General features: G+C 34.6%; 15 protein-coding genes across 16 annotated transcripts; 8 read left to right on the top strand and 7 right to left on the bottom strand.

The window, feature by feature from the left end:
• The first annotated feature begins 29,734 nt into the window (after nt 1–29,734).
• LOC145618185 (uncharacterized) lies at nt 29,735–32,339 on the top strand. Its single transcript, XM_081672971.1, has 2 exons — nt 29,735–29,868; nt 30,084–32,339. The coding sequence occupies exon 2, from the start codon at nt 30,191–30,193 to the stop codon at nt 31,889–31,891; it is 1,701 nt and encodes a 566-aa protein (XP_081529097.1). The 5' UTR covers nt 29,735–29,868; nt 30,084–30,190; the 3' UTR covers nt 31,892–32,339.
• A 7,469-nt stretch (nt 32,340–39,808) lies between these two features.
• Nucleotides 39,809–45,067, top strand: LOC145617753 (J domain-containing protein spf31-like). The gene is made up of 9 exons (XM_081672503.1): nt 39,809–39,961; nt 41,189–41,279; nt 41,381–41,441; nt 41,755–41,832; nt 42,038–42,111; nt 44,024–44,134; nt 44,219–44,326; nt 44,661–44,699; nt 44,796–45,067. Exons 1-9 carry the CDS (start codon nt 39,873–39,875, stop codon nt 44,880–44,882), a joined length of 738 nt encoding a protein of 245 aa, XP_081528629.1. The 5' UTR covers nt 39,809–39,872; the 3' UTR covers nt 44,883–45,067.
• Nucleotides 45,068–48,381: 3,314 nt separating this feature from the next.
• Nucleotides 48,382–60,502, bottom strand: LOC145616313 (serine/threonine-protein phosphatase BSL3-like). Its single transcript, XM_081671012.1, has 21 exons — nt 59,729–60,502; nt 59,064–59,124; nt 58,837–58,915; nt 58,670–58,749; nt 58,480–58,574; nt 58,255–58,354; nt 56,284–56,353; nt 55,456–55,557; nt 55,245–55,326; nt 54,677–54,856; nt 54,188–54,461; nt 53,845–54,085; nt 53,219–53,389; nt 51,954–52,192; nt 51,005–51,089; nt 50,794–50,892; nt 50,500–50,699; nt 50,336–50,411; nt 49,361–49,496; nt 49,116–49,255; nt 48,382–49,025 (listed from the first exon to the last, which is right to left on the bottom strand). The coding sequence occupies exons 1-21, from the start codon at nt 60,171–60,173 to the stop codon at nt 48,942–48,944; spliced, it is 3,039 nt and encodes a 1,012-aa protein (XP_081527138.1). The 5' UTR covers nt 60,174–60,502; the 3' UTR covers nt 48,382–48,941.
• A 4,209-nt stretch (nt 60,503–64,711) lies between these two features.
• On the top strand, nt 64,712–71,227 carry LOC145616459 (T-complex protein 1 subunit zeta 1-like). Its single transcript, XM_081671179.1, has 15 exons — nt 64,712–65,053; nt 65,144–65,207; nt 66,093–66,228; nt 66,865–67,016; nt 67,097–67,144; nt 67,243–67,335; nt 67,715–67,821; nt 68,999–69,113; nt 69,286–69,372; nt 69,787–69,991; nt 70,153–70,247; nt 70,381–70,449; nt 70,539–70,646; nt 70,754–70,872; nt 70,963–71,227. The coding sequence occupies exons 1-15, from the start codon at nt 64,920–64,922 to the stop codon at nt 71,036–71,038; spliced, it is 1,608 nt and encodes a 535-aa protein (XP_081527305.1). The 5' UTR covers nt 64,712–64,919; the 3' UTR covers nt 71,039–71,227.
• Nucleotides 71,228–72,377: 1,150 nt separating this feature from the next.
• On the bottom strand, nt 72,378–77,473 carry LOC145618248 (GTPase LSG1-2-like). Its single transcript, XM_081673023.1, has 7 exons — nt 77,088–77,473; nt 76,015–76,116; nt 75,844–75,930; nt 74,331–74,424; nt 74,078–74,134; nt 73,895–73,974; nt 72,378–73,815 (listed from the first exon to the last, which is right to left on the bottom strand). The coding sequence occupies exons 1-7, from the start codon at nt 77,309–77,311 to the stop codon at nt 72,669–72,671; spliced, it is 1,791 nt and encodes a 596-aa protein (XP_081529149.1). The 5' UTR covers nt 77,312–77,473; the 3' UTR covers nt 72,378–72,668.
• Nucleotides 77,474–80,036: 2,563 nt separating this feature from the next.
• Nucleotides 80,037–84,157, top strand: LOC145617889 (protein SUPPRESSOR OF PPI1 LOCUS 2, chloroplastic-like). The gene is made up of 11 exons (XM_081672647.1): nt 80,037–80,247; nt 80,396–80,462; nt 80,567–80,602; nt 80,706–80,850; nt 80,999–81,157; nt 81,269–81,339; nt 81,452–81,530; nt 81,644–81,759; nt 82,588–82,735; nt 83,555–83,624; nt 83,793–84,157. Exons 1-11 carry the CDS (start codon nt 80,214–80,216, stop codon nt 83,948–83,950), a joined length of 1,083 nt encoding a protein of 360 aa, XP_081528773.1. The 5' UTR covers nt 80,037–80,213; the 3' UTR covers nt 83,951–84,157.
• Nucleotides 84,158–86,592: 2,435 nt separating this feature from the next.
• On the bottom strand, nt 86,593–90,044 carry LOC145617405 (glycosyltransferase BC10-like). Its single transcript, XM_081672111.1, has 2 exons — nt 88,604–90,044; nt 86,593–87,063 (listed from the first exon to the last, which is right to left on the bottom strand). The coding sequence occupies exon 1, from the start codon at nt 89,712–89,714 to the stop codon at nt 88,626–88,628; it is 1,089 nt and encodes a 362-aa protein (XP_081528237.1). The 5' UTR covers nt 89,715–90,044; the 3' UTR covers nt 86,593–87,063; nt 88,604–88,625.
• Nucleotides 90,045–94,976: 4,932 nt separating this feature from the next.
• On the bottom strand, nt 94,977–96,194 carry LOC145616211 (F-box/kelch-repeat protein At3g23880-like). The gene has a single exon (XM_081670905.1). It carries the CDS (start codon nt 96,192–96,194, stop codon nt 94,977–94,979), a length of 1,218 nt encoding a protein of 405 aa, XP_081527031.1.
• A 1,610-nt stretch (nt 96,195–97,804) lies between these two features.
• LOC145618000 (protein IQ-DOMAIN 5-like) lies at nt 97,805–104,117 on the bottom strand. The gene is made up of 7 exons (XM_081672776.1): nt 103,879–104,117; nt 102,592–102,706; nt 101,460–101,705; nt 100,483–100,710; nt 99,812–99,925; nt 98,714–99,188; nt 97,805–98,350 (listed from the first exon to the last, which is right to left on the bottom strand). Exons 2-7 carry the CDS (start codon nt 102,673–102,675, stop codon nt 98,211–98,213), a joined length of 1,287 nt encoding a protein of 428 aa, XP_081528902.1. The 5' UTR covers nt 102,676–102,706; nt 103,879–104,117; the 3' UTR covers nt 97,805–98,210.
• Nucleotides 104,118–106,983: 2,866 nt separating this feature from the next.
• On the top strand, nt 106,984–109,912 carry LOC145616306 (dnaJ protein homolog ANJ1). The gene is made up of 6 exons (XM_081671005.1): nt 106,984–107,246; nt 108,109–108,271; nt 108,417–108,561; nt 108,649–108,925; nt 109,017–109,215; nt 109,364–109,912. The coding sequence occupies exons 1-6, from the start codon at nt 107,097–107,099 to the stop codon at nt 109,681–109,683; spliced, it is 1,254 nt and encodes a 417-aa protein (XP_081527131.1). The 5' UTR covers nt 106,984–107,096; the 3' UTR covers nt 109,684–109,912.
• A 177-nt stretch (nt 109,913–110,089) lies between these two features.
• Nucleotides 110,090–112,230, bottom strand: LOC145618552 (putative receptor-like protein kinase At1g49730). Of its 2 annotated transcripts, XM_081673325.1 has the most exons (7): nt 112,064–112,230; nt 111,572–111,827; nt 111,228–111,280; nt 111,088–111,155; nt 110,794–110,883; nt 110,676–110,706; nt 110,090–110,578 (listed from the first exon to the last, which is right to left on the bottom strand). In XM_081673325.1, the coding sequence occupies exons 1-6, from the start codon at nt 112,146–112,148 to the stop codon at nt 110,680–110,682; spliced, it is 579 nt and encodes a 192-aa protein (XP_081529451.1). In that variant the 5' UTR covers nt 112,149–112,230; the 3' UTR covers nt 110,090–110,578; nt 110,676–110,679. The 2 variants fall into 2 exon arrangements, with proteins under 2 accessions (XP_081529451.1, XP_081529450.1); XM_081673324.1 differs by having other exon boundaries at nt 110,676–110,883.
• Nucleotides 112,231–113,972: 1,742 nt separating this feature from the next.
• Nucleotides 113,973–114,407, top strand: LOC145616210 (uncharacterized). Its single transcript, XM_081670904.1, has one exon. It carries the CDS (start codon nt 113,973–113,975, stop codon nt 114,405–114,407), a length of 435 nt encoding a protein of 144 aa, XP_081527030.1.
• Nucleotides 114,408–116,497: 2,090 nt separating this feature from the next.
• On the top strand, nt 116,498–119,744 carry LOC145618042 (uncharacterized). Its single transcript, XM_081672819.1, has 4 exons — nt 116,498–116,711; nt 116,922–117,023; nt 119,117–119,277; nt 119,432–119,744. The coding sequence occupies exons 1-4, from the start codon at nt 116,624–116,626 to the stop codon at nt 119,537–119,539; spliced, it is 459 nt and encodes a 152-aa protein (XP_081528945.1). The 5' UTR covers nt 116,498–116,623; the 3' UTR covers nt 119,540–119,744.
• A 970-nt stretch (nt 119,745–120,714) lies between these two features.
• On the top strand, nt 120,715–131,324 carry LOC145616415 (ubiquitin carboxyl-terminal hydrolase 8-like). Its single transcript, XM_081671126.1, has 13 exons — nt 120,715–120,940; nt 121,052–121,318; nt 122,013–122,154; nt 123,009–123,068; nt 123,149–123,244; nt 124,776–125,126; nt 125,219–125,359; nt 125,535–125,705; nt 127,775–128,032; nt 128,125–128,273; nt 128,582–129,127; nt 129,966–130,239; nt 130,707–131,324. Exons 1-13 carry the CDS (start codon nt 120,855–120,857, stop codon nt 130,821–130,823), a joined length of 2,658 nt encoding a protein of 885 aa, XP_081527252.1. The 5' UTR covers nt 120,715–120,854; the 3' UTR covers nt 130,824–131,324.
• A 4,560-nt stretch (nt 131,325–135,884) lies between these two features.
• LOC145617722 (putative axial regulator YABBY 2) lies at nt 135,885–140,580 on the bottom strand. Its single transcript, XM_081672465.1, has 6 exons — nt 140,285–140,580; nt 138,008–138,130; nt 137,760–137,904; nt 136,971–137,019; nt 136,469–136,544; nt 135,885–136,192 (listed from the first exon to the last, which is right to left on the bottom strand). Exons 1-6 carry the CDS (start codon nt 140,351–140,353, stop codon nt 136,079–136,081), a joined length of 576 nt encoding a protein of 191 aa, XP_081528591.1. The 5' UTR covers nt 140,354–140,580; the 3' UTR covers nt 135,885–136,078.
• Between the last annotated feature and the right edge of the window lie 1,846 nt (nt 140,581–142,426).

Genomic DNA, 142,426 nt, shown 5'->3' with positions numbered 1-142,426 from the left:
CATCATATAATATAGTTTATATAAGTAAGTTCAATTTTTTACAATCCTAAATGGCTAGTTGGCTAAATCTGACTCTATAGGGACATACTATAAAAAATACTATATATAATTTAATTGCTACTCAATTAAAAAAATAATACATAAAAATATTAGATGTATAAGAAGGTTTAAAAGTTTAAACTGTACTGTATGCCCATTATCTACTCATGTGACCATAATGATGCTTATCAATATATCATAATAGCTTTGAGACTTATATTAAGCCCTTCAACTTGAGTAATTCGATTATTGATTCAATTCTTTGAGCACATGGGACTTACATTAAAAACTTGTGATTTACCTGGTCTAAAATGGTTGATTACACCAATCTACTAGCTACTATGTCTATCACAAAAGAAATTCAAGCAGCTTCTTCATACTTCGTATTAGCATAATATTATTGATTCTCCCATGTTATGAAATTATAATTTTCAATCAATTGACTTGGCCGGCCATCATTACTTCTTCTCGCTAAATTAAATGAACCGTGTATTAGTCATATTACAGTATTACCTAGCTATCTATCATCAAATTACCAGTAGATAATCTGGAGGATAGATCAAAGTGTTAACCTAGCTTAACGCGTACTGTATACAATACGAAGTACATGATATATATGATCTTCAACTTGATGCCAAGTTGGTTGTAACGAAGATTTCATTGGGATAGGCACACATATTCATGTAATATAAATATAATACAAGTGACTTGTTAAATGTTGAGTTGGTCCATTTAAACATTATCATCATCTGCCATTTTCCACCTTCCTCCTGTGATTGCTATTAATTCCATCTCCTTCCTTTTTATTTTATTTTGAGAATTAATTAAATAAGTTTTGAATAATAATTTTGTTAGCGAATGTTGGATCATTTAATAAATTGTTACATTGACTCTCCTACCCAATCAATAGCAAGTTGGCAGACTGACAGTTTGTGGAATTATATTTGTTGCTCTGACCTAATCTCCCACAACTTAAATTTCATACTCCGTAGTACTTAACCATCCTTCTATCAATCTTTTTTATCTAAATTTTTTAAATATCTAAATAATAAAAGAAAATATTATTATTGTTTGATATAAAGAATTACAGAAAAATGATAGAGCAGCAAGCCGGCAAGGGTTAGCAACAGCCTAATACTAGTTCATTTCAACAGATTATGTACAGCCGTATTTTTTTTATTCTTTATTTTTTTCTTGTTCGATCAAGTCTAATAAAAAAGCGACATACTATGATTACTATCTAAACTTATTCTATTTAAACTTTTGAATTTGTGATATATATAGTACTCTAAATTGCTTGTTGAAATTTATAATTTTAATTATTAAAACTAAGTTAAGACAAGCACGTATGTACTTGTCTATTTATGATGCGTAAATTTATATAATTAATGAAATACGAGTACGTACATATATTGTATATTGGTACTAATTTCACCCACTCACATCATTCCATTACGTTTGAATTGTTTGTTTATCCTTCTCAAGGGTTCTTTATTCTGTTGAATGTATTAGTTGTAACTATTTTTAATATTATGAACAAAGCAAAGAATAATTGAAATAAAATTGTATTTACACTAGTCAAAATTGTTTAGTCAACTTGGATGATGTCGATGCTAGATAACAAATAGGAAAACTAGATTAGCTAAGATCCAATATATTGTATAGAAATTACCAATTATATTGCCGCTTTCTTTGCTGAGCGAACATGCATGCTTACATCTGATTTCGATATTAATTTATTTAATTACTTAATTAATGGCTGAAAACAGATCTAATTACGTTAACCGAGCAGAAAGCAGGATAATATAATTCCAGATAAACGTCTAAAAGTTTTAAAATTTCAGTAAAAATCACGTAAAATAAGATGATGTCGTAATCTAATGTAAACTTAAAAAAAACAGGGGTTAATGCTATATGCAGCCCATAAGTATTTATTATAATTCCTTTTTTAGTACTCCGTATTAAGTTGAGAATTTATCAACAGTTCACGAGTAAATCGGCGTAATAAATGTTCATTCATTGTCAATTCTTTCCATTTTTAGCTTCTTATATACAGCCCTTATCCTTAAAAAAACAACAATTTTACTCCATATTAAATTACTCTACAGAATACTAATTATAATGTTCATTAATATCATTATCAACTTAATGACCTTTCTTTCAGTTTAAGATAGATTACGTTGATGAATGAAATTCCCGGTCGACATGATCATTTTAAGGAATTTCGTTAATTACACAAACGATATACTTCCTCCGTTAATGGTTATTTGCAACAAAAGGGTATTATTTGTGAGATATAAAATATTCCTTTGTTGCAAATAACCATTAACGGAGGAAGTATTTTTATTAAAAATGAAATGGGCCTAAATTGAAGTAAAACTTGTCGTTGCCAAAGTGGTACTTCTGGGCGGACTGGGCCTGGTCTTATCCCCATCTTATTCATTGGCCCATAAACACATATCATTCAATTGTCCTACAAAATTATTTGAGGTAGTATGTTTATGATTTGAACTGTAAATGAGTATAAGCTAAAGTAGGGAATGTAATGTTTGAATTTAAGCTTAAATTGAAAGTATATGGATACTTATGTTTTGATGAGTTTTACTGAAGTCTAACTTGATTTGAAGGATAGACATAGCATAAGGTATTTCAATATTTATTTCAGTTTTAAGGAAAATAATGCACAACATGTTTATGAAATTAGGAATTTTTTGGATTTTTTGTCAAAACTTTTAGAAACAAATTTCAATTATATACCAGTTTGAAGGGAAAAAATCCATTACAAGTTAATGAAATTTTCTGGCCCGGCCTTAAGGATGGGCCAGGGGTGCACCGGCCTAGGGCCCAAAATTTGAAGTGGTCCAAAATATTTTTAAAAAAACTGCATTTGAGTAAACAAAGTACTCCATACTCCAAAAATTAAATAAAAAAAACCCAACAATTATCTCTACTTCTATCTTCCAACATATCAAAGTATTAAAGGCTTTTTAATTCATGGAGAATTTCATCAAGAGCTCTAATTTAAAGCTAATACAAAGTAGAAATTTAAAATTTCCAAATATTACGGAGTACTATATTGCCGATCCAGTTCTCTAATCTATTTTTAAGTGAGGAATTGGATAAAGTATGGATTTAGGATCAAAATATTATATTTTTTATAGCCCAGCCTTAAACTCTTAAAGATAAAAAAAAAAAAAAAAATGATGACAAAGGCAAAGATCTATCCAAAAGTGGCAAATTTAAGTAATTAAGTTGATTCATTATGTAAGTGTGTGGTGCTTTTACGTTAATGGGTCGCCTGATATAAAAGGTCCTAGACTAGCTTAATTGCTTAGTTGAGCTTGAGCCACTATTTTAGACTAGCTTGAGCCATTAATACAACAACATATTGCATCAAATTGCAACTTGGTTCTGATTCTCTACTACTTAGTGATTAGTGACTTAGTGACTAGTTATGTCGTGTTTATAAAAATCAAGGGCATAATCTATTTTCTACACCGACAAATTAAAGCAACGATATCAACATTTGTCTGCCCAAATAATGTGAAAAAAAAAGTAAAATAAAAAATAAAAAAATTTAAATGGATTACATCACTAGACAAAAAGGCGACAATCCACACAATTACCAGTTATTACTTGACGTCCATATTTCTTCATGATGAAAGTTCATGCATCCAATAATGATCCAAATATATAAAGTTCGCTTTTAATTTTTCAACTCAAATTAGTACTCCGTAACATTTAGGGTTAGCATCTCTTTTACTACGTATAAGTTAGGAAAATTTGACAATTACCACATTCTGTTATGTCCATTTTAGCAATTACCACCTTCTTTTTTTTTTTTTTTTTTTTTTTTTTTTGAAAATTACCACATTCTATTTTCAAAAACATCAAAAGTTACCACCTTCTTGTCTCCCAACTACCATGTGACATCATTTTGGGCTCATTCTTTCCCTTTCCACCCTATTTCCCTCACATTACTCATTCCTAACTCAATTCTCATCCCCCTTTGAAGATTTTTCTTCCTCTAATTCTCTTGTAATTTGTCGGCCTTATTAGTTATGAACCATCTACTATTACAATAAAGACAATAACATTTAATTAAGATTGTGCATTACATTCTATTTCCAAGTGTTAACAACTAGCTAGACGAGTATAAAATTTGCCATACGCTCAGTAATGTCCGATCATGGATTGAATTAAGTAAGGTTCTTTAGCATCTTTTTATGTGATGCCATTCTTTTGATCCTTCCTAATGCAGTTAAAATTTAGTGAATGTGACACTAAAAATATCATTAATTAATGGGTAATATTACTAGCTATTGCATACTATTAAAGTAGAATAACATAGGGCCCTAGGAAGTCAAATGGAACACAAATTACTGTTTTGGATGCCTTATATTTCCATTTTTGCATACAACTTTATCATCTAATCAATAAACAAATTTTTAGAATAGGATAAAACAAGGAAAAAAGGGGGGAGGAAATTAATTAAAAGGTTAACCAATAAAAATAATCAATAATTAAAGGTCCTTTTTAAAAAATTAAAAATGGTATCATATTATTGTAGGCAACCGAATGAGCAACAATTACGTGTGACAATAAAATGATAATTGGGCCTAATATGTCGGACCACATATCCATCTTGTTATGCACCCTACCTAAGCTCCATCTTGCTCCTAGTACCTTTTCCAATGTCCCTTAGTTTGGTCTGCCTTGGCTTAGTGTCTAAGTTATTTTTTATTTATACTTAGTATTTAAAGGGATGGACCATGTTCATGAGGTCATATATAAAGTTAAGCTAGAGATTCCATGCATATCTAGTCTTTTCTGCTACTTATATGTATTACTCTTTCCGGTCTCTTTTACTTTTAGGGTCCGTTTGGCATCGCTGTAGTTTTCTGTTTTTTGGTTTTTTGTTTTTTAAAAGAGTATTACATATGTTACATAATGGATCAAAAAATATTTAGAGTTATTAAAATCATGATAATTTCGAAAACTGACAGCAAAAAAGTGAAAACACCTTTTTCTTGTGTCCTGTTTTTGGTTTTTAGTTTTCAAAAAAAACAGAAAACTGAAAACCGAAAATATTGCCAAACAAGCCCTTAATTTCTTGTTTACGTTTTAGCATGCATTTAATTTTTGAAAGTAGTGTTAATTCCTTTATGTACATATATTTGCAAATTTTCAAAATATGTGTGTAATGAATAGATGGGACTTTGTTGTGAGACGGAGGGTGAGTTTTTTGTACTGTTAAATACAAAGACTATCGCATAAAGATAAATTTATATAGAAATAAAAAAATTAAAAAAGCACGAAGAATTAATTTACTTTAATTTTCATTACAATTATATAGGTGAATGACTCATCACGTCTTCCTTATTGTCCAAATATATATTGCTTACTAGAAATCAATAGGCATACAGATAGTAAAAAATTTGAGCTCATAAGATGATAATTCAATCCAAACCAAATAAAGTTTTACCATTATTAAGATAATATTTTAATTTGAATCAAAGAACGTATAATAATTTGAGAAACACAAAGTCTTATATATGGCTGGCCACACCGTGCGGCCAACCATTATAGAGGTTACTTCATTAGTGTAATAGGGGTTACTTGGTCAGTGTTAAAGGGGCTGATTGTAGTCCATGGAGAAAGACAAAACCTAGCTAAAAGATAAAATTTAATTCATTCAATTATGATGATATGAGAATAGTTAGGAGTCCATTCTAAAGAGTTGATAATAATAGTACACAGTCTATCAGATATAGTGCGGAAAGAATGAGATATTAGGGGGGTGTGCTGGGTTCATATCATTGCGCCATGCATGCAAATTTCATGCACGAGATACCATGGAAATTGGACCCTCTTCTAATAATTGCTCACTTTAAGCTTTTTTCATCACGTATTCACGTATTTCGTTACTTCTTTTTCTTTTCCACACCCTTTTTCTTACTCGTTTTAGTCGGAGCAAATGAGATAGCAACAATTAGCACTGTGTTTTTTTAATTTTTGAATTCGCCTTTTAGACATGTTTATGTCTTTTCTTTTTTTATTATTATTTTATTATATAATGAACGTGAATTTAGGCGGACCAACAAAGTAGTAGGACAGAAAGATATGTAAATATGTAGTATGAAAAAAAAAACATGAACAATAAAAAGATAAATATATATGAAAAGAATGTTAAGTAATGATCCGAGACGAAAAATGAAAAGAGCGAGCTGCGTAGTACAAGAAATTGATATAGTTCTCGTTTTAGCTAGTAACTCATCAATGACCTTTTTCTTTTAAGTTTAATTTGTTTGATATTTTTTTTAATCCTTTTGAAAATTAGCTTTGATATATAATTATTTTTATTCATCATAAAGAAATTTAGTCGTTATCATGATTTTATAATTGATTTTAACCATTAAATTAAAGACCAATTCTAGTTCATTATAATTAAAATAGCTTAATTCATTCTATAAATTACTTAAGAGAACAAATAATACTTATGTTAAGGGTACATTCTCTTCATCTATAACAATAAGTTAATGAATGCTTTAGTCTAACCAAGGTTGACTATCTAGATCAAGACAGATCTAATAAATTTACGTAGTAATAACAATGCACTTTTATATATTGTTACAAGCATAATATACGTCGTACTTCTCACCAAATGAAAATGTTCGTTTGTAAATTATTAATTTATATAAAATTTAATAAGCAATAGGATTATAGTAACAAGTCAAATCACCATAAAGGAGTAAGAAAAGGTATCAATTTCCTGGACTCCAAAAATCACATAACAAGGATAGACATGAAAATGATTTCCTTGAAAAGGATATGAGTATGAAGCACAAGGATTCTACTTATCATAAGAATAATCCTTGTGGATGGATTTTATCAAAAATTCCCCTACTCCTAACTATACAAACATATAATAATCATATTAACCACTAGATGGAAAACTTGTTGAGGAGGGAGGAGAAGGGGAAAAAAGTTAAGTGAGGAATAGGTTATGTTTGGCTGGATTATTCCTTTTTCTTTGGATACGTGTGCCGTGAGAAATTCTAGAGTACATTCAAGGTAGGTTAGTTAATTTTTGTAGTGAGCATGTTAATTGTATATACATAGGAATAATGAAAATTTGAGATATCGAAAATTTAGCTGCTTAAGACAAATTTAACAAAATTTTATAAGTTCACTCAATTATATGTTTCATCGCTTAAAAGTCCTCCTAATAAATGGTCAATAGATATCCTAATTACTGAATAGTGTTAAAACCTAATTGTTGGAATAATTTATAAAAAAAAAATTGACGAATGCAACTATATATAAGGAGTAAATACAACAAGTTAAATACGAAAAAAATTGAGAACAATAGTTATAAATCCATCAGATTAAGCACGTTTTTGTCAATAAATCACAAATTTGTAATATCATTTTACAAAATGTATTTAAAACGAGAACTATAAGCCGCTCTAATTATTAAGTATACTTTATAGTTGAATATGATGTATAATGTTTGTTTAGAGAAACTAATGTGATTAAGAATTTCTCCGTACGGAATATGATTATATGATTTCTTTTTGTGGTGTAGAAATAGACAAACGGAGAGTTTATAAAAAATAAATTTAAAAAAAAAAAGGTTCCAACATTCTTGCTAGGCTGGCTGCCAATTCCCAAAAAAGAAAATCAAGCCAATAACATCCACTGGTCTCACCATCATGGGCTTAGCTTAAAAAAGAGGCTTGGACCATCGAACCATAAAACCCTTAGCCAAACAAATCACCTTCTTTTTTTCAATAAAATAAGAAGTGATACGTGGTCCATGCCTTAACCGAAACGTGTGTCACTGTCATTGGATAATTGGAAATAAGAAATTGTGTATAAGAAAAAAAGAAAAAAGAAATAGTCGTCCTTTACATTTGTACCATGAGATGGGATGAATAATGATCCAATCAAAAATTGAAGGGAAGATCTTCTGAAGACTCAAGCTAAAAAGAATGACAGAAAGGTGTTTGTTTTAACAGGCTTTTGCTATAAAAATAAAGTTTCATCATCATCATTTTTTTGTTGGCTCATCCGAATATCTTTCTCTCTTTCAATCTCACTCACACACTCTCTTACCTCACACTTGACACTACTAGTTACTGTTGGAAGTTCTTGATATAAAACAAGAGTGTTGGGAAAAATAAGAGGGAAAGAGAGAGAGAAATAAATGGAAGGGGAAAAGTCCCACATTGATTGGGGAGGAAGGTTTTTCCTTGTTTTTATAATGTAGTGCTTTAGCACTACTTAGTTGAGTGAGTTGGAGGTGTGTGTTACTCCACACACACACACGCGCGCGCGCGCGCCGAGCCGAGCCGGGTCGGGTCGGGTCGGGCTCGGGCCTCGGGTCTTGGGGAATGCGATGCGCGGGCGTGGGTCCTTGTTATCTTTTTGGAGAAATTTTATTTCCCTTTTCTTTGTTAAACAGAATATTCCTTTTTGTCTGTTGGGTTTATTCTTTTCTGACTGTTGTGAGAATTAATCAGCCATTAATTCCTTGATTGTAGCTGACTGATTAATTCCTTGTTTCTTGCCTCGGTTGTTGACTGACCAGATTAATCTGGTCGTTTTCTTGGCCAGATTCTTCCCACCTTTCATGCTTTCCGTTTTTCCTCTTCACCCTATAAATATTCGGTGGTTTTCTTAGCCAAAACACACAACACAATCAGTCTTCTCTTTTCTCTAAACTTATCTAAATACATGTTCTTTCTGTTCTGTTTTCTGGGCGAGTATTCTGAGTTCCAGTCGGGTTTGTGAGTGCACATAAACTCCGGCGCCGTGCTTATCCTGGAGGGCGACCGCAATTGTCTACTGCACCGGGAGGTAGCGCGGAATCGTCTTTTAGGTCAGTGGTTCTCCACGACGCGGCTATTGTCAGTTTGGTTCACGCATCAAGAGATAAGTTATTTCTGGTTTATTGCTTATTAGTATAACAATCTAAAAGACGATTATGGCTTCCAAATTCCTTGTTCCTGATATGTCTAAACTAGAACCTCTTGATGGAAAGAATTATAAACGTTGGGCTGTTAGGATGCATTTTTATTTGGAGCAGATTGATGTTGCATATGTTCTTGATGATATTGTTGAACCTGTTGATAAAGATGATTTGTCTGAATCTGAGATTAAGTTTTCTAAGGATGATAGAACTTGTAAGGGCATGTTGTTGCATTATATGTCGAATAGTCTGTTGGATATTTATATGGGTTTCTATCATGCTAAGGATATTTGGGATGCTTTAGAGAAAAAATATGGAACTGATGATGCTGGTACTAAACGTTATTGTGTTAGTAAGTGGTTAAGTTTTCAAGTTGTTGATGATAAGCCTATTATTGATCAGATTCATGCTTATGAGAGTATTTGTATTAATATGGCTGCTGAAGGTCTGTCTATTTGTGATACTACCCTTGCTATTGTTCTTATTGAGAAACTCCCTCCCTCTTGGAAGGATTTTCGTAACCAACTCATGCACAAAAAGAAAGACCTAACCTTAGAGGAACTTGCTGCCCACCTCAAAATTGAGGAGGAAAACCGTATCAAAGACAAAACCCCTTCTGTTTTCCCTTCCTCTTCTTCTGCCAAAGCCAACCTTGTTGAACCCAAATCAAACAACCAGTCCAAAGCCAAAAACAGTAACCTTAAGCCTAATGGGAAAATTCAGAAGTACAAGTTTAAGGGAATCTGTTATGAGTGTGGTTTGACTGGTCACAGGGCTAGAGATTGCAGGGTCAAGAAGAAGAATGGGCAAAGTCAAGCAAATCTTATTGAGGATTCTGACGTTATTGTTGCTGTTGTTTTAGAAGCTAACTTTACAGGTAATGCTGCTGAGTGGATTGTTGACACTGGAGCTACCAGGCACATCTGCGCCAACAAGGACATGTTCACTACCTATGACAAGGTTGAAGGTGAAAATGTCTTCATGGGCAACTCAGCTTCTGCTTCTATCCAAGGCAAAGGGAAGATCGTTCTCGCTCTCACTTCTGGAAAATTGCTTACTCTCACTAATGTTTTGCATGTTCCAGAAATGCGCAGGAATTTAATTTCTGGCAGTTTGCTCATGAAAGCTGGACTGAAGCTCTCCTTTGATTCTGATAGATTAGTTCTTACTCGCAATGGGGAATTTGTGGGGAAGGGCTTTTGTAATGGGGGGCTTTTTACTCTTGATGTTAAAATTGACACTATGAATAAGAATGCTAGTACTTCTTCTGCTTATATTGCTGAGTCTATTGATTTATGGCATGCTAGATTAGGTCACGTTAATTTTGATTCTGTTAAAAGGCTTAAACACTTAAATTTGATTCCAAGTTTTTCTAAAACTGATTTTTCGAAATGTCAAGTTTGTGTTGAAGCCAAATTTACTAAGAAGCCATTTAAATCAGTAGATAGACAGACTGAAGTACTAGAACTTGTTCATAGTGACTTAGGTGATTTTAATAATCACGAAAGTAGAGGGGGTAAAAAGTATTATATTACTTTTGTTGATGATTGTTCACGTTTTTGTATGGTTTATCTTCTCAGGTCTAAGGACGAAGCTGAGGAAATGTTCCTCAAATATAAAGCTGAGGTAGAAAACCAGTTGGACAAAAAGATCAAGAGGGTTAGGAGTGACAGGGGTGGGGAGTACAGCCCTGACACTCTTAAGGCATTTTGTGAGCAACTTGGCATTGTTCATGAGACGACGGCTCCCTATTCACCCGAACAAAACGGTATAGCTGAAAGGAAAAATAGAACTTTAAAGAATATGATGAATTCTATGCTTATTAGTTCTGGGCTTCCTAATAACATGTGGGGGGAGGCTATTCTTTCTGCTTGTCATGTTTTGAACAGGGTTCCTCACAAGAAGCTTGACAAGACTCCATACGAAATATGGAAAGGTCGAGCGCCAAACCTGAAATACTTGAAAGTGTGGGGGTGCCTAGCAAAAGTAGGCACACCTAGCTTCAAGAGGGATAAGATTGGTCCCAAAACTGTTGATGCTATTTTTATTGGCTATGCTTATCAAAGTGCAGCTTATCGTTTCTTTGTTAAAGGTGCTAACAATTCTTATGCAGGTGGTCATATCATTGAAGCAAGAGATGCTGAGTTCTTTGAGAACATTTTTCCTTTGAAAATGTCTCCTTCTAATGATAGTGAATTGCATGCTAGTAGTTCTGTTAGTTTACCTATTGCTAATGCTCCTATTACTAACGATGATTCTGTTTTGGAGCCAAGGAGAAGCAAAAGGGGAAGAAAGGAAAATAGTTTTGGTCCTGATTTTATTACTTCTTATTTATCTGAATCTTCCTTAATTGATGATGATTTTGTGCATATTTTTGTTTTGGAAGATGATCCAAGAACCTATGATGAGGCAATGAGGTCAGTTGATGCTGTATTTTGGAAAGAAGCAATTGATAGTGAATTACAATCAATTCTCAATAATAACACTTGGGAATTGGTTGAACTTCCTAGAGGTTGTAAGCCCATTACTTGTAAATGGATCTTTCGGAAAAAATTAAAGGCCGATGGATCCATAGACAAGTATAAGGCAAGGATAGTGGTAAGGGGTTTTACTCAAAAGTTTGGCATTGATTATTTTGATACTTACTCCCCTGTTACTAAAATTGCAACCATTAGGACTTTAATTGCTCTTGCTTGCATTTTTGGTCTTGTTGTTCATCAAATGGATGTCAAAACTGCATTTTTGAATGGTGACTTGGATGAGGAGATTTACATGGTCCAACCTGAAGGGTTCGTTGTTCCAGGACAAGAGGAGAAGGTTTGTAAGTTAGTCAAGTCATTGTATGGGCTTAAACAAGCTCCAAAGCAATGGCATGACAAATTCGATAAGACTATGACTGGTAATGGTTTTCATGTTAATGAAGGTGACTCTTGTGTTTATTTTAAGCATGATAGTCATGGGTGTGTAATTATTTGTCTTTATGTGGATGATATGTTGATTTTTGGGACTAACTTGGATCGTGTAAATGAGACAAAACAGTTTTTGAGTTCGAATTTTGAAATGAAAGACATGGGTGAGGCAGATGTGATTTTGGGAGTAAAAATCAAGAGGACTCCAAATGGCATCTGTCTTAATCAGTCACACTATGTTGAAAAACTTCTTAAAAAGTTTGACTCATTTAATGTCGATCCAGTTAAGACTCCCTATGACCCAAGTTTCCACTTAAGGAAAAATAATGGTAATCCAGTTAATCAGTCTGAATATGCTAGAATTATTGGTAGTATTATGTTTCTTATGAACTACACTAGACCTGACATTGCTTATTCTGTTAGTAGGTTGAGCAGGTACACTCATAATCCAAGCAGTGATCATTGGATTGCTCTAAGGAGGTTGCTTAGGTACCTTAAGGGTACTATGGATTGGGGTTTGCACTACTCCAAATTTCCTGGAGTTTTGGAGGGTTTTTGTGATGCCAACTGGGTATCCGATAATGATGAAGTTAACTCCACTAGTGGCTATGTCTTCACCCTTGGGGGTGGAGCCGTATCCTGGAAATCTTGTAAGCAATCTTGTACTGCTATGTCTACTATGGAATCTGAGTTTATTGCTCTTGAATTAGCAGGTCATGAGGCAGAATGGTTGAGGAACATGCTTGCAGATATTCCTCTGTGGGGGAAGCCAGCTCCTTCAGTTGCACTTCATTGTGATTCGCAAGCTGCTATTGCTGTTGCACACAACCATGCCTATAATGGGAAGAAGAGACACATCCGTCTGAGGCATAAAGCCGTCAGAAATTTGTTGTCTGAAGGGGTGATATCACTGGACTATGTTAAGTCCGAAAAGAACATTGCGGATCCGTTAACTAAAGGCCTATGTAAAAAACTAGTTTTGGAAACATCGGAAGAGATGGGGCTAAAGCCCGTTGTATGAATTGTGAAATAATGAACTCCTACTCACTATGAGTTCAAAGGGGAACGTTATGTAATAATTCGGAAGCACATTTTTATTTTATTTGTCCATCTCTAGATGTTTGTTTTGTGCTTAGCTACATATGAGAAGGAGGTTGAGCATACGGCTCTTAATGAACCCATATCCATATTTTTGGAGGTGTGTTGTAGCTCACACTTGATGGAGTTCACCTACTTAGGTGTGGAAGTGTGGCCGCTTCCTATGAGTATTTCGTGGGCTTATACTCTAGAGCACCTATGAGCATCCAGGCTGGACGTATGGCCAGTATAATGCGTCATCTTTATTCGCGGAATTTCAGAATATTATACATGTTCAATTGTGTGGCTCAAAGTGACGGGTCCCTAACTCCCTATTGAGTTCAAGACGAAGGTCACTTGTTAGGTGAGGGATCATAGCTTGATGTCCACTATGTGTTAATTCAAGTCGCGAGACATTGACACTTATGCAATTGTTTTGTTTTGCCCAGAATTCATTTTTCCTTTCTTTCTTTTTCATATCTTCGAACCTGTGGGGGATTGTTGGAAGTTCTTGATATAAAACAAGAGTGTTGGGAAAAATAAGAGGGAAAGAGAGAGAGAAATAAATGGAAGGGGAAAAGTCCCACATTGATTGGGGAGGAAGGTTTTTCCTTGTTTTTATAATGTAGTGCTTTAGCACTACTTAGTTGAGTGAGTTGGAGGTGTGTGTTACTCCACACACACACACGCGCGCGCGCGCGCCGAGCCGAGCCGGGTCGGGTCGGGTCGGGCTCGGGCCTCGGGCCTCGGGCCTCGGGACTTGGGGTCTTGGGGAATGCGATGCGCGGGCGTGGGTCCTTGTTATCTTTTTGGAGAAATTTTATTTCCCTTTTCTTTGTTAAACAGAATATTCCTTTTTGTCTGTTGGGTTTATTCTTTTCTGACTGTTGTGAGAATTAATCAGCCATTAATTCCTTGATTGTAGCTGACTGATTAATTCCTTGTTTCTTGCCTCGGTTGTTGACTGACCAGATTAATCTGGTCGTTTTCTTGGCCAGATTCTTCCCACCTTTCATGCTTTCCGTTTTTCCTCTTCACCCTATAAATATTCGGTGGTTTTCTTAGCCAAAACACACAACACAATCAGTCTTCTCTTTTCTCTAAACTTATCTAAATACATGTTCTTTCTGTTCTGTTTTCTGGGCGAGTATTCTGAGTTCCAGTCGGGTTTGTGAGTGCACATAAACTCCGGCGCCGTGCTTATCCTGGAGGGCGACCGCAATTGTCTACTGCACCGGGAGGTAGCGCGGAATCGTCTTTTAGGTCAGTGGTTCTCCACGACGCGGCTATTGTCAGTTTGGTTCACGCATCAAGAGATAAGTTATTTCTGGTTTATTGCTTATTAGTATAACAGTTACTTGTCTTTTTTATCTTCCCCTTTTCTCCTTTTTGTTAGAGGACATAATTGTACTATGCTACCATCTAGCGGTGTACATAATTGTACCATTCTATTATTTTTTATCGTCTCAATTAATATGTCCCATTGAAAATATGGAGTATATATTTCCAAAGTTAAAGTGTGCATGAAGGGTGTCTCTCATGGTCATATATATGCAGCCTATTATTTTTTGGGTGCATTGACATGCTATTTGCTCAAGTAATTAATAATAAATATGCATTATATTTTACTCATAGTTGATTTGTTTGATGTTTCTATCTGATTCACCTTTTGGGCTAATTTGAATTTAGGGTTTAGTTTTGGGTGGTTCGGCGCCAATCCCTCCTAATTGTTGTTACGGATGATCGAACACACGGTGCTTTTTACCAAGTGTAGCTTAAATCACCATTGCATTACTCATATGATTTAGTTTTTTTATTTCCTTTTTTTTTGGGGGGGGGGGGGTTTAGAGAGTCTCAACTCACAAGGGCAGGTGATGAGAATCAATACCAAGATTTCTTGGAATCGGGAGGGGAGATCTAACCACTTGAGCTCTCCTCACTCTCAATTGTATAATTTAATTGATTGCTCCTACATACATTCCTATTTTCCTATGCATCAAATGCATGTTCCGTGATCTTTGATGAAATAATATTGCATTTTACCAAATTAAAAGGGCATGTTACATGTTGGACAAAAAACTTTGAAAGAATATGTCTTTGAGAAAAATTAAAGAACATTCCATGCTTCATCTTTGATTAATGTGTGTTCATAGACTTCTATTTGACCATCCCTTTCTCCACCGCGAATATTGCAGGAGGAGGACCGCTTATTACACTAGCCATTCTGCCATTGTCAATTTGTCATGCATAAGCCCCTCAGTAGCTAAAATATCTTTTATGGTATCATTTATATATTTAAAATAATTAACTAAAAGCACCCCTAAATGAAGAACAAATTCTCAATTTTTAGTAACGTGCATAACCAAAGATCCAAAGCCAAACCTCACCTATCTTATTTTTTAAAAAGAAATACCAAATTAGCACTAAAATGCTTTTTTAAGACCAAATTAATTAATTTTTCAAGTAGTAGTCATTGGCTCTATCTCAATGCAAGTGATGTCCAAAGTATATAAAACATGCATTAATTTTGTGTCTTATAATCAAACATTGCCTTTTTATGTAGTAGTACTTAGTTTTGTAGCTAGAGGTTGATCTTGTGATAAAAAACCATGCCATAGTATGGATACTTTAGAATTAAGATTTCATTATCGTTCCTCACTAGTCTTAAATTTTTGGATTTGGGTGGAAGCACCCGATCAGTACTATATTGTTAAACTTTATTGTTTTTTTTATATAAATCAATACTTTATATAAAATAACTTTATCGTTATATAAAAAATAATAAAAAAAATTGCTACGTACATCGGTACATACATATTCTTTAAAAGTGTTGATTTATACAGTATACTTGGTAGATGTTGCATAAAATGCACGGAACAACTGGTAGCAATGTAGCATGCAACTTGAAAAGGTGGGACACCCCGCACATAAAAATTGTGAATCTCATACCCCCTCCTCTTTCCTCTTCTGTAATATTCTGAACAAGTGCACCTCAGAATATTTCATTTTTTTCAGGCTAGTGAAAGTTAGTTAAGATTATGTGATGAGTCAGGAAAGTATGACTATTATCTTCTAGGTTGCTATATTTTGCATCCTACAATATAAATACTTTCTAAGAGAATTTAAAACCTTCCAATTTTTTTACAAAATTCATCATATAAAACTAGCAAGTTTAATAGAGATATGAGTCTTAATACTGATATTCAAATTGCAAACATAGGAGTTAAATTATTAGAGCTTGGCTCGAATTTGAAGCGTATTTAACTCGAGTTTTTCTTGAAATCTATATGATAGACAACATTATTCCTTTTATTTATAAATTACTGATAATAATTAATGGTACAGATTTTTTAAACTTGACTCAAAAATTATTACGGGCTAATGTTTATAAAATGGAGGGATCTAATTAGATACTTTGTAATGATTCCTACTGTATGCTCGCAATAGTTTGAGACACATGTGTCAATGCTCAAGTTTAACTTAAAATATTTAACTATTATGTAGCTTATTGATCAAACTAGCATTGCCAATAATAGTACATACCCTTAGCAATGCCTAAGCTAACAATGACAATAACGTAGCAAACTGATTCATCGAAAAAGAAATTTTTTAAAATCATAGGGTATTTCTTAAAATGATAATTGTGATCTGATAAGTGATAACTAAATTTCTTAAAAATGCCCCGCAATCGATTAGAGTATTTCAACTAGTAATGATGGGAGAATAATTCTAAAAACTTTAAGTTACCAAGTAGATTAGAATACTCTTTGTTCCCCAAATTGTGCAATGTTCTTCCATTTACTCCCCCTCAAACATCCTCAATCTAGGAAGACATTTAACAAAAAATACCCCCCATTAATTTTTAAGTGATGAGTACTTTTTGTTGGCTATCCTAGTCGATGTCCATTGTCCCTAAATATCATATCATCAGATCTCTATGTATATGCATTTTCATTTGGAGCGAAACAAACAGAAAAAATGAGATTAAATTAGGAAATATACTTAACTAATAATTAGACTTATATACACATAATCCATAATTTTACATAATGGAATCAACAAAACAATACTCGTATTAAAATTACATAATTTTACCGGTTATAATACAGTACTACTTGCAAAAATTGAATAATAAGCTAAAATACTCCACATATTTAGGGATAAAAATAGAATCTTGAACATAATTAAATTTAACTTTAAAACATAACTACTATAGAATTTTCAAAACTTTTAATGACATTTCATCTTTAAATAATATAATAGTAATAATATAATATGCTTTTCCTTTCTATGCATAACACATTAACTCCAGTAATACTACTGTCCATTGTCTCCTTTAATTTCTTCGTTTTATATAAATATATAATTGAGGCTAATAATTTCTATATATAACAACAATAATACGCGACGAAAGGAGACCAAGTTGAACAAACTATCCTCTACATAGCTGGTGGCTGCGATTTATTTACAAAAAGTAATACTTTAATTCCTGTCGTCTAAAATATTAAAAATTCTTGCATGCATGATTTTTGAGATAAAACGAACTTAAGCAGTTAATCTATACTATATATATTAAAAGACGTTCCTAAAGAAGTTTAGATGTTACGTGACGCTCTTCTCATTTAATCCGATATTCACTCCATGTCTAAAAAAATGGTTCTTATAAGAATTGAACCCATAGCCTCAAGTTTAAACCATATTATATGTCATTGATCAATAGAAATTAAATATTAATAAAGTTATTTATCATGGAAATAATGTAGTATCTTAGGGCATCACCCGAGCTTAACACTAGTTACTTATGATATGGACATCCGAATAAAATGAATTTTGAAGTAGAAAAAACACTCTAATTACTATATATATTTTTTGGTGGGGGAGAACAATAAAGTATATAATAATTTATGCGAGTACATATTCACACTCTATTACTAACCAATAAATAAAGATAGTTCCAAATATAAAAAATAAAAAAAAAAAAAAAAACAAAAAAAAAAACACCTAGTTAGTTTCTTCAAAAACAAAAAAAAAAAAAAAAAAAAAAAAAAAAGGAAATAAAGCTAGTAAACATTTACAGTTTTCAAGTTCCATTCGATTTTGGATTGGTTTGGATGGTTTAGTCGTGATTTAAAACTAAAAAATATTTATTCCACAAAATTGCTACTAATTGCTATATCCTCTAATTCCTATACACACGTAAATGTTAAACAAATTACTTAAAAGATATTTATATTTATTATTTCACGTACTAAAAAAAGGTATAAATATATAAGTGCAAGTAATTAAAGTTTGTAACATAAATTTTTATGTAAAATATATATACATATATTTTTTAAAAAGCCAAGTCATTGGCCTTTGGAAAGCAATTTTCCATTAGACCAATCAAACAAAAAAAATCAAAATCTAGAACGAAATGTGCAAAACCCTAAATATCAAAAATGAGTTAATATTAGGCGTTGATATAAAAAAAGCTTTATGAGTATCATTTATCAAGGGGCAAAAGTTGCGGAGTACGACCCTGCAATTAATTGCTAAGGAATAACACCATCAATATGCGGTGAACTGGTGATGGTACGTTTTCTTTAACTATTATAAACAACTAAAACAGGAACTAAATATCATTTTTTTTTTTATGCATGTAATTCACATACTTGGACCACTTATACAATAATTAATTGTTCAAATAAGCTGGGAATAGTACGATGGTGAGATGGTCAACACGCTAATGGAGTTTTGGTTAAAAAATTCATTAATTTAGGTCCTTTTAATAGTTATTTATCACGTCAAAGAACCTAATAATCCATCAATTAGGGCAGTATATAATAGATAATGTATGTTATCCCACTCTTTATATCCTCCGATTTATTGCCCATTATCATTCATTTTAAAATTGTGCTTCATATCAGTTTAATTTTTAGAGAAATTAAAATAACGTCATATTAATGTTTTTTCTTATAAAGAAATGAAAAACGTGTCACACATAATACAGAGCAATCAAGATCAAAATTAATCCTCATATGGTCGAACAAATAGCTAAGGATCGGATTATAAGGGACGACAAACCATGCGATAAGGTTTGATTTGTTTCTAGACTTGTTAACTAGAGCATGGACCCAGCCTAAGGGTATTAGTGTATACATCCGAGTGAAGCATACAAGATTTGATCTATCGAAACTTATATTATTGACTTCAAAGTAGTTCGCGTCTCACGTACTATTCGTACTTAGCTTAAAACATTTTAGTGGTTTTATCAAATCTGATTCCAGTAGACCATTAAATATTTTCTAATTTTTTGGGTAAACTAATACGAGTAACTTTATTACATGCCCCGAAATAATTCATATTGAATTATGGAGTTTTTTTTTTTTCTCTTTATAAAATTTTTAGTAAGTAAATTTACTATTTTAGCCCTTTATTAAATTAAGCTACCCTAACTTAATCAATGTCATTGGACTGTAGGGGTGTATGTAGGTAAATGTAGTGATGGCCCATAATAAGACTAATTAACTATATATTACTGTAATTAATATCAAATTAACAACATAGTCCAAGTCATGTTCGGATAATGATTCTCAATAGCCTCCATGCAGGCACGTAATCAGTACCACAAGTTTATACGATCACCAGTATATTAAATTAATTGTTCACATAATTTATATTTTATAAACTTATTTAGCAATAATATTATACTAAAAGTAAAGTTTAATAATATTATTGTAGGAATAAAAAAAGAATATAAAGACAATTATGCTTTGTAGATGAAGATGCAATGTAAGCTGGGAGCGACATATTGGATTGAGAATCTGAGGCACCCAAATGCAAATTAAAGATAGTGATTAATTTGTCATTTCCTGCTTCCGTCGTCCACCCATTTTTCACACATATTTTTTTTATCTTTAATTAAATAAACTATATATTATGCAACATGATTGTATAAATTATTACTATTATTTAGAGCATATTATAATGTTTTATGATGGGTTGATTCAGGCATTACTACCCTAAAGTATTGATGCTGTTTTATTAGAATAATTATGTTTTATGAGTCAACTCAGAATCGATCCATCCAGTTGTAGTCCGCTGAATTTTAATTTGTTGTACGTATTAGTATTATTTAATTTAATCACCTTGTATTAAAGACAAATTATGTATTTTCAAAATTTTATTTTTTTCATCAATCCTTTTGAGATTAAGTATAATCACATATATTAACTCTTAAGTGCGTGCAATTAGATTCGATTATTAATATTATACTATAAATTAATCGACTTGTTGTAGGAATCAAACCGACTAATTAGCGACAGTTGACTAAGATTACCAATAATACCATAATTATGAATTAAGAAGATAGTACTACTTCATGCTGTTTATGTACGTCAAATATTATCTTAAACGAAGAACAACTAAAACAGCCATGCATATATACTAACTCCTCATTTAGTAAACCGTACTACGAGTAATATTTAGTTCATTAAATAATTAATTGTTGTAAATCAAAGGCATGCATGTACTAAAAAGAAAGTTCTCTTGTAGTAAAGAATATGTTGAGTGGAAATTTTTTGCCAAAATATGAGTATTTATGCATGTTCTTCTAGATTAACTAAGCATTTATTCATTTAAATTTGCTCATATTAAAAGCCAAATACACACGTAAGGAGAACAAAAATGCAATAGTTTGTCACTTCTTATCGCATTATATATATGCTAAATTAAAAAAATGAAGTATATAGATAACTAATAATAAACCAAAAGTATAAAAATGATAATTAATAATACAGTTCTCGTCCTATCAGGAAAAATTCTTATAGAAATGATAATTAATAAAGTAGTTATGTATGTAGAAAATTATACTATTGCATTTTCACTCTTAATGCATATATCCACACAGATGCTACAAAATGAAAAATTTTTCCCTTATTCCCCATTAAAAAGTGAGTGAGCCCTTACAGGTGTTGTCTTTCATTCTTTAGAAAAGACGATGCTGCTTGTTTAGTTATAGTGTCTCAAAGTAGAATGACATAATAACGGTGCAAATTAGAAAGATATTTCTTTTATGTGAATTATACTAAAAGAATATAATAACAAACAACAAACCAGAAAATACATTATACTTGAGCTTATAATATATATATACATATACATATACAAACGAGAATATAATATATATACATATATATATATATATATATATATATATATATATATATATATATATATATATATATATATATATATATATATATATATATATATATATATATATATATATATATATATATATATATATATATATATATATATATATATACATACATATAATAACAACTATTGCATTTCTCTCCCATAATCTAATTAATATACATAAAGTTTATATCTAACTTATCTAATCAATCTAGTAGAGCTTATCTGAACTTATTTTAGTAAATACATAAGAACATAAAACTATGCTAGTTGTAAATTGAAGTTAGGCCGTGTTATGATCACAAACTTATGCTAGTTGTGATTCGAAATAATTGTTAGGCTTTATTATATTCATCTTATTTTCACAAAAGTTTCAGCTAATTATATTCCAATAATAAATAAATTTACGACGATGCATGGACAAGGACAATTATGTAGCTTGCGTGTAAGCGGAGATTTCATCTTTACACTGAAATTAGAGTGACAAGAATATAATTTTATTTTAGCATGAAATTTCCATCAACCTTCCTGTGATTTATAATTTGGTCAGACTAAATAAATCAACAGATTTGGTTTGTGATATCTGTAGCTCCTTTATTGTTCTTTCGTAAAATTTGTGAATGCCTGTAAATATGCTTTCAAATGGATGAAAGTGATCAACATCATCGTCTTTAATTTTGTATGAGTGGTCGACATAGGCAAACTATACGTAACACTACCCTACACATTACTTTTTTAGTTTGAGAGAAGGACTAAAATAAATAAAAAAAAAAAAACAATTGAAAAAGTTCATTTATAAATATAATTAGTCTAAAATATTATGGTTTAGGAAATAAAAAGTGGTTAGATTTCATGACTACAAAAATAAAATTTTAAATTTTTTATTGATAGAGCTGACCTAATTCGTTCATACTCACACCGTTTCTCTAATTAGTGTAATTGATTGAACGATGACCATCATGTGTGTTTTAGGTGATAATCATGTCCGTTATTATCTCCATTATAGCGTATTGTAGTGATTTTAGTTTATTTACTCTCGTGTGGGAATGGCATGCAAATTTATTATTGTTTTTGTATTTTCTTAAATGATGTTGAAAGTTTATACGGATATTTTTTTTTTTAAACAAACTAATACGGATTTTTAATTATATGTCTACTCCGCTTATTAACTTCACTGAATTAGAAATGAAAAACAAAACAAAAGCCTATGAATCTTATGATTATCTCAATTTAACATATATATTCACGATTTTCACTGATATTCTCCTATTGACATGTCTCAGGTTGAATGGCATATTACTACGTAATATATATACAAGTACAACTACAATACATATCTCAACGTAAGTTACGTAACATGTATTCATATTGAAATATTTCGGACCCAAAATGTACAAATATTCCGTTTAAATTCCCTGCTAGCTAGGGTTATTCCATTTGCATATTGTGTAGTGATTTATAAATATAAATTTTAGTTTGACATGATGAGAGATTGGGTACTATACTATTAGCAAAGCTAAGGGATTAGTATAAAATTTGTGGGAATTTAGCAAGGTTCGATTCTATTTGTTAGGTCATGTGTCCATGGATATAAGCCGCCCAATCATGTTGTCCCGTTGAAAGTGATTCTTTTGCTTTCTTCTTAAGCCATTTTCAGCCAATCAGAGTCCTTCTTTTTCTCCTCCTTTTCCAAAATCCGCAAACGAGAGAATTTGTAAATTAAAGCTATCATACATACGTGTCTTCACCTGTTCAACTCGACTATATTTGCATGTAATGCTCTTTCGGTTTATCCATTTTTGGTATTTTTATTTTTTTTAATTCAGTTTTATCTATGTGAATGTTAACATACTATTTTAACTCTGTAAAGTTAATGTATAGTAAGATTTAGGATTGGGTGAGACGAATGAATGAAGTATCACATACATGTACATAAGATAGGATAAAGTTGAACTCTCTTCGTTTTTCTTTTAGCCTACATTACACACATCTGACCATTTATATTATTTATTTTTTCAAGACTTTTAAAATTTAATTGTTATGGAGTATTTTGAACTAATTAAAGTATATGTCGAGACAAAACTAACAAAATTCTAGTTTTGTTTTTTTTTTTTTTTTTGTTTTTTTTTTTTTGAAAACATGAAATTCTACACAAAGCTTTGGCACACATGAAATTGATCTCCATTTATATCTATCTCGCTCTTGTGAGAGATGTAGATTAGTAAAAAAAAATCCCTAATTGACAAACCACTGCACACATTGACACATGTTCCTCATTTCCATAGAATAGCCAACCTTTTTCCAATTCTTTTAATGATAGTGATCGAAAAGGTTGCACCCAATTGATCTCTTATCCAAAATACAATAAACATGCACGCACTTACTATTTCTCTATAAGAAAGAAGCCTACACAATTTAATAAGTCATTTGCCTCTATTGAAATGGACCATACGACTATCATTATAAAGATTTCCTAAATCATAGTACTAATTTTGTTATTTACCTAAATCTACTCAATTAGATCGAGTTCTAGAAGATATAATACGTGTGATTTAATTAAATAATCAAGTATATTGCATTCAATAAAACATATCTTAATTTCACTATAGATTGTAAAGTGTTTAAAATTGAAAAATATTTATTTAATAGAATACCTATATTAGTGACGGTAGTCTTATATACTTATGATTTCTTTTTTTTTTTTTTTCAAATAAACGATGATGTGAAGAAGATAAAAATCACTGCTCTCTTGTAGTACAACGTTGTAACGGGTGTATGAATGTTAACTGAAATTAGAAAAATTGAGACACCAAGCTTAAGCAATGAGCTGTAGTCTTGTAGATTGAGAAACTGAGGGTGCAAGTATATATTGATTATGGCTTGACCTTACTTAAAATCTACTACGTAATGTTATACTTGTATATTTTATGGCAAAGTGAATATATGCATACAAAATTACAAATAAAATGACACATCGAGTAAAGTAAAAAAAGTTTATTAATTGGACAGAAGGAGTAGAACACTAGGCAATTACAATGATAATAGCGTGGACGACGGATAAATGACAAATACTCAAACTATGTAGCTTGGCTTTCATGCCAAGTTCGCAGTCATTACACCCTATTTTTCAATTTTCCAATTAACTTCAAACAAATTACGAATCCACTACTATTTTTTTTTTTTAATTTTATTTCAACTAGACAATGAACTCCGCCAGTGGGTTTCCCGCTGCCAGTCCCAAGCCTGGATAAAGGAGGAGGGTTACGGTAGGCCAGTGACAGCCAGTATAAAACTTCGTCACATCCCATGACATGAGCCAAACAGATATTTTCGTGGGGGCGTTCCCTACTCAGCGACGCGCTGCACTTCCTAGACCCGGGTGTAGTGATAAGTATGCAAGGGTTGCTAGGTCGTCGCCCAGAAGCGACGCGCCACATTGCCCGAGTGTGGTGTCAAATGAGCAAGGGCGTGCCATTGGGGCGTTCCCTACTGAGCGACGCGCTGCACTTCCCAGACCCGGGTGTAGTGATAAGTATGTAAGGGTTGCTAGGTCGTCGCCCAGAAGCGACGCGCCATATTGCCCAATTGTGGTGTCAAATAATCAAGGGCTTGGAGTTGGGATCAGGAGGGAGCGTGGGAGAAAAGAATTTAGTTTGCGGATTGGTTCTTGGAATGTGGGGTCTCTTACGGGAAAATCAGCAGAATTGGTAGAAGTAATGAAAAGACGACGCGTGAACATCATGTGCCTCCAAGAGACAAGATGGACAGGAGAAGGAGCTCGAGGCTTGGTTTTGGGGTATAAGGTATGGTATGTTGGGCAAGAAACGAGCCACAGAACAAGGAATGGTGGAGCTAGGAACGGAGTTGGTGTGGTTCTCGATGAGAGGTTGGCAAAAGAGGTGATCGAGGTCTATCGGAAGAACGATAGGTTGATAAGGCTGAAGTTGCTATGTGGCAAGGAGATTGTGAATGTTATCAGTGCTTATGCTCCCCAAGTGGGTTTAGATGCAGAAGAGAAACGACAATTTTGGGAGGACCTAGACGAGGTGGTGCAGGGTGTCCACCACTCAGAGAAGTTATATATTGGAGGGGATCTAAATGGGCACATTGGGGCGAGCCGAGATGGCTATGAGAGTGTCCATGGAGGCTTTGGGTATGGGCAGAGGGACGCCGGTGGTGAAGCTATTATGGATTTTGCCCAATCATATGATTTAATTTTGGCTAATACTTGGTTTAAGAAGAGGGATTCACACTTGATAACTTTTCGGAATGGAGCAAATGCAACTCAAATAGACTTCCTGCTCACAAGGAGCATAGATAGACAAAGTTGCATAAACTGTAAGGTTATCCCAGGGGAGAGTGTGGTCACCCAACACCGGCTATTGGTAATGACTATTCGTCTGAAAGAGAAGGCGAAGAAAAAAGTTAGACAAGAAGAACCAAGGATAAGATGGTGGACCCTAAGGGATGCAAAAGCTAAGGTTTTTACAGAAAAGGTAATTGAAGAAGCGGATTGGGATGGAGAGGTGGATCCGGACAAGACTTGGTTACGAATGAAGAACTGTTTCCTAAGAGTGGCCAAAGAGGTCTTAGGGGAAGTAAGGGGAAGAACTTCGGTACAGAGAGATACTTCGTGGTGGAATGAAGAGGTGAAAGCAGTAATTAAGCAAAAAAGGGAATGCTATCAAGCCTTAGGAAAATGTAGGAGTGATGAAACCTTTGCAGCGTATAAGGAGGCTAAGAGTAAGGCAAAGGCAGCTGTTCGCCAAGCAAAAGAAAAGGCATATCAGGAGGTTTATGAAAAGCTTGATTCCAAGGAGGGAGAAAGGATCATTTATAAGATGGCAAAGAGAAGACAAGAGGCAAGGAAGGATATTGGCATGGTGAAGTGTGTCAAAGATAAGAACCAAATGGTCCTAGTGCAAGAGGAGGGCATCAAGGACAGGTGGAAGGGGTACTTCGATGAATTATTTAATGGAAGTAATGGAGTTGTGATAGGAGATACCTCTATGAGTGATGAAGAAATCAACATGGAGTATGTGCGAAGGATTAGGAGAGTAGAGGTGGAGATTGCACTGAGGAAGATGAAACCTAAGAAGGCGGTTGGCCCTGATGGGGTACCGATAGAGGTGTGGAGGTGTTTGGGTAAGATTGGTATTGATTGGTTAACAAACCTTTTCAACAAGATATGGACGGCTACAAGGATCCCACAAGATTGGAGGAAGAGCACCTTGGTCCCGGTTTATAAAAACAAAGGAGACGCTCAAGATTGTTCTAACTATCGAGGAATTAAGCTTATGAGCCATACTATGAAGTTGTGGGAAAGGGTGATTGAACAAAGGTTGAGGGCATGCACAAGCATTTCAGATAACCAATTTGGTTTTATGCCTGGGAGATCTACTATGGAGGCAATCCATTTGATAAGACAAATGATGGAGTTTTATAGGGTAAAGAAGAAAGATCTTCATATGGTCTTTATTGATTTAGAGAAGGCATATGACAAGGTGCCAAGAGAGATACTTTGGTGGGCAATGTTGAAGAAAGGTATCCCACGAAGGTATGTAGACCTAGTTAAGGATATGTATCGGGATGTGTCAACAAATGTGAGGACATGCGGAGGGTTGACAAAAGATTTCCCTATTACAATCGGATTGCATCAAGGGTCTGCATTAAGCCCTTTTCTTTTTGCAACGGTTCTAGATGAATTAACTAGACCAATTCAAGATGAGGTTCCATGGTGTATGCTGTTCGCAGATGATATCGTTTTGGTGGATGAGACTAAGGATGGGGTTAATGTCAAGTTGGAGCAATGGAGGCAAAGGTTGGAATCTAGAGGGTTTAAGCTAAGTCGGAGTAAGACTGAATATTTGGTATGTCGTTTTGGCACTCAGAGGGGGACAAGCAATGAAGTGGTGAGTTTGGATGGAAAGGATTTGACCATGAGTGAATGTTTTAAGTACCTAGGGTCGATCATCCAGAAGAATGGTGACATTGATCAAGACGTGACCCACAGGATTAAGTCAGGGTGGCTTAAATGGAGAGCGGCCACGGGAGTGTTATGCGACCGCAGCATTCCCTTAAAGTTGAAGGGAAAATTCTACAGGACTGCCATAAGACCAGTGTTGCTCTATGGTACAGAATGTTGGGCTTCTAAGAAAGAGCATATTAAAAAGATGGAGGTTACGGAAATGCGCATGTTAAGGTGGATGTGTGGAAACACTTTAAGAGATAGAATCAGAAATGAGGTTATTCGCAAGAAAGTAGGTGTGGCGGGCATTGTAGATAAATTAAGGGAAAATCGTCTGCGTTGGTTTGGACATGTAAGACGGAGACCCGAGGGTGCACCGGTGCGAAGAGTGGAAGAGTGGGACCATGGAGGGATTAAACGAGGAAGAGGGAGACCAAAGATGACTTGGTTGGAAGGAGTGAGGAAGGATATGAAGTGCATGGATTTACGTGAGGATGAAGTTTTGGATCGTAAGGGATGGAGGAGAAAGATTTATGTTGATGACTACACGGAATAATCAAATTTGGTTCATGTTAGCCGACCCCACTTTTGGGATTAAGGCTTTGATTGATTGATTGATTGATTGATTTCAACTAGACAATGATGCCACCGCCAAATTATTACATAGTCTAAATTCTTATTAGTATAGTGTCCATATAATTGGGCTCCAATTCTCCATATAATTGTCTAGCTAGTAACTTTGTCCCAATATATTTTTTTTTCACCTTTATTATATACTAGTATATAGCCACATACCAAGGAAATTAATCAATTATTAATTTAATTTAAATTAGCGTCTCTAAAAATGTCTAGTCAATAAAGGACGACAAAATTAAAAATGGCAATACATATTACTTTCGTGTTGCTTGTCATTGTAACACTTTGACATTTGAATTATTTAAGTGTTTGACTTTTATTGTAATTTCTTACCAGCATATAATAACACATGTTAGTATATGTAATGTTTTTTATATAAATAAACTAATAGATAAATAGGGATGTTAGCCAATTTTTGCATTTAATTAATTTGAAATTGAGGGAGTAATATTATTGGTGGTACTTGGTAGTAGTTTATAGGAAATTTTTCACGTCAATAAGTCTATCGATAAAGTTTATTTATCCTCAAATATCTTGAAATGTTATCAAGCTACATTGTTAAGTGGCATTGAGAATTATGTTATCTATAGTTAAGTGGTATTGGGAAAGGTATCGTTCAATCTACTTAAAAGGGGAGACATTAGTATATAATCTCTACACCATATTGATACAACATCTGAATTAGCAACACGGCTACTACACCACCTCAACCTCATTGAAAATTCCATTATTACTCCGTAATACTAAACGGTCCGACCCTTATTTATTAGAGTTGTGTATATGAAAAAAAAAAAAAAAAAAAGGTAGCCACGAGTTGAGTTCCAAAAAAAGAAAAAAAAAATGAGTATGTTCAGAGAGACACGGGGGAGAAGAGAGGGGGAGTTACGAGTTATGACAATGCATGCACACTTATGGAAGCTACTCAGAATAAGGATATAGTTTCCTATTTACTTCCCGTACGGTTGTGTTTGTATTAATATGCTATCTGACAATTTCATAGCTGGACTTCCCACACTCTCACCTCTCGTATTGGGGGTTAATTAATTTAATAATTTCTAATCTAATCTTGGATTGGCCACATTATTAGCAACCTCTTAGAGTCCTTCCTTTTTGTTACTTACAAATTACAAACCATTATTTCTATTTTATATGTCAAAATTTTTACAGTACATATATCTACAAATAATTCCTTTCTAGGACAGCTAGCTAAAGTCTAGTGTAACAATTTTCTATGACGTATATAATTTTAAAGGAGTCGTGATATGGATGTAAAGAGTATGTGTTATCTTAATATCTGTAACGGATCTTATGAGTATAATATTAGAGTCAAAATAGAAAATTACAAAGTATAAATTACATATATAACCCCTTCTAAAGGTAAAAGTTTTCTAAAAAGTACTGTAACTTCCTATTCGAGATCAATTGTAAATTTTCATGATTATCAATACTACTAGTTACCATACTTACCAATTCTAACTTTAAATGACTTTTCCTATTCTTTGACTTCAAGCTGAAACTCTCACGACATAGAATAATTTTCTAAATGAAAGAAGAATAATATAGGGTGACCGTCCTAAATGTTCCTAACATCAATTTATTAGAGTGGTAGGGGGTGATTAAAAATTAAACATCAAGGGCACCTAGTATATTCTTAAATTGTTTATCCTCTCAAAATTCACACTTAATCCCCTTAAAAAAAACCAAATAAAGGGTAAAAGGGAATCTACATTAGTAGAAATGGTTTGTTAAAATTTACCATAATACTACTACTACTAATAGAATAAAGGAATTAGTGATTATAAAAATACAATTAAGGAGCAACTTCTTAATTAAATGAGAAAGAAAAAAAAAAGGTACAACTTTTAAAATTGTTGCGTTATGTGGGACCCAATTTCATACTTTACTGGCACTACAAATACCTCCTCCCCCTCATTCTTCTCACTCGCATTAACCAAGTTTCAAAAAATTAAAACCCCACAAAAAACTCAACAAAAAAAACAGAGTACTCTGTATTATTAGAAGAGAAAAAAAAAACAGAGGTTTATTGTTGTTGTTGGTTGTTTATGATCGAAGTAAATTAAAGGGTAAGAAAATTTGACTGCCCTATGATTGCCACCCATGTCCCAATTACATCTCTTTCCCACTTGCATGTTTTTCAGAATGCTTTGTAACTTGATACTTTTTTGTTACTTACTTCTTCTTACAGTTGGCTCTCTTTAATGCTTAATTTCTCAAATTTTAATAAAAGTTTTGATCTTTTTTTCTATCTCTAATAAAAGAATCTGTTTTTGTGTTGCAGGAATTCAGAAAAATTGTCCAAATTCAAACAAAAAAAAAAAGAAAAAGAAAATCAAACATCTCTCTAAATTTCTCTGCATCTGAAGTAGTTGCAGAAAGAAGAGAGAGATGTCAGCAGGGTGGTTTGACAACGCCAGCTGCCTTCAAAGGCCTTATAAAATGATCATCAATGAAGATGATTCTTCCATACACTCCAAACAGGGCATTGTTTCTTTACTTAGCTCTGATTTTAACAATTCTTCTTCTTCTTTCAACAACAATTCTATTCGAAGAACTCTCTCTGCTGCTGACATGTCATCGGCACAAAAATTGATCACTCCTCATTCTTCTTCTTCTTTCAAGAGGGTTCATTCCTCGCTCGCCTTAGGCGAGCATCGTCAAAACAATACTGATGGTGATAACACTAGTAGTAATTCTGATAATGACAACAACAGCAACAACAACGTGGGTGGTCAGGCATTTGAGGAAATCTGGAGTTCTATTCAAGCTGACAAGAAGAGTTGGGGTTCTATTCTTTCTCCTGGAAAGAATGATGGGTCTGGGTCTAAGTCCGGGTCTGAGCCGGGTCAGCTTCCTCCACCGTATGTTCACCCTTTGGCAAAGCGTTCAAGCTCGCTTAGTGAGAAGAGCCTTGAGATTTGTACTGAGAGTCTCGGGTCGGAGACCGGGTCTGATGGGTTCTCTTACCCGCCTTCAGACCCCGAAGACGAGCACGAGCAAGTGGAGGAAGAACAAGAGAAGGAGAAGGAGAAAGAGCAAGAAGAGGTAGAGGAGAAAGGGAATGTTATTGTAGAAGTTGGTAATTATAATTATAAGTGCAACAACAACAACAACAACAGCTTGAAGGGTCCCACTGTAAAGAGGTCAATGATGGTCCCTCTTGTAAGGCCGTCATTCCCTCCTCCTCTTCCTTCATTGGCTCACCGAGACGATGGGTCCAACCTCCACATACGGTCCCACCGCCAAGACGGCCGCCTTGTCGTTGAAGCTGTCGCAGTTCCTTCTCAGAACTGCTTCCGTGCGCAACGACAGGATGGCCGCTTGCTTCTAACTCTCAGTACGAGTGCTACTACTGATGAGCATGAACTTGAGCAAAGTGAGGAGGTACTCGAGGCTGCTATCGTAGAGAATTATGATCGCGATGAAGAGGTAGACGAGGAGGAGGAAGAAGAAGTAGGAGGTGAAGAGGTGTTGGCTATACCGAGGGGGGTGATGAATGTACAAAGGTCATGCACGGCATTTACAATGAGTAAGCTTATGGAGTTAACAAGTACACGGAACAAGTCCACATGGCCTCGCAAATACAACAAAACAGTAATCAAAACTCTTGACGACAATGAGGAAGAGATAGAGGATGAAGAGGTGGATGAGTTGGCAGCAGTGACGCGATCACTGCCACCTCAACCAAGGGTGAGTGCGAGCACAGCCACTGCTGCTGCTGTCGCCCTGAATGCCTACGAGTACTACTGGCGACGGAGCAATAGCCCCGCGGCAGCAGCAGTGGCTATGCTCAATCCACTTGTAGGGCACAAGAATAATAATAAAAATTGTGCCCAGCAAGTGGAAAAGGATGATACCAAAAGGAATAACAACAAGTTGCTTTATGCCGCCCATAATAGAAAGGGAGAAGCATTAGCACAACAAGAGGTGGTACTACTGAAAGCTGCAGGAACAGGCAGAGGAGACGGAGTAGGAGGAGCAACCGCGGCCGAAAAGGCGGAGTATCTTGTTCCCTTGATGCTTAGAGGCTGTAAAGAACCCAAGAGGTCACTCTTGTTCTGGGAGCCTCCTTGCATTGCTACCTCCTAAACACCCACCTCAATACCTCATCACCTTAATTTAATTTAAGGTTTAACCATCCCTCATTTCCTTCAATAATCCACCATTTTCCAACATCATTAATCACTTAATTCCATCATTTACATAATCCCTAGCTTATTACTATCATTGCAATTTAAGCCCTCTTTTTTAATTAGTTGTAATTTCATTCCACCCTATGAACGTGATCACTTTAATTTATTGCCATTTTTAGAATTTTTAATTTAATTAGGCCATCCCACCGGGGTATCTTATCATGTTGTAGTTCAATAAATTTTGCAAAATCCTTTGTAAAGGAGAAAAATTTATTAGTTTTACATATTACTACGATTAAATTTAATTGTAGTATGTATGTATTAATTCTCCGATTTTAAGATTTCAATTCGAGACTTGAACAAATATGAAAAAGTGAGATGATGATATTTCTAAGAAATTAGAAATTTTTTTTCGTTGCATTAATACGTTCCTCTTTTTTTGACGATGATTCAACAATATCTTTGACTCTTTGTGGCTCAATCTTGGGAAGGTTTTATTTGTCCCCCACCCTCCAATCCTAAAGATTTTTTTCAAACAAATAAATAAATAAAGTGCAAATTAAATTAAAAGAGCTTTTTAATTTAAATTTCTGCCATAAAATGAAATGAAATAAAAGCGAATAATGGAGGTTGGTAATTAAATTGATGCATGTGTGGACCAGTTAGATGCTATTTAAGGAGCATCAAGATCCACCGTCTTCGATTTGGTGCCTGGTCTTGTTCCACTTAAGGTTGTGACTATGATGTATGTTGTATTTTTCTTTCCTTTTAATCCAATCAAAATTTATTATCTTCTTACTGCTCTACGTACTATTTATTATTCTAGATTTTTGGATAGAAGGTTCGTCTTTTTATTCTTATAATTTAACCTACTCCATCAAATCATTTCCTTATGCTTCATTTAATTTTATTTCACGTATAATAAGTCCAATTGATCAATAAAACGATTTATTGTATATGAAGTTTTCATCGAATTAAATTAAAGTTTCGAGGTTTTGAATCTTTGATTTTGAAATAATCTATGTCTACGTCCAATATACGGAGTATTGTTTTACAAATACTGTTTTTTCTTATTATTAAGCTAAACGGCGGCGGATTAGATTTTCATAATTTATTGGTCCCTACTCCCTAGTCAGATCCCATACATAATCTCTACGTCAATTTTTACATACCATAGACTTGTATGATACGAACCCTATTCTCTCTTCACTTTATTTGCACGTGTGTATCTCAATTCGCAATAACTCCAAATTGTATTTGTGCAATAATTTAAATCCACTATTTATTAAAAACACGACAAAAAACCGGCCAATTTGACTTTTTTCAAATAAACATTTTCTTTCTCACATATTTCTATTAAGAATAGTATATATAAACTATCCATACCATGATTTATTGTAATTATAAGTGATTTTTGTACCAATTTCCCAGTCATCTATATATAGCATAAGATCTTGTTATTTCAATACGAGCTTAGGAATATATGAGAAATTGGCAACACAAAACTTAAATCAGTGGACGGCATAAAGTTAAATTATCATGATATGTTTATGATAAATGTAGTAAATCTAAAGTTCTTTAATGCTTAAAAACTGATAGTTCTCATGATATCAATCAATAGTATAGAGAATTTTTGTGTATTCTACCGAATTGAAATAAGAAAAAATAATTACTTTTTTAGCGCTCACAAAATAGGAACTTACAATAGTACGCAGAAAGATATTAGATTCTTTTCGATAAAGACAGGTTATGTAGAAATCACTCCGTAAATAAGTTACCTGATTCACTTAACTATTTTGCCATGAAGAAAATAGAGCTTTGTGGCCAAAAAAAATTTATAGAGCATCTCATATTCTTTGGCTCCCCACTATCACTTTTAACATCATTATATGATTACTATTAAAAAAAAATTGACAAGGAATGGATAGAAACGGACCTTTGCTTGATCAAAGTATAGGCAATTTCGGAGGTGTATATGTGAGAACAGTATAAGTCTATAATACACGAAATCGAAGCGATTTAGGAGGTGTCAGGAGCTGGTGTTGGAATTTCACGGAAAACTACGGGATGAATCCCGGGATCATATTATATTGTCTGGACCCATATATGACCATTATCTGGCAACGTAAAGACCCTGTGAGAGCTTATAGCCAATACAACAGGCATGTACGAAAACGAGTAAAATGACCATTTAAAGGCAAATTGGATGATTCCACCCACCCAATTAAACTCTTGGAGGGTATTAGGGACCATGGTAAACATCTCGGCAATTTTTATTTCCGGGCGAAAAAAGGTCAAAAAATTCCAAAATTGAAAAATATATAATCCACAGTTTTTTAGGAATTTTAGAAGTTTCGGGGCCCGGTGGCGAAAAGTGTTGAGACCCTAAAGCTATCAAAAACTAACCTAACCCGAAGACCCGACCTTAAACGACAATGATCTGAACCCAACCTATACTCAAACAATGGGTTGGATTATAGCCTTCAATTTTGCCACTTTTCGCCACCAGGCCCAAAACCTCAAATTTTCCTTAAAGCGTGGATTATAGCCTACCACAGACGTTTATGACAACATAAAATGATCATATATGGTTTCAAACGGCATTATATGACCCCAAGATGTATCCGTTAAGGTTTCAAGACTTTTGCCACCGTGCCCCGAAACCTCAAAAATTCCTCAAAAAGCGTGGTTTATAGCCTTCAATTTTGTAATTTTTTGACCTTTTTTCGCCCGAAAATTAAAATTGCCGAGATGTTTACCATGGTCCCTAATATCCTCCGGGAGTCAAATAGGCTCGGTGGAACCATCCAATATGCCCTTAAACGGTCATTTTGCCCGTTCACAACGAACTTGCAGTGATTTCGTAAACTCAAGCCTACCACGAACAATTATGACAACATATAATGATCATATATGGATTCAAACGGCATTATATAACCCCGAGATGTATGCCTTAGGGTTTCAAGGCTTTTCGCCACCGGGCCCCGAAACCTCAAAATTCCTCAAAAAGCGTGGATTATAGCCTTCAATTTTGTAATTTTTTGACCTTTTTTTCGTCCGGAAATAAAAATTGCCGAGATGTTTGCCATGGTCCCTAATATCCTCCGGGAGTCAAATTGGGTCGGTGGAACCATCCAATATGCCCTTAAACGATCATTATACCCGTTCACAACTTGCAGTGATTTCATAAACTCAAACCCACCGTGGACGTTTATGACAACATATAATAATCATATATGGTTTCAAACGGCATTATATGACCCCGAGATGCATCTCAAAGGGTTTCAAGGCTTTTCGCCACCGTGCCCCAAAACCTCAAAATTTCCTCAAAAAGCGTGGATTAGCTTTCGATTTTGTAATTTTTGACCTTTTTTCACCTAAAAGTAAAAATTGCTGAGATGTTTACCATGGTCCCTAATATCCTCCATGAGTCAAATTGGGTCGGTGGAACCATCCAATATGCCCTTAAATGGTTATTTTTCCCGTTCACAACTTATAGTGAATTCGTAAACTCAAGCCTACCATGGACGATTATGACAAAATATAATGATCATATATGGTTTCAAATAGCATTATATAACCCAAGATGTATCCCTAAGGGTCTCAAGGCTTTTCGCCACCATTCCCCGAAACCTCAAAATTTCCTCAAAAAACGTGGATTATAGCCTTCGATTTTGTAATTTTTTTACCATTTTTCGCCTGGATATAAAAATTGCCGAGATGTTTACCATGGTCCCTAATATCCTCCGGGAGTCAATTTGGGTCGGTGGAACCATCCAATATGCCCTTAGACGGTCATTTTACCCGTTCACAACTTGTAGTGATTACGTAAACCCAAGCATACCACGGACGTTTAAGACAACATAAAATGATCATATACAGTGTCAAACAGCATTATATAACCCCGAGATGTATCCCTTAGGGTCTCAAGGATTTCCGCCACCGGGCCCCAAAACCTCAAAATTCCTCAAAAAGCGTGGATTATAGCCTTCAATTTTGTAATTTTTCCCTTTCTTTGCCCGGAATCAAAAATCACCGAGATGTTTGCGATGGCCCCTTATATTCTTCGGGAGTCAAATAGGGTCGGTGGAACCATCCAATATGCTCTTAAACGATCATTTTACCAGTTCACAACTTGCAGTGATTTCGTAAACCCAAGCCTACCACGGACGTTAATGACAACATAAAATGATCATATATGGTTTCAAACGGTATTATATAACCCCGAGATGTATCCCTTAGGGTTTCAAGGCTTTTCTCCACCGGGCCCCGAAACCTCAAAAATCTTCAATTATAACCTTTAATTTTGTATTTTTTGACACTTTTTCGCCCAGAGATAAAAATTGTCGGAATTGTCGGAATTTTTACCATGATCCTTAATACCGTCCAAGAGTCCAATTGGGTCGGTGGAACCATCCAACATGTCTTGAAACAGTCATTTTACCTGTTTGCAACTTGCAGTGATTTCGTGAACTCAAGCCTACCACGGACGTTTAAGACAACATATAATGATCATAAATGGTTTCAAACGGCGTTATAAGACCCCGGAATGTATCCCTTAGGGTTTTAAGGTTTTTCACCACCGTGCCCCGAAACCTCAAAATTTCCTCCAAAATCTTATATTATAGCCTTCAGTTTTGTAATTTTTTTACCTTTTTTCGGCCGGAAATAAAAATTGCCGAATTATTTACCATGGTCCCTAATACCCTCTAAGAGTCCAATTAGGTCAGTGGAACCATCCAACATGTCCTGAAACAGTCATTTTACCCGTTTGCAACTTGCAGTGATTTCGTAATATCAAGCCTACCACGGACGTTTAAGACAACATATAATGATTATAAATAGTTTCAAACGGCATTATAAGACCCCAAGATCCCTTTGGGTTTCAAGACTTTTCGCCATCGGGCCCCGAAACCTCAAAATTCCTCAAAAAACGTGGATTATAGCCTTCAATTTTGTTATTTTTTGACCTTTTTTCGCGCGGAAATAAAAATTCCCGAGATGTTTTCCATGGTCCCTAATATCCTTCGGGAGTCAAATAGGGTCGGTGGAACTATCCAATATGCCCTTAAACGATCATTTTACCCGTTCACAACTTGTAGTGATTTCGTAAACTCAAGCGTACCACGAACATTTATGAAAACATATAATGATAATACATAATTTCAAACGGCATTATAAGACCCCGAGATGTATCTGTTAGGGTTTCAAAGCTTTACGCCACCGTGCCCCAAAACCTCAAAATTTCCTCAAAAAGCATGGATTATAGCCTTCGATTTTGTAATTTTTTGACTTTTTTCCGCCCAGAAATAAAAATTGCTGAGATGTTTACCATGGTTCCTTATATCCTCCGGGAGTCAAATTAGGTCAGTGGAACCATCCAATATGCCCTTTAACGGTCATTTTACCCGTTCACAACTTGTAGTAATTTCGTAAACTCAAGCCTACCACGGATGTTTATGACAACATATAATGATCATATATGGTTTCAAATGGCATTATATAACCCCGCGATGTATCCCTTAGGGTGTCAAGGCTTTTCGCCACCATTCCCCGAAACCTCAAAATTTCCTCAAAAAACATGGATTATAGCCTTCGATTTTGAAAATTTTTTGACCTTATTTCGCCCGGAAATAAAAATTGCCTAGATGTTTACCATGGTCCCTAATATCCTCCGGGATTCAATTTGGGTCGGTGGAACCATCCAATATGCCCTTAAACGATCATTTTACCCGTTCACAACTTGTAGTGATTTCATAAACCCAAGCCTACCACGGACGTTTACGACAACATAAAATGATCATATACGGTTTCAAACTGCAATATATAACCCCGAGATATATCCCTTAGGATCTCAAGACTTTTCGCCACCGGGCCCCGAAACCTCAAAATTCCTCACAAAGCGTGGTTTATAGCCTTCAATTTTGTAATTTTTTGGCCTTTTTTCGCCCGGAAATTGAATTTGCCGAGATGTATGCGATGGTCCCTAATATTCTCCGGGAGTCAAATAGGGTCGGTGGAACCATCCAATATGCCCTTAGACGATCATTTTACCGGTTCACAACTTGTAGTGATTTCGTAAACCCAAGCCTACCACGGATGTTAATGACAACATATAATGATCATATATGGTTTCAAACGGCATTATATTACCCTGAGATGTATCCCTTAGGGTTTCAAAGCTTTTCTCCACCAGGCTCTGAGACCTCAAAATTCCACAAAAAGCATGGATTACATCCTTCAATATTGTAATTTTTTGACCTTTTTTCGTCGGGAATTAAAAATAGCCGAGATGTTTGCTATGGTCCCTAATATCCTACGGGAGTCAAATAGGCTCGGTGGAACCATCCAATATGCCCTTAAACGATCATTATCCGTTCACAACTTGTAGTGATTTCGTAAACTCAAGCCTACCATGGACGTTTTTGACAACATATAATGTTCATATATGGTTTCAAACGGCATTATATGACCCCGAGATGTATCCCTTAGGGTTTTAAAGCTTTTCGCCACCGTGGCCCGAAACCTCAAAATTTCTTCAAAAAGCTTGGATTATAGCCTTCAGTTTTGTAATTTTTTGACCTTTTTCCACCCGGAAATAAAAATTGCCGAAATGTTTACCATGGTCCCTAATACCCTCAAAGAGTCCAATTGGGTCGGTGGAACCATCCAATATGTTCTGAAACTCAAGCCTATCACGGACGTTTAAGACAACATATAATGATCATAAATGGTTTCAAACGACATTATAAGACCCCGAGATGTATCCCTTAGGGTCTCAAGGCTTTTCGCCACCTGGCCCTATAACCTCAAAATTCCTCAAAAAGTGTGGATTATAGCCTTCAATTTTGTAATTTTTTGACCTTTTTCGCCTGGAAATAAATATTGTCGAGATGTTTAACATGGTCCCTAATATCCTCCGGAAGTCAAATTGGGTCGGTGGAACCATCCAATATTCCCTTAAAAGATCATTTTACCCGTTCACAACCTACAGTGATTTCGTAAACTTAAGCCTACCACAGACGTTTTTGACAACATACAACGATCATACATGGTTTCAAACGACATTACATGACCCTGTGATGTATCCCTTAGAGTCTCAAGGCTTTTCGCCACAGGTCTCTAAACCCTAAAATTTTCTCAAAAAGTGTGGATTATAGCTAGAGCTGTCAAAAACTGACCTGACCCGAGAACTCGACCTTAACAGACAAAGATCTGAACCTAGCCTGTATTCGAACAATGGGGTGAAACTAGTGATTTGTAACCTGACCTGATCTTAACTGAAAACCCATTTGATCCAATACAAGGCTTAATATTTGCAGGTGCATACATACATCTTTGCCTTTTGTACCTTCTATAAAAATTTAAGAGATAAAAGTATTTTGTAATTCCTTTATTGCATTGGGAAATTTGAGAGGATTGGGTTAATTTTTTTATATATTTTTTTTATAACTTGTTTTGAGAGCTTATTATTACCTTATTCTTCCGTCAAAAAAATTATCACCTTATTCTTGTGAATTTTAAACTGATAGACAATATATTAAGGCCATTTTTTTACACCTTTTTCCCACTTATTACAAGAAGATTAAGTTTAGCACATGCCGTATGATCAATAAGTTCAAATAATTTCTCAAAACTAAAAAACAAGTTAAAAAAAAAAAAAAATCAAATAAGATAAGTAATTTAGCAAAAGTTCTGATAAGAGTTAATCAAATTTAAATGGGCTTTATAAAAGGGTGACGGGCCTAACAGGTAAGAAAGGAAGATTGGGCCTATTCGATGGTTAAATTCGGGTCAAACTCCTTGAAATCGGCCCATCAATAGTATTCAAGTCGGATCCTTTGAAACCCATAATCGGAATGTTTGTTTGTTGTTCGTTGTTCGTTGTTCGATCAAGCAAAGGTTAGAGAGAGAAAGTTTAGAGAGAGAAAGTGAATATGGGAGAAACTGTTTTAGATGACGATGCTCTTCTCAAAGAATTTTTCGCCGAAGTTGGTGAAGTTGAAAGAGATAACGAAGTTGTCAGGTTCCTTTTTTTTGTTTTCTTTTCAATTTATTGAAGCTTTTAATTTTTCATTTAATTACTTCAATTTAGTTGATTTTGATTGTATTATGTTGTTTATATGTGATTGATTTGATGTTTTTTTTATGTTCAATTTAAAAATTAAGAAAATTCAGTTGTTAACAATGAAAAACGATTTAAAAGTAGTTAAATTTGGTCAATCTCGGTGTATAAAAGTTTAATTTGATTAGGGTTTAACCCCTTTTATGTCTTTCATGTGTGCAAATGGGAATTAAATTGAAGAACTCTATGATTTGTAAGGTTTCGAGGATGAAAATTTGTGTTTTGATTGGTTGTTATGATGAATTGAGGAGTTGATGTTATTATACATGTGATTGCTTATGAAAACAGGTGAATTGCTTGTCTAATTGGAAGGTAGAGATTGATTCCTGAAGATGCAATCTTTATTGCAGTGATGTAGTGTTGTTCATATGTGAGGGATCTCGGATTAGTCCGAGACTAGGGATTGCAGCAATTTTATTTAATTTGTTTTGTTTCGTGAAATTATTGATATGAGTTTTATGCAAGGAGTTATTTTAGTTGATTGAAAACGGCGCGGTTAAACACTGTGTTGCATATTTGAAAAGGAACTTTGTCATAATGTCATTTCTGTAGACATTGAGAAAATTGAAGTGAAGGATATGATATCAATTAATGGACAATTGGAATTCTATTTACAGCTTGTAGTTCTTTGACTAAGATATACTGGAAAGAATACTGTAAAGTGTAGAGTATATGTTGGCTGGCCTGGGGTGATTTCAGTGTTTTGACCTTGTTGCAAGTTTGCAACTTTATCTTGATTATTCATCTTTCTTGGGTTGAGAGGGTAGAAGGGGTATTTATTTACGAAGTATGCTGTTGCCATTTAGAGTGTTGCTGAGTGTTTCGATTGTGGAAGCTTGTTCGTTCATGTATCTATGTAAAGAGGTCGAAATGGAAGTCTTGATATAAAACCTCTTTGTTTTCTGTATAACTATGAATTCTAAACAGCCTGACTATGTGTACATGTGTATCATTCCTCGGTGTATTTTAAGTTTGCAAAGTGGTGTGTGTTGTATTTAAGGTAGTGTGTGTTGTATGTAGTGAATAGTATAAAGGCCTCAAAAAACTTGAAACTCATAGCTAGAAGTATAATAAAGTAGTGTTTAGCAGTTTCTTTTTTCTCTATGACTAACATTGTATAGGCTACAGGATACTCTCATGCTTCAAGTTGAATCCATTTGAGCATCTAAACCTATCGTTTGATTCATCAGTAGAAGATGTGAAAAGGCAATATAGAAAGGTTTGCTTAAAATACAGACTTTTGGAATATCTATTTCATACAGTGATTAGTTAATCTTATAATGATTAGATGCTCATTCATTGTGTGACATGCATGTGCAGTTATCATTGATGGTTCACCCTGACAAATGCAAACATCCACAAGCGAAGGAGGCATTTGGAGGTTTGTCAAAATAATATAGTACAGTTATTTTTTTTTTTTTTTATTTATAATTGTTTTAATGATAAGATCCTTGTGGGGACGTAATTGACATATGTGAGGATTATTAGTTAATCATCTTATGTTGTGGATGTTTACAATGCTCATGGAAAGAGGGTGGGGAAGGGAGGGGGTGGGGGAGGGGGAGGGTAGAGAAAGCTTTCACTTTTCTTCCTGGTACAGCTTAAGCTTATAATCTCATATGTGTCTTTCTCTTTTTTTGAGCTTTTGCTACATGGATTTTGCTCTTGACTGCGAAGACTTTTGACTTGTGCAGCATTAGCGAAAGCCCAACAGCAACTTCTTGATTCACAGGAAAGAGAGTATGTACTTAGCCAAGTCAAATCTGCAAAAGGTCAGCAAACAGCTTATTTATGACATCAACATAGTGGCTTTTTTTTTGTGGTGACTTTTTCTTCCATTTTTTTTTCTGCACATGATTCTTTGCTCCTTTTCTGTATCACACCTTTTGTATTTATCTCCATGGGGATATCCAATATTCAGACTTCTTTTTGCATCCATCAAGGTCATATGATTGAATTTTTCCATTGGAATTGCAGAGGAACTTCTATCAGTGAGAAAGAAAAAGTTGAAGAAAGAAACTGCTTCAAAAATTAAATTTATGGTTGATGAGGTAAATATACTTGTATTTTCTCAATCCTTGCATTTGCATTTGATAGTACATATACATGCATGCTATTGTTTTGTTGCTGTTTATAGATGGCAAACAATTATTGCTTCTTCTTAGCCTTAATTACATCCATCTTATTGTCGTTTAGATGGTGTTACAATGTTTCTAGTTTGCATGCCCCACATTAGCAGTGATTTTACACAAGTGATAGGTTTAGCCCATTAATCTCCACAGTGAGTTTCGCTCATAACTCTCCAATTTACACTCAAAACATTGCCTGCCTACTCTATCTCCTCTCTTTCATTATATATTACAATACCCAAAGCCCAAAGGTGATTTTTCTTGATTGGCTTTTAGTGCTCAGCTGGCAGTTGCTCTCCCTGCTCCACTATGGTGTCTGCTGTGACTTGTTGCTGTGCCACTGCCATGTTCTGTTGCTGCTGCACCTTTTCTAGCTTATCTATCTTGTGTCCCCTTCTGCAGGCGTACGTAAGGATCACTTGTGGGATGCTTCGATCCATTACTTCCCCATTCAATACTTATACATAGTTTGCCATATGCTAGCCTCTTTTGTTAAGGAAAACTAGACTGATGTGTTTGGCACTTGTCACTATGGCAGTAACATATTTTACTATTGCAATTTGGTATTAAGATTAATTTTGACGATTTATTTAGTTATTTTATTTATTTTGGTATAGTGAAATATGGAAAATAGGGTAAAGGGGAAAAATAGGCCGTGTATATAAAAAGCTGAGGCGCTAGAAGTTTAGGGTGGGGGGGGGGGGGGGGGTGGAAGTCTCACTCAAAGAGGCGCACTTATGGTGCACTTCAGTCAATTTAATTGCGAATATATCAATCTCATTTGTGAGACTGTCTAGACTTATTTGTAGGCCTATTGTAGTTTCATATCAGCTTTTAAGAACCCGTTGGACACTAATACAACCTTCAGTTTTAGTCATTACAACATATTTCCGATTATTCATATATTTGTACCAAACTCATTCTTTGGTCTTTGTACACTTATTGGTATGCATGTTATGTTTTTAAACTTACTTTTTTATAAACCTTGGGGACACCATCCACATCCATTTCAACTCTTTAACAATTTCCCAAAATTTGTCCTAAAGCGTGGATGCCTTTTGTTTGGACAACTTTGACTTTTTCGAACTTGGAAAAGGAGAGGACAAGTTGATTCCCATGGAACCATCCACTTTGGGTCTTGCCTCTAACTATCAATTTATCTATGTATTCAGTCATTAATTGAATGCCACCGTTGCATATGATTTTGATTAATATTTTTATGACCCTGAAAACATCCCTCACCATTACTAGAATTTTCGACACCATGTCCTAAAATTCCAAAATTGGTCTAACATTGTGTATTGTAATCGTCAAGTTTAGCCACCGGAGACCATTTTCACATTTGAAAAGGTTAAGGCATTGTGGTGCTTCTTAAGGTTTCCAAAAGACCTTGGGAGGCCTATTTGATTCCTGGAACCATGTAACTCATCTCTTTTGTCTTCCCTAACAATCATTTCTTAAGTTAAGATGCCTTGTCTTGGCCTAGGTCGAAGGTGAGCCAACACGCTACTCTCTATTGCCATAAATAGGTGGTTTTTTTAAAAAAAAATGAGGTGATAATGCCTTGTCTTTGTGTTCTGGCCTTGTTTGTTGAAAACATCCACTGACTTTTTTGTCTGTTTTGCTTGAATAATTGATATGGAAGTAGGGGTAAATATTATTCATAATTGAATTTTTTATGTATACAAGACTTATTGGTGTCCAAGTTTTGGATTGACCACCTTACTTAAGGTTTAATAAGGCCCATATCTACCATTTTCTATATTTGGTTTTTGTATTTTTTACATTTATTCTTAATTTTTGAGTTACTTAGATATATGCTATATATTGACAGAAATTTGATAAAGAATACGAGCATTCAGAGGAGTTTAAGCAACAGCTGAAATTGAAAGTAAGAGAGATTCTAACTGAGCAAGAATGGAGGAGGAGAAAAATGGCTATGAGGGTAATTTTCAAACCAACATTATTTTAAATGTCTTAATTTGTTTGTTTTTCACTATCATGCTTATCCCCTCTCTGCCGTTGCTAGATATCTGAGGAGGAAGGCAGGCTGAAGAAGGATGAAGAGGAACAAAAGGACGTTTGGAAAAGGAAGCGTGAGCATGAGGAGCAGTGGGAAGGAACAAGAGAAACAAGGGTTTGCCTATTTTCCTTTCTCCTATCTCTGTGTTTTGTTCAGATATTTGCAGTAGCTCTTGTACACCAAATTACTATGTCATGCCAATTATTTATAGCTATTTAGAGTGCACTATTATTATTCACACCAAATCAACTGCTCTTTGCTTTTCAAATCTAGTTCACTGGACTGAGTTGCTACATGCCATTTGCTCAAATTTTTATTTTCTCGCAGAATGAGCAGTAGATGATAAGATTTTATCTTGTTAGTTTTCTGTAATATTTGAGATGGCCTGGAATAGTCAAGCGTAACATACCTGCTGATGATTGATCATCCTCTCTGCTTTCTTCTGCAGGTTTCTAGTTGGAGAGATTTTATGAAGAGTGGAAAGAAGGTAAATATGTTATTTTAAATAAATAATGATAATCTACTTCTATAATGAGAAGGATGTTTTTACATATGCAATATGTTTACATTACTGGCTATGCAGGGAAAAAAGGGTGAGATTCGGCCACCAAAGCTTAAAACAGAAGATCCAAACAAATCTTATGTTCAGAGGCCAGTAAATCGCGGTTAATGTGTCACCTGGAATGAAAGTTCATCTGCTTGGGATGAAAGTTAATCTCTTGAAAGGCTTTTCTAAGTACAGGACTTATAGGCTGTAATCTGTATTCACCCACCATGGTACAGCTTTGTAGAGTATCCATTCCTTTCTGTTGAGCAGATGATTGATATGAAAAAGTTAAAACTCAAATCTCTGTAGATTCTTTTGAGCTCTGACCAGGTATAGTGTAGTAGTGTAGTTGTGATTTGTCGCCTGTAGGGAACAGTAACTTGCTAAAGCTATTCTGAAAACTTTTAACTAACCGTAAAAGTATTCCTATCTCAAAGGGTGCAAATTAATTGCAACATACAATCATTTTAACTTTTCAAGATTACACATTGATAGAGCCCTAATCAAAGATCCCATTTGAAAATTATAGTATTGTGCAAATCTAACCTTAGTGCCCAAGCAATTAATAATGATAGTCTCATTTCTCTCTCATTGAATAAGATCCCATCTTTGACCTTGAACAATAATACTCCCTCCGTCTCTTTATTAATATCCACTTTTTATCATTTATTACTCACATAATAAAGAGAGAGTGGACATTAATAAAGAGACTGAGGGAGTAGTGAACACCAAAGCATGATATCTTTCTAAATCTCTAGCAATTAAATCAGCAGTTAATTTTTTTATTGGTACCCTTAATACTTGAATTTCCTTAGTGTCCATCTTCTAGTTCTCCACATAGAACAATGACTCTAGCTCAATTGTTGACAATATTTCTTGTCGAGACTTGACCAAAACTACGACTGGCTCGAATGCTTTGTCTCCTCTCAGGGCCTTCACAGAGAGGGTTAGCTTGAAATCAACGTCCATTGATGTATCCAAAAGATTCTAGTTAATCCTTATTGAATTGATGTAAAAAAGAATCAACTTTTTGACGTAGATTATCCAACTAGTAATTAATAAGGTATACAAAAGAAAGCAGAAAAGTATACAATAATAAACATTTTTACGGTTTTTGACATAAGTTTGGGCATTCCTTGGAGGATTTGTTTGACCTCTAATATATATATATAAGGTGGTAATACGCTAATGATGAGCTCAATAGAGAGATAGATGAAAAATAACAACTAGTATTCTATATTAAAGGCTAGCAAGGTTTAGGGTTTTGTTCAATCTCACAAAATTGTTTAGGAATCATGGATTCGTCTAATATCTATCATCTCTATATTATATAAGGGAAGAAAAAAAAGGAGGTGTTGCGATTTAAGATATATTTTGGAAATATTCTTGATATATCTATAGTACTACATAAAGAGAAAGAAACTTTTGGTTGATAAGTTATGATTTTCCTAAAAAAACCCTTTAACATTTTAAATATTACATTTTACCAAAAATAAGTGCAATTAAAAAAAGTTTTTTTTAAAAAAAAAAATCCTATCATAATTCATAACTACCCTCCCATTTTTGTCTGTTAAAAAAAAAAACTACCATCTTAAAAAAAAAATCCATAAAAAAACAAAGAATTGATCTTGATGCACACACACGAATTTCATGCGTCTCTTGTATAATGAGATTATCCTTTTCTTTTTTTTATTTTTTTGACAAGGATATCATATTCTTTTCAAATTAAATACATGAGAACTCCGATCCTTAGTCCTTTGATGATATACATTGACACATACGTGGAGAGAAGATAAGATAATGTTGAAAAAAATTATAAAAATGGTTGCTATATTAATAAGATGGATGATTTATAGTTTTTCAAAAAAAAAAAAAAAAAAGATGGATGATTTATATGCATACTAAATAATTTTTCCAATAAATGGTGAATTGCTCCGTATTTTAAAAAGATTATTTTTTCCTCGTCGTAAATAAAAAAAAAATAAAAAAAATAAAAGCTTAATTCTTAAGTAAGTTGACCCTAGTCTCGAATTAAGCCAATTTTTGGTATAATTTGGATAGTGTTATTATTTAAGTGAACATAAATTCTCTAAAAAGACATGACGTAAATTTTATTGTAAGACGGTAAGTTTGGAGGTAACTTAAACTAATTGTATTGATAGTAGTACTTCTACAGGAGTCAGCAGCATCATAGCAGCCATAGCAGCTCACTATTTAGCTGAGTCAGCAGCAGAGGAAGGGCTGGAAGATCAGGAGCAGTCACTGGAAGATTCTAGAGCATGCTGTAACTAACTTCTCATGACGTGGCAAAGTTTTTAATATCATACTCCCACTCAATGTATTATTTGATTTTTTTTTTTTAAGCTTAAAGTTACTGAAAATACTTGACTGTTATGGCGTGACATGTATTCTTACCATCTTAATATTATTTACTCAATTACACAACATAGCATTAATACACTCATAGTCACATTAACAAAATATTGGTAATTTTAGATATTATAAGAGAAAAGAAAGGTTGATAAATAAAATAGGGATACCAGATCTCTCCTACTATGCGGCTGTGCATTGTGGCTAACCCATAATACTACCTCTGGTTCAATTTAGTTGCAACAATTTCCATTTTGAGGTGGTTCAAATTACTTGCAACAAAAAAAAAAATTCCTTATTTGGTAACTTTTGGCCTGTAAAATGACATACATGCCCTTACTTTTTCTCTTAAACACCCTTATTAAATTACAAATCTGATTTCGTTAAATTAAACATAATGCTTAATTAATTAAACTCTCACCCCTTTAATTTTCTCTCTCCTCCTCCAACCCCCTTTTCATGGTGGCTTCGTGGTGTTAAGAGCGGTGGGGGTTGCAGATCGGCGGCGTCGTGGGTTGGGTTTTGTGGGTGGGTTTCGTGGTTTCAAATCGTCAAGTTTCGTGGGTTGGTTTCGTGGGTAGGTTTGGTGGGTTGGTGGTGCTGGGTTTCGTGGTTGAAGATCGGCAACGTGTGGGTTCGTGGGTGTTGGATTCGTGGGTTGCTGGGTGCGTGAGGGGCTGTGGTGGTGGGTTGGCGGGTGGCTGGTTTCGTGGTTTGCTGAGTGCGTGAGGTGGTGGTGGGCTGGCGGGTTCCTGGGTGCGTGGGGTGGTAGTGGTGCGTCGACGGTGTTGGGTTTGGTACTGGGTGGTGGTGGGTGGTTTGGGTGATGATTGGTGGTGTTGGTGGTGGTGGGTTTCTTAATTTAATTAAGGTTAAATTTGTTTTTTCTTTTTTTTGGGTTGAATTAATAGTTAAGCATATACCCTTATTTGCCCATAATCAAGTTTTCAATCTTTTGTCTTGGTTTCCGCAAACATGCCCTTTGTTGTGACTAAAATGAACCGAAGGTAGTATAAAAGTTAAAGGCTGAATTGATTACCTTTACTGATAGTACAATTTTGTTACCCTAATCTGAGCTTCAAAAAACTTTACATTGCTCATTCTTAAATTCTTCGACCCTAAAACATGATTGTTATGAACTCAACACTCGAGGAAGAGTTTCTTTTTCTTTTAATTGCGTATAAAAAAGATTGGGGCCAACAGGGGAGCCTTAAATGTATAAGAGCGCAACATCTGTTTTTGCATGAAGCACTTGCTAGGCAAAAAACTTTCATACCTCTTGACAAAATAATTTAAGTTACACAGAAAAATGAACACAAAATTACAAACATTACCTCTATTATACAAGGACATCTCACCATGGATTTGATATAATGTTACCTCACCAATAGCATACACCCAGCTTGTGTGACAAACACACCCTAATCGAGAACCAAACCAAAAAAAATAATAGAAAACTAATCAGAAGAATACCCAAAACTATCGACCTGACTAAAGAAATAACCCAGACTCTGGACTTTCCACCAGCATATTTTGATCAAATGTACAAGGGCCAACTCCCTAGGATACCCATGCTGGCAATTTTTATACCACATCCCACTGAGATGAGTGAACTCCCATTCGCACTGAGATCCATACATCCATCATCAATTGAAGACCTCCGAACGTGTGGTTATCCCAAGAGGGTCTTCAAAATTTTCATGGCTTAAATTGAGTTCAGGACATTCTATATACAGCATCCTGCGATACCAAATGCCAAAACCCCCGGGTGGAAGCAAGATCCAATATGAGTGGCAAACCATTACACTCCAATTAGATCCAAGCAAGAGAACCCCGATCATTTGCAACTTGAGGACGGCCTCTGGTTGGTGTCGGCGGTCTATTAGCATTAAGCTCCTGCAGCCATCAAAAAATGAGAAAATGAATTCCAAGAGAAGAAACTAACCGTAGAAATCTACAACACAAAATTGAACAAAATCACCAAACCTGCATCCAAGTATCCTCAATATGTCGATCCGGAGACGTCTCCGGTGATGAAATTGCTGGAGGCAGGGGATGAATAAGTTTTGGAACCACCACTAGATCCCTCCCTAATACCAAGATAGCTCCTGCGTTATTTGCAGTACCTATGAAGAGAAAAAATGAAGCTTTGAGCAGACTAATCTAATGTCAGAAAATAAACTTAGCACGGCTCACAATATGATGCGAAAAAAGTGGGGACTTGAACTTACCACAATAGTTGGTAGCTGAAAATAAAGTAATTAAATGCCCTTGAGCAAACCGCTCAAAACCATCCATGACACATTCGTGTGCACGTACAATCAACTGAAGATCATTGTTGTTACAAAATTCCATGACACGATCAGGCTGCAAAATGAGAACACCCACACCTCAAACACTGTACAGATCTAAGGTCACAGACAAGCTATAATCAGGCAAAAAATAGCATGATTAATCCACATCTTTTAAAACATAGAATTTTATGATGCTCCATTCTCACACTTAATCAGAAAAATAAAAATAATAAAAAAATATTGTAGTAGAGATTATATTGGGACAGAGGAGTAATCAACAAAATAAACAAAACCATTGACAAAAATCTTACGTCAAACACAATGCTTCAAATGCACTGGAAACAAATCTAACATATGAGAACTTTTAAAAAGTCAAAAATACCAAATGATAAGACTAACATGAGCACTATCTTAATTCATTTAACCATTTATTTTGCAATAAATGCTAAATTCACTGCAAAACATGCACATATGTTTCAACATTTACAACTGCTAATGCAGTAAAAAACAGATAAACAACTATGAGTGATCCCACTTGTTAAGATGAATGGTGATTATTAATGATGAGTACCAATCCATTGTGGAAACAAGCCAATTAATGCAGATATCTATCAAAGCATTAACAGATAAATACAGAATTCATTGTAACCATGACTGAATGACAGCATCTAAAAATGGAAAGAAAACTGCATGTTTCCGTGCACCTGACCAGCAGGTAACTCAACCTCTCTATGACACATTCATATACGAGCAACCACCCTATGCCTTTCCCACCAATATGCATGAAATGAGGAGACTAGGACAGAATAAAGTAGAGGGAATATGTGTTTTAAAAATAAAAGAATTGAAAGCAATGAGATTTGGTAACCAACATTGAAGATCTACTCAAACAAATTACAAAAAATAACTTACCCCAAATGTGACTAGACCAGGTCCTCTGGCATTCGGACGCAAACCCTCTACGCTGTCATTTTCTGTTGGATCCGACCTGCAAAATTCATTTTATTGTAATCTTTCCTGGCTGAAGATAGACCCAAGAATCAAACTGATCAGCTACTTTAATAGGTGTGCCTAACCATAACAAATCCATCAGAACAATTGAACCAGCTTCCATTGTAATAGGGCGTTGAATGTTCTCAATTTGTTCTACATGATTAATTGATCGTCCAATGCCACCATGCATACATATAATTTTCTTCTCAATAAGAGCTGCCAAAGGAAGCCAATTGAATAATCTGTTGAACCGATGCCATGCCCAGATACCATCTCTTTCACCCTATTCAATGCGTACGTATATATTAAAAAACCTTGAATTCTAGTAAATAGACATTATACATAGTTTTATTGTTCCATATGCACTTAAGGCTTACCATGCGCTCAATGCACTCAATCCTGAAGCCAAAAAGGGCATTTATATCAGCTGCTTCATGATTACCTCGAATTAAATGTACATTTTGAGGATACTCAACCTAATAATTAAAATGACAAAAGACGGCAAATATTAGATAAATACATTTTTCATCTCTTATTCTCCACCAGAAGAGGGGGGGTGGGGGGGAGAGAGAGAGAGAGAGGTCATACCTTCAATGAAAGTAGGAGTGTAATGGTTTCCAAGCTATGCTGTCCCCGGTCTACGTAGTCACCTAAGAAGAGATAATCTATGTATCTGACATTTTATATAAAGAAGCAAAATCAGCACATGAATGATAAATCCAAGTACATGACACAGAAAAATCACATACAAAACAGATAGACTACACTAACAATTCAAAGCAAACCCCTCGTTTATAATCCAAACAAGTTTCTATAAAAACTATGCATCACTTTCATCGGCATTATTTAAGATCAATTACAAGGCAAAAAATTCAAACCCTAAAGCTCTACTGAATCTGAAGTCAGTTATTGGCTTATTGCATGGCAAGCAATAAAGGAATGTTGTAGACAAGATCTTTAGCAACCACAACCGTAGAATTCTTAAAAACCTTCCATCTCCCTCACCCCACTTACCACTTCACTAAAAAAATATATATAAATAAATAAAAAGATTTGCCTATTAGGTGTAAACAGAAGTTTTTTTTTTTCAGAAACTCAAGACTAAGCTATATCGCAAACACATTTTTGAACTCCATGTTTTAGGCTGCTAAACATCTGAACATAAATAAAACTAAGATACAGATTTATCAGCTAAAAATAAGCTACTTCCTCCATTTTTTTAGACGCATCATTTGTATAAACACGGACTCCTAGGCAATTTTTGGAGATGAGGGAGATAGAAAGAAAGAAAAAAGGGGACCCATGTGATATGTGTGTGTGTGAGAGAGAGAGAGAGAGAGAGAGAATTTATTAACTAAAAAGGAAAGTGATGTATCTTATTTGAAACTTCAGAGAGAGAATTTATTAACTAAAAAGGAAAGTGATGCATCTTATTTGAAACTTCCTTATTTAAAAAGTGATGTATCTTATTTAAAACTTCCTTATTTAAAGTGATGCATCTAAAAAGAAACGGAGTAAGTACAACATTAACACTTACGCTATATCCCCAGCCGTTGATGGAGAACCATATTCATCAAAAAGTCGCATAAGATCCCCAAACTGTCCATGCAAATCACCAAAGATTTTTATAGGAGCTCTAAGTTGAAGTACACTTGGTTCACTAGCAAATATGCGTTCTGCACTGTCACATAGATCCGCTATGTCATTGCAGTCCAAGAAAAACTGTCGGCGGACCGGAGGTTTCCACCCTCGAGGTTTTAGGAGATGTGCTACAACCTGAAAAGAAAAGCAAGAAAAATGAACACGATCAGAAAGCTGAAATTCAGCTAACAAAATAAACATCAGATAAAATCAGCACACACACGTGACAATCAATTACAAGACGTACTTATGGCCATAGGGAGTTAGGGAAGTAATAAAGGAGCAAGGGGGTGATAAATATTACATTGGGCTTACTGAAGCATTTAAACTAAATTCACATTTTCTATACACATACTCAAAGCCAGACTCACACAAAAAAATAATATACATGCTTATTGTTTATCTTTTGTGTAACAAGAAAAACCATACAACAGTAATACATGGTTCATGGCTTATCCCTTATAGGCTGAACATTAGATATATTGCTTTAAGATAAAAAACGATTTCTCCTGATGACCAACTTTGAAAGGGCATGTACTATGAATTATATTTGTATCATCTAGGGAAGGAGAGTATTGACATATGAAGGCAAACACGAAGCAGTGAAAATTTTTATTAGTAGAAATATAATGTGTTGCATGTGAGGTCCGAGGACATGGGAGTCAGAATATAAAAACCAGGGTTATGATGGAGATCAAAAGGCCAAAATGTCTTATGGACTCCTGCACTACATACATATCCTGCCCTTATTCTAGCAAATGTGTAATGCACATCTTGCTCTTAATTCTAGCAAATATGTCTAGCATTTCATAAAAGCTTACTAAAGAGACTCAGACACAATGAGCACTCCATTAATCACGCTATATAAAAGCAGACTAAGATGGATCCAGATTCACTAAATGAATGCATGTCCTAAGTAAACAGGGCATACATGAACTTAAAACTTAAACCAGGTTCTGTAAATAAATTTTTTTTTTCAAAAAAAAAAAATAATAAAAAAAAAAAAGTAATAAAAAAAAAAAAAATCAGTCTCATGGACTCAATAATTGCTCTGATTTCACTGCATCCTTATTAAAGCTTGTAGCTCTGTGGGATATTAGAAATCAACTCTTTATTTTTACTGCACTTTTATGAAATTAGAACTGAGAAAAATTCATATACCTTTTTTGGAACACTGTTAATCGACATTTGCCTATCAAGTAATTTCCTTGCCGCAGTAGCATTCTCTGGCGTCCCATAACTAACACGCCTGCCTTCATTCTCAAACTGATCAATAGATAGCTGTCTAACCATGCCACCCAAAGCACCGCCAGTCTCTGCAGCTACAACTACCTGAAAAACCAAACAGAGGTTATTCAGCACAGATTCGTGTATATTGCAAGCAGAAAGCTCAGGGTCATTAAAGCACCATTTCTCAGTTCAAAACATGCTCCTTCTAACCAGAACCAATAGTCGTATACTAATTCAGGATGTCGAGAAAGATGTAAGATTTAACAACATAACAATGGTTCATGCTTACATTTCCAAAAATGCCACAAATTAAATTAGATATAAGGGGAAAAAAAAGGCACTACTTATATTAATGGCTATTATTTATAACCTCAGGTTCCATAGGGAATGGGAAAATCGACAACTAACAAAGGAAGGTATCTCTAGAGAGAAGCAAAATCAGTATCTTCATAAAGACAGGAGATATTTACAAGTAATTAATTTCTCTTTTAAGCAAGGAAAAAGAACCATGAATAACCATTGAAACACTTGAGCGTGATTGGAAAAAAAAAACTTACAGCTCTGTGATGGAGCCTAACCCCTGGGGGAGGGGTACTAATTGGTAGAGAAGAGTCTGGCTTGATCATAGTTGGTATAGGTTTTCCACTAGGTGTCGCCTCAGCACCACGATCACCCCTATCTGGGATTTCTACTTCACCATTAACCTGACGTGCTTTAGCAGCAGCCAATGTAGCACTGATAGCCTCTGCTTCCGCTGCAGAGGCTTCAACCAAATACTCAACTCCTTTGCTGAGCCTCCTGCAAATAATTAGTGTCAGCAAGTCTCTTAAATTTACAAATATTAAGTGGCCATCTAACAGCTTAAACTCAAGCCAGTCTGAAAATTTGACATTAGCTCACCGGCTTCCCTGCAACATGGCATTTTCATGGTTTATATCTGTATACATGTCACCATTTACTGGGGGGGCAACAGGGCTCCCCAGCACAACTGCACCATCGGCCACTGATTCAGGATCATTCTCCCGTAATCTGTCATCGGCAAAACCATACCTTCCAGGTAATCTTCCTGGTGGTGAATTGGAAGCAGCAGCTGCAGCTGCAGCATGTGAAGCAGCACTTGTGGTTTCCGCAGCAGCAAGATCTTCAGCAACAAGTAAGTCATCAAGTAGCACACCTAACACAAAAATAGGACTCCGTCATTCAACCTATAAAGATACAAGATTAAAGAGTTGACCAAAGAAAATAACACATAAAACAGAAAAACATATAGATGGAAACCAGTAGGAAAACTTCATAATTATAGCAGTCATAAGAATACAAATACAATTGATTTGGTGCTAATTTCAGCAGGAAAAAAATAAAAACATCATAGAAACTAAGCTGCCATACCACCACGTAAACCACCATAGATAAAAATCAGGTCACCAACTGCAGCAGCGGCATGCCTGCACCGCCTTGTTAACTCAACAGAAGCATCTCCACCGGCTGCATCAGCACTATACCGACCAGTTCTTGGACTAGTAACTACCGACTTTGTATCACACCAAACGCCTGCTGCTGTATCCAGCACTGCAATAGCGGCTAAAAGTTAAGAGAGAAAAAGAAGCAACATTTACAAAGAAAATGAAACGGGACAAATCCAAGTACCATGTAGATGGCAGAAAAATCTAGAGAGCACTTAAGGAGGAGCAGAAATGTCAAGGACAAAGCATCAAATTCTTCTAAAGCATAATTTGATTAGCGAAGAATATATATATCCAGATGTATATGACGATAAATAGATCAATTATTAACTCCTAGAGTAGTAAACAGTTTGCAATATTACCCTTTAAATCAGAATATCAAATTGTAGGACCAGCTTAAATATATATAACCAGAGTATGGTCTAGAATAATAACAAAGGCCCACACAGCAGTAACAAAGCAATCTCAAGAACAGTAGATAAAATAACATGTACCTGCCACACTGGATGAATCTTCCACCATACGCCCCCCACCAAGTGCACCTCCAGACACATGCAGTCGTGCATTCACAAAAACCTACATGTACAATAAATTTTAGTGGCTGTTTGTCAAAAATATATATATATTTACAAAACTATATAAACGATAGAAAAATAAAAATTAAAGATGACAACAAATCTGAAATGAGATGGCAATGAAACCCACCGCAGCATGCTGATATCTAGGGGATGGTGAAACACCAGGAGCAATTGCCCATTCCCACCGACCATCTCTATGCTTAGCAAGTCCATATGCACTTGCCAACGGCTTCAAAAAAAAACAAGCAAGACAAATTTATAGCATAAGAATGAAAATGTAGCCATATATATCAAAAGATATTGCAAGTGGCCTAACAAGTAAAAGAAGTCACAACACAAAGCATTCAAAGAACAGAAAAGAGTGACGACAGCAATAGTGGCATTCTAAATTCTAGCAATTTAACAAGACTACAGCACTTCTAGTTCTTTCCACCACCAGACAGAACATTCATGCAACTATAAGCAGTTTAAAATGCAGGCTCAAACAATCTCATACTTAACAGCTTCTTGAATGCATCCACGTTGTGAAAGTTTCAAAATTGTTGAAGGTGAGGTATGGAGGAAGAACAACTTCCCTAAATCCAATTTTGATTTAGGTAGGTACTAAATATACAACAACAACAACAAAGCCTTAGTCCCAAAATGATGTGGGTAGTTGTATAAAAAAAATTAAAAAGAGAGAAAAGAAAAATATGCCATGTATACAGCTGAAATTGTTCAAGAGAAACAATAGAAGATGAAGTACATTTCCAATATTGCATCATTTGTTAATGAAATATATTTCAGTTTACCCCATATTATTGTCCTCTTTGGTTGATGAACTATATTTATCAAACTTAGAAACCATTCTAAATTTCTCACTATAATGTTATACCTTATACTAATGGTTCCTTTCTATTAAATATTTACACTCTTTTCTATTTGTGAAAAGTCATAAACTTAAATTTTAACTTACCACACTGTTTGCATCCCTCCCTCCACAGAGTAGAAGAAGACCATCAGAACGTGCACTGGCAGTTGCATACCTAAGCAATAGCACAGAGAAAGTAAGTCAAGCAGGTAAACCCGGCGACACAGACAAAGACGTGATGGAAAGTTGGCAAGACTTTGAAATCACACAATGGCAAGACAGTACATATTAAGTCTAACATCTTTCAAAGACTCTGTATATATTTCAAAAGGTGGTGATTTTTAATCAATGATGAAGTGAACACATTGCTTGCTTCAGCTATGCATAGTACAGATCACCTGTGGCACGCCCAAGTTTAAAATAGCTGATTCAATTTGTTAAAAACGCAATGCATGTGGACTCAGGATGCACATTCTAATAGTTTTAGTAATCTTTTAATTTTCTAAGTATGGCACCTAACCCACAAATGACAAAATGGAAGGCACGGTTCTAACTGCTATACAACAAAAGATTAGTACAACTTGATATCATATTAAAAGCAAGACATCAAATTGGAACTCTAAGAGAAAAGAAAATTGTTTCACATATTCTTTATCAAAGTATCCACAAAGGGCAGGTCACCGTCCATAGATAAAAGATTAAAACAGGTTGTGAAATTGCACCTCAAGGTTATCTAAAGAGCTCAAACCAATGCACCTTAAAGTAAGTATTTCCAGCTAGTTGCATCTTCATATAAGATTTGCCAGTAAACTCACTACCCAAGTTTCAAAAGCATTTTCATATAAGATTTTCCAATATATTTTACTACTGATTGTTGCGGAAAAAGACCTTAACTTTTTTTGGGCAAAATAGCCTGTTAATAAATGGGTTGTAACCTGTGCTCATCAATATCTCAACCCCCTCCTTCCCGCCCCCCCCCCCCCCCCCCCCCCCTCCTCAGTTCCCAAACCATCTAATTTGCTAACTTCCGTGCAACTGTGAGTATTAATGGCTAAGTGGCTAACTTCCCCCTTTCCCCATATAATAAGGTAAAGGATTAGGGACAAGCATATAAATCTACAGTCCCACCTACATCAGAATTGTTAGTACCATCATACCCCCTCAAGTATCCAAAAGAAAAGAGAGAAAATCATGTTCGAAGCAACATTGTTTATGTCAATAACAGAGCCCATTTGTCAGGAATCAGCAACTGCCGCAACAGAGGCCAGTTCTTGTTGACAGTCAGTCAATTGGTCATCAAGCGGATCTTGCCCTCCTTCATTATTGAACCACCGTATCTTTCTAAAACATCTCAGAAAAATCAGGCCCAAAGAATTATCCTTAGATTATGCAGTCAAGGCCTTAGATACAGGACAATGTGGATAGCATTTTCTTTTCTAGGCAATAACATACCCCTCACTGCCCGCACAATGCAAAAGTTTTCCAATACCAGGCCATAACCTTTGTAAAAATCAAATTGTGAAAATGTAAGCGTTTTGGCTTCAACACAACAGCTGTAGGCAACTTTTTCCATCCCAAAAGCAGCACCTGGTGTCTGATTTATTATAGAATGGGTGTTAAATGTTAATAATCTCTACTATCATGAATGAAAGGTTACACTTGAGCATTAAGAACGTTATATAACTTCGACAGTGGCGTAGCGGATTCTAGTTTGAGCTTCCCAATCTATCTTATTCACACTAACATAGATTGACAATTTACGCTGACTTCTGTACAGCAAAACTCATCCCAAACTCATCCCCTTACCCCAAATAAAAAGGAAATGAATTGGTGATAAACATATTGCCTACCGGCCCACCCCCTCAAGTACCCAAATGATAAGGGAAAAAAGTTATCGTGCAAGCAAAACTATGTATAATTATAACAGAGTACAATAACGAAAAATCCACTAACGCTAATTAGTTCCTGATGAAAGTTATCAAGGGGGTCACACCCTCGTAAAAGAAGCTAAGTAGCTTTGGTGACAAAAAAGTTAAAAAAAAAATAGACAAATAAAAATAGGGGGGTAGATCTTACATGCATGGAGGTGGACCTTCACCTTCAGGTTCCAATTTCCTCCACTCATATGGTTTTGCCGCAGTATCTAATGCCCACACATCAGCCAACGGTCGCTTCCCTACAACAAATCAATATTTTGTGTCGCATAAGTGCCAGGTAAGAGCACAAAAACATTATACAAGTGTCATATTGAGAAAAAGGATCGCGGAAGGGGAAAAGGGGGACTTTAAAATAAACACTCACCATCATTTCCGCCAATGCACATCAGATATCTTTGTCCCACAAGGGCCATGACATGTCCGTAACGTGGCCCAGGACCAGGACCTTGAACCACCACCCTAGTCAAAACTTCTAAGTTAGTCATAGATATACCTTAGCTAAACAATCTTCAGAAACTAAATAATAAATGAAGTCATCATTTTAGACACCAAACCTATGCCAACGTGGCCTTTGTTGGGTAAGATCAAGAACATGTAGATCCTCAGCAGATAAACCAGCAGGACCAATACCGCCCTACGCAAAATTATAGGTGGCAGCAGTCAATAATGAGAAGGACAAAGTATGTCTAGCCACAGGTACAAGGTGTAAATAATAACCTACCTGTATAACCACCATAGTGCCAACAGCTGTAGCAACATGAGCTGCCCTAGGTGTAGGAGGCTCTCCAATGGGAGTAATCCTGGATGTTAAAACACACAAATACGTGAAATTTTGTTCAGGTGTGATCTTTCATCACTTCATGATATCCCATAATTTGGGCACAATCAACCCAAACATTAATATAAGACTGCATTCTTGATTTAAAAGCCAAGAAAAACTCCTCTTACCTAGACCATTTATTGGTTAACACGTCGTAACAATGAATATCCGCAGTAGCACCCGCCAGCCCTACAATGTAAAGAGGCATAATTTCAATCACAACCGACTCACAAGAACACAACTTTTGGAAGTAAAATAACAAATGACACAAAAGGGGGGGGGGGGGGGGGGGGGGAATGATGATGTCCTATTTTCCTATTGAACCTCTTAATTTTTCTATTCCAAGATCAAAAATAACAATGGTTTAGAAATCCTATTCTACTTTAAACACCATCATTGTTATATTATTAGGGAAAACCCCTAATAATCATCATTCCAAATTGTTGTTACAGGCTCCTCGGCATCAGAAAATTGATAGAAATGGTGATCTACAATGAATTCTAAATCATCACATCCAAATCATCTTCTTTAAACCCCGAACAACCCAAGAATCAACCCCTAACAGCTACATAAATCTTTAATTTTTTTCCATTTCCGGAAACGCATAAAGCCGAAATGATGAATAATTAACAACTCAACAAGTTCACATCTGCCAACTTTAATCTCAAATAAGCAGCAACCCTAACTTTATTTTAACAGAATAATTTAAGTAAACCATATACTACAATTATAACACACTAAAAAGAAATGAAAATAGAATAAATGTTGCATATATATATAGAAAGAAGCATACTGATGCCAGCACTTCCAGCAGAAGAAGGAGTTCCAGCAGCAGCAGAATTTCCTTCAAGAGCAGTAGCACCACCAAAAAGGATCAACCTCGGCCCAATATAACCTGGACTACCTTCTTCCCCGACTGCCGGAACCGCCGTTAAAGTATGTCCGCACCTTGGACCAGCCCCATCCTCTTTCTTTTCAATTATCGCATTCACCACCGAATAACTCGGCGCACACCGCGGCCCAACTATCTGCCCCTGCCCTTGCCCTTGCTGTTGCTGCTGTTGTTGTCCATCTTTCTCCATTGGAGAAGACGAAGACGGCGTCGTTTGAGAACCCGAAGCCGAAGAAGAAGACGAAGGTGGCGGAGATGGAGAAGGAGATGAAGAGTTACTGGTATTGTTCTGTGTTGAAGAAGGATCTTGATCGTTCTCCATTGATGAAGACGAATCTACCTCCATCTTCTCCCCGATTTCAAACCCAACAAAATTAAACCCAAATTATTAAAAATTTCAAAAAATAAAAACCTAATTGTTGAGATCGCTGAGATAATTAAACATGACTAAAATCCCTAATTTAAAATTTAGAAAAAGGAAATGAAACCCTAGATCGTTCCCTCTTTCGATTCAAAATTAACAAGTTCCCAAATTGAGGAGAGAGAAAATTGGTAATATTATCACACTCTCTCTTCTCTCTCTAATCTCTAACAAAGCCACGAAAGTCGAAAGTGAATACAAATCTTTTCTCTCTCTTCTTCGCTGGATTTTTTCTTTTTTTTTTTTTTTTTTACTGGTGTTTCTGTGTTTTTCTCTTTCTGTAAAATACAAATTTTTATTAAATTTTTTAAAATGAAAAAGAATTTTTGTCCAATCAGAAGAAGAGAGAGAGAGAGGCTAAATTGACGGCCGATGAGCGAGACGGCGTCAGGTGAGTGGAGCGTGAGAGAGAGTGAATGTCACCGCCTTGTTAGATGAGCGTGGGTAGTTTGGATTTTGAACAATGTGAGTTGTTTTGTTTAGCTATTCTTCCTTCTTATACGGGTTATTTTTTGGAAGTTTCACCACTCGCGTTTTATTTCACGCGCTCATTTCTACTTTGGGTTGGTTGTGTCATACTGTCATGTGTGATTATGCTTAGTGACTTCATCACTATATTTTTTAAATTTGTTTCTCTTTTAACTGTTTTTCTGTGTTTAATCATGTGGGTATCATCAATGCTAGGGTGTGTAATGCAAATCAAAAGTGTCTTGGGGTAACATTATCTATTTCGCAATTCATTTTGATCTCGATGCCTCTAACAAATGTATAATTGTGATCTCTGAAAATCTATATATATTTGGTAATTAAATAGAGTATATGTTATTTTTAAATATACCTAACTAATATCACCATAGCAAAATTAATTAATAATTCATCAAAAGGTGTTCCAACATATGCTATGCGGTGAACTCTGTCATTCACTTGATAGTTTGTACCAAGAGTAATGCATAGATATTGCACATCACTTTGACACCCAACTTTTCACAACAAAAAAATCCTATTCATAGCCAATTTCAGCCTTTAAATAACATGATTGGTGCATCCAAATCCCAAAATTATCCAACAAAAAAAAATGCACATCCAACAACTCACAAAATCCAACATCATCAAATACACTCAGTCAAGTGTAACACTCAACATTTCAAATATCTCTCACAATATCTAATAGAGTGAACATAATAGTTTTATAAAATTCCTAAAATCGGAACCCGTTCAATGAGAACCGAAAACTGAAACTAACCTGTCTTTTTATAAAATTCGTACTTTTTGCAAATTTATTTTTTTAAAAAAAATTAAATGGTCTTACAACTCGAAATTACAACAAATCAAAAATAGTTGTTCATATTAGCATATTTAATACATATATTTATAACTGTTATTTTTATTTTATTTTAATAAAAAATAGCCATGAATTGACGTACTTCGTATGATACAATGATACTTATATTAGGTTATAAGGTACCCTATAGGCTCCAATTCCAAAAAATTTGAAATCCTTAAGTGTAACCTGTTGCAACGGGTTCTCCATTTCACTACTAGGAACCGAAACCTCTTGTACATGTTCCAATTCCGAACAGCTTCCTGTTCCTAATCAGGGTACCCTAATTTTTTGCACACCCCTATTTTATCAAAGACGTTTGCCATCATTTTTTTTAACATGGCTGTCATATGTGCTGAAATTAAGCTCAAACATAACTAGAATTACCCAACATTATAGACATTGTTAAGCATAGTAATATCTAAAGAATTTATTAGCATCCCATTGTATAGCAACCTTATATAAGATGCTGATTATTCTTGTTGAATTTTCACAGATGATGCATGGATTGAGAAATACGTAGATGATGCCTGGTCCAGTATATTGTGCTCAATTACTTGGGAGTAGAGGGAGAGATAAAAAAAAAAGACCCTCCAAACGACAAACTGAAAGACAATTCATAACACCAATATCAATTCCTTAGTTGACACAAAGTTCTTAATTTGCCTCTACCTGTACAGGTTATAGGCACTAATTACAATTTCTAGGTATTCTGGTCTTTTATGCAGCCAAATCCAGTACTTGGTTTGAAATAATATTGTCACACTTAAATTTTCTGTCACACAACTTCTTGGAGTTTCCTACACAAAAGAAAGGCCAAAGGTGGCAGAACGACATTACAAATTTGCCCGTGCTTGTGTAGGATATTGCCAACAAATTTATAAAGTCCAATCTCCTTTGTAGATGTCGTATGTATGACTTTTAATTAATGAATTATTATTAAAAAAAATGTTACCTTGTTTGATTAATCCAAACCACAGGTGCACCGAGCACCATGGTAGAATGGTACGTATAATTTTGAAGGGGCCCAAATTGTCATATTATTGAGGAAGCCCAAGTTTATCAAATTAATAAACTTCAAACGTTTATCAAATGGTAGTGTAGTAAATAAGTTGCCTCGGTTTTCGCGCAATATGTTTTTATATTATTTATTCTCTCGCTAATTAGCTGGCACAAATAATGTCAAATTGACGATGACTTTAATTTTGAAGCAACATCTTCTTCTTCTTCTTCTTCCTACTCCACCTTCTTCCTCCTCCACCTTCTTCTTGTTTTACTGCTCATCCATTGTAATTGCCACTTTCACCACCATATTTCACCACCACCTTCTTCGTGAATACAAGGTCACTTTCACCACCACCTTCTTCGTGAACACCAAGCCACTTTAGCCACCACAATTTCACCGCCTAATTAAACAAAAACCCTAACTAAAAAAGGTGAAAAGAATGGTATGGTTAACCTTTAGGCCTTGCCAGGATTGAGAGGAGCTGTTAGGGGGTAATGATTAGGAGGGAAATTATAAGGGTGGACTAATTTAAGGAGGTAACAATTAAGAGGGACAAATTTGAAGCAAGTTTGGTAAAAGGTAACTTATTACAGGATATAAGTGTTCTTACGTTTGGTATTATTAATTTATATAGAGCACTATTGCTATGCTTCCATTCAAACCATCATTTTTTTTTGAACAATATTATTTTTTTTTTTAACAAATCAAACCGTCAAATATCATATACAACAAGCATGAAATTAATTCCTAAGATTACGAAGCAATTCAGTTACAACATGAAAAAATCATTAAATCAAATTAACCCAATAAATCATTAAAGCAAGCCAGTTTTTTTTTTTTTTTTAAAAAAAAGAAAATAAAATAAAATTCTGATTAACAAACATGAAATTAATCCCAACCGTTCTCAAAAAAAAAAAAAAAATCCCAACCCTTTTCAATCTCGCATACTGTAAAACTTGCATTTTTTTCATCAACAAATAAATAATCACTAAAAATACTTAATTTTTTTTTAAATGGATCACAAAAATCGTATAATGCAGCAATACAACCATGATTTTTACTAGTAATTGAATAATATAGGTACTACTAAGTTATGAGAAACATTCAATCAAAAAAAAATCTGCAAAACAAAAATAAAAAAAATAAAAATAAAAAATTAAGCACTAAAATCTGCAATGAATTGATAAACGTAAATTATTATCCAATCTAATAATGAAATAAGCAAATATTGCATGCTCACTTCATGAATGGAGATCTGCAATCACAAGAGGTCGAAGAGGAGAGGAGAAAGGATGAAGCCTTAACTGAGATTCATTACTCTAGGGGGGGGGGGGGGCAGAGTAAAACATTACCCTCTATTTGAGGGGAAAAAAATCGGGCCTAATTTTTGAGCCCAATCCAGGCATACAATTTTAGCCCATAAAAGTTACCCCTCAAATTATTCCGCCCCATTACACTCAATCCAGGCGGGCCCTTAGAGTAAAGGGTTGCGTCCTCTTGCCCAAATCTCACTTGAATAGTGATTGCCCACCTTCAATGGTGTCTTGAGTGCTCTGATTTAGGATAGAGAATATATAAGGTGAGATAACATGTTCAAAATTACAAGAACAAATGTTCTGTTTATGCCTTAACGTCGTTAAATTTGTTATCTATACAAAATGTCAATATTGCCCTTAACTTTTTAGATGAAATTACATCCAAACCCAAACATCACATGTTTCTCATATTGATAAACTTGAATTTGCTCTTGTTGAAGGGGCCAAAGTTTTATAATTCGTTATTTTTTTATATTCTCACCAGTAAAATAAAAAGGGGTGTACAATGATGGAAGCCGGCGTTGAAGGCAACATTGGCGTTGGTGAAGGCGGCGGTGGTGGACTATGCTGGTGTTGGTGGTGGCAGTGGTTGGTGTTGGCTGATCTTGGTGGTGGCAGTAGGTGGTTGGATAATTATCCAAACATTCTCTCTCCACCTTAATAACATACCCCTATTGGCCCTATTATACATTAATCACCATTATCAAATTTTGCTTCGTGAACCGCAAACCCTCTCAAAGTTGGACAAAAGTAGAAATTTCGCGACTCAAAGTATTAATCGGTTGGACAAAGAAAGCCCGTATGTTAAACCGGCTTAAAAAAAAGCCCTAAAACAGCCGAAGTCCAAAAAAACCCAACTCTGAACCTCCATCTTCCCCCCCATTTCAGAGTGTTCTACACAAACTCAAACTCACTCTTTCTCTCTCTTCTTCTTCGTCTTCTTCACTGAATCTCCATTTTCCTGCTCCTGCAACTTTCTCTCTCCTCCTCACTGAATTAGGGTTTTGTAATCAAAGAAACAATCGAAGATGTCGTTGAGAGTGCTAAACCCTAATGCAGAAGTGCTCAACAAATCAGAAGCACTTCGTATGAATATCAATGCTTCCAAGGGTTTACAGGATGTTCTCAAGAGTAATCTTGGCCCTAAAGGCACCATCAAAATGTATTCACATCTTTCTCTTTATACCTTTCTTCATTTGATTTCGATTTTTTTTTTTGTTCTGATGAAATTTTAATGGTGTTTTGTTTTCAGGCTTGTTGGTGGTTCTGGTGATATTAAGCTCACTAAAGATGGCAACACTCTTTTGAGAGAAATGGTATTTTTATTTTTGTGATTTATGGATCAATATGAATTTGTTGTTTAATTTTATGGGGTTTTCTGGGTTTTAGATTTAATAGAGTGTTATGTTATTAGATTTGAAAGTTACTTAAGTAGTGTATTGGGATTAGGGATTTAGATCCAAAGCTTCAGTCTTTGTAAATTCTTCCTTGGTGGGAATGTTCATTGGCGTTGTCTATGGTACGAGTATAGCATTAGTAATTGATAATTCAATGCGAAGATTGTGGGGGAAGGTTTTGGTTGCCTGATGTGAGCTCTTTTGGTGCTTCTACATGGGTAATTTTGAGCTCATTGGGTGGTTGTGTGATAATTGTTAAATGGCGAAGATTCGGGCAATTAGAGATTGATAATAGTATAGGAGCTTGTAGAAGGCGTGTTGTTATATCAGAATACGCTTTTGATTCTTAACTTAATATCAATCATCTTATTGCATATGTTCTTATCAAGGAATATTGCTAGAGCATCGTCACTTGTGTTATGTGTTATTAATATTTAGTATACTTAGATTTTAAATAGTTAATCCAATGGGTACTAATTGTGAATAGACAAATAGTGACACATTAATTACCACTCTAATCTACTCTACCAGTCTACCTTCAACTATTTATTTGTTACAGTTCTAAACTTTTATATTGTTATTTCTTATCAACTCTCTATTACTCTATATCACTTAAACTGCCTAATAGCCTAAAAGAGTTGGAGCTTGTAACATTTGCCTCTCTGTTTTTGATATTATCAGTGTTAAAGAGTAGTAGGTTTAGTTCCAAACTTTTTCTTCCATTATGTCTGTTCTTGGAGAGTTACGTCTCTGAAGTTTTGAATTTTTATAGTTGTATGCTGACTTACATGCTTTCCAATGCAGCAAATCCAAAACCCAACAGCAATTATGATTGCAAGGACAGCTGTTGCGCAGGATGATATCAGTGGAGATGGGACAACTTCCACAGTGATCTTTATTGGAGAGCTCATGAAGCAAGCTGATCGCTACATTGATGAAGGTTATATAATGTCTAGTTGTCTATAATATGAAGTAAAGTTTTGTGTGTTACTTATGAATATTGAATTTGAAGTCCGTATTTGTGTTTTATTCCAGTTTTTTCGTTTCTCCATATATTATAGAACACAATATTTTTGTGTGTGACATATGCATATTGAATTATAAGTACCTATTTGTGTTTTTATTTCATTCTCACATATAATATAGAACACAATGTCTTGAGTCAATGCTAAGATTTTCAGTGCATACTACCCCTTGAGAATGTGTATGTGCATTGTGTTTTGCTATCTGCTTACCAATGCCTTTCTGCCTTCATTTCCTCTCTATCTTCTCCATCACCGCTGACTACTTTTCTTGTATTTTACACTACTATTACTTCTTGAAATTGTTATTCTATTCTATGTTATTTTTAAGCTGTGAGTTTTCAGCCTAAAGCTCTCTGCGTTGGTGTACATGATATATCTGACTTGCCAATAGCCAATATTTAAGTAGCTGTTTATACTGGAATGTGTTGTTTAAGTCTTGCCACTGTTTATTCTCTATATCCCACATTTTTATTGGTGGTTTTATTCTGCTCAATTTCCAATACGGACTACCAATGACAACACGCTAAATGATTTGCTTCCTGTTTTCCCAGGAATGCATCCACGTGTCATGGTTGATGGCTTTGAGATTGCTAAACGAGCTACTCTCCAATTTCTCGAGAAGTTTAAAACTCCTGTTGTAATGGGAGATGAACCCGACAAAGAAATTCTTAAAATGGTTGCAAGAACAACACTTAGAACCAAGGTTATTTTCATGGCTTTGTATCTTTATGTTTATGATTAAAATTTTTAATCTATTGTTAATTAACTTATCTAGCTGAACAGCTATATGAAGCCCTAGCAGATCAGTTGACAGAGATCGTTGTGAATGCGGTTAGTCTCTATTGCATGCATTCTTTTAATAGATTGAATGCTCGAGTTATATGACTGGAAACTAGTATTTGGGTTTCTAAATGCATAAATTCTTGCAGGTGCTTTGCATCCGCAAGCCAGAGGAACCAATTGACCTCTTTATGGTGGAGATCATGCACATGCGCCATAAATTCGACGTTGACACTAGATTGGTATGCCTATTGTACACTCTCTCTCTCTCTCTCTCTTTCTCTCTCTCTTGTCATATCTATTTGAATCTGTAGAATATGTTCCATTTTTCAATGTGCCACTCTTTCTATGTTGTATGTAGCTGATTAAATTTCAGTCAGCTACTCATCTGCTTGCATAAGTAGCTGCTAGGGACTACCTTTAGGTGTTTTCAATACAGTTGTCATTTGTCAATGTGTGGTGGTAGCCTGGTAGGCGTTTGCTATATATTTACTGGAATAGAAAGCTTTTTATCTATCTTTTTTTATTTGAATATATGGTGTAATCCAATTGATTGTGTAAATAATTTTGTTTGGCCCATCTTTTATTGAAATAATACGAGGCTTATGTTCATCCTTATAGGTTGAGGGCCTTGTCCTTGATCATGGTTCGAGGCATCCTGATATGAAGCGAAGAGCTGAGAATTGTTTCATATTGACCTGTAATGTATCGCTGGAGTATGAGAAAAGGTATACCTCCATTCCAACAGAGCATAGTTATAGTGTTCTGTCTTAATTTCTTTATGGCATGGCAGTGGAGCACATTTCATACTTGAAGCTGGAAGGATATCTGATTATGAGTTGTACTAGATTTATTTTTACATCTAAATTATGCACTTTTGTATGTTTGACATCCGTGTTTTGGCAATTTTTTTTGTTCTCGTTGATACAGATGAAACCTATAGGCTGATTTTATCTTAAAGGTTGAAGATTTATGTGTTCTTGGGGTATCTATACTTAGTACTTAAAAACACAAACCATCTTTCCCATTATGCCACATGTAAATTTTTTTTTTTACCTATGCCACATTTCAACCTCATTTAACCTTTCTTCTTTTTAATCCCCTTTCTCATATTAAAAAAAAAACATTAGCTTTAATTCAATACATATATGAATGTTGTTTGGTTCACTTTCCCCCAACTTAAATATCTTTTATAATTACATTCAATTTTCACCCCTTCTCCTTTATAAAACTATTCATTTTCCAATAAAAACATATTATAAGATAAAACTTTATATTGTATACCTATAAATAAACAACCCCTGCATTGCACGGGCCAAAGGCTAGTTTCTACATGAAGTTCTTATTTAATGTTAGAAAGCCAATATAGCCTGACTCTCTGACACTGTCACCTGGGAACAGTGTGCCTTGCTCGCTGCTGCTCTGTTTTGGCTATATCAGAGGATTTTGATTACTTAATTGATGCCTACCTACCCTTTTTTCTTTAAATTGTTTGTGAGATAAAAGAAGGGCCTAGAGACTGTTAGATTCAAGTAGTCTTATTGTAAAAGCAAGGGGCAAACGGGCAATCTTGCTCAGCATTTTATTCAAATTTTTATAATCCAAATACGAAAAGTTGCCAACAGCTTTCTGCACAGTGCGTTAAAAAGCATTACCGGTAAAAATCTTTTTTCTGGCTGTTTCTTAAGGTTCTAGTGTGATTAATACTATACTAAGAATTTTTCTGGTCGTTTTCTTGAGGCTCTAGGTCGAGTAACACTGTACTAAGAATTAAAGTGATTGCAATAATTTCCTTTATTAATGTATTCAAGTAGAAAATGTGATGAATTTTTGTTTTTGTTTATGTTGAAAAGGGAAATTTATTGTATGTCTTAGATTGTAACATGAAAATTGTGTTGTATGCAGTGAAGTAAATGCAGGCTTCTTCTACTCAAATGCAGAGCAGAGGGAGGCTATGGTTGCTGCTGAAAGGCGCTCTGTTGATGAGAGAGTGAGGAAAATCATTGAATTGAAGAATAAGGTAATACTTTTATTTTATTTTATATGCACTTGTGAATGGCAAGTTGCTTTTGGTGGCACATTGGCATCAATTCTTTGTAGCAGAAAAGAAGTATCTTGGCTCTCAGATGCTTTATCTTGCCATCATTCATGAAACATCTGGTTAAGTATTTAACATTTCCTGTTGATTGTAGGTTTGTGCAGGAACTGAGAATAACTTTGTAGTCATTAACCAAAAAGGAATCGACCCCCCTTCTCTGGATATGCTGGCAAGGGAAGGAGTAAGTTTTTCCATTTGAATTTGTTTCTTTTCTTGTAATCTAAACTTGCTGTACTTGTAATATCAGATAGAATTTTGTGAGAATTCTGGCTTAAGTTCAAACTCAAGGTTTTCTCTCTACATGGATCAGATGCATTATAGATTGCTGCCATTATTCCAGTCGTTCAAAATATAACCGTTTATTGGTGATGAAGAATTCACAAATCTATGCATTGACTTGTTCTGTAGGATTATGCATGTCATAGGACCTCTATTTGGCACTTTCGATTAGGATACTGGTTTAAGAACTTATTACCCTTTGTTAGGCAGACAATTATAAATATGTGTATCTTGGTCTCTTTTCAGTCCTGGTGCTCTTTCGCTGATTTTCAAGGCCTAGTTGTGTAGAATGTTTCTTACTTTCTTATTTTGGTAGATAATCGCCCTTCGTAGAGCAAAGAGAAGGAACATGGAAAGGTTGATCTTGGCTTGTGGAGGGGATGCTGTTAATTCAGTAGATGATATGACACCAGATGTCCTCGGATGGGCTGGATTGGTGTATGAACATGTCCTTGGAGAAGAAAAGTACACATTTGTTGAAAATGTCAGGAACCCTCATTCTTGTACAATTCTTATCAAAGGTTTGTGATATTCCATTATCCTTTTATGTCATCCATTCAATTGATTCTGTTCTTTCCTATGGACACATTACTGCTATTATGTTGCTGGTGTTTGAATGCTTCTTGTGGTTTTTAAGCGGTTTTAAGTTTCAACTTTTCTTCTTGTTGTTTCACACCAACAGGCCCCAATGACCATACCATTGCCCAGATAAAGGATGCTGTTCGTGATGGTCTCAGGGGTGTAAAAAACACCATTGAAGATGAATCTGTCATATTGGTATGTTTTTAGCAATCATGTCCATATCATCAGGAAACTTTGTATTGGGCTAGAGCAATATGATTTTGCGCAGTCATGGCTCTTATCCTTGGTACACTTCTGACTTGGAATAATATTGTTCCATCTCTTTCAGGGAGCTGGAGCTTTTGAGGTTGCAGCAAGGCAATATCTTGTTAATGAAGTTATGAAAACTGTACAAGGGGTAATATAATTAGGCTGCCAATATCACGTTTAGATTAAATTACCAAAAGTCTTCCAAATCTGATCTCATTATTTATTTATTGTGTACAGCGTGCCCAACTCGGTGTGGAGGCATTTGCTGATGCTCTGCTGGTGATCCCCAAGACCCTTGCTGAAAATGCTGGTCTTGATACACAAGATGTGATAATTTCCCTTAAGGTATCCTAGCCTCATGTTTGTTTGCTTGCAGCTAATTTAGTTAGTTTATGACAAGTTGATGACTCAAAATAGAGCAACTAAATGGATTTGTGTCCCATTTGTTTCAGGGAGAGCATGATCGAGGAAATGTTGTGGGACTGAATCAGCACACTGGGGAGCCCATTGACCCACAGATGGAGGGTATATTTGATAACTATTCTGTGAAGCGCCAAATTTTAAACTCAGGGTATATCCATCTCTCTTTCCTATTTATATTGAAAAGCATGTCTTTGCTTTTATTTATTTTTTTAGCTAATTGCTTATCTGGTTATTGCAGGCCTGTAATTGCATCTCAGTTGTTGCTTGTTGATGAAGTAATTCGTGCTGGGCGTAACATGAGGAAACCTACCTAGTTTCACCTAAGCCATAGGATTTTGTACTGAATTTGTTTTTTTGAATTAGATTACCTTGAGGGCCTGGTTTATTCTTGGCATTTGTATAATGGCAAGAGGAATTTTGTGTGAAATTTTTGTATTTAGTCGGACACTTTAGTAGGGAATGTTAATGTAAGATCGATCTTGGGAAATGAACTAAACAAACAAGACTACTTGTTTTCACAATCATTCGTCTCTATCAAATTGTGAAAGACGAGCTACGTAATTGAGTAGAAGATTAAAGAAACTGAACTAAAAGTTATGTTAACCAAGTTAATCCAGTCTTTACTTAAATCAAGGATGTCTGTATTTAAGTAGTGTTAGATTACTAAACTAAAAGTTTACTTTAACTACGAACTTACAAAAGTATTTTATTTTACCAGCTACAAACTTGGAAGTATATTTGCAAAGTGTTAATATTTTGACATTTGTTAAACAAATGTTTTTTTGCAAGATTTGAAATATACAGGGAATATGCCCAATAAGGTAAGTAAAATAATACTATACTACTACGGAAGTACGGAGTAGTATAATGGAAGTTATCCTAGAATAATTAATAATCTGTACTTTGGAATACATATTTTGAAAAGCAAATTAAATGGAGTTTGATCTTGGTTTTCGCTTATTGTCTGTCTGGGTCTACAGAGTACAAAGTGAAGTTATGCATGGTTGCTTGCCCACATGGAAGTTTCACATGACATGCCCACATATTTCATGTTGAGAAAATATGCACATGGAATGCTACTATATTGTTGCTGTCTTGTCTTTCCCAAAATTTGTAGATTTTGTCATAAACAAAGCAAGATGGTAAGAGACTAAGCCTATTGGAGGATCGATTGTGTTGGTAAGCTTTGCGGTGATTTGAGCTAGAGCTTTATTTTAAACCTGATCTCATGAAGTCTGGCTCGAAAATTGCTCAGGTTTTGGCAGGTTTAGGGCCAAATGTTGCATGATATGTATGACCAAAAATATTTGCAACATTCAAATAAGTGTTTTACTTGTGTGAGGGTTGTATCTGATGTAACTTACGTTCCCTATCAACTGTGATTATGTTTTGGTTCAATGACCTCAATGGTGAGTCTAGTAACTATTCTGTTCACTCAATTTGTTGCCAAATAAGTCCAAGCTACAACACCTATCTTATTTCTGTATTATAATTTCTAGATTTCTGTTTGGTCGCGCTCTATCAGCAGAAGTTCCAGCAGTGCAGCATGCAAAAATCCAAGAAATAGACCATGACATGAGATTTCTACCTTGGCTTTCAAGATTGCAGCAAATCACAAATAAATCATGAAGACAATCAAATTTTAAAGAGCAATAAGCAACAAGGAAATACTATTTCATTTCTGAGGTGTGAAAGAGAGTCAAAACTATAAAATATAACGACTGTCATCCAAGGCTGACACTACATACAGACCAGACCATACACTTCCACAGCACATTGTGTCACCATTTTAGACTGTCGCAGTAAACTATTACCCAGAGCAATCCCACCACGACAAGTCCATTTTTGTCCTGTTAAGAGACTGATATAGCAAACACTTAGTACAAGCAGTTCAAAACCAGAGTGATCTTGTACTATATTCGAGGCATTCAAAGTTACCACACATCAAGGATTTTGCGGGCCAGTATTCACTGGCTTCTGGAAGGCCCTTGCCAATGGCATCCCATCACCACCATCATTTGTAACCCTCCAAGATCGATCCTTCTTTCTCTGTGGCTTTTTATGGAGCTTGTGTGGTGCTTTTGGAGGCTTTTTCTTTCCATTAGCTTTATCTGTGGCTAGGCCGTTTGCAAGATCAAAGGATTGAAGATCATCCATTACATCTTGAAGATTCGGTCCATTTTCAAATTCAGCAGATGAATCTTCAGCATCAGAGGATTCAGATTCTTCAATGTCTGACAAGCTTGAAGCAGCAGCAGCAGCTATATGTTTCTCTCTATTCTCATCTGACACCCCAGGAGGTAGCTCATAGTGCATAAGCTTCCCATCAATATAGTCCTTCAACATTTGACGAGAAGCCCGAGTTTCATCGGGCAGCCCACTTGAAGATGTATACCCTCGAGAAGCACAGTAAGCTCTTAAAAGCTCTGCTGCTAAAGGAGGGCGAGACTGAGGCTCATAAGGCTTGGGTTTCGGCAAAGTGATCTTATAAACTTCTTCAATTACATGTCTTGGGACTTTATCTGCAACCACCTGTACTGCATCTCGGTGTGCAGTCATTCGATCTATAGGTAAAACCCCACAAGCAATCATCTCATATCTCGAGCTTGTAAAGGACGGGAAAACAAGTCCAGGGCAATCACATAAAGTAAGCTTGTCAGATATTATCAAAGTCTGGAAATGTTTTGTCTTCCCTGGAGTATTGGTGACACCTGCACGTTTTGCTCCAACCAAAGCATTGATGGTCGAACTCTTTCCTACATTAGGATAGCCAACAAACCCCACAGTCACACTATTTGATGCTGAATTTACTCCTGCATTCCCAGCTGAGGAGTGAAAATGAGAGGAACTTGCAGCTTCAGGGCCCGATTTCCTCAATCTCATAATCTCCTCTGCCTCAAACTGTAAGCGGGCCAACAGTTCATCCCTACCATAGATCTTTGTATCAACATCTTCTGATTCTTGCAATGTATCTTCTTGCATATGCTTTGGAACGCTAAGCATCTTCCCTTCAAGAGCGGCAGAAGCAGCTTTAGCTGACCAAAATACAAAGAGTATTCCATGATCATGGAAGTATTTTGCCCATTTTTGCCTGTACATGATAATAAGACCATTAAGAATCAGAAATGCAACAAGGGCACAAAACCCACCAAAATTTATGAGGTAAGAACCTGATAGAATATGGTAAAAGGTCAGCTTTGTTAATAAGCAGCATTGTTCTTTTGTGCTCATCAACCTCCTGCACATATGCCTAAAGCACAAAAAACACATTAAGCAAAATACTAAATACAGAAAGTGGGCATAAATAGCTTATGTAAGTTAACACAAACAGTTCAGTAGAGAAGATATGATACCTCAAGATCGGGACAACGGTAGAACAGAGGGTTTCTTGCATCGACAACCATAACAATCTGAGAGCAATTAAAAAATCAGTATGTCAAATAACTTTGTAAAAGAAGCCATGAAACATCACAAAGAAACCCACATTATAAGACCACAAAAAGATTAAAAAAAAAGTCCTATAATGAAGATACCATTTTCTTTTTCTTTTCTTTTTTTTCTTTTTTTTTTTTTCCAAGCAAGCTTCAACACTTATAACACACTTACCAGATCACTACGTTCAACCACTCGCCAAAGCTGCCTCCATATATCCAAATTCTTCTCAAACGGAGTAAGGACAAGCTTCTCATTCTCTTCAAGCCTACAACAACATTATTTCACAAATATTAGTCACATACTCCATTAATTCAATCAAAGTACAACCACAGTGCAGCAAGAAATGTTCCAGCGACAAGAAGTTGGCTTTAACTATAAAAACATACGACCATAATTATACTGTTGATAGAATACTCCCTGAAGATCCTTTATATAACAGAATCTCACAAGGAACAAACACTTGGTCCTCTGAAACTTAAGAAATACTTCTATATTTAAATAGCTTGTTCGACATAGTTTGACTTACTTATTAATTTATTATGTCATTCATATCCCCAACAACAAAAGGCCAAGGATTGAGTGCTTCGTGCTCAAAAGGAGTCAAAACCACCCATAACTACTAGTGGCTTTATTTGATCCTTATTCTAACCCTTACCTTTATCATTTGTCCTTAATTGACCTACGCCTCACCCCTAAACTCTTAATTGCATGGGGAATTCACCCTTACGGGCCTTTTCACAATAACCCTCATAACTCCTTAACTCAAACCAAACCTTCACCATTAATGTTCTGATCTGACCTTTCCTTCCAACCCACATGAACCCCAACCTGGCTTCCCTTCTTCAGCATCCAGCTCCCAACCCCCAACTTCTGCTTCTTCTTCCCTTTGAAACCTCCACTTCTCACTCCCCAGCCTCAACCCAACTTCTCTTCCCTTCTGCATTCAGCTCCTCAGCTTCAACTTATGCCTCCTCCCCTAACACCATCCCCACCTAACTCCCACTCCCCATCCCCAAACTTGCCTCCCCATCCCCAAACTTGCTTCTCTTCTGTCCAGCTTCTTTCATCCCAGCACCAACCTCAACCACTTCTCCAGCATCTCTCTCACACTCTCCAGTACACCAGCAATGATGCAATCTAGAAGGGATTGGGAGGAAGGGCTTAAAAATTTAAGGAAAAGATATATGATAAAATTCAGGGGCATCAAGGCAGTTTCTTTGTTATAAAAACAAGACAGAGGAGGGTGAACAAGGCAGAGAGAAAGGGAAACTGGTTTGTAGAGCATTTTGTAAATCAACCTTAAAGCTTTATACCAATGAGGTCTTCAACTGGCTAGTTGAACAAAAAGAATGATTTTCTGAACATAATATGATCCTAGGCATATTGGATGGACTCAATTCATCATCTATAATGCAATTCGATAAATGAAAGCTCCTATGTGGTTTAGGCGGTAAAGCACATTTAATATGGGGCAGAGAAGTTTGAATAATTTACATCATGCAAGAGATGGTTCAGCGGAAGAATATATATTACAAGAACTGAGCAACATTTTCAAAGAAATAGTAAATACATTATTCCCTTCTTTTTCTAGGTGAAATATTAACTTTACAAAAGGAATATGAAATCCACTGATCTAATAACAGACTTCAAGAAGAAGCATAATAAATACTAAAATGCAACTTACTTGGCAAGGCCTCTACGCCATGTTAAAAAGGCTTGCTTTTCATTGATATCAAGCTCATCTACTGTCATCTCAGCAGTCCATGGCGGCCTACAGAGGGAAAAACAGCTGACTTAAACTCAATCATGAATAAGAACAAAAAAAATTTAATCTGAGGTAGGTGACAGTAGTTGCCTTCGAGGGACACGAAGGCTGCCAGCATGCAGTTCCTCCTCTTTCTTCTGTTGCTTCCTCCTTTGATCAGGTGTCAAGGCAGTGATGCTTGAACTGGAGTCCCTACATACAGAATAAATAACATGATCCATCATTGGAAAACCAAAAGATATTAGTGCGACATGAATGCAATTCAAAGATAGATCAGCAAAGCAGCGGTTCCACAAGGCTGACCTCAACATACTAGACAATAGCAGTAGTAGTGAGCATACTAGAAATGACAGTAGAAATAACCAATAATTTTAATACGTAGTATCAAATTTTCAAGAGTTGAAAACTCAAGTGTTCCTGATACTGAAAAACTATAACTTCCATAAGGCATCATATCCAGGAGGCACTGAGGCAGTGACATTCATTGATCAGCAGCTGTACTGATTATATCATTCAAAGAAACCTTCTTGCTCACATGATCCTTATAAGGAATCCATTCAATAATAATTCAAAGAGAACAAGCTGAATTGAGCTACTTCAACAACCCCAAATGCTTTTCTATCCCTCATTCAAAGTTACCGGCTTTGAACCACACCTAGCTGGGGTACAAATCAACACTATACCTACAAACTATCCACATCCCCAAACCCCACAATTATTCACTGAATACTAAAATTTTTTAGCCAAATCATTTAGTGAGAAGCTTATCTTCTATCTAACCTAGTATGAATTCAAAAGACATAGAAATTGTTCTTTCTGCACTTCAGACCTACCTCATCAAACTTACAACATTTCCACCTAAAACCCAGAAATGGCATAAACTTTATTTACCAATACAAATTACTTCAAGAAAAACATAAAGTTCAGCAGTAAACATCCCAAAAATCCCCAACAAATAAAATTTCTATCTTTCCCAAAAAACCCTTAAACCCACATCAGAAAATTCCCAAAAACATCAAAATTTCTATCTTTCCAAGAACCCTTAAACCCAAATGAAAAAAAAAATCTTTTTCGAACCCCTAATTACACAATCAACAAGAGAAAAAAGCACAAAATTAAAACAAGTAGGAAAAATCAAATTAATAAAAAGAGGAGGGGCATACGATTCAACGAGTAATTGAGGAACAGGGTTGTCGGCGGTGAAGACACGGTCAGCTTCATCAGCTTGTTCAAGAACAGCATCAATGTCGGAGACATCAGTAACAGAGATTAGGGCTTTCTTGTTATGTGTTCTGTAAAAGCGACCTTTTTCTTTGGTTTGTTGAACAACATGATTATGGTGCTTAACTAGGGCTCTTCCTAGCCCTGTTTTTTCTCCTTTTCCCATTATAAAATCTGTATATTTCTTCCCAAATCTTTTCTTGTATCGAAGGAGGATGCAAAAGGAGGCGCCTTTCTTTGGGCTTTGGCAATGGCTGCCTGTTTAAGCGGCAGTAGATGAAATGAATAGAAGTTGGGAGATAAATGAGAGTGAGTTTAAGACTTTCGACTTAGCTCGGTTGAGTCCCACGTATGTGCTGAGTTCATGCTTTTGTGGGGTTTGACCGGTTTGCTAACTTTGCTTTGTGATTGTGAATCGTGCATGTAGAAATAGAGGCGATCAAAAATTCGAGCCCGACCACACCTTAACACAATATGTCATGGGTTCGGGATTTCCCTACCTTATAAAAAGTGAAAATAATATAGTGCACCCGGGTGCACTATGTGCATGGTGCACCCGAAAAGAACATTAGGTTTATTTTAAAGAACATGAGAAAAAAAAAAAAAAAAAAAAAAAACATACGAGTGTTTGAAAAAGAACATGCTAGTATTTGAAAAAGAACATGCATAATAGAGTTCAACAAATGAACATGTTGTGTTTGACAAAGAACATGGCCTCCGAAAAGAACATTAAGCATAATTTAAAGAACATAGAACAAAAAGAACATCTTAGTGTTTGAAAAAAGAACAAGCTAGTGTTTGAAAAAGAACAGACTAGTGTTTGAAAAAAGAACATGCATAATAATCTTCAACAAAAGAACATGTTTGTGTTCGACAAAGAACGTGGCCTCCGAAAAGAACATTAGGCATATTTTAAAGAACATGGAATAAAAAGAACATGTTACTGTTTGAAAAAGAACAAGCTAGTGTTTGAAAAATTAACCTTGCTTGGTTATCTTCCAGTTGGCTTCAATTCGTTACTATTCTTCTTTCTCCTCCAATTGCTCTTTTTTGAACAACTTGTACTTCATAGCTTTATTTTATTTTTATTTTTTTACAAAAACCCCCAAATTCACAAAATTAAATACTTTGACTTTAAAATTATTGACGAAAAATAATTTGCATGTACAAAATTTATACTTACATTTTACTTGAATCCACCATTTGTTCAAGTTTGAAGGTTGAATTGTTGAAACAAGTTCAATTTTTTTCTTGGGTTTCACTTTGAAGATGAACAATTTTGCTATTTTGATTTTTTTAAAAAAAAATAGGAAAAAAATAGAGAGAAAATTAATACTTTGGAAATGGTTTTTACCCAAATAGTAGAAGAAGTACCATTATTGGATGAAAAAAAAAATGATAGGAAGAGAGAAAATTGGCAGCAAGAAAGAGAGTGATAGGAAGGGAAAGACTAGTGAGAAATTGCAGGATAAGAGAGTGATGGATTTGCAGTTGCAATAAAATAAAAACATTTTCAATTTTTGCCCATGTTCTTTTAAATATATTAAATGTTCCATGCACCCGGGTGCACCAACCACAAATTATATAAAAAGTAGAAAGTTACTCTTATGAATAGTGTAATGCCAAATATACCCTTTAAAATGTGTATTTACATATATACCCTCATTAATGTATACAAGTTTTTTCCGTTTTTTATTTTCTAGTCTTTTGTTCTAGGTTCTTCTCTTTCTTTTGGGGCTTGCCCCTCGTGTTCACAAAAAAAAAATGTATACAAGTTTTTTTAATGAATAGTGTTTGGACAATTATACCCTCTAAAATATTTAATTATGTACTTATTTGCTCTCATGCTTTAATGTTAGTTGTCTTGGACATTTATATACTCATAAACATAGTTGTTTACATACTCCCTCTGTCCCAGTTTACTTGCAACATTTTGACTGAACACGCTTGCCAAAACACATGTTTGACCATTGATATCTTTTATTATATATTTATATAAGTTATAAAAAGTTTATATTAAGAAACTATATATTAAAATAAACTCAACAACATCTTACATGATAACATTGACTTTATATAATAGTTAAAAAAGATGGTCAAATGATGATGTGTGAATAGTGCAAAAAGTCAAACCGTTGCAAGTAATTTGGGACGGAGGGAATATTTTTTTGTCATTAAATCTGTCAACAACTAAATTTATGATTTTAAGACCAAGCCGAAAGAGTCTCTAGATTTGACTAACTATGTGCGCGCATCGCGCGCGTTAGCTACCCTAGTTAACTAAAAAGTGTTTTTTGACTTGTCAACACACTTTATTTTCAGATAGGGTTATAATTGATCACCTCTATATAGGAAAGATTAAATTTTGGGTTGGGTCACGGCATTAAATCTTATATCTAAATCCGCTAAAGCCTTAGATTGTCTGATTATAGTGAACTTTTCGAACTTTTTTCGGACTTGAGTTTTAAATTTAATTGAATTAAACTAAATCAAATAAAACTAAGTAAAAGACTAAAAAATAAGTCCGATAGAACATAGTCTAATTTTTTTTTTTTTATAAAAACCATTAGATTTAATGGTTTTATTGACGGTAGGTTGTAAAAATCACTTTTTAGAAATTTTTTGGATGGTAAACTAAAAGTTTGAGAAGTTTTGGAGCTTTTAATTAAAAAAAATCGCTAAAATTTTGATATACTACCTCCGTTAATTATTATATGCAACTTTCGAATATTTTATATCTCACAAATAATACCTCAAAGTTGCACATAATAATTAACGGAGGTAGTATTTTATTTGAAAGATTAATTTATGAATTATGCAAAACAAATTAGAATTTTAGAAAATATTATTAAATAAATCAGAGAAAGTACAATTCAAGAAGTTGGAAAGCCCAAGGAGAAAGAAAGAGACAACTTCTAACCCATATACTACTCCAACTCTCCAACACAACCTTTCTTCTCTCTTTATCATCTCCTTTATAATTTTCCTAATTTTACACTGCAATTTCTTGCCTTCAATTCAATATATTTCGGGTCCAATTTTTTCATGATTGTTGTCGGACATTATTCATGGGAGCTCAGAAGAGCATCCATGCTGGTAAAGGTCAGTTCTTTTTCACTTTCAATTCTCAATTTTTTTTTTTTTTTTTTTTGTAAATTTAATTTTGCTAAACTAATATGGATAATTTATGAACTGGGTAATCAGCATTTTCAATTTGGTACTTATATTCTATAATTTTGTTGTTCGTCAGCCAAAATTGATGTCAATGTAGATTTGAGTCACAAGCTATGCGCTGCCTTAATGCTGCCCCCTTTCAGGTTTCCATCTTTATCTCTTAATTCAGATTAATCCCAACAAATTATAGTCTTGTTAATTAATTGATCATGTTATTAATTTGCATTTTATTTAATTTCTGCAATAGGAGTTCTGGAGGTCCTCTTTCATTAGTAATTGGGAGGTAATAAATTATAAAACTTGGAATGTTGGAGGTTAAAAGCTTTGATATTATTATATGCTTTATTTGTTGAAGATTATGAAATGAATATGTTTTTTTATGGCAGTTTATGTATTAAGCACCCTAATTTATTTGGTGGAAGTGAGAAGCTTGATGTGTTTTGGGACAAAGGATTGTATGACACAAATGTTGTGGTGGCTTATAGGAGGCCCAGGCCTGAATGGCTTCCTCAGCAGTCTGTTGTGGTTCAGGTTTGATCACTGCTTATCATAGTTTTCGAGTTGGATAATGATAGTTAAAATTCTCGAGTAGCGAATTACTTTTGTTCATCATGTTTAGACCATTTGGGCAATTATGTTAAGTGGAGTTTCTTATGCAAACATTTCTCTGAAAATTCAGCATTCTATTTCACCTGAGATTGGAGTTCATGGTTTGCCTATCGATAACTTCTCACAATCTGGGAGTGGGGGTGTAAATCTCTGTCGCTCCTCCGTGGGTTTAGAATTGAGTGAGCCTGCTAGTTCCAATTGGAGCAGTACAACCAGTGTAAAATTTGAGGTAACATGCCACAAATTGAAAATTTTGCTTTGGGTATTAAAAATTGAGTTATCTGTGAACTCAAGTATGAGTTTTTATATGAAAATTTTGTCAAATGTGTACCTTGTGCAGCATGTTCGACCTATGAGTGATGAAGGACGCCCTATAAACCGAGATCTTGATGGTTTTCCGGTGACTTGCAGGTTATTGAGATTATCCACTTCAGTTTGTATTTGAACTTGTCTAGTAGTATGTTTTCCAAGGCACTAATTTTGACAATTGTTTTCCTATCCCTTCGAAATGTCCTCTGTGCAGCGGAGGCACCCAAGATAGTATGGTGGTGTTAAAACAAGAAACTCGCTATGCCAGGGCAAATGATAATTTCTTTAGTCGTGTAATATTCTCAACTTATGACATAAGATGTGAACTTCTTACCACAAATCACTTAAGGAAATGCGATATGAGGTTTTGCTGCATATTACTTAATTGTTCTTGTTTTTATTTCAGTTCAGCTTGCAGATAGAACAAGGAATACCAGTTTTGTCCAAATGGCTTGTTTTTAACCGATTCAAGTTTGTTGGCACTAAGGGTATCAAACTTGGGCCTGCTATATTATTAACAAGGTGAGCATATTTACCTGAAACTTTTATATGTTGCTATTGCTGAAACTCATAGAAACTCAGAGATGAATGGATTATGAATTTCTTATAAGAAGAGGGAATAAGAAGAGTTCAACTACCGGCTCTCATCAGCTGAGGGAGTGAGGGAGAGACCGAGAGATAGGAACTAGTGGAGTTGTAATTTATGTTTGCAGAGGTTGAAGAAAGAATTTTGATGACATAGTTCAATAATGCAGTTTAACTATTTAGATTTTAGAGATTTATTAACTTTTTATTTGAGAGTAAAGAATTTAAGTAAACTTTGAATTCATGTCTTTGCATATATTTAATCCCTTTTGGCAAATGTAATATTAAGATGAATGTTAAATCCTGTTCCTTTTTTTGTTGTAGTTATCCCCTGTTCATGTTTCTTGTCCATACAGGCCTACGCTGGCGATATCAATTAGTGACAGAGCTCTAACAATCCCTCTATTACTGATCGATGTCTTCTCCCCTCTAAATCTAGCCTAGAACATTTCATTCAAGCTGGTGTTAAGCTTCTTCGCATGATACACATCTTTAACATCGTCATGATTCTGACATTTGCTCTAACAGGATTATTTCTTGAATTTTTAATAAAAGTTGAGCTAGACTAGTATGTACTCAATTGTAGTTACATAGTACTCCTTTCCACAACTTGAATCAACAGAATCATGGTCACATAGGACAAAATAATTTCTGCACCCACGTTTGTTAGAGTTTTGGTTCACGTTCATTTCTAAAACACGGAATGCATGTATAGATGCTTGTTGCATTATTTTCTCATCTTTGATTACATTAAATTCTCAACAGTATCACTGGAGGTTCCATTGTGGGGGATATGGCTCCTTACCAAGCATTTGCTATTGGTGGTCTTGGTAGTGTTAGAGGGTATGGTGAAGGTGCTGTTGGAACTGGAAGATCATGTTTGGTTGCCAACAGTGATTTAACGTTCCCGTTGGTAAGTATTTGCTTTCACACTTAGCAAATTTTACATATGAGGTGTTTCTGTAGCTATTTTTTAAACTGCATTGCTGGCAGTTTTGCAATTAATTGTGTCACCTGAATTATTTCTTGTTGTGCAATTTGATTCTCTTTCCCTCTTCTGCTTAAGGCCTTGGGCTTTATGCTTCATTCTCGTACTTAGGTTGGACCTTATGTGTGCCATAGTGCCAGAATATTGTAATTGTTGTCTGTTTTCATGTAGCTTAATGACGTTCAGGATCATCCTAGATTAGCTAGTACTCCCAAGTAACATCCAATTATGAGTTAAAAAAAGGGAAAAAAAAAAGGTAACATCCAATCAGCTTGATTATATGAGCCGTCATCCAATGAGTCTCCCTAATACTGATGTTACATGAACTTCTAATTGCTGGCAAAAAGGATGTATGATAGATTATCATGACTTGTTTCTCTTTTTGCTTCAAAGTTTTATCTGGTGCGTTTCTACATGTCTTTCCACAATGAAGGAATCATGTAAACATCTAAGCCTCTTCTGTGCTGTGTCTGCCAGCTTTTATCTTTCTATGCAAAATTTTTTACCATATGCCCTAATTTTGTATTGTTATTAGGAGAAAATTTTCTCTCAAATACTTGTGGTAGGTGGTTTACCTTCCTGGATAGTCTTATGCCAATTCCACACCCCCTCCCCCCACCACCCACCCCCCGCTCCCTCTCTATCTCTCTCGGAATAATTGCATGTTCTGACAATTTGATTTATGTTTGAGATGCTGGCATGTTCTATGTAGCCCTTAGAATTTTCCCTTTTTTGAATCTCCAGAGCAAAATGTTAGAAGGTGCAATTTTCTTAGATTACGGATCTGATCTGGGTTCTGGACGGCTTGTTCCTGGTATGCTCTATCCATCTTGAAGCATTTTACCTAAACCATTTCAGAGCTTGCTCTCTGATCTATTTATATGCGTAGTACAAAGATTTTGTTTGAAGCTGCATTACTTTTCTTTGTAAACTTAGACTTTGCTGGCAATTAAGTTGCACCTTTCTTGGTTGGATATGGCAGGGAACCCAGCCTTGCGACAAGGCAAACCAGGAAGCGGTGTTGGGATAGGATATGGCTTACGGTTTAAATCACCATTTGGCCACTTCCAAATTGATTATGCTATGAATAGTTACCAACAGAAAACTGTCTACTTCAACATCACCAATGTATCTTCATAATTGACTCTTGCAAGTCCTTTGAAGACCATGACGAAGACTTTCCTGATTAGTTTATAGCTGATATTTACTCGAAGATTCATTATTCTTTACAATTCCTGGTATCTTCACCTACAATGTACAAATGTTGATGAGGAAGACCATTATTGACCGCGCTTGGAATACAAGACTTGCTTTCACCATCAATTGAAGTCACTTGATATTTACAAAGTGTTCAATCCATTGATACGAGTCTTTGGTTCTCTCTTTCTTAAGGACTCCTTCACAAAGTCCAATTTCTCAATGGCATATTCTTATATGTGTTGACAATGTTAAAAGAAAAAACCTTGGAAAAGTTTCTAATTGAAGAGATTGAATATTTTGTGGCTATATAAATTGAGACGTGACAATGATATTATAGATCAAAGGATATTCCAAAACTTGCAAACATAATAGGTGTTACTTTTAGCAATTACGAAATATTTGATCATAAACAACAGATAATTAAATATTACTAAAACTTTATAGTAATATCTATTTTAACAACATTTCATACATTGAAATTTGTTTTTGACACGTTAGTAAATAAAACTATAGTCAAAGAGAGCATATGAATAAAGAAAAGATCAAATTGTGTCAATTATTCTGAAACGTATGAAGTAATATTTCAGCGGTTGTTGACCAATTATTGGTACCAAGCAGTTTAGTCATGGCATAGCCCAAAGGCTGATAGCCCGATAGGCCAGTAGGCCCATGCTCTTTGTATAATTGAAAATGGGCATCAATTTGATTCTTGTGAAAAGAAAAGTTATTGATGATCATATTACAAATGCATTGCTGCTTAACTTTGGTGAATGATTTGAATATGCTGCTAATGTGAAAGTCCATGCACCAAACTAGAATTTAGATTATCATAATTTCACACTTCCATATCATAGTTTCAAACCTAGACCATTGAAAATTATACATTTGTAGTATTATAGTTACCGTATAAATAGAGATAATATATGAGTGTACACAGCTACACATCGAATCTTACAAGATTTCACATTTAACTCTTCTATGTATTAGTAAAATAGAATAAGTATGGATCAATAAGAAAGTGGGTGTGAACCTAATTTCTACTCATTAGCCTTGACATTTTTATTTAAGAAACCAAGGGGTAGAAGAAATAAACAGTAAGAAAAAATAAGTAGGTGATCAAGAATCGCCATTTTATTTTATTTCGGAGTTCCCAATAAAAAAAAAAAAGAAAAAAAAAAAGTAATGATACTCTTTAGTAGTCTTTACAATAGATCGAAAGTCAACATAAAGATGACGCAGCATATTTGAACCAAGTTATAATTAATACGGAGTAGCAAACAAAGGAGATAATGATATACTTGATACATGAACTAATCAAAGATGAAACATTATTATACGTAGTAACAAAATTCCTTAGGGGCAGGTGGCACTGTGTTCTCTCATAGTACTCGTATTTAAAAGTGGGTGTTTGCATTGGTGTTCTTTATAAAAGCGTTACATTTGATTGATTAGTAATAATAATTCAATCAAATATAAACTAATTATATGATTAATTAAAAGATTGGGTAGTAGTTGGCTTATTGTAATCATCAGTTGTCATCAACTCACCAAACTATAGTACCCTTTTGGCTGCTTAGCATATCAAAACCAAAATATATGTCAACCTCATTATAGTCGTTAGCCCCACTTTCCGTCCTTATGTAACATCTTTTTATTTAGGTTCACATGTACTATAGATCTACAAATTAGGGACCAATTAATATTCATTTCTTCTTCCTAACTTAAAAGAAATGCATAGATCTACAAGTACTTCGTACGTATATGTCTATTATGGAAATTAAATTTTCCGAGCTTTTAAATTTAAATTATTATTTTGAGCTTTTACTTATATTATTAAGCATATATTTCCCTAAAAAAAAACAAAAAAAACAAAATATTATTAACCATATACAGATACACTACGAGTACCTTTGCCCTATATATGAAAAAGGTTTTTGCTTTTCAACATCGAATATATATAGAGAAATGTTAAGAAAATAATTTTTACTACGAATCAATCTACAAATGATTTATCATCTAAGAAAAGACTTTCAAAAACGATAAACATCACTTGTTCGAAAATGACAGTAATCAATTTACAAAAACTTGATGAAAACAAAACCACATCATATTGAGTATGATTAGAGTACTTCACAATCAAGAGCTAAAACATTCTAAAAACATGATAAGAGTTAAAAGAAACCTGGAAGACTGGAAACATTATTCTAACACTAATTTGGTATGTATAAAAGTGATGTTAAGCATCATTAAATCATTATATTAAATTTTCACATCAACAACTACTACGGATTATTCTGTATTAGTTAAGGATGATAGCTACAAAAACAACAACAACAAATAATTGACAAAGGTAAACATCCAAACGTAGGGTATGTTTTTATTAAATTAGTCGACTGATAGCTATATTTGGTGAAACTAATGCGACTTAAAAAAAGAGAATTTCATTCAACATCTTACCAAAAAATATCAACTTGTAATTAAATAAGCTATATCATTCAACATGAGATTCTCACATATTAGTCAAAAGTGTTGAAATGACCAGAAAAATAGGGGTCAAAAGAAGAGAGCATTGAACAAAAAGATAAAGAAAAACAAATGAAGCTTACTATTGAGGCCTTGAGGCATCATTCTAACACTGATTGAGCATATTTTATAGAAAGCCATACGGAATTTTGAATTCTCTCTACCCCTACATCGAGCAGACAGGCTAAGAGCAAGGGACTTTCGAATTCCACTACATATCAACAAAGGTCGATAGCCCAGCCCCCGTCGAATATTCATGCTACTTGATATGATATGGTACAAACACATTCTTTACCATTTATGTACAGAAAAAAACTAGCACTTCTAACAACAAAGAGCATCAAGCTAGCTCTTATTGCCGTGGTATTGTATAATTCAAGACATTTCTGAACCAACATACCAGCAGGGTAGTTTTGCTGTTGGCAGTTGATTCTCTGGTTGAGCGGCTTACTGATGGCTCAAGGGAAAGCATCTCAGAGGTGTTGCTACAACAGATCCTCTCCCCATTCAAGAAAGCAAAAATTTAAGACCTGAAAAGAATTGGCCAAAACATAATCAGGGCAACGCAGATAAACACGAACACCAAATGGTTTAAGATCAAGAGCATGGAATGTATTAAACTAATTAAAGAATGGCAGTGATGTATAGTGATGTGATAACGCTATTCAGTTAAAGTAATTTTCTGACAAAATTCTATTCCAATGTATATGGGGGTAAGTGGTCATGCAATTCACTCCAAGTACTTCGATTTTCTTCATAAATTCCATACTCAGGGTTAGAATTGCAAGATCACAAAACTGTCAGCATTATTCCTAACGATATTACACACAAATGAAAAGAGAAATGAATAGATAAGTTATCTGTCAGCTTGCAGGAAAGCAGGAAACCCATGTCTTGTTAGCAATCTAATGGACCACTATGTTCCCCCTCTACTTTCTCTCTACAGCTATGCTAATTTGTCATCATTTGTGAGAAAGCACTATTTTGACTAATAATTGAAAGATGACAAGCAACCTGTACAATCACAATCTAATGCAAAGAAGTTCAATGATGAACTCCTCAATACATTATCATTTGCTAATTACTAAGCGAGTAAAAAAAGAAAATACTGCTTCGAAGCAACACTGATCAAAATGAACACCCAATAACTAAAAAGAAATAGCATGTAAGTTAATGCTGAGAATAGGTTCAAAAACTCTAGGAGGGCTGCCATTGGGAGGATAATAGTGAAATGTAAATAGGTGGGGCCAGGATCGATAGCTCAGGTAAGAAAGGGGAATGAACTAGTCATTTATCAGTTAGTTTGCAAGGAAAACAATTAAACCACGTCTAATTCACATCTGATGGACCACCGTGTTCCATTTAATTTTCTTTCTACAGTTGTATTGAATTTGTAGTCAATTAGGTCTAAACACTACAATAGGTAATCGCTGAAAGACGACAATCAACAGCAAGCAGCCTGTACAACCTAATGCAATTAGCTGAAATTTGTGTGGATGCAAATTCTATGGTCACTGACACTATAAACGAATTTCCAAATGTTCTATATCATGGTTAATGTGAAGCTATTGAGTATCTTTCAATCAAAGTTGCCATAGATTTAAAGCAGCCCTGCAGAGATCCCATACTTCCACAAGAAAATCCTTCAAGTTCACTTGCAAAGAACTTTAATATCCAAGGTTCTAAGCACTAACTACACAAGCAGTGACCCTGATCTAAAGCCTTCCTCAAAATGGTCACATTTTCCCGCTACTCAACATCAAAGCAACATCGAACTACACTAGAACAGCACGCCAGCCAGTGACATAAATCTAGAAGATAAAACCTCCTGATGCAGAATCACAATTAGCAGAAATCTAATCCTAAACAGGACACATTGGTTCCTTTTTTGTTGATAAGTAATACACTTTGAAACATGCAGTATTTAAGTTGTACTAACTAATAAGTATCCTACATTATGATGTAAGTCCAACAATTCTCATTTTGATGAAAGGTACAAAGTAAATTATATCAAATCATATCAAATCGTACACAAGCAGATGAAAGAAAGCAAAGAAATTGCTCACTCACCAGACATCACAAACAAAATTGCTTAGTCATTGAAGATAACAGTTTCAGCCATATCCATCAAGGGCTTCAAGCAATCGGGTGAGAACTTCCTCGCGAACAAGTAATCATGAGTATGATTAGACTGCCGGAGAGTATAGATCAACTCGGGCGACACCTCAGGTGGACGGTACATATGAGGATGTCCATTAACACTATCAGTCCAATTAACCCTTGTAAGAGTATATTGAGTACAACCATTAGGATCTTTCATATTCAACAATGTAGGGAAATAATGCTCTTCAGGGTAACATGATTCAGTCTTATAACAAGGAAGCCTAAACTTCCTCCACAATTTCCTATCCTTCAAAACCATCAAAGCATGCTTCTTAGTCAACACAAAAAACTGTGACCCGACCCGAAACTGATCGAAAGGTACCTCAGGCATCATCACATTCTTCCCTCGAGCAACATACCTCGAGGGAAGAATAGTCTCATTGTCTAGAATCTCAATAAAGCTCTTATGGCGAACATGCCGAAATCCGAAAGCATTCCCCTTACTCCCCCCACCTAAAAGGGTCTTATACACATAATCAAACGAATGTAAAGGTATACAAGATTGAGAAACCAACGCAAAATAGAAATTCAAAGGATCATCTAATATAGCAGTTGCCATTAATCGTTTAGCAGCAGAAATCAAAGTAGCAGAAGATCGTTCAGTGTGCTTACTTGGTATAAATCTAGCATTGAAAAACCCACCTGGGTCTTTGAGATGAGAATCTGGGTCAGCATGAACATAGATGTTGAACAATTTTGGTGAACTAGTATTGAAGAAACGATCCCACAAAGGTGAGAAGAAGAGATCAGTGTGTGTTAGGAACAGGAAAGCGATCTTCAAAGTTGGGTTGTGAGACCCTAATCTGGAAAACGAAAAGGTTGAAGACGAAGATGGCGAAGAAAATGAAGATGAAATTGCACGATTGAAGAGGGAAAGATCTTCCAGTTCATCTGGGCGAGGAATTGGGAGTTGGCGAGGGTGAGGAGAGAGAAAATGAGGAGCAAAGAAGTAGAACATTGGAAGAGATAAGATTAGAGAGAAGATCAAAATGTAGTGGGATTGCAACATTCGGATCATTTCTAATTATTGGGTGAATTTTGGTTTGAGAAAAAGGGGATTAAATTTGATTAAAACATTGGTGAATTTGAAAATCAATCTTCAATTCAATTGATTGAAGATTGGGGAAATTGATGAATCAATTTATGAAATTTTTTTGTGGGGTTTGATTGATTGATTGTTAATTAGAGATTGGTGGAAGTAGGAGAGTGAAAGATGAAGAAGAGAAGAGGGGTTGGTTTGGGTTTTCTGGGAAAAAAAGGGAAGATTTGTTAAAGAGTTGGAAGGAAGAAAGGAAAAAGGAAGGTGGAGGGAGAAAACGAGAGAGATTGGAATGGAGGGAGGATTGTGAGTAAAGATGATAAATTGATGATATCATAACTTTCCTTTCTTGTCCTTTTGCCCCTACTTGCTCTTTCCTTTTTTTCTTTCTTTTTTTTTTTTTTTTTTTTAAATAAAAAGACTTTTCCTTTTTAACCCTTATTAGTTACGGAGTACTTCGTATTAGAATTACCCCGTTTCAATTACCATAAATATTTGGGTAGCACCGTCTTAGTAACACCAATTTTGTAAGACGATATGACAATTTTATTTAGTTTTAATGGAAAGTTAAAAGAACTGACAAATAATTTATGGATTTGAAAACTGAATTTGGCACACCTTGTGAGAAGAGTATTAAGAAAATTGTGATGTTAGGCCTCGTTCTCTTCACCTTAATTTTGCTGAACTGAAATTATTTTTACTGAACTGAAATTATTTTTGCTGAACTTAAATTATTTTTATTGAACTTAAATTAATTTTACTGAACTGAAAATATTTTTACTGATTTACAATTATAATTCTTCTTTAAGAAAACTGAATTTTACTGAACTGAACTTATTTTTACTAAACTGAAATTAATTTTACTGAACTTAACTTATTTTTACTGAACTGAAATTATTTTTACTTAATATTATTTTTTTTAAGGTGAAGAGAGCAAAGCCTTACTGAGTTACTGTGGATGTGCCAAAATCAAAGTTTACAAATATACTCATATTTTATTACAGGTAAAAATCTTTTATTTCAAGAAAACTAGGAACAAAATCGCTTTATGATCATTTTCGTAAAAAAAATATTGCTAAATTTTGTGCAACTGATCAATTTTAAGTTTTAACATTAGCCTAACCGATCTAATATAACCTTCTTACCTTCATAATATCGTAGGCTAGTAAAATGTCTTAAGTAAGCTAGTACTGATATAATTAAATATTGATGGCAGCCTACAAAATTGCTCTTGACTCATTACTCTTACAAAGTTACAAGTTATTTGTACTAGCAGATCCTTTACGTGGTACCAAAGGTTTGTTTTTTATTTTTATTTATTTTTTTGAGTAAAATGTCATTATCTCTATTTTACTAGGCCCAACTTAGGTTCTGAAAATCTGAAGTATTGTACTCCTTCAACTGAATTAAACACGGTCGATTAGGTGAAACTTGACAAGTGAGAACAAAGAGTTTTCTTCAATTAGGTGAAGTAATTTATGATCAACGTTTGTTTAGCCAAGAAAAAGGCACAAAAGTACGAACGTGGCCTGGTAAGTAATAAGTGAGAATGTTGATCTTGGTATGGCATCCATTGGAGTCGCAAGATTAAGTGAAGTAATGTATGATCAACGTTTGTTTAGCCAAGAAAAAGGCACAAAATCAAGCCAGGGGTTGCAATTGATGATCTCAGTACATTGTATGTGACAAGGATTATGGATATGTTCACTGCCGACCTATCTTCTACACCAAATTAACCAAAGAAATCTAGTATAGGTTCCTTAGGGTATGGAGGAGTTATACTGCTATAAAGATCGGATCATGGATATGTTCAAATCCGCCAAGAAATTCACAGAAACTGCTGTATGTAGTCTGAAATGTAATAAGCTTGTTGGTTTGATCAAGTTACTGAGGAGGCTGATTCATTCAGGTTGGATTACTTGGATTATTGGTTGATTGAAATGAGGAATGACCATTCAAAAATAAAAGTGAAGAATGAAGTAGAAAAGCCAGACTACTATATATTGGTAGTAATTACTAAATCATCATTCATCAATATGTACGTCGACATCTTTCAAACCATTCACCTGAGCAGAACTAAAATTACTAGTACATTGCTTTAGATTTTGGTAGATATACAAATTCCATGAATATATTCTAATATGCCATAAAAAAATTTGCAGGAGTATTTTCCCTTTGACATGAAGTAAATTTGCAAAGTAGCTAAGCAATGTGTAGTTACACCCTCGACAACTGACCCCCCTCCCCATATTTTTTACCAAGGGATCAAGGCTATGACTTAGGAGTTAGGACGGACCAATGTATCAAGGAGAAGAACAAAGCCTTATTAGTGGTTTGGTTTTAACATAGGAAGTAAAATTTTCTAGGAAGAAGATTATCTCAAGAATAAATGAATATACATTTCGATTTTTACCTAGAGGATCGGACATAGTTAATCAACTTCAATCCCTCCACTTAGTACGTAGGAGATGAAGCTTTTGAATTTTCAAGTCAGCCAAACAAGCAATAGTTTGCAAGGGATATAGCAATTGCAAAGATATATAACATGCACGATTCAATCTTACATTTCACTCTTTCCATCATCTTTGGCTAGATTGGGGAAAACTTGCATATTGGGATTGTTGAGCAATTAGGTTTTGATGATTATAAACTAATGATGATTATCTATCTAACGTGTATGTTAAGTTGTGCATAGAAAGAGCAAGTTATGTTTGGAACAGGATACAAGGAACCTGAGCAATGACAAGTATATATACAAGGAACTTGAGCAATATAGGATAAGCAATAGAGGAACAAGAACAATGATAAGTGTTACGGTTGATAAGCATGATGATGGCTAAGGAACCATGAAGGTAACTATGTAAATAGGTGTTTACATATGTTAGCTTCACGAGGTAAGTATCCTATACATATATATGTCATGTATGTGTAGAAGTCTTTTAATTTAGTTTAGTTTTCTTTACTGTTTTTATAAATGAAAAAACTAACCTTATGAGTTGCTTTGTTATCCTCAGAAGTTTGCTCAGTTTGTCATCATTAAAAAGGGGCAACTTGTTGACCCTTATGAGGTTTTGATGATGATGTTAAGAATTGAGCAAACTTCCATTTAATAAGGATTTTCTAGTGTTGTGATGTTTGCAGGTTCAGTAAGCGTTGAGGGCTGAAGTAGGAACTGAAACAGAGGAACTTTAGAAGATCCATGAGGATACAAGTAAATTTAGAAGAAGAGTTCCAGAAATGGAACTTCCAGAAGTTTCTTAACAGGAACTTCGAAACGGGTTGTAACGACCTGGTTCCGGTGTAATGCTGGGGCAAACCCTAAGATCCAGAATATATCAAGACTACAGGATTCCAGAACAAGAGTTTCAGAGAAGCAACATGAAGACAGAGAAATAGAAGTATATTGCTCTAGGATTCATGTAAGTATGTTGGACATAAAAGTCGGTCTGGAACAAGTCTATATAGAACCTAGGTGAACTCCAAACAGTCAATGAAATTAGAGTAACTGACTTGTCAGGAACTCGGAGACTGTCAGAGTTCAGGAACCTAATAGGAACTTAAGTGTGCACGTTGTTAAAAGTCGGTTTTAATGATATATATATTTACCTTATACGTGCATATCTTTTAGGGATTTGGTTTTACTGAATAAAGATATTTATCTTCTAATAAATCCCTTTTGGAAAAAGATAAATTTTGTTTAAAAATTATTTTTAAACTAAAAGATAAGATTGGAATAAAAGCTGATTTTATGCTAAGTTTATCTTATTATTATTAACAGATTTTATTCTTAACAAAAAGATATATTTTCGGAAAACTTGTTTGTAGAAAATATCTTTTAAACTTATCTTTTCAGAAAATCTATCTTTTTCAAGATGAAATGAATAATTCGAGTGTACTATAAATATGCTTATATGTATTCATTCAAAGTTGAGGCTGACGAAGTGTAGTGGTCGTGCTTAATGGTTTTATCCTTCACCACAAAGCTAAGTCAGTCCTCCTGGTCAAAGTTCCTATCAGGTTTTGGTTACAGTACGTCCAGTGAGTTCCAGACAGATTTCGAGTGTCCAACATATTAGTTTTATCTCTTTATTCATAGATATGTATTTAGGGATATTCAATGAGATCTTGTAATGGGAAAAAGGGTTTTTGAGTGTTTTGTATTTTAGGGTGAGATTGTGAATTCTCTTAAATTCACGCAAGTGATGAGTTTGAAATCTCGTAAAATTCGAGTGGTGGCTGTGAGTGCACAGTGAGTGAAAGGAACCTGAGAAGTGTCTTGGGTCACCTAGGAAGTGTCCTGGGTAAGGGGAGAAAAAGGGTCCTGAGAAGTGTCTTAGGTCTGGTAGGAAGTGTCCTATCATAGAGTCAAGTGTCCGTGGTGGAACTTGCAAAGCAAAGGTCTGTGTAATAGGTTGTACTAGGAGAGTTGCCTATTATAGTGGAATTTGTTTATAAGTCCCAATAGGGCCGAGGTTTTACTTTCAGTTGGGCACTGGATGGTTTCCTCGTAAAACTTGATGTGTGCTTTAAGTTCCTTTACGCTTTAATTGTTTATTTCCGCTTAAGTTCCGCGATTGGAACCTACTACCATTCACCCCCCTCTTGTAGTAGTTCATCTAAACTAACAGGGATCAAGATTTCCAGTCAGCTTATAATTACTATTCCGCAGTAAAAAAAATTTACATATTAATTTTACAAGCTACATATTAAGGGCCTGTTCACATTTACTTAATTTCAGTTCAGTTCAGTTCAGCTCCAATCAGTTCAGTTCAGTTCCAATCAGTTCAGTTCAGCTCTTAATTTCCCTCTCACATAAAATATTCATTTCAGCTCAGTTCAGCTCCAATCAGTTCAGTTCAGCTCAATTCAGTAAATATGAACAGGCCCTAAGACGTGCAAAATTTAGAGGAATAATTAAGCATCAACTGTTGAGAAACTGATATAAAAATTAAAGGCCCCTAAATTCTCGATCAAATTGACTAAATTCCATTAAATTCGAACTTTCCACCAACAAAAAAAAAAAAAAAAATCATCACTTGAAAAATGAAAAATACTTTAAAAAATACACAAAGAAAATCATCTAACAAAGGACATAATCTATTGAAATATATATTTAGGAAATCATATAATCAAACATTATGTTACAATAAAATCATGAATAGAAACTAAATAACACTGCTACGATTGTAGATAACATCTAGTCACCAAAGAGCTCACCATCTTCCTTACTAAGCATCATCATCACGATCCACCAAGACGTTGTTGCCCTAGACAAACAAGGCTCTCGACGTAAGGCCCTATATAATCAAGCATCGCGAACTCTTTTTTAAAAAAATGGACTGATTTATTTTTCGGATTATATAATATCGATTTTCCATCACTCAAAAGAAAAGAACGGGGTTGGAATGATACCACAATGTTGCCATTAGCTAGACTAGTCAATACCTTCCCATATGCATCTCCACAATTGATGCCAAAAATTTTCTTCCAAGAATCACTCTCGCCGTACTCTTCCATCACCCACAATTTACAAAAGCTATCGTTGTGATATATTGCTAGCTTCTCCTCTCCGCTTATAACAAGTTTGGTTAGGTACATGTATTTATGAAAAATATGTTTCGGAATTTTAATCTCTCCAAAAGCTTCTTTGGCTAGATCATATGTCACTATAACATACTCATCGGTGTTTTGCCCTTTATATTTACGTGTAGACTTAATTTCCAAAATCCAGTGTATAACCCCGTTTGTAAAAATACCTTGCTCCATAATTTTTGATACGGGACGTGAAATTGACCCGTGTACTATCTTCCAAGTATGTGAATGGAGTGCATATATTTCTGCCCAAACATGCTTGCTGTCATTAGGGACAAGCCCGATTCTAACAACTTTGAAATCTAAAGACCGTCCATCATATCCAAACCCTAATGCACGAGATCTTATATTGGTGGTAAGGTGAGTGAAAGGGATACTTACTGATTTATCTAGAAACGGGTTCCAAAAAATTAGGGTTAAACCTTGGTGATGAAAAATATTAGCAAAACAAACCAATCCGAGGCAAGAACCAATAACATAATGGCTTCCACCAACCGGGACATTAGTGAACTCCTTCTGATATGTGATCGCGGCATTACCTTTACCGAACGGATCTTTATCTTTATAAAGCATAAATGTTTGTTCATCGTAGGAATCGCAACGAGAATAGATATGATACTCGATATCGGGAGTGGAATGGCATAAATCCACGAAAGTTGGATTAGTAACAATGGAATAGATGGATTTTGAGGTACACATGAAGCGTATAAGAGATTTTACCGGCAATCTTTTGAGGATGTTATACTGAATATTTATTGAAAAATCTTGAAATTGTTTAACGGTGTGATTTGGATTAACGATGCGATTTAGACTTACAATCATAGATTGAATCTCCGCTGGAAAATCGTGTAATTGCTTTGCCGTCATTGTTAAAGTTGTTTAAGGGAAGTTAAGGCTGAAGAATCAAAGGTTTAAGGTTTTTGAAGGGAAGAGGTAATGAATACTTAACGTTATATTGTTATAATTATATAAATAGAAGAATAATATAGGGTTTAAATTATTATTAATTATTAATTAATTTAATCTAATAAAGAAGCGGTCAAACAGCCATAGGATTGTATAGTTGTATATTAGGAATATGACAAGGAAAAGGAAAATTATTATTTCTTAGAATATAGGGATATATTCTGCTATTCAAAAGATATGATTTTCACCCAAAAAAATACAAGAGAAGTTATTGCCTAAAATATACTTCATACGAAGTAATTTAGAAAGTTATTGCTTATTAGGTTTTTTTTTATTTTTTTTATAAATATATTCAGCTTAAGAATTATTAATTTGAATTAAGAGTTGCATATTTTACTCAGAGCAGTTGTTTAAATGGGATTATTTTTAGACTAGTTAATTTTATGCAGAAATAGAGAAGTAGTACCGTAGTTGCATACTTGTATTTTTTAAGAGTAAAAATACTAAGAGCAACTCCAATGATTGTAGGCTTGTAGCTAGGGACTTACTTGCAATATTAAACAATCCCTAGCTACTAGCTTGACCATTGGAGCACAATTATTCTCACTTAGATCTAACTTTAATACATGACATCAAAATATACAACATACTTTGTACTGTATAGATACAACAATGTACTTACTTAAACCAGTAGTAAAAATTAGAGGCTTGTACCATGTACTTGTATAACTACATTCTATTTTTAAAATAAATTTTTAATCATATTAATTTGCAACTTTTTTTAGGAGACTATTAATTTTAGTTTTTAGCTCTAATTAATTTATTTTCCTTTGAGAAAACTATCCAAATGACAAGCCAAGCATATCCAATGGCAAGCCTGTAGCTTGCTTTGCCACATCAATTTTTAATCTACAATAATTTTAACAACAAAGTGTTTCAATGGTAAGCTACAACATCTTGTAGTTTGCAAGAAAAAAAAAAAAAAAAAAAAAAAAAAAAAAAAAAAAAAAAAATTCTACACGTGTTACCCTATAAGTGGACAATGCCCAATGAAGGGCTAGTGTATTTGTCTCTCTTTCAGTCAAGCATGTAACTTGTTTGGACTACAATTACTTGCATATTGCTCAAAGTTTTTTCTCCGATGGAAAACATGTAGTTGGGTATTTTATTTTAATAGCAAGCAAGTCCCTACAATTAAACCATTAGAGATGCTCTCACAGTCAAACAAAATCTTTACAAGTTCATGAGAGACAGGCTTATTGCTTATATGTGATCGATATAAATTTGACAAAGGATACTCCATCCACTTTTTATATGTTTTCTACATACGAGTATTCAATAAAATAATGCACAAAAATTTATGATCTTAATGCCTCCTTTATATTGCGTGGAGGATCTTTATCGTATAACAGGTTGTACCATTGTTTATAACTTGTAACTTGTAAGGTATAACCGTAATATTTTTTCGGTCCGTGTACTAACAAGATACAATTAAAACAGCACTACAGCCTTAATTGCACCATGGGCATTGTACAATCTGTTGTATATGGAAAATTGTTGGAAAATATTGATGAAGCTGCAAAACTGCATAAAACTGAACACCACCAAGTAAATTTACACAAAGGCAGATTCAAAGACTAATTTTGCCCATATTACACACGTTAAATTACACAACAATTTTACAACTAGAAGTGCTAAAAAAAATAAAAATTACACAAAATACAACACCTTGAAAAAGAAATAATATAAATACGTAGTATAAAAAACTTGCATGTCCCCGCCATGTTTATTTCAATATATTAAGGCATGAGCTTATATACTCTATAACGCTTACTCAAAGCCTCAAAGGAGTTCCACTAGTAGTAAGATAAGATCATCCTCTCCTATCATGCTTCATGCCACACTATATTTACAACTAATGGGAGAACTGATAACTTACGAGATGGCCTTCGTATATCACAAGTGCGTGCAGTCGAGTTAAACATCAATGGCATGTTGGGCAGACTTTACAGCAACTCCATCCGACTTTGGTTTATCCTTGATTGGCTGTCGTGTGCCAGGATTCTTTTTACCAGCAATTTTAGCAACTGTCTTGGCTGTTTGTGCTCCTTGATTTCCTGGTCAAGTATTTATCACAAATGCATCAACGTTTAACCTAAGAAACCAATATGTATAACTCCATCTAAAAAAATGATGTTATGTGCATAATCAATGTTTGATTTCCCATTATATATAACCCCACTTAAATCAAGTGGTTGAGAAAGGATCAAATGTTATATTTAATACTCCATTTTTTCCCTTTTTGACAGCACTATAGAGCCCTAGTTCCCAAGTAGGAAAAGAACAACCTATGCTTTCTAAGTTTTTATTATTACCATCACCTACAGAAACTAAGATCCAAATGACTAGGTACGCATAGGTATATAAAAGAGATGGATGGCATCATAAGAGATGCATGGTTTAAGTAAGCATCAACGTACCATTATTAGGCAAAGATAAACGTTTTTTGGGCTTTGCATCCTGTGCTATCATTCTTTCTTTAGGGTTACTGCGGGACCGTGAGCCAGCGGCAGGTCTTGAGTTGGCTTCTTCAATGGGAACTTCACGAACTTGTTTGGATTTAAGCTTAGCTGACACTGAATTGGACACATCTTGGGTGTTCGCAGACTTGCTAGTCGAAGATTCATCAGAGTTAGATGGGGCGGATTTTTGTGCAGGGAGATTCGCTGACAGGGGCTTCTTCCCAGAAGATTTCGGCTGTGTTTTAGTCTCACTGGCACCTTCAGCATCCTCATTACCTAGAATCTTCACACCATCCTTCAGATTGATGTCAAGGAATCTGTTTTCCCATGGACGGACTGCCATCCATCGCTCTAACCAATTCCAACCCCAGCTGTTCTTGTCTGGTTCAAAGCCAGAAGAAGCAGCAGCTAGCTGTCTTGATCCTGCTTGCCACTATATAAGATCCAAACCCAAAGGTTAATCACCTAAATAAGATACTGAAAATGAAGCACCAAGCAAACCACATGATGAGTAGTAACTTTTACACAAAAACAAATAACAAATTTGATTGTGTTTCTATGCTGAGGGTAAATTTTCTGTCAGCTATGATAACACCAGCAGAATAGTGTTTCTGCACCTCACTCCATCCCACCCCACTTCTCAGATTTGTAAAATAATTTCTATATCTATCTAATATAACTGTATTGACCTTTTCCCTGATTTTTTGTTATCTTTCGAATCACAGTATAATTAACTGGAAAAGGTTAGTTTTAAAGGGTAATTTATTACTCTGTGAAATAAGCAGCACATTAGATTTTCAAATTATGAGATACAAGTTCATGTGTTCAAAATTCACACCCTCTGCCTGGTAATCTTGGTATCATTTAAATAAACATTGGTCATGGCTGCAGGACCAAATTGGAACTATCATACTTCATGTTGTCTACTCTCATTCATAACAACATGAGCATTTTCACAAGCTAATTAAAGACAGCGGCAATTTCGTATTATTCTACAACCAAACCAATAAGGAAAAATCACTTAGAAAATCAGTTACATCATCAATGGAGTTATACCTGATGAGCTAGGGCATATGCCATTGCTCTCTCACGCTTAGCAGCAGCCTCCTGCCTCTTTAGCAACTTAGACTGTATTTGTTCTACAGAACCAACACTGTCACACCATCCTTCCTGAATACATAAACATTCAGTAAGATATATAGTCATGCTTTAGCCTAATTTGATGGGCGAACATCCTACTATTTCGAAACACTTCAGGCTTTACCAAAAACCAAGCACTGATAATAAAACGCCATAGTATGCATCGTCAAATCGAATCTACTAGCAGTATTCCAAATTTAAGGGAATGAATATCTAAAATTTTGTAATAAATTTGTTAGCTACTGCTTCTTCAATTCTTATGCAGCAATGATTGTAGGGAGGTGATAAAACTAGCCGTGTATGTGGATAGGCAAGTGTGACAAGACAATCTGAACATGAGAAATTGCAATGCACTATATGACAAGAACATAATGAAATTTCACTTGCCAACTAAGCATGAATCAATAAACAGAGATTTCCAAATTTTCTTTTTTTTCAAATGTTGGATATAGTTAGTTACCCACATGTATATTGTAATATCATGCTTAAAAATGTGGTACCCCGGAGATGAATTAAGGTTTCCAGATCACAGTCCAATCAAAACAATCAAAGAGATAATAGCCCTTGACAATAGAGCAAGTAATCACCTCTATTTCTCGAACACGTGCTTCCTGTAGAAGTTGTTGATGAGCTTTCTGCTGTTCGGTTTGACTTTCTAAAGCCAAACGCACACGCCTTGCTCGTACCCGAGCTTGAACTCTCACTAAAGCTTGCATACAGCGTAAAGTTATAGCAGCTTGCTTTCTCACAGCATGCCCTCTAACAAGTGCTTGCAGTCTTACTAATCCTTTCAATGCTCTCAGAGCTCTCTTAGCCTGATATAGAACACAAGAATCACAGTTAACCATGGATACTTTGTTGAGGCATTAAAACACTACCACACCGGGAAGCTGAAATAGGTAGGCACTAAAGATTCTCTTTTACAACGACAATTACCCGTGTTCAAGAAATAATTGTAGGACCACAGAGCACATCCAGATGCATACATCCTCAGGAACATCATTCTATCAAGCAAAACTTACTTCAACACATTGGATCCTACTAGTCATATTTAAGTTTCTAAACAAGGATCCTTGAGCCTTGCGCAATCAATTCCAACAAAGAGGGGAAAAGTTATTCTCATTTTTTATATCCCTCAAGCCTTCAGTTCCTCTAAGCATACAACCAGGCCTATTAATGCAATTTCAGAGGTCAAAATGCTCACCTATATGTGTATCAAACAATTTGAACTAAATTGCCAGCAATCTAGGGCTATTACAACATCAGAAGTAGAGCATATCCGCCAATATGGAAGGGTGCATCAAACAGTCATACATTTCAAAAGTTTGATCTCGAGATGATGCAAGGATTATAAGAGAATTAATATTCAGAAATATGCAAAGAGTTTCAGATGGTGCCAAAATGAGCATGTATCCAGATGCAGCATACCAAAACAATGCCCACCACACTGTATCATCTTAAGGAATCTTCCCTCTCTTTGTATCAGAAGAAGGAGATCAATTTGAATTCTGGTAAATCAGAATGAAGACATATGAATCATCAAAGAAGCATAACAATATTGTACCAGAAATCCGCGAAAAGCAGTTTGTATGTATGTGGCCGCCCATTCTTCTCTGGTTCTCTGCTGTTCTTCAGCTTCACAAGGTATTTGGACAGAAGTAGAGGGGGAGGTAGCAGTATCAGAAACCGGCCTGAGATTTGCATTCCCAGATAGGTCATTATTTTGTCCTTGTTCTTCTTGAAGTGTTTGATTATCTATCTCAATAGATTGATTTCTACGATGTCGATATTTACCAGCAGCTCTTGCTCTCTGCAATATCAGTGTGTCATTAGACAATAATAGTAATAAGAGAAGTGAAACTCCAAAGCTTGTGAAAATAGATTGATGAAATTTGCTTCCATAACTGGCATCTGAATCAGACCTCCATGTGGGCGTGTGACTAACAGTAAGTACATATGTCATAACTTACACACCATTTTTACAATATTACCAAATTTAGTATGCTATTTACTTATCACTTATAGAGTAATTGAGCTGAAAGAGAGTATCAATTGCAAAAAATGCAACCAAAAAACCATGATGTTCCTTGCTTTGAGTCAAATTTATTTTGATGTCGTAAATAGACAGGCCATAGTTGCACTGCAAATTATGACTAGCTTTACAATCTAATATGTATAGTAGATTACAGAAATCTAAATAAAATATGCAGAGAAATAATTAGCAGCTAAACAACTACAATATTAGCTATCAGATCTTTGTTGCCAAAAGGTAGAGAATGTTTTTCTTTTACAGTTTTACTCACTCTCGTTCCTATATTCTGCACATCTGAGTTTTTTATGAATAACGCAAATGTAAGTATTTATGAGCTCTTCCAAATTGTCCAAACTTTGGACTCCTCCAACCTTATACATTTTTTCTTACCTAATTTGAAACAAGCAAAGAGAAGAGATAATTGGCACAATGGCACTTAACACTTACAGGAAAAAGATCTTATCCACCTTGTCTTTTTTCCTGACTTCCTAAGGCTAGGAAAGATAGTTAATACTCGCATTTTCAATATTCAACCATTATGTTTGAAGGCATTTAGATACATGCAGGGTAAAGGCATTTAAATTTAAATACATGCAGGTTCATCCCAACCAAATAGAGAGGCTAGGCCAGAAATGAGAACATGAGCTGAAGAAAATAAACCCACATTTTCATCTTTCTCTGAGGATGGGGACTTTTCTGATTTCTTAAATCCAACCAGCGCCTTGATCCATTTCCCAGGTACACCCATGTCACAAGCTGACAACTTAGCCTTGACTCACCTGCAAATAAAAACTACAACTGTTAATAAGTATCTCAGCATATAATATGTATGCCCAGTTGTGCTTGGAAAGAATTGTATTTCACTTTCTCACAATCTCATCCATCCCCCCTAGGGCACATTGAGGTTGGACATCTTCTAACTCTTTTCCCACCTCCAACTCCCATGGAGCCTTGCGCCCTTGCCCACTAACAATAACAATTTGATTCAAATGCTACACAGCTTCCAAAGTCCATTAAAGACATTCTATACATGCATCAAATGAACAATTAAAAAAGCACACAATATACAGTGGAATTCAGCCCTAAAAACTGAAACAAAGATTAGTATCCCGGTGGGAGTTAAATTCATCTACAAATAATCTAGGGAGACTGATCATGGACCGCCATATATTTGTGTTGGTGTAAGCTTGAGCAACCACTACAATGCCTAGCGGCCCTAGCACTACACCAGTTTGTCGAATAATTCTCACCTTTCCTAATTCAAATACTAATCAAAATAGGCAGTTCTTACTTAGAAATGGCAATCATAGCAACAATTGGTTTTTCAAACACTCCAGCAAAAAATAACTGAGAAGAAACACCCACATTCAAAATAACAATCAGTGATACATTGCTATTAATCAATTAACATTAGAAGCGACACGAAAGTAGACCGCTATAGTGTAACAACATCACATAGTAATGGCAAGAAGCAGCCCCATCCTAGTGCCACAATTCCGCATGCAACAGAAAATGCAACTATTGTTCATGTCAAGAGAATACAAACCAGTGAACAATCATGCAAAATTCAAATTAAGCTTCCAATCAACATCAAAAGCCCTAAAATGAACACAGATAACCATCACAAATTTATTACAGCATGTTCAAAATGAAGTAAATTTCAAATACCCATTTATTCAAACCCAGTGAATCTACTTCTCCTTAAGTAGAACATTTCCATAAATCCCCATTTCAATCCTAATCAAGTAATTTTCAAACCTAATCAAGCAGGGAGTAATCAGTAAGTAAACCCCAAATCAACAAGATAACTCAAAACCCCAATACATTAATTAATTTTATGATTCAAACACAATAGATCGACAGATCCCATAACTGAAACTAGCCCCAAAAATCTAATTAATCAACCAATGAAATCAAAATTCAGAAACTAAAATCAGTAATTAAAACTCACCAGAATTGAAGTTGGAGCTGAAGAAGTAAAAAAAGAGTGGACTTTACAAAGAATGTGAAGAGGGTATAATTGAAACAAAACAAGAGAGTACGGAAATTCTATTTGAAACCCATCACTCTAATCATTCAATCTTCCTTGTTATTCTATCTATAACCTGGGATTTTAAAGGAGGTATCTTCTGACAATTCCATTAAAATACCCAGAAAGCCAAAAAAGCAGGAGAGAGAATGATGCTATACTCTATACTATAGTGTGAAGGCTAAAATGCGCCTGGAAATGCGACGTCGTTTGGTGGTGGGGGTGGTGGGTTCGGTTAAAGAAGATGACAAGTCGTTTTCTTAAGCAAGCAACCAATGAGTCAATCACGGGTTTCCATGTAGGGGTGAGCAAATATTCAGGGTACCTGATTTGGAACCGGAACCTGTTCGGAACCGCAGGTTTCAAACCCGGAATCTGTTGATCAGGTTCCGGTTCCGGGTAATAAAATTAGGAACCTGTTGCAACAGGTTCCGGTTCCGGGTAATAAAATTTTGGATCTAGAACCTGTAGGGTACCCTGTTAGTACAGGTTTCCTATAGGGTACATAAAACCGGAACCTATATGGTATTAAATATTCTAGACAATTAGTGTTGGTTTGTTATATTTGAAGTACTATACTAAAGTTGTAAGATTTTATTGTGATCATCTATTTTAAAAAAAATAAATTTGTCACAATTTATCAAGTAATTATTAAGATTACTTTGACAGACAGGGTACCTTGTTTAGGAACCGGAACCTGCAGGTTCCGGTTCCGGTTCCCAATTCTTAGGAACCTGTTGCAACAGGTTCCGGTTCCTATTTTTAGGAACCTGTTGCAACAGGTTCCGGTTCCGGGTCTTGATATTTTTACAGGGTACCCTGCTACGCTCACCCCTATTTCCATGTAACACGAAATCCACTCAGCCACTCTATAGTTTATACTCTCGCGATAATCTAATCATAAAAATGTCTCTACGCCACGTATGACAAGGTTCGAACACTAGACCTCTTGGAAGAGAGATTATTGTCTAACCATCTAGACTAATAGCTAATTATGTTTTAATGTTGCGCACTAAATAATATAATACTATAAAAGTATTGAAACTGCACAACTATAAAAGTAGTATCCCGGAGCAATGTGCGGGCTACTCACTAGTTAAACAATTTAAGAAGTGCTTTAAGAATAAAACGATCTTTAAGAATTTGAGAGAGTTTATTTTACGAGTCTTCCACATGGATTAAAATATTGCGGAGTAAATTGTACTGGTAGAGTTTAGGGCCTATTCACATTTACTGAACTGATTGGAGCTGAATTGAACTGAGCTGAAATAAATATTTTATGAGAGTGGAAAATTAGGAAGTGAATTGAACTAAACTAAACTGGTTGAAGCTGAATAGAACGGATTGGAGCTGAACTGAACTAAAATTAAGTGAATGTGAACAGGCCCTTAGTAGGACAGAAGTTTCACAACCGTTCAAGGAATGATAGTACAGGTGGAAATTACTTGCCTTGCCAAACAAAAACAAGGAATTTACCAAATAAGCACATACTACAATTTAGTACTAACGTCTCACATTTATACCTGTTTGCTTGTACCAAAGTACTCTTCATGAATGGAATACATCACAAGTTCACAACTATATGGCTTAGCTTGTTTTCAAAAAAAAAAAAAAAAAAAAAAAAAGGTACCCTTTCATGAATGGAATACATCACAACTATATGTTACGAATGGAGTCAAAGAAGTTAGAGGTACTAACTAATTTAATACTCCATACTCCATACTCCACATCATTTTCACCTCATTTTTAATTTTAATATTATTATATACGTTTGCCCGTACATATATAATTTAGGATATTGGAAATTTAAGCAACTGTATTGTTGGAAATTTTGGAATCTTGTTATTATTATGTATGATTTGAGTAAATTTTATAATTTATTTCAATATATGGGAAAACATAATTAAGGGCATGTTCACATTTACTGAACTGAACTGATTGGAGTTGAACTTAACTAAACTGATTGGAGCTGAACTGAATGGACTTGAAATGAATATTTTTCTGTGAGAAAAAAATTAGGAGCTGAAATAAACTGAATTGATTAAAGCTGAAATGAACTGATTGGAGCTTAACTGAACTGATTGGAGCTGAACTGAACTGAACTGAACTGATTGAAGTTGAATTGAACTGCACCGAATTGAAATTAAGCTAAAATGAACCAGCCCTAAGTGGGGTTTTGATTATTTCATTTTAAATATGCATTACAAATATCAAATATTTTGTACTCCAAAGTTATAGACAAAATACGTGCAATGGCAAAATAGGATAATTGGAAATAAACAATGTGAGTATTTCATTGATTTTTCCAACCATAATTTAGCGAGCTATACATCATATATATTAACCAAGCAAGCTTGGTAAAGTTAGTGGAGAACTCACCTTGTGATTTTGAGGTCACGAGTTCGAGTTTCACTAGCTACATTTGCTTGGGAGTAGGGGGGTTCCCCTTACTTTCCCCCTTTACTTTTAAGCGTTGACCTGAAGATCTGAGCTTGTTTAGATAAGTTCAAGTCTAATAAGATGAAGATTACACACCCGCAATGAACTTGTTCAAGAATGTTTTTGACAATTCTAACCCCTATAGTATTATATGACTAGGTAATAATTAAGTCTTTTTTTTTTGAAAAAAAACGAAAGATACTCAGTAATAATTAAGGCAATTTCATCAGTCATCACATTTGTAGTTGACAAGTTTGAGGTGGAATCAACACGGACAACAAAAAAACCAAGGAGAGTTGGCAAAGGGAAAGAAATATCAAGGAAGCAAGGTATTTATTTTTTGTTTTATTTTTTTTAAAACGTTTCCAAATATAAGGGGAGACCTAGACCTCTACAGAACCATCTAGAATTCCAAATAAAGTAGAGAAAATTAATTTAGAAATTCTAGACCCTTCCTTTTTTTTTTTCTTTTCCAAAATTACCAATACATCGCAACATCAACGGCTTTAAAACTTTACTTTCCTCTTAACCCTTCAATCTTAACCGTCCAAAAATTAAAAATAAAAAATTAAACCCAAAAATCTTAAGCCAGAAAACCCCTTTATATAAGTAAATTTCCAAAATAACAAGAATTCTCAGGAAAAATTGTGTACTTGTTTGTTCTTCACCTCTGAAAGTTCAACTTTTAGGAGAGAGAAAAGATGTTTGGAAGAGCACCAAAGAAGAGTGATAACACCAGGTATTATGAGATCTTGGGTGTGCCAAAAGATGCATCTCCTGAAGATTTGAAGAGGGCTTACAAAAAAGCCGCCATTAAAAATCACCCTGATAAGGGTGGTGATCCCGAGAAGGTTTGTGCACTTTTTTGAATTTTTGGATGTTTAATTGGTGAATGTTTATGATTTTGAATTGTGGGTTTTGGTTTAATTTTTATGGGTGTTGTTAGATGGAATTTTTTGATGGTTTTGAATTATGAAACTTAAATTATGAACTATGATTGTATTGAGATGCATAATGTTAGGATTGATTGGATTAGATGTTATGATTGTTTTGAATTGTGATCGAATTTATTTTATTGATGTTGTTGTTGGGTATGATTTGGATGAAGGGGATATCAATTGTAGATGTTCAGTGTTATATGAGTTCAACATAATTGTATAGCAGTGTATTGTTGCTATTGATGAAGTAATTGAAGTTTATATAGGATTTAGTTGATGAACAATTGAACATAGCTGGTGAATTGGAGTTGGTTATAAAATGTTGCCTCCAATCAATGATTCAAAATTGGTCTTTATGGAGAGGAAGGGGGTAATGGAAGTCAATGAATAGTATTGAAGCCGATTTCGAGCTTAAATAATTGATTGACTGCCAGGGTTTTAGATGGAAGCTATAGGAATGATACTTGATTCGACATTATGGAGTACACTTGTTACATGATATTCAAGCATTCAATTGCTAACTAGAAATTAGAATTTCTGGAAATTAGTTGTAACGTTACCAATCCCTCGTAATTAAGACTATAACTTTTGATTGTGGATGGGTAGGAGTATTTTGGAATGCTTTAGACATTGTAGGCTTAGGAATATGTTATTGAACGCTGGGGTTTATGACTCGACTCGGCTGTAGTGATGATCTTTATAGTAAGAAGCCTGTGTTGAATTGCCAAAGTTAATTAGGGAAACTAAAGTTGGGCATGGTTTTTGTATGATGTAGTTTAAAGAGCTAGCTCATGCATATGAGGTCCTCAGTGATCCTGAAAAGCGTGAGATCTATGACCAATATGGTGAGGATGCACTTAAGGAAGGAATGGGTGGAGGTGGCGGCATGCACGATCCATTCGACATCTTCCAGTCCTTCTTTGGAGGAAGTCCATTTGGTAAGGAGCCTATAGCAAATTAGCAATCACTTGAATAGTTTGGTTTTATGTCATGCCTCATGCCTGTTTCCTTTTTTTTGGGTTGCTAATCCTATACAGTGCAATGTAGCAATTATTGATCATGTAATTCATTGTTGATGATTAGGTGGTGGTGGTAGTAGCCGAGGAAGAAGGCAAAGACGGGGAGAGGATGTAGTTCATCCTCTGAAGGTATCACTTGAAGATCTCTTTACTGGGACGACGAAGAAGCTCTCCCTCTCTCGCAATGTAATATGTTCGAAGTGTACTGGGTAAGTTTATGTATGATTTGTTTTCAGAGCTTTGTCTCCCATTTGTTGATCCATTCCTAACTTAATTGTTATTTATACATGTAACAGCAAAGGATCAAAATCTGGAGCTTCCATGAAGTGTTCTGGATGTCAAGGTACTGGTATGAAGGTGTCTATCAGACATCTGGGCCCCTCAATGATCCAGCAGATGCAGCACCCTTGTAATGAATGCAAAGGAACTGGAGAGACAATTAATGACAAAGATCGGTGCCCTCAGTGCAAAGGGGAGAAGGTTGTGCAGGAGAAGAAGGTCTTGGAGGTTGTTGTGGAGAAGGGCATGCAACATGGACAGAAAATTACTTTCCCTGGAGAGGCTGACGAAGCTGTATGTCATAAACTTTTCTTTGCTGTTGGTTTGATATAGTTTATATAGATTGTTGGCTGATAGTTTACGCCTTTTCTCTATTTATCTGCAGCCTGATACTGTCACCGGAGATATCGTCTTTGTCCTGCAGCAGAAAGAGCATCCTAAGTTCAAGAGAAAGGGTGAAGATCTCTTTTATGAGCATACTCTGAGCCTGACTGAAGCTCTTTGTGGCTTTAGATTTGTGCTGACCCACCTTGATGGAAGGCAACTTCTCATCAAATCAAATCCAGGAGAAGTTATCAAGCCTGGTTAGTATCTTGTTGGATACGTTCAAGTTTATTCAACCTGAGCATTTTGAATTTAAGTAGAATGACGATATTTCAATTTTGATCATCCCAAATCACTACTAAATGCGTTTTTTTTTTTTTTTTTTTTTTGGTTGGTATGTCTGAGCAGATCAATTCAAGGCAATTGATGATGAGGGTATGCCAATTTACCAGAGGCCATTCATGAAGGGCAAGATGTACATCCATTTCACAGTGGAGTTCCCCGATTCTTTGAACCCTGATCAGGTTAAAGCATTGGAAGCGATCCTTCCACCTAAGCCATCGATGGCTCTCACAGACATGGAGTTGGATGAATGTGAAGAGACAACATTGCACAATGTCAACATTGAAGAAGAAATGAAAAGGAAGCAAGCTCAGGCACAGCAGGAGGCATATGATGAAGATGACGAACCTGCTGGGGGTCAGAGGGTCCAGTGTGCTCAACAGTGATTTTATTGATCTAATGGCTACCGTTGTATGACTTTAAAATGCCTTTAAATTTAGTGTTTGTGCTTGGAAAACTTAAGTCCTTGCCTTATTTCTATCTGTAGTACTCCTATTTGTGGAAATTTTGAGTTTATCGCTGGGTGTACTTTAGTTGCTGCATACAAGTAGGAGTTATAGAATATGTACCAGTAACAGTAAGTTGAACTATAAAGAAATTAAAGTTAATCTTTCAGTTTTAAAGTTTTCAACTATCTGATGATCTAGCCTAAACTGCTTCTAGAAAATGCTTGTGGCCTGGAGTATAAAAACTCTTCACGTTAACATAAGCAACATAAATCTGTAATAAGTGAGGCACTAACTTCTCACTATTTAGCCATTATGCTGAAAAGGGTGAGGATGCTCAAAGAAATTGTGTAGCCTGTCACTTAAATTCACTATCACTGAGCTACAAACAATGTGACATCTATCGTACATCCATACGACCATACCTTCTACCGTTTTACACAAACATATCCGTCAACAACAATCACTACCTCAACACCGGCAGAATTGCAAATAGCATTGTCAGCATATACATATATTAACATAAGTTTCAGAGTTACAGTACACTAGTTACTAGCATTACCAAACCTCTTTTGAAGGTACCAAAAAATATGTGAAATAGTGAAGGCTTGTGTATTCTCAACTTTTATACACAATCTTGCAACGCTTAAAAGGTCCCTTAGCTCTTTGAAATTATAACTGTTTCCAAGGTCTGGATCAATTATGTTATGCATGGATAAGTTGGAGCGCAATTCACGGATCCACTGTATCACATCAGCACTCTCCTTAGGCGAAGATTCTCCAGTAATTAGCTCAAGTAGTAATGCACCATATTGAGGAATTACATCTGCCCTTTCTGCAGTAGAACCGAACAAGTCAAAGACTCTGGTTAAAGTTGGTAAATTGTTATTAAGTTACAATCTACATTGTTTTCAGATGCAACAGATGCTCACCTTCTTAGCACAGACAACCAATATTCGAGAGCTGTGTCAAAGAAACAACTGATATTTCAGAAAGCCTAACGAAATTAGTATTGGGAGCAGAACCGATAATTTTCATCAGTGTTCTCACCTTTGGAACCAACTTCTCATCCAAGATAATATTGCTCGAACTGATAGAGATGTGTTTTACTGGTGGCTCGCAGAAGAATTGCAGATACTCCTGCAAAATGCAAGATTGTGATACATGGGAATACCCTTAGTTACAATAACACAATCACAATATTCACAAATTCACAATCATTATCAATATATCATGATCATAGTGCCTCGACTAAGGTTCCCGTCTATGAGCAACCTTACATAAGACTAATTATGTATGCAGTGAGATATATTTATGAAAAAGAACTGAAGAAGATCTACCCACCAGCGCAGCAGCAACACCGATGGCTATCTGTACTCTAGTCTTCCAGCTCAGAGGAGTCTTCAGGGGATCTGTTATGCTAAAGTATCAGAAATTTGCCAAAGATAAATGCTTCCAAATTGCATGAGTTCTACAGAAATTACCATTCAGGTGATCCTTCAAACTTCCCTTTGCAGTGCACTCGAAAACTAGGAAACTGAAATGACAGGTTGGGGAAAATCACACAAAATTACATCAGTCTCCTAGTATCCTACCACCTTACTTCACTACATGCGCGAATATTCAACACTTTTCTATCTTTGTTACAGATTAGTAATGATAATCAACAATCATTCTGTAGTGTATGTATCGACGAAATTGAAGTTATAAAATGCTTCAAATATGCTGCATTGTATAATTCATGCATACAAAAACATACTGCAGGGTGCAGAGTACTACTAATCTTGTATTATAAATATGACTAAAATGAACATGAGTTGGATCAGACCTTTTACGACCAACAGAATATCCTCTAAGTGCTACAACATGTCGATGATGCAACCGGCCTAGAAGATGCAATTCCTTATCAAAGACCTCATTTCCTTTATCCGTGCTTCTTACTTCTTTCACAACAGCAACTGAGCCATCTCGAAATTTAGCCTCATAAGTTATGCTTTGAGAGTCACATGTAATAATTCTTCGGAACCCATCTGTGGCACGATCTAGCTCCTTGTATGATACGCGCTTCAACAAGCTTACTTGACCTGTGAGTAAGAAAGTAGCTCATTAGAACAATTGATTGATCAAACACATGTATACAAGCTAAGCTTCGAGGTGTAGCAAAAAAGTGTGTAATTAACTAATTATAGTGTACTACGAAGCAGCAGCTAAAAAATTGTCATGTTGATTGTGTAGTTTATATTGTAATATGACAACTAAATCCGTGTTTTAAAATGTAAACGAGTAGGAGTAAAAATTTGCACAAAATGTTGAAACATACGAGGAGGATTGTTATGAATGACAGCGAGGAATTTGCAAAAATTGCTGCTTCTTCTAGAACTGCAAGAAGCTCGAATTTTCGGCATTTTAATTGGCAGAGCTCAGGTGTAGCAATGTACTGTTGTTCTTGTTTCATAACTAACAATCTTTTTTGTCTTTTACTTTATCTTTTTTCAGGGTCAGGCTTAAGGAAATTATAGCTTTAACTTTATGCATTTAAATGCAATGATTTTGATTCAACGTGACAAAAGAGAATGCTCCTTGTCTGTAGCCTTGTAGGTTAGAGAAAAAGGTGGATGTTTTGAACTTTCGATCTCTTTGGATTGGCATTGATCCCCTTCGATGTTAGACATTTGTTACCGATAAATTGATCAATCAAATCACGTCTACATTACTTGTTTTTCTTAAACACTTAAAAAATGTTAAAGAAAGACTATATTAGCTTCTCTTGTTTGAGCCTAGCAATGTATTGACTTTTTTCACCTAAAAAGGCATTTATAACCGATTTCAGGGATCTGTTCACATTTATTAAATTGAGCTGAACTGAACTGAACTGATTGGAGCTGAACTGAACTGAAATGAATAGTTGAACTGAACTGAGATGAAATGAAATTAAGCTGAAGTGAACAGGTCTTTAATTCAATATTTAACTTAATCGCTGTTTATGTTTGTCAATGTTTAGCTAGAGCAGTTTAGCATGCTAAGAATACCCCTACGTATGATAGGTACCTTGCTGTGTCGTGCGTTAATTATAGGTAATTAGGTATAGCAATCTTTTAAAAGTTGGTTGATATCATGGTTTAACCAGCAAAAGCATGTTATGCATTATAATGCGCCCAGCTGGAGAATTGATTGCGTGAGTTATTGAGTGCATATATGGCTGCCAAGACACCGCCCTTTTCCATTTTTAATCAATCCATTTTATATTGAGTATGGAGTACATGTCTACGTAATTGACTAATTGTCAATTAAATAGTCCTTACTTTTTTTCAATTCGTCCTTAAATATTGAGTTTTTTTCTTTTTTTTTTTTTTTTTTTTTTTTGGAAATACTTAAATATTGAGTATATGATTGAAATTTGTGTGAAAATTTTGGTTAGTTAAAATACCAATAATATTAATTTTTTTTATAACTTTTTGCAATATTTATCATGCTACAATTTAGTTAGACAGACATAGATTTTGAACCAAATTTTGCAAACTTATGTGATACTTCCTTTTCAAAGTTATTCTTCTCGTTGTAAACCTTTCATAATTAAGGGTTTTATAGGATATGATTCTGGATTTCTGGCTAGTTTAATTGGCGATCATAGACGATGATAAATTGATGATAGTTATATTTATATTGAGCTAATATGTATATACTCCATATATGTAACGAAATTCTCATATCCATAAAATGAGAAGGAAAACAAAATTGTTTGGGATGCAGTTGCATTATCATTGATTAATACAAGTATTTTCTTACAAGACAACATTTAAATTCATTATCGATCACTATCAGAATTTATATTTGTACTTTGTACAGCCAATTAAATTCAATAGCATTAATACATGCAGGGAGTATTTAAAAAAAAAGTTGAATTTCTTTTTACATCATGTAATTATTTAAATTAATCCCTAAAATTGGTCTAGGTGCATGACACAAACAAGAGTAAAACACAGTCATGACACATGATGACAAATCATTATTTCACAAGCAACTTTATCAAGAAAATACTAGTTACTACAATCATAATAACTCTCAATAATAATAATAATTTCCTTGTATTTTTCAATTTCATGTCTTCACTTACAATCTAAGCCTCACTTCAATTTCCATCTATAATTAAACAAAAGCATACTTATTATATATCATGACATACATACCCTAACATCAAAGATAGAGAGAAAAAAAGAAAAGAATAAAGAATGAGCTCAGTTTGTATCTCAAGTTGCATAGATGATGCAAGGGTGCCTACAACAAGAGTAAGAGCCACCTATGTAAACCTCTACAAGTGGCCTGAATCGGATGCCGAGTTTGTAAGGTCAGTGAGCTTTCGAGGTCCCGGCCACCCAAGGCCAAAGGTGGTAGAGAGCATATCATGTAGGCAGATATACTTAAGGAGCTACACCTTCACAAGAAAAGAGAGCGTGAACGAAAAGACGAAAAAGTGTATAGGGAGAGTGAAAGAAAGGGTTGTGAATGGTGGTAAGAAGAGATTATCACAACAAGAAAAGAAGGAGAAATCTGTAAGAAATGTGAAGGAAGTGTCATGTTCTGCTATTAAGTCTATTTTTAGAAAGTTGTTGTTTTGTTCTGCTAGTGTAGATGTTGTGGATTGCAATGATTCACTTGTAAGATGAACCTGTTAGCTTCTTTTAATTTATCTAGTATGTATTTTATGTAGCTCTAATAATATATGAATGTTTTATATGTATGTTTTGTATTACAAATTTATTTTGTTGGGAGGTTTTTTTTTTTTTTTTTTTTTTTTTTTTTTTGTTTGTTTGTAGATATATTAGATACATGTATAATTATTCTGGATCATTTATGATTGTATTGTGATGCAATCTAGCTCCAAAATTTTTGTATCGAGTGTTTTGCATTACAAAGATATTAGAACAATACATATGTATAATTATTCTTGATTATCTATGAATATGATGCAAATCTAACATAGGAATTTTTGTGTCGAGGGTTTAGCATTACGAAAATGTTAGAACAATTGTGCACCGTTGATTTTAATTACCCATACAATAAGGGCCTGTTCTCTTCAACTTAATTTCATATCAGTTCAGTTCACAGTAAATGAGAACAGGCTCTAAGAATATAGTAATGTACATTAGTTTCAATTATTAAACATGAATTTTGAGGATAGAGGAATTAAGAATTTATTAAGATGTATATGTACCGCATGCCTAAACAGAGAAATGAAGATGTATATTGCTAATTGCTTGATTAAACAGAGGAATGAAGATGACTTGATTTCCATAGTAATGTGTGTGTGTGTTTTTTTTTTTTAATTTTAGTAATGTTATTGATACTGGCACGTCTAGCTAAACAGAGGGAACAAATTGGAAATGAAGCAATCAAAAAATTGTGGCATAGAATAAATCAGCTAAGACTAAGAGTATAAAAATCATTACTCATATATGTACCAACTATCAACTAAAATAAATGGCACACATCCCATTTTAGTGTAGTTTTATAACAAGGAATTGAAATACAAACTAGACCGATCTCCACAATAAGATCAACCTAACTCATCCTTTTGAATTATGAAGGAGGGCAAATTACACTAGTTAAACCAGTAAAACATTATATATTTATATGGTAATTATAGTCGTAATTAACTATGAAATTTGATGCTTAATTTGCCTCTAAATATGGTCACTCATTCTTAAAACTTACATGATCTTTCTCGGTTCTCCACATCATCATTTATGCTAAATATAGTTAACAAGATCTTTTATTGCCGCTTGATAGAGTTGATGACACAAGAATTGTCGCTTTTAACTGTGTTTAATTTCAAGAAGAACGAGCGTTTATTTGATGCCTTCTTGTAATGTCAAATCTTCATCAACTAATGTGCCAGGTTGGATCCAGTAATTATGGAGCTCACAACTTTGAGGGTACAAACTACCAAGGTGATTCCTATGATAACAAATGGCCAGTTATAAGCTTTCTCCCGAAAAAATTAATTAAAACGATTACTGATATTATACCCTTTTTTTTATTAAACTCCCAACATTTATTACTATATAATAAAGAGAATGAGACTATAATAAAAGGACTGAGGGATTAAACAACATTTGTAAACTTTTTTTTTTTTTTTTGAAGCAAAACAACATTTGTAAACTAACAGAAATACTTGCGTGGACCTGGTTCACAATAATATTATTGTGGACCCGAGTTTTATACACATGCAACTGACATTATATTGAACACAGTGACCTTTATTTTTAACATAGTAACCTTATTTTTAACATAGTAACCTTTATTAAAAGATGCATAATGTTTAATACTATTGTGAACTTGAAGTACGAGTGTACGACGTTATGACCCTAATTTTAACATGGTGACCTTTATTATTAATATTGACCTTCTAAAATATTTTATTAAAAAAATTAACCTCTTATAGCCTATATATTACTAAAATGACTTTTATTTTCAACATAGTGACCTTCATTTTATTATAGTGACTTTTTTTTTTATTAATAAAACAATCATAGTTTCTCTAATATTAGTGGTCCACAATAAATTAGTGTGAACCAGGTCCATTTAAGAAATTGTATCATATTTTATTTACCAAAGAGATAATCTTGATGATTTATTTACAGATTAATCATTTGATAAATATACTCCATTTTTTTTTTTAAATGACATATAAACTTGGATTTTCCCCTTATCAAATTCTTTTCTTGAGGCATACAATCAAACCTATACGTCAAAATTGAGAGAAAAAACAATATATGTAGAGTAACCTTCTTGATAAGCAAATAAATTAATCCAAAATCCATCAGTTTTCCACCATTATTATTCAGAGACGGAACTCCCAAGGTTTGCTAAGCTTTTTTTCATGGCGATTTGCAAGCTCCAAGTCATCATCTTTCTCTGCCTTTGTTTGTCTGCTCCTTCTATTTTAGCCAAGTCCGTTAAAAAATGCGGTGATTTACTCCTTCAATTCTACCATTCTCAATTTCCCTTTTTTTATTTTTTGGTTCATCCTAATAAACCCTACTAATTGGGGTTTTTTTTCTTTGAAATTTTGGAATTTGATCTCTAATCATGGGTGTTTGTTGTAATCTTTATAAAATATTTTCTGGGTATTTGTTAATTTGATTTATAAGAAAGAATTAAGCTTTAATTTGATGCAGATAAGAAAGCTAACTATGCTGTGGAAGTCAAAGGAGTTGAATTTAACCCTGATCCAGTTGTGCCTGGCAAGGAAGCTGTCTTCAGTATTTCTGCCTCTTCTGGTAGTTCTCTCTCTTTTTTGTGAAACTAATTTATATGCAAGAATCATACTTTAACTTGATACAAACTATAACATTGTGTTATTATACTGTCAAAATGTTGTATATTGTAAATTAGAAGTTGTTAGGATTTAGGAATGATATAGAGAAGTTGGGTTTACTATTGCAAATAGCTTTTGATGAAAGGGAGTGGAGGGAGAGGATCAAAGGACCATTGTTACAATTTTAGGAGATAAAACCTTGGTTCATGTAGTCGGCGATATCGTTGGGATTAAGGTTTCGATATTGTTTATGTTAGTTTGGAAGCCTGAAGGAAGTATAATGGAATGATAGTGATTAGTTTAGAAGGATTGGATGTTTGGTTGACTGTTAGAGAATTTTCAATTTAGTAAGTGGATTCGATGTTTTTGGAGCGATTGCTATGCTCAAGTGAATTTTAGGAAATTGAACTCACCAATGCCATGCAGTGATCCTGTTATGGTGACATGACATGATATTGTCCTCTAGTTGTGTTTTATATCAGTGATTGCATTATCATGGAACCTGGAACTTGGCTTATATGACAGTTTAGTTGATAATTTATGAAAATCCTATCTTTCAAAGGGATGATGGATGGTACATTTACTTACCAATTGCCCATAAGTTTTTACTTTAACTCTGCATTTTCATGGGAACTCTAGTGTAGTCAACCTTTGGCTCGGAAATCCAACAATGAGGTCTTCATTTCTCCACTGCAGTCAAACTAGCTGGCTTATGTTGTTGTGTAAATAGGCCAATTTCCTTCGTATTGACACCAACTTATACATATATCTCTACGAGATAAAACAGATCAAGTTTTTTTCAAGCAACTCAACAATTAGGTGCAATGTTGTCATTGTGATATGTGAAATAGGTAAGCTAGGCTCTATAAGGGGGGGTGGGGGGCAACACTGATTCTATAAGGGATTAGAGTTAGAATTTATCCCTTGTCTTGAGTTAGAATTGGAAATGGTTTCTTTCCTGATTTAGATGTAGTATTTTGCTGTTGTGAGAGCAATATCTACTAAGAGGCTATTCAGTTTAGGGGTAACAACAAAGGGAAAGAGAATTTGATCCTGATTTGCTTAAGTTTTATCAAACTTTCCCTTTCTTGGGTAACATAATTATTAAAATGAAAAAAGAAAAAGAAAACCCCCGGTTAAGGATTCCACCACCCAATTGTTTGCCACCATCCCACCACCACTGTTATTGCACTGCCATGAATACCGTCGCAGCCAATTTTACTTTTCTGAGTGCTAAATGCCACATAGGCCACTCATCTGACTTCTAAGCCCAAAACAACTCCCCATTTCTAGCCATGCTGATCATTTATCAGTTAATGGCCTATGGTAGTACTTTAAGAGTGATGGGTTGTTAACTCACTTTAATGTACCTTTTTACACGAAACCACCCGTGGCCATTCCTGAGTCAAGTGAAAAAGATGAGAGATTTAAAGTATTGGCCACCACCCAGGCACCCAGAGAGAGATAAAAATCATGCGGAAACTTACCTGCTGCATAAAACTGATCAAGGATTGAATTTGTATCACTGATGAGAAATTGCTATCCATAGCAGTTCAAATATGACCACTAAGTCTCTGTAATCTGGAGCAAATTGGTCATATTCAACCTTTAAAAGGCCATTTGGTGCTCTTAGAAATAGAAAGTGTAATCTAAAGGGGCTGAATACGGTGGACAGGGATGGCTGTAAAAGCTGAGGGTAGTACTTCTTGTGATGAATTGTGAGTTGACGTTAATAGGCAGTGTTTATGGAAGCTAGGGGGCACTTATTTGGGTGGCTGGGGTTGAAGGCAGAGGGACCATCATCTTGTTCTATCCACACATCGATGGGGGATTGGGTTTATTCCTCTTTTGAACCAAACATAATATTGGTTTTCCTTTCTTGATTCCTTCTTATATATCCTTGTTTAATTTCTTTCATTTCTAGTATTATTAAGCAAACAGCCCATTCTTTTGTGGTAGTCCTTTAATTTTGATTGTAATGCTACAAGTCTTGTGTGATTTATGGTCATACTGTGATCATTTTCTGCTTTAATCTGAAGTTAATGCCTCATGCAGAGAAAGTTATCTCTGGAGGGGAGGTCGTGATCGACGTTTCATACTTTGGGATACATGTGCACAGTGAAACTATTGATCTGTGCCAAGAAACATCCTGTCCTATACCAGCCGGCAACTTTGTACTCTCTCACAAACAAACTTTGCCAATTTTCACTCCCCCAGTAAGTTTTTGTTCTTGTAAAATGTTAATTAATTGTCTAATCTTTTGTTTGAGCTATCTGACTAACAACTCCTATATTAGAAATTTGGTGTACATGGCTGATTTATTCTCATAGTGGGGCTTTGGCATATCTAACAATCTTTTGGAACTGTCAGGGCTCATATGTTCTCAAGTTGAGGATATTGGACAGCAGCAATCAATTGCTTACTTGCGGCAGCTTTGGTTTCAAAATCGGCTTTGGAGAATCTGCTTATGATAGCTGATCGCTTTCTGCAAAAATATTACACTATGTGAATTCCTAGCTTTTCTGATGAATTTCTGTATGGTACAATGTATGAGTTTTGACTCTCATATATGGTTTGTTTTAATAAATAATGGTAACAGTAACAAACTTGTATGAAAATCATGACTATTGTGCTACTAGCTGTCTTTCACTGTCGATAATAAGTTCTTTTATAAAAGTATCAAGTTGCTGTTAATCTAAAGCTTGTGCAACTTAGATAATTTATGAAGAAAAACAAATTACTCAATAGTTGGAAAAGCACCACTCATAAACCTTTCATTCAAGTTTAAAAATATATTCTCATCAACGTTTCGTTGTTTGCTTTCGCCTGCTGAGCAAATGGTAAGTTTAAGGGTGTAATATCCCTTCACCGTGATCCTTACAACTCTTTCTCCTAGGGTAGCTTGTAGAAAATAGTCCTACAATGTTGTACAAACTTTGTCCAATTAATGTACTTAGAAACTAGTTTCATGTCGCTTTTGGGAGACAAAAAGGGTGATTTGTACGCTAGAAACGTATACTAGTAATTGTACATATAGATCTTTCACATGAAACGAAGTTTGTGCAACATTAGTTACTAAAGATAGAAGCTCCACCTTAAACCTATATTAGGAACCTAACTTCATCAAAGTACTAATATACTTATATACTCCATTTGTGCTATGCAAGAAGGAAAAACATAAACTACTATAAAAAAAATAGTGTTATGTGAATTGTGAAGTGGCGTTTTAAAAACTTTACTATGGCCTATCAATTCACTATAGGTACTCTTCTCAATTTAATAAAGACCAAAGACTGATTACTACAATTTAATCTTACTAATTATATACTCCGTACGGAGTATTACAAATCTATAAAAATCTCCCATTAAAACTATTAAATCCTTATAATTTCATCGCTATATACATCACATTACATCAAATCGCAATATACATCACATCACATTACGTCAAATAATACTCCGTTTAATATGCTATTAATCGGACTCGTATATGATTATGTAGAACATTTAAATTTATGATCCCTCAAAATCAAAATCCAAGAAGAAAACATACCAACAATTATGGGATAAAAACATGAATACAATTTTGACACACTTCCTTTTCTTGTCGCTGTCCTAATTTCCTTTCATCCTTCTTACAATAACACCCTCTCTCTCTCCTCTCTCTTTCTCTCTCCTATAAAAACAAATCCCTTACATCTGACTTTCGATTCCTGCAATTTTTTCTTCAATCTCCCCTAATTTCTGGATTCATCTTCTGCAAATTCCTCTTTTCTCTGCTAATTTCTTGGTTATGGAATCTCTTTCGCCGGAAGATTCCGCCGGCGCTACTCAATCCGTCGCCGACGACGAACAGCGAGTATATCTAGTGCCTTTCAGGTGATTTTTCTGCTGCATTTGATTTCAATTTCTTCGATTACTTCAATTTCTAGGGTTTTCTCATGATTTTTGAATCAAATTGGGGGAAATGAATTGTGTTTGTGATTGAAGGTGGTGGAAAGAAGCTCAAAATGCATCGACGTCGACGTCGGCGAGTGATTTATGCGGAGATGTAGGGATTTTATACAGTGCTTCGCCTTCATCGTCTTATGCTGGTCCGATGAAGCTGATCAACAACATTTTTGGTTCGGATCTTTTGTTCAATCTTAGGAAAGAGGAAGTAAATAGTAACGATAATGCTAGTAGTGGTGAAGTTGGAGTTTCTGGTCGTGATTATGCTTTAGTTTCTGGAGAAATGTGGTTGCAGGCTCTTAAATGGTGAGAATTTCTGCTATATTATAGTATTTGATTTATATTGCAACTTTATGATGTTGATTTATATGCATTTGATTGCAACCGGAACTTAATTACGAAGTTTAGTGTTAATATTACAAGTAGATATCATATCTGATTAGTATTATAAGTATATGGTGTTGATTTTATGTAATATAGGATTGCAATTCAAGTGTAAATGTGGTTTGATGTGATGTAATGGTTTGATCTTTGATGCTTATTTGTGGCATAGGAGATATTCTATTATATATATAATCATCAATAATGCTATTTCATATTGTATTAGAAGATACCAACACTATTCTGATCGTTTTCAAAAAAGTTTATGTTGCTAATTCATATGTAAATTGGTTGCAATCTGAACCTTGAATTGTGTTAGTTTGATGTGTTGTATTAATTTTATTAATCAATGCTTAGAATAAGGAAAAAAAAATCAATTGCCTGCAGTAGCAAGTGGATCACAAATTTCTGCCATAATGTTAGAAGTTGGCCTGCGAGAGTGATTGTCTTACACAATCGTAACTTCATAAGCCACCGCTTTTGATATTTCAAGATTAGATGCTTGATGACGTTTTCATTTCAACTCAATCTAGATTCTTAATTTTTTTAGATTAAAAAAGTTCTGATTGATGATTGCTCAACGTATTGTGAATTAATCATTTAAATCTTTTCTATGTAGGCATAGTGATTCTAAAAATGCGATGAAGCGCGTTGGAAGTTTTTCAGCTGGTAATGTTGATATATCAGATGTCTATCCTTTACAACTCAGGCTCTCTGTTTTGCGAGAAGCAAACTCATTAGGTGTTAAAATTAGTAAAAAGGTGACTTCCATGAACTTTTTCTTTTTTATATATTTTTTTTCTTTTCTTGAGGTATGTGGCAACTAAGTAATGATTAAGCTAGCTTGACATCTATGTGTATCTAATTTTGATGCTTTATTGTTTTTATTATAATTTTTTGATGCCATGTACTCCACATGACTGTATGCCTCATAGCTCACTTAAATTACCTTTAGTCTCACTGAATTGCACTATCCCAGTGTTACCTAATTGCCAGGACAAAATGGAGTATAGGTATGCAAATCACTACTTTTTATTAAATTAAGCCAATATGTACCTCATTCATGTAGTAATTTGCCTTTCTCAATTCGTGCTTTTTATGTGTGTGTGCATGTATTTTTTTTTTTTTTTTTTTTTTTTTTTGGGGAGGGGAGAGGAATTAGGTAACTATGTGCTACCCTAGTATCCTTGCCTATGGGAAAACTTCTGCTAATTTTCTCTACCTGAAGATCATGCCTCAAGACATAAGGGAAATTTTTATCCATCTCCTTAATGGTCAATACTTCTTTATTATATTCTGTATGGATTTAATTGATAAATTTCCATTTGGGTCACCTGAATTCTTCCCCTTTTGTCATAGTAAAAGGTTAGTATTCAGGTATTATATGTTTGTTTTTTAAGATTGTTTTGTTTATTACATTATGAGTTGTAGATTGTAGAAGATAGGATCTAATTCCAGCTAGGGAGAGTTGTAAAATAGTTCTCGGAGGATCAGGCATTGGTAAATTTTTCCTTAATACGAAGTGACAATTACAAGTAAATAGCTCGTCTATCTGATAATTTGTCAATATTAACAGTGTTCTTTTCATAATATCTTTGTTTTATGCTTTAATTAGGACAATGCTGCTGAACTCTTTAGACGAGCTTGCAAAATATTCAATACCGAGGCAGATCTGGTAAGGATGTTATCATAAAAAAAATTTCTCTTTTCAGCACAAAATGAAGCTGTTTCTGATTTTTTCTTCCATTGGTTTAGTTGCACATATGGGATTTTTCTGGCAGGACGAGCCTTTTTTTGGTTAGTGACAACAGCTCACCTGCAAAGGATATCCAGCGTCAATTGGATCAGGAGGTAAGCTGTTGATACTTACTTTTGATCTGTATAATTGCATTTGCCGTTAAATGTATTCCTTGAGATTACACTTGCATATAATATTATCATCATTTTTTTTCATTGAAGGATTCTAATCTTTCAGGATAGCTTTTAGACTTCCTACGCATGTGCTGAAAACTGGTTTTTAAGCTGATTTCATAAGAAAAGTGTTGGAATTTATGTCTTACTCATAACTCAACAAGCTAACCGTACCAATCCTTCCCAGATATGTGTATTTCCACACAGAAACTTAATAACTGGAGAAATGTTCAATAACAACTGTAAGAAAGGGATCTCTGAAAACAGAAAGAAAGGGACTATTATGTCAGATGGAAGGGATCATATGCTGCATGTCAAGTCATTTATGATACATTCTGGATTTGATAGGTTGGCAAACTTTTGTATACTTGATATGGTTTTATTGCTCATTCAAGCTAATGCAAATCAATACTCCTGTTCCTTAAGGGTCTTCACATATGCATATTGTGTGGTCTCCTATGCAAACTTTTAAACTTTCTTATCTTTAATTCCAGGAAAATTTATGAAAAGTTTACTATGTAAATGCACATTGAAATGAATTTGGCAAGTTTACATGATTAAAGAATGGAATAAATTTATATCACTTCCCTCATCTCATAAAGTCAGAACATGCTTTAGAAACTAAATGAGTTGATGTGAACACATTGAAGCATTTGCTCCAAAGCCTCCTTGGCTCCTTTTTCTTTTAGTTCTAACAGTTTGATACTGTTATTCGTTGTTGGGACTGGTTAATAAAGTAATGCTTAATATTTGTGAGATAAAATTTGATTCTAATGTGTCTAGTTTAGTTACTGAGTTCTTGAAATCATTTGTTACCATTTACCCAAGAAAATCATATATACACTTGTGTTATTATCTTTGTTATTTGTTAGCTATGTTATTCTTTTACTGATCAAATTCTCAACTACTTAACTAAATTCTAGAATCATCTTTGGGCAATTCTCTGGTGAATCATCAAATGATTTCTTCTAGCTGGCTTAAAAAGATGTCTGTGGCCTGTGGGGAACATGTGTGATTGGACTATGGTTCATAATTCTGGTTCATCTGGAACAATTTTCTGCCAGGAACTTCCTTATTCCTTCCATTTCTCGCTCTCGCTCTCTCTCTCTCTCTCTAGGGTGGGGGGGGGGGGGGGGTTACTCTTAAGGTTGCCAATCTTATGTAAGCCACGTGGATTGTAAGAGGTGACTGGCCAAAAGGGGGATAATATGAAAAATTTAAAGTTTTCTATATCCAGGTGTGTGTATGACATTTTTTCGTAGAATCATCAGACACAAATGATTTCCTCTGAGAGGAAATTGTAAGATGTGAAAGAATAAAAGAGAGTAATGAGGAAATTCCTTGTCCTAGTTATCTGTATTGATGACATGACTATTTGCTTTATATTCGAATTAGCTTTGTCCGCCTTTCAGTATGTCAAATAGATGCCACATGTTTTGACAATTATTTGGAATTTCTGTCACCTTCACAGATACTTCTGGAATTGCAAATTTATGGGCTGTCAGATTCTCCTAGGTCTAGAGATGGCAAGAGAGAGGAGTTTTCCGAGCTGGCTACTGCAGCAAGTTCCTCTTCCTGTGCATCTACAACAATGAATGGTAGCACTGGAAACAGTTATCGTTTCCCGAGGACCAATTCTTATACTTTTAGTAGCAGTCCTGCCGAATCAGGCTCTTTGGGCCTGACTGGATTGCAAAATCTTGGAAATACATGTTTCATGAACAGTGCTCTTCAGTGCTTAGCACACACTCCAAAGCTTGTTGACTATTTTCATGGAGATTACAATAAAGAAATAAATCATGATAATCCATTGGGCATGGATGTATGTCTCTCTTTCCATCATTCTTCTTGATTATGTTGTGTGTTTTTTTTCTGTATTAGTATTATGAATATTAGTTTCTACCTTCTCGCTAGGGTGAAATTGCTTTGGCTTTTGGAGATTTGATAAGGAGGCTATGGGCTCCTGGAGCAACACCAGTGGCACCAAGAACATTCAAGTCGAAGCTCTCTCGCTTTGCTCCTCAATTCAGTGGCTTCAATCAGCATGACTCACAAGTTAGTATGCCTTTATTCCGGAACCTTATGCCTATCATTTTTTTTTGTCACTCCACTACCTTCTTGTGCCCTCCTGACTTGTGTAGTTTTGTGTGCTAGGATACAACTCATATAAGTACTTATTTGAAGAAAATTTATTATTAATAGAGGAACTAATTGACTTCAAATAATATAGGAACTGCTTTCTTTTTTGTTGGATGGACTCCATGAAGATCTTAATCGTGTGAAGTTAAAACCCTATGTTGAAGCTAAGGATGGAGATGGTCGATCAGATGAGGATGTAGCTGATGAGTATTGGCGTAATCATCTGGCTCGGAATGACTCTATCATTGTTGATATTTGTCAAGTAAGTTGGGTTGCTATGGGGATCTCCAAATATGTTCATTGTGCCTTGCTAAGTAATATTAAATTCCAAAATTTGTTCATGGGAACTCTTTTATTGAGCCTTTCTGGTTTGGCAATGTTATATGTCTCCAGAAGGAAGAGAAAATATTGTTATTTTGTGTTCTATTTTGATGATGTACGGATTCTTGAGAGAGTTTAATGTTTGAAGTAGTGGGCCTGGGCCATATCTGAGATGATTTTTTCAGATGGCCTATTTGCTCACTCTGAAATAGGTTTATTATTTACTTTGTCACGGGAGCTTTCTAGAGCTTTGTTAGCTTTGGAATGTTGTGGTAGTCTTGTTGTGTGTCATGCGTAGCATGTGCTTAGAGTGAAATTTTTGCTCATATTGGAAGAGAATATCTTTTATTTTATTTTAGTAGTTCATCTTGTGGTTTTTTTTTGTTCCTTTATGTAGTTTTATGTTCTGTTGAAACTTTTAGCCTAGAGCAGCCTTCGAAGATTACACGGAATCACAATGTGTTCTGGCAATGGCTACGTCAAGCCTTTTAGTCAATCCTTAACCATACTTTAACTCCAACACTCATTCAAATGTTGTTTAATCTTTCCTTAAGAGCGCATTGGTTCTCAAGTACTCAGGTTGAGAAGTGAGTATATGTATATCCTTGGATGAAAATGTAGGGAGGAGGATGAGGGTCAAGAGAGAGATGATGCAATGAGATTTTAGTTAGATTCTAGTAGCTGATGTGAATACCCAAATTTTTAGATTGATAGATACATAGTGAAACAAGATGGCAGGCTTGTTTTTCTTTTTTAGGACTTTGATATTTGGCACTAGGATAAGGATAACAGAGGTTCTCATCTTGTGCTGTATATAAGTTAGGAAAGAGAGACTGATGAGGCACATTTATAAATCAAATAAAATAAAATCATCAATTGGGCACTTTCTGCTAGTTGCATATTAATAAAAATTGGGTCTTTATTAATAAATAAAAAAAAAATAAAAAAAAAAACTTGTTTGGCATTGTTTTCTGTTTCTTGTTTTTTTTTTTAAAACAAAAAACCCAGAAAACAGGAAAAGGTGTTTTCACTTTTCTGTTGTCTATTTTTAAAATTATCATAATTTAAATAAATTTGACTAATTTTTGATTCATTACATGACATATATCAAATGCTTTTGAAAAACAAAAATTTAAAAAATAGAAAACCAGAACGATACCAAACGAACTAAAATTGGTTTTGTTTCACTGTGGATTGTGGCTTCTATTTTTGGATTTTGACTGAAATTGTTTGGCTAGAGTTGATATGAGTCCTCCAATCAAAAACCAACTTACATGCCTCACTGCTAGCCTTTGCCGATTGAATTTCACTTATGTGCCTCCATCACTTGCCTTTATCGAACCATCATTATTTTCTACACTTGGAACATGGTCCCATAAAAGTTGCATCTGCTAGAGACTACATAAAAGTAGCTCATGGATCCCCCCCAACTCTCCCCCCCCCCCCCCCCCCCCCCTTTTCCTCATGTGTCTGCTGACATTGTTCATTGTACTTACCTGTAGGTGCTACGTCCCATAGTGCAATACATCATTATGTTTGATTTATCATGATCTAGGTAATATTATAGGGATGTATGTTCATCTACGAATGCCCCAGTGTGGTGATAGCAACTTATAATGATTGTTATGCTTGAGTTATGTATGGCTGTGGTTAATTAATGATAGCAACCTATAATGATTGTTTTGCATCCCTCTATTTATTTTGTTGGGAAGTGGGTTGTTGGGTTGGGAGCTATCTGCAGGACATAAGTTGGTTGAGACTTGAGATAAAAATGAAGATGTATCTGATATTATTATCTTTGCAGCATCCTCTGGGTTGTTTTAAGAGAACAAGTTTCATTAGTTAAGAGCTTTAACTTGGAACTTGAACTTTCTTGCTGTAGTTGGAGTATCTGGCAAACTATGATTTTGTTGATTAATGTTGTCTTGTATTCTTGGAGTTGGTGATAGTTTAATGGGTAAACCCTTAATGCAGGCATTGCAATGCTTTTAACACCTGAAATTATTGCAGGGTCAATATAGATCAACATTAGTTTGTCCAGTTTGCAAAAAGGTTTCCGTGACATTTGATCCGTTCATGTATCTTTCACTGCCTCTACCTTCAACCACAATGCGGACTATGACCTTGACTGTCATGAATACTGATGGTAGCTTCATGCCTACGGTGGTCACTGTTTCTGTGCCCAAGTACGGGAGAGGGGAAGACCTTGTCAAGGCTTTGACCACTGCATGCTCATTGCGGATTGATGAGACACTGTTGGTGGCTGAGGTAGAATTCAATATTATATTGTCTGCATGCTCATTACTAATATTGTGTTGTCAGTATGTCCACTTGCTTCATTCTACCACTCATCTTTGCAGATTTACAACCATCGTATTATTCGATTTTTGGAAGATTCAGCCGACTCGCTGTCCTTGATCAGAGACGAAGACCGTCTAGTTGCTTATCGGCTACCCAAAGCTACAGAGAAAGAAACTATAGTTGTGTTTACGCACCAAGAGATGGAAGAGTGAGTGCCATACTTCTTTTTTGAAAACGAATTTTTTTCCAAGAGTGATGTTTTAAAATTAGATATGTGTTAAAGAGGTTAATCTTTTTCCTTGTTACTGATTGATATGCTGTTAGCTGACCCCAAATCATTTTGGGACTAAGGCTTTGATGTTGTTGATTAAAAAAAACCTGGGCCCAATATACGACAAGGGATACGTGTACAATCTTGTTTGTGTGCGCTTTTGTCTCAATGCGTAAACACAATGTCACTGTTTTCCTTTCAGAAGGAATTTCTCTTGTATTTTCTGATAAGAATTTCAATTGCAGGCACAATGTCCACGGGAAAGCTTTTGGAATTCCTCTTGTTGCTAGAATTTCCAACAATACAAACGGATCAGATATCTATAATTTGTTTAAGAAGTTGCTTAATCCATTTCTCATGCCCAGTGAAGATGACTTAGATGATCAGGATGCTTCCAAAAGCACAGCTTCTGAGAATTTAGTGGAGAATACCACAGATCCTATTGCTACTATTGAATCAAGTGATGATGCTAAACTCACTAATGACAAGGAGGTTAGCTTAGCAGCTGATAGTGAGTTCGAATTCTACCTGGCAGATGAAAAAGAGATTCTCAAGAACTCCAAAATAGAAATGGTGGATCCTGTAACATCTGAGGACTTGCCAAAACAGTTAAATGTTGCTGTTTTTTGGCCTGAGAAGAAAACTGAAATCTACGATACTGTTCTTTTGAGCAACCTTCCTGAAATATTTAAGTCAGGCTATCTGGCTAAAAGGCCACAGGAAATTGTATCTCTTTACAGATGCCTTGAAGCATTTTTGAAAGAGGAGCCTCTTGGACCTGAAGACATGTGGTAAGTTTTTGTCATTTCTTAGTTGTTATCTGTCATGAATTCCTTCGGAATGACTATGTCGCTGAAATGATTCATTACTGTATTTAGTAGCTGTGTTATTAGGTAATGATTAGGATTTTCCGATTTTGACTAGAATATACTTGCTCAACTGGCGAAGTGTTCTGATTGGTATGGGAACCGTTTAACTATAAATCTGTATGCATTCTTGATGGAAAAACTCCTTAGTAAATCTGAAGGTTTTGGCTCTGGGCTAAATCTTCTGATCTGAATTGTCACTACACCTCATTAGATCATGATGAACCGGTACATGTTATTCTTTTGGCAGAAGTATGGCTTATGTTATTCTGGTGCATTTTGCATAGTTTATCTGCTCTTCTTGCCAGAATCCTTTTAGTGACCCTATAGCAGGTTATGTTTAGAGTACCTGATGGGAAATTATTACTAGTATTTTATTTGCGTTCATTCGATTTAATATGTAGATAAGGTGGTGAATTTAAGATGACTCTCTCCTGGTAGACCATTCCTTAATCTTGTATATAATTTTAAATATGTGATTAAATTTATTAATGTGCTTTCAAGCTGTTGTAACTAATAACTCAAGATTCATAAACCTGATTCTCTTTGGTTTGGCTTCTATTTCTCCTGCATGATTTTGACTCTAGTTTCTAATTTTCATGGGTTTTGAATATGCTGTTGCAACCTGTGACTTGTAATTCGATATTTTCTTTAATTCAGTTAATAGTTAATGTGACGGTTTCTTATGCACAACCTCAATTTTTGTTTTTTTTTTTTTCCCCTTTCTGTAATCTTATTATTTTTTATCTTTACTTTCTACCAGGTATTGTCCTGGATGTAAGCAGCATCGTCAGGCCTCCAAAAAGTTGGATCTTTGGAGACTCCCTGAAATTCTGGTCATTCACTTGAAAAGGTTTTCATACAGCAAATACACAAAAAACAAGCTGGAGGCCTATGTTGACTTCCCTGTTGATGATCTCGATTTGTCCATGTATATTGCTAACAAAAATTCCCAGCCATCTTTCCGTTATGTGCTGTATGCAATCAGCAATCACTATGGTAGCTTGGGAGGTGGTCATTACACTGCTTTTGTTCATGTAAGTTTGTCTCTCATGGCTAATTTTCTACACCATGCATTATGAGGGAATTTGGAGGTTGGGAAAACTTTCTTCTTAAACAGCTCCCCTTATATACCTGTTTATCATCAATTGTAGAAGTTAATATCAATCGTAGAAGCTAATAACACCTAGTATACAACCATGGTCCTTAAAAAATAGGACACATCTTTGTTTTGGATCGTCCCATAATTATGGGCAGTGTCCTAAAATTTTTTGAAGTAAAGCATTGAACTTTTCCACTTTACTCTTAAGATACTCTTGGTGAACATTGTTAAAGAAAATAGTGGAAGATAATTATAGTATGCCAACCCAATTCCTTGATTACAATCCTCAGTCAAATGTGGGTTATCAGTTAAGGGTTGTGGCCTGGTGGAAGTATAGTTATTGTAATTTTGTTATTTTTTTTCATGACTCAGCCTCCCTATTTTATTTTTGTGATCTTGTAGCATGGAGGTGGGCGGTGGTATGACTTCGATGACAGCAATGTATACCCCATTAGCGAGGAGAAGATAAAGACTTCAGCCGCTTATGTTCTTTTCTATAGAAGAGTTGCAGATATATAACAGGCAAACCATCAGCTATTGATAGTTATACTCTAGAGTAGCTCATATTAGAAAGCCTTCCAGTAATTTATTTATTTATTCATTTATTTGAGAAGCAGAGTCTAATTGAAAAGGCAGTATCTGCTGGTTCTCTGGCATCGTTTTTTCCGGATGCTTGGGACTCCTTGACAGTTGATGATGGAACTCAAAAGACCGACTGACCTTGATGATCATGCTTGGCTTGACAGATTAGCTACATAGATAAGTTTGATACCAGGGTGAGCATCTGCTGCATTTTAAGCTCCTTTAGTTACTAACCCATTTGTTTTCAGGAATTACAATTACCTGATGTCATATTTCTTCTTTCTTCTTACCTTTTGCCTTTCTTTTGGGGGGGTTGTTTTGCTTGGTTGCTTTAGAGCTTCCTACCTCTAAAGCATTGTATTCCTTTTTTGTAAGAGATGTAACATACCTTGGATCAGTTGATAAGCAATTCATCAGATATTCTTTCTTCTTGATGCATTTATAATCTTCTAATTCTAGAATTTTTTTTTTTTTTTTTGGTATGGAGCCATAAACGTAGTGACATAGGCGGGTTTGATTCATAATTATGGTCCGTCATATAATAAGCTAGTTAAAATTAACTTATATATTAAACATTTAACATATTTGAAAGATTAATAATGAAATTATGTCTTTGATGGTTGCTAGTTGCATGTCGAGTAACAACTAAATAAAAAAATGACGGCCTTATAAGTTCTGGAAATTCATTTAATCCTATTTCGCTCTATTTTTATCGGTAGTAATACTAGTCTACAGCCAAAACAGAATACTAACGTATGCAATAAAAGACCCAAAATAAATTTTTTTAGGAAAACAATTCATTTAATAACGTTATTAAATACTATTGGTCCTTATTTAATTATTTTATCGTTGTAATTTTTGTTCATTTCTTTTTTAAACCTCCCCACTCCCACCCCCTCATTGAAATATTGAATATTTGTCTATCAACATAAGAAAAATTTACCTTTTAAGTTCTCTTTAGGGCTTATTCTCTTCAGCTTAATTTCAGTTCAGTTCATTTCAGCTCCAGTCAGTTCGGTGTAGTATAATTGCTAATTTCATTCTCTCATAAACAATTCATTTCAGCTAGTTCACTTTAGTTCAACTCCAATTAGTTTAACTTCAACCAGTTTAGTTCAACAAATTAGAATAGACCTTTAATTTTCATTACTAAATAATAAAACTCGAGAACATGGAGGGAATATAAAAAGGAAATCGATAAGGTCTCAAGCCTTTAAATTAATGACGTAGACAGTTTATAACACATGTAAAATTTCTGTATATCTAGTGTGGATTAATTACATAATTTTCTCTCTCTTTCATCAGTAACACTGTAGATTTAAGTTTTGGCCTATGGTAGCTAGGATACGATACAGAGAAGGGGACCCAAATTTGAGGTCAAGCATGCAGAATCTGTAACGTCAAATCATGTAGTACAGTGTTTGTGTGTTAATGAATTGTCATAACAAAAAATCAATCATATATCATTTTAAATAAAATAAAAAACATAAAATAAGTTATGCTTTTGTAAACTTTAATAATTTAGAAAGAGGGATCTGATGAGGTCTACCACTATAAACAGCAGCCCCCTCACAAACAGCATAGTGTAAGTATATGCAGATGATCACTGACATCTCCCTCCCTCTTTCCCACTCAACACATACACCAGCTGAAAATGGGAAAAGGAATAAAATGGTAACAAAAAACAAAAAATTTACGGAGTTGCAAAGACAATGATATACTACATCCGTTTCATATCATTTATAATAATTAAACATTTTTTCTCTCTAATTTATGTCAAATTGTTGCAAATAATATGAAACGAAGGTCGTAAAAGATATAATCTTTCAATATTACATTTTAATCAACTAAATAATTGTTGACATGCTCTGTAATACACTAATACGTCATGCGTGAAAATAATGTGACAATATTTGAGGGGTTTTTTTTTTTTTAATTTTATTGATAATAGTAATTATAACATTGTACATTGAAGAACGTGAAGTTTATGATTGTGTCCTTTACTTTTGTGCATGCAACATTGTTCTAGTTGATCGAGCATATATATAGTACAAAATCGGATATCCAATTCCTTTATTCACGTACATGTAATTTGATTTATTTTTTTAAAAAAATACTACTTCCATTAATTATATTATGTACAACGAAGGAATATTTTATGTTTCACAAATAATACTTATTTGTTACAGACTTACATATAATCATTAACTGAGGTAGTACAACTGTACAAGTAATTCTTTTGAATGTTCATTTGCTCTGATGATTGGGGCCATTCTACTATCAACTTTTGAATGATCATTTAAATTTTTTTGATTGAGACCAATGCATGACTTTACTTAATGTACCCAACCTAATGAAATCACCATGATTATGTCTTTTCACATTTTTTCCGCAAAATATGGGTATTGATAATTGAGTTGGAACGGAAATGATTATGAATACCTAGAAAATGTAAACATTAGTTGTAGTCGTGTTATCTTATGTGACTGTTAAAAAAGTGGAGAACACTATTTATACATACATGTCAATAGCACCCTCTTTCAACATTAAATTTTAGAAATAGTTAGTGCTAAATATTTTGTTTCACTAAACTTACAATTTTCTCACTGAAACTCTTAAACCAGTGTATTTGAACATATTGCAAATAGCTAAATAATATTTAATGAACACATATTTAAATTGATGACTCATTTATATATGTACAATATAAATGTAATAAACTCTATTATATATAAAAAAGAAAGGGGTGGGGGGGGGGGGGGGTTGACTAGCAAGAATCATAGGTTAAAACAGATGCATTCTCCTAATTTCACAAAGTATAACTCAATTAAAAAAAATATATATATATATATATATATTATATAAAAAAAAAAAAAAAAAAAAAAAAAAAAAAAAGTGTCATATACTCAATATTACTAGTTCGTTGCTTTCACATTTTAAAAGTCAACCCTATATCACTTTGTGTTACACCAAGTAAAAGACAATAGAAATGACATGAAAAGGATAACGAAAAGAAAAGAAAATATGAAAAAGAGATTGAGTATATTTCCCTCCTCTTATGAAAGTAATGATGTTGCCAATTTTCTTTTTTCACTCAATTTATATTTTGCAAAGCTTTCTATGCAACAAGTACTATTACATATACACACCAGCCAATCAACTCAAGCCGATCGCATTTTGTTGTGAAAAAGTCATCCCCAATACATATAGAGCTAGTAAAAATACTTCTTTTTATCTCCCTACAAGTCATTGAAAAGGTCATCACATCTCTCGTAAAACTTACCTTAATTTTACAATAAGATAATGAGATATACACATCTTCATATGTCTAATGTTACTGATGTGATTTTGTAGATGAATTTCAACTCTTTATTACCTTAAAACATCTCATATTTTAATTAACCGTGATTTTATAAACAGATTTCCATCTCAAGTCTTTTTACAAGTTCGAGTCAATCAAGTACCTAAAAACATTGATTTGCACATTATGAATTATGATTAATTAACGATAGACACAGTTATTCAGTTAATAATATGGCAATAATATAAAAGAATAAATGCTTACAAAAAAGAAGTACAAACAGGGGCATGCAAACAAATTTTAGGACGGTCCATAAGTCAGTACTCAGTATAATTTTTATACTTGTAAATGTATAGTACACTGTACAAATAACTAAATAAATAAATAAATAAATACACGTAAAATCTATCATTGAAATAGTTAGAGATTCCCAAAGGAAGAATTTATTTGCGTAGTACAGTATTTATTTGTGAAAAAATTGTTTTGATGTGTAAAATAAAAATAAATAATGTCCATAAAATTCGGTGATGTTGTCTGTCGACGACTAAAGTGGGCCCGGACCCACTGTTTGGTGATAGTGACCACTGAGTATAGCATCTGTAACTATCAATGTCCATATAATATCATCATTCATTCATTCATTCATTCATATTTGTATTTCTCTCTCCCCCAACTAATTTACTGTTCTCCATTACTCTCTCGCTACGTTCTTTTATTTTTTTTTCGAGAATAAGAGTCTGTTCTCATATGATTATTTTCAGTTCAATTCAGTTCAACTCCTAATTTCCTTCTCTTATAAAATATTCATTTTAGTTCAGCTCAGCTCAGCTCTGCTCTGCTCTAAAAAGTTCAGTTCAGTTCAGCTCATTTCAATCAATGAGAACATGCCCTAAGTTTAGATTATGGTTAATTAGTTCATTTCGTATCTAAAAAGAGTTTGAATTAGTTCATACTCCGTATACTACCAGCTCATGTATATATCTAAGTTCAATCCATAACTTTATCTAATTTAGGTTGGACTAATAATTACTGGTATGCGTTAAATACTTACCATGATTTTCGGGAGAAAAGAGAATCATAATTTATAATTGAACAATCTTTAACACAATGGCTTGGTATTGGCATGGATTTTATACATGATCGATCTCTCGATTCCTTTAAGGGCCTGTTCACATTTACTGAACTAAGCTGAACTGAACTGATTGGAACTGAACTGAACTGATTGGAGCTGAACTGAACTGAACTAAACTGAAATGAATATTTTATGAGAGAGGGAAATTAGGAGCTGAGCTGAACTGAACTGAACTGATTGGAGCTGAACTAAACTAAACTAATTGGAACTGAACTGAATTGAAGTGAACTGAAACTAAGTAAATATGAACAGGTCCTAAGTACAAGATTTGGGATTTCTAATTGAAAGGAAATTCTCATAATGTCAATTATCTAACCTAATTGCAAACTCAAGTACATACGTATATAATGTCATTTTAAATGTACTACCTTATAATCTTAGATTGAATTAGTAATAATGTACTGAATATATGAGTTAATTAAGTTAAACATAAGAGATGAGCTACTATATAATGTATGGAAAACAGTATAAAGAATGCATTAAAATTCATATCTAAATTTAATTCCAATTTCCACTTCTTCAATTCCTATATTATGAGTATTAAATTAATTATCTCCACAAAATATAAGTTACAACTCACAAGTGTCATATATAGACAACAATATAGTCTTTTTAGAAACTGTGTACATATATAATATATGATGTAAGACATAATAATATATAAGGAACAGATTAAAATTAGCTAAGCTGGATTAGTTTAGCTAATTAACATTGTTGTGTGGACTGACAAAAATTAAAGTAAAATAAGAAAGGATAAACTCAGTAAAATCCATGAGACTTGTTTGTCCCTTCTCCAGAAACTGGTTGGTCCAACCTTGCTTGCCTTTGCCCGTCCAGATTTAGGCCAAAGTGAATATGAGGAAAATGTGCCCACTGCCAAGCCAACATACATTATGTTTACTATTAGCTTCTATTTACGAACTCGTACTTCTTTAACTAACATGAGCGTCGGTGTAACTAGTTATTTTACGTACACACAGGTGTATAATTTAATTGTGTAATAGACGTGTAATAAAATTAACAAATCTATAAAATAATAATCATGTATACATATATGATGTATATATATGATCAGATCAGATTAGATTGAATCATATCTGATTAGGTGGAATAGCATGCAAATTAATATTGGAGCATAAAAAGACTCACATTCTTAGCTGCAGCACTGAAGGCCTCTCTATGGCTAATTTCAGGATTGCTGGCTTTTATCCTTTGTATTTCCTCCCTTCAATAGAGAACCAAATTAAGAAAAAGAAGAAAATAAAAATGGGATCGGAGTAAGATTCCCTATTTAATAAGTACAATTCTACAAAAGCATACTAGTATTATTTTTATAGTATATATTATTCAAGATGTAACAAATTAATTAGTATTAGAAGGTTATTGTTATATGTTATCAAAAGCAAATGCCTCATGCTTAACAACATATTTATGGCTTAATTAATAAGAGTGAACATGAGTAACTTAAACAATTATAACAACAAATTTCTCTATTCTAAAAAATATATTGTTCATTTCGTATCTAATTGTAGATATATATGCTTATACTAACAGGTGAATAGGTATGTTATCAGTAACATATACTAGTAGACAATCTTTGTCAAATAGATAGATTAACTAAAACTTGCAATAGAGATTAAGTAATCCTTACTTGATAAATTTATTATAAGCCGAAGGAACGCGTTGTCTCTTTTCCGGAGCTGCTCAACATAAATACACATAAGACCGTTAGAGTTTACCTTAAAAAGCAACAAATAACATAGTTGAGGCTCTTATGTGTATGTATGTAATGCTGCACAATACCCTTTGAATTAGGTTTTTTGATAAGATCAAGTCGAAGTTATGACAATCATAAATCAGTAATTCTTCTATGTTAGGTTTAATTTGAACATGTATGTTGTGTGTTCAAGTCTTCATAAGATTAATTTCATGAAATTAAAACATGAAAACGTGACTAAAATTAGGAATCATCTACTCTCTATACTATACATGATTGTCTAATGGCTCTCCTGTTAATAATTTAGTCCATTGTCTAATGGCTCTCCTCTTTAATAAATAAAAAATAAATTTAGTCGTCTAAACAATATAAGAGGTAACTAATCTTTGGTACTAGTTTTGAATGCGCTTAACCTAGCTAAAATCCTAACAAGTTAGGGCTTAATTAGCTTGTTTGTTATTAAAGATATATTGATGTTTGGTTGGCAGGTGTTATATTAACATACATATATAAACGTATCTATAATTTTTTTTTTTTGTGTTTAGAGAGCCACAAGGGCGGATGATAAGAATCAATCCCAAGATCACCTGGAACTAGGAGGGTAGCTCTAACCACTTGAGCTATCCCTCACTCTCAACGTATCTAATTTTAAGTACTTAAAAATCTCAAAACGAAAAGAGAACTTTTAAATTAAGATTACAGGTGAAAAAATTAAGTACTTACGACGAATGGGTGGGGGACGAGTCTGTTGAACATCGTGATCATCAGAAGCGATTGTTGTAATAGTTGAAGAAGTCGAGCCACCTGTTAAAGTACTACTACTACTATCCTTGCTCACATCTTGATAATTGTAGTGCTGCCTCACCAACTATACATACATATGTATAGCAATATAGATTTTCATAACATTTTCTTCAAATATTTGTAAAGAAAGAAAGAAAGAATAAAATCAATTGTACTGTAAATTATACCTGGAAATTATCTTGATGAGGCATAGATGGAGGTGAAAGTCCAATGTTAACAGAGAGAAGATTGGCACAATGCCCACATCTGACTGTTACCATATTATACATGCTGCAGCAAGGTACACTTACCTGCCATACATTAATAGCTAATCAGCATAATCCTAAGGAATCTTGTAAATCATATGATCATATATATAAATTGAAATAAATCGTAATATCTATGTTCATCTATGATCATATGATTATTTTTAGTTCAGTTCAGCTCTTAATTTCCTTCTCTCATAAAATATTCAGTTCAGTTCAGCTCGGCTCAGTTTAGTCAATCAGAGATAGGCCCTTAGTTGTCATGTTATTAGTTCAAGTTACATTATCAGGCTATCAGGGTGTTGGTCAATATCATGCTCTAGATTAATTAAGAAACTATCGAGTTAAACCTAGCAAAGACAGACTGGACCAAAAGGAAAAAAGCAATAAGGAGAATTGATTTATATTCACACTTCAACTAACTAAAGTATAATTTTATGTTTATTAAACCTTAAATTTAAATTTAATACCCTTGCACTAAGAAGTAGAAAATCAATAGTACCACCAAAAATCAATCCTTGCCCCATGTGGGAGAAGATCTTGAACACTTGACATTTCATATATACAAGCCCTACAGATCGATCCTAAACAACGATCGAGTCGCGACTTATCACACACAACCCCACGTCAATAGGCTAAAATACATTTCACCAATGAATTAAACTTAAAACTTAGGGTTCGTTTGGCATCGTTGTGGTTTTCTGTTTTTTGGTTTTTTGTTTTTTAAAAGTATATTATATATGTCACATAATGAATCAAAAATTATTTAGACTTATTAAAATCATGATAATTTTGAAAGCTGACAACAGAAAAGTAAAAACACCTTTTTCTTGTTTCCTGTTTTTGGTTTTTAGTATTCAAAAAAACAAGAAATTGAAAACAAAAAATGATGCCAAACAAGCCCTTAATTAGATTAGATAGGTTTCGAAAAATAATTTGATCTGTACTCTCTCATAGGATTAGTGTGAACAGAGTGACAACGGGATTTTTCGTATTGGATTGTCGTCGTAGCTGTTACCTATGTTTGTACTAAGAATAATAGATTTAGTTAGCAAATAACAACGCGATCAAAAGAATATACTCCGTAGAGTATAAAGTTACATGAGGTGTGGTACACAAAATGAAAAAGACAACCCTAAATGAGAAATCTCTTTCTATTTTTGCTGCAACTTCTGGCTTGGGTTCACAAACCCTGACATCCCCCTTTCTCTCCCCAACAAACATAAAAGTCAAGAAAAAAAAAAAAAAAAAAAAAAAAAAAAAAAAAAAAGTTAAAGTGAAAACTATCTCACTCATTTTAACTTAGATCACCACATAGATCAAGATCATATGAAATACCAAGTATCATTCATTTACGAAGTAATAAATTTTTTTTTTTTTTTTTTTTGAAACATACGAAGTAATAATTTTTGTATGACCTCTAATATAAAGAAAGAAACACTAATGTTGTATTATCACCACACTAATGTTGTATTGTAGAATAAAATTTTTTGTTATTAACTTAAGCAAAGTAGGGATTTTTTCCTCTGAAAAAAAAAAAATAAATAAATAAGTGACTCAATTCTTTACAGGCCAAAGGACGGAAAAAAGAGACTGTACCAATGCAACACTTTGGTACAGATGAAGAATCATAAGTCACAGATGTGATCATCATTCCAAAATTTTTTAAAAAAAACACTTAAATTTTTTTTTTTTTTTTTTTATTTGTTGTACTTGTTTTAATATAAATCAGTTAAGTTTCTGAGGCATATGCAATATCATAATAATGTTGAAGTACATACAAAATTTCATTTAATTAAACTTACAGTAAATTAAATTATAATTAATGACAATTTTTGCTAGACTAGCCACCTGTTTCATATATCATTGAAGATGAACCCTAATTTATAAATACTTCATTAATTAAGCTTTGCAACCCTACTTTTATACATAGGCTGCTAAGCTGCTTAACGACTGAGAATTTTTCGGAAAGTTATACTTCCTCCATTTCCTTTTGTTATATACGGCATACATATTCTAATTAGTACAAACTCTTAATTTGTTTATCAAAACCTAAAACTCGATCAGAGATAGGAAAAAAAAAATCATAATGTTTTGATCTAACTCAAAAATAAAGAATAAATATATAGGTAATTTAATTTATCTCCTCAAATAAATAAATTAATAAATAAATAAAAGAGGAGAGAGAGAATAGAGTACCGCTAAAATGGTGTTGCAGAAGGTGCAGTGCACATAGCAGACTCGCTCTGCTGATGTACTGAACTCCATCGATTATCTCTGATTTTTAATTTTTCTTTTTAATTTAATAAATATTCAAGTATATAATAGACAAGATAATTCACTATTTTGTGCTATTATTTTTGAAATTAATTTGAACAACCGAGAAAGAAAGAGAAAAAAGAGGAGGAGAGAGAAAGATAATGTAATGAAAAAAGAGAAAAAGAAGTAAAATAAGCTGTAACAGACTATAGTCCATACATAAGACTCTGGTCGGTTGGGAAAGGATCATACAAAGTGGGATGGATTCGTACAATTAAATTAACTTATGGTTGTGATAAGGGATTTTTGATGTTTAGCCTTATAGGAACCTAGTCATCAAGGTCTAGTTTTTTCGAGGGCCGGGGTCGGGTCCTATCATGTTCTTAAAACGACGGTTGGATGCACACGAGGGCAATAATAGAGGATTAATCTTATTTTTGCGAGATTAATTAGGTGTTCTAATGTGAAGATAGGTAATGAAGGGCCTGTTCATATTTACTTAATTTCAGTTCAGTTCAGTTCAGCTCTTAATTTCCCTCTCTCATAAAATATTCAATTCAGCTCAATTCAGTTTAGTTCAGCTCCAATCAGTTCAGTTCAGTTCACTTCAGCTCCAATCAGTTCAGTTCAGTTCAGCTCCAATCAGTTTAGTAAATATGAACAGACCCGAAGTAAAAGAAATTATGTATTAGAGTACACCATTACATTAGGGTTTATTAAACTATCAAATTATTGTTATTCTGAACTATTCAAATTAGGTCAAAATAAATTATTTGTTAATAAAATCACATTTTTTAACAAAAACATGTACATTTTGTAATTAAAATGAACTTTTTTACTTCTCTCTTTTCTTAACTATTGTCCATGTTCTAACGGAAACTGCATAAGTTTAAATTCTCCTCTCTTATTGTCAATGTTGCATCGCCCCTCTGTATTTTACATGGGAAACAAAATGTTATTGCCACAAACAGTTATTGCCTCAATTTATACCATATTAAGAATTTAAGTTTACATATTTTCATTGTATATAATTCCTTGTATTTTCACTCAATTAGTTTGTTTACTTCAAATAATTGTTTACATCAAACTCTTTGATGCATGAAAATTAGCTTTGAAGGTCATTTACAATGTATAGAGCGAGTTACATCGTCTTCATGCCCTACATTGCTCAAATGAGTGAAGCTCACTTGAAGCCTACTTACCGCACCAATTAGAGCTCCACTATTCTAGCATAAAAAATTAAGTATGTTATAATTAATGAAGTAACTTTCTATATTTTTGGTTATGACTCTAGTCTTTGCCGCTTAATTAACATTTGCTTTAATCTGTTTACCTTATTTTTACTTATTTTATTAAGATTAATAGTAGAATATGATTAACAAGTCGAGATCAAACGAATTCAAGAACTATAAGCTCAAACCTGGGTTAATAATGAGAAGCTACGTACCTAATCAAGTTCAATTTACAATCTACAAATTAAGTTTTTAATAAGAATATATGGATAAATGAAATTTAGATCAAGGGTGTGTTCTATTCACCTGATTTTTACTGATCTGAACTTATCTTAACTTATCTGAACTTATTTGAACTTATTAGACCTTATTAAAACTTTATTTTAGTTGTAATTTGTACTTGGGTAACCCTTATCGGAACTTATTAAACCTGATCTGAACTTAACTGAACTTATATGAACTTATTACGACTGAAATAAGTGAAAATAAGGGAACAGAACAGACCCTAACTAAGACATTTCAATACAATATATAAATTATTGTAAATCCGTGTCATCTAATTAAGACATTTCTGTATTAGAGTACACAATTTATTGATAATTGTATCACCCTTGAACATTTGTATAATGGGAAATAGAAGTTGGTGGGGGTGGAATAATTATAAGCAAAAGGTATGAAACTACAGGAGGAATTAGGAAAGTGAAGGTAGCGTGTTAATACTAGCTGAAAAAATGGGGTCAATTAATTTAATTTGGTAAGGTGGCCAAATAAAATGGACCCTTAGGTCTTAACTAGAGGATATGATCATCAAGGGCTTATTGACAATTGGCAACTAGTGCTAGTGTGACGC

This window comes from Chenopodium album, chromosome 26 (genome assembly GCF_948465745.1).
Source record: "Chenopodium album chromosome 26, dcCheAlbu1.1, whole genome shotgun sequence".
Classification (NCBI taxonomy): domain Eukaryota; kingdom Viridiplantae; phylum Streptophyta; class Magnoliopsida; order Caryophyllales; family Amaranthaceae; genus Chenopodium; species Chenopodium album.
The sequence above is the reverse complement of the archived record's forward strand: the minus strand, read 5'-3'. Positions and strand labels throughout refer to the sequence as shown.

Excerpts from the sequence above, each read along its gene's own strand:
- LOC145616313 (XM_081671012.1), bottom strand. The coding sequence starts at position 60,173 with ATGGAGGTAGATTCGTCTTCATCAATGGAGAACGATCAAGATCCTTCT. Across the intron at positions 58,916-59,063 it reads TTAACCAATAAATGGTCTAG|GATTACTCCCATTGGAGAGC; the intron begins GTAAGAGGAGTT and ends TTTAACATCCAG. Across the intron at positions 58,355-58,479 it reads GTGCATTGGCGGAAATGATG|GGAAGCGACCGTTGGCTGAT; the intron begins GTGAGTGTTTAT and ends GATTTGTTGTAG.
- LOC145617889 (XM_081672647.1), top strand. The coding sequence starts at position 80,214 with ATGGGAGCTCAGAAGAGCATCCATGCTGGTAAAG. Across the intron at positions 80,851-80,998 it reads AGCAGTCTGTTGTGGTTCAG|CATTCTATTTCACCTGAGAT; the intron begins GTTTGATCACTG and ends CTGAAAATTCAG. Across the intron at positions 81,158-81,268 it reads CAACCAGTGTAAAATTTGAG|CATGTTCGACCTATGAGTGA; the intron begins GTAACATGCCAC and ends TACCTTGTGCAG.
- LOC145616306 (XM_081671005.1), top strand. The coding sequence starts at position 107,097 with ATGTTTGGAAGAGCACCAAAGAAGAGTGATAACACCAGGTATTATGAG. Across the intron at positions 107,247-108,108 it reads AGGGTGGTGATCCCGAGAAG|TTTAAAGAGCTAGCTCATGC; the intron begins GTTTGTGCACTT and ends TGTATGATGTAG. Across the intron at positions 109,216-109,363 it reads AGGAGAAGTTATCAAGCCTG|ATCAATTCAAGGCAATTGAT; the intron begins GTTAGTATCTTG and ends ATGTCTGAGCAG.
- LOC145616459 (XM_081671179.1), top strand. The coding sequence starts at position 64,920 with ATGTCGTTGAGAGTGCTAAACCCTAATGCAGAAGTGCTCAACAAATCA. Across the intron at positions 67,336-67,714 it reads TCGACGTTGACACTAGATTG|GTTGAGGGCCTTGTCCTTGA; the intron begins GTATGCCTATTG and ends TCATCCTTATAG. Across the intron at positions 69,992-70,152 it reads TTGTACAATTCTTATCAAAG|GCCCCAATGACCATACCATT; the intron begins GTTTGTGATATT and ends TCACACCAACAG.
- LOC145616211 (XM_081670905.1), bottom strand. The coding sequence starts at position 96,194 with ATGACGGCAAAGCAATTACACGATTTTCCAGCGGAGATTCAATCTATG.
- LOC145617722 (XM_081672465.1), bottom strand. The coding sequence starts at position 140,353 with ATGGAGTTCAGTACATCAGCAGAGCGAGTCTGCTATGTGCACTGCACC. Across the intron at positions 138,131-140,284 it reads TCTGCAACACCATTTTAGCG|GTAAGTGTACCTTGCTGCAG; the intron begins GTACTCTATTCT and ends AATGTATGGCAG. Across the intron at positions 137,905-138,007 it reads CTCATCAAGATAATTTCCAG|TTGGTGAGGCAGCACTACAA; the intron begins GTATAATTTACA and ends ATGTATGTATAG.
- LOC145616210 (XM_081670904.1), top strand. The coding sequence starts at position 113,973 with ATGAGCTCAGTTTGTATCTCAAGTTGCATAGATGATGCAAGGGTGCCT.
- LOC145616415 (XM_081671126.1), top strand. The coding sequence starts at position 120,855 with ATGGAATCTCTTTCGCCGGAAGATTCCGCCGGCGCTACTCAATCCGTC. Across the intron at positions 122,155-123,008 it reads GTGTTAAAATTAGTAAAAAG|GACAATGCTGCTGAACTCTT; the intron begins GTGACTTCCATG and ends TGCTTTAATTAG. Across the intron at positions 128,274-128,581 it reads ACGCACCAAGAGATGGAAGA|GCACAATGTCCACGGGAAAG; the intron begins GTGAGTGCCATA and ends TTTCAATTGCAG.
- LOC145618248 (XM_081673023.1), bottom strand. The coding sequence starts at position 77,311 with ATGGGAAAAGGAGAAAAAACAGGGCTAGGAAGAGCCCTAGTTAAGCAC. Across the intron at positions 76,117-77,087 it reads CCTCAATTACTCGTTGAATC|GGACTCCAGTTCAAGCATCA; the intron begins GTATGCCCCTCC and ends TTCTGTATGTAG. Across the intron at positions 73,816-73,894 it reads CTTTTACCATATTCTATCAG|GCAAAAATGGGCAAAATACT; the intron begins GTTCTTACCTCA and ends TATCATGTACAG.
- LOC145618042 (XM_081672819.1), top strand. The coding sequence starts at position 116,624 with ATGGCGATTTGCAAGCTCCAAGTCATCATCTTTCTCTGCCTTTGTTTG. Across the intron at positions 117,024-119,116 it reads CAGTATTTCTGCCTCTTCTG|AGAAAGTTATCTCTGGAGGG; the intron begins GTAGTTCTCTCT and ends TGCCTCATGCAG. Across the intron at positions 119,278-119,431 it reads TGCCAATTTTCACTCCCCCA|GGCTCATATGTTCTCAAGTT; the intron begins GTAAGTTTTTGT and ends TGGAACTGTCAG.
- LOC145617753 (XM_081672503.1), top strand. The coding sequence starts at position 39,873 with ATGGGAGAAACTGTTTTAGATGACGATGCTCTTCTCAAAGAATTTTTC. Across the intron at positions 39,962-41,188 it reads AGAGATAACGAAGTTGTCAG|GATACTCTCATGCTTCAAGT; the intron begins GTTCCTTTTTTT and ends TATAGGCTACAG. Across the intron at positions 41,280-41,380 it reads TGAAAAGGCAATATAGAAAG|TTATCATTGATGGTTCACCC; the intron begins GTTTGCTTAAAA and ends ATGCATGTGCAG.
- LOC145617405 (XM_081672111.1), bottom strand. The coding sequence starts at position 89,714 with ATGATCCGAATGTTGCAATCCCACTACATTTTGATCTTCTCTCTAATC.
- LOC145618552 (XM_081673324.1), bottom strand. The coding sequence starts at position 112,148 with ATGCCGAAAATTCGAGCTTCTTGCAGTTCTAGAAGAAGCAGCAATTTT. Across the intron at positions 111,281-111,571 it reads TATTCTGTTGGTCGTAAAAG|TTTCCTAGTTTTCGAGTGCA; the intron begins GTCTGATCCAAC and ends CTGTCATTTCAG. Across the intron at positions 111,156-111,227 it reads TTTGAAGGATCACCTGAATG|ATCCCCTGAAGACTCCTCTG; the intron begins GTAATTTCTGTA and ends TTAGCATAACAG.
- LOC145618185 (XM_081672971.1), top strand. The coding sequence starts at position 30,191 with ATGTCAGCAGGGTGGTTTGACAACGCCAGCTGCCTTCAAAGGCCTTAT.
- LOC145618000 (XM_081672776.1), bottom strand. The coding sequence starts at position 102,675 with ATGGGTGTACCTGGGAAATGGATCAAGGCGCTGGTTGGATTTAAGAAA. Across the intron at positions 99,926-100,482 it reads CACGTGTTCGAGAAATAGAG|GAAGGATGGTGTGACAGTGT; the intron begins GTGATTACTTGC and ends TTATGTATTCAG. Across the intron at positions 98,351-98,713 it reads TTTATCTTTGCCTAATAATG|GAAATCAAGGAGCACAAACA; the intron begins GTACGTTGATGC and ends ATACTTGACCAG.